This window comes from Rhinolophus ferrumequinum, chromosome 11, assembly GCF_004115265.2.
Source record: "Rhinolophus ferrumequinum isolate MPI-CBG mRhiFer1 chromosome 11, mRhiFer1_v1.p, whole genome shotgun sequence".
In the NCBI taxonomy this organism is placed as follows: domain Eukaryota; kingdom Metazoa; phylum Chordata; class Mammalia; order Chiroptera; family Rhinolophidae; genus Rhinolophus; species Rhinolophus ferrumequinum.
Window position 1 is genome coordinate 79635851 of NC_046294.1, and position 120890 is coordinate 79756740.

The 120890-nt window shown below is 41.1% G+C and overlaps 3 protein-coding genes across 4 annotated transcripts; 2 read left to right on the top strand and 1 right to left on the bottom strand.

The window, feature by feature from the left end:
• Window positions 1-39647: 39647 nt before the first annotated feature.
• POU2AF2 (POU class 2 homeobox associating factor 2) lies at window positions 39648-72475 on the top strand. The gene is made up of 5 exons (XM_033121439.1): window positions 39648-39728; window positions 47069-47178; window positions 67778-67820; window positions 70333-70628; window positions 71895-72475. Exons 1-5 carry the CDS (start codon window positions 39719-39721, stop codon window positions 72294-72296), a joined length of 861 nt encoding a protein of 286 aa, XP_032977330.1. The 5' UTR covers window positions 39648-39718; the 3' UTR covers window positions 72297-72475.
• Window positions 72476-79145: 6670 nt separating this feature from the next.
• POU2AF3 (POU class 2 homeobox associating factor 3) lies at window positions 79146-91334 on the top strand. 2 transcript variants are annotated; one of them, XM_033121708.1, is made up of 5 exons: window positions 79146-81588; window positions 83537-83631; window positions 87633-87687; window positions 89091-89320; window positions 90715-91334. In XM_033121708.1, the coding sequence occupies exons 1-5, from the start codon at window positions 81582-81584 to the stop codon at window positions 91087-91089; spliced, it is 762 nt and encodes a 253-aa protein (XP_032977599.1). In that variant the 5' UTR covers window positions 79146-81581; the 3' UTR covers window positions 91090-91334. The 2 variants fall into 2 exon arrangements, with proteins under 2 accessions (XP_032977599.1, XP_032977597.1); XM_033121706.1 differs by lacking the exon at window positions 79146-81588 and having other exon boundaries at window positions 82942-83631.
• LOC117031242 (uncharacterized) lies at window positions 81603-83339 on the bottom strand. Its single transcript, XM_033121705.1, has 2 exons — window positions 82440-83339; window positions 81603-81666 (listed from the first exon to the last, which is right to left on the bottom strand). The coding sequence occupies exons 1-2, from the start codon at window positions 83303-83305 to the stop codon at window positions 81618-81620; spliced, it is 915 nt and encodes a 304-aa protein (XP_032977596.1). The 5' UTR covers window positions 83306-83339; the 3' UTR covers window positions 81603-81617.
• Window positions 91335-120890: the final 29556 nt, after the last annotated feature.

Sequence of the window (120890 nt, forward strand, 5' to 3'; positions counted from 1 at the left end):
CTGCCCTCACTTTTAAGGTTTTATAACCCTATCCTTGCTTCATGGAGACCCCAGAGTTGCAGATTCAACCTTCCTAATACAGCATAAGGTGGTCTCTTCAGACAAGCAGAGAGTTTTTTAAGACAGATGGTTTAGATCAGTTATTTTATTATTCAAAAGTCTGCCCCTCAACAGGAATCCAGAGAAGTTTAAACTGAAGATGAGTGGCCATTCCCAGCCAGAGTCATCCCCATCCTGAAAAATACCTCTTCCCTTATATTTTGGTTACACTTTCCTTTGATGGACAAACAGCTCCAGCTGTTTCAGCCCTTGAAGTGCCCCAAGCCTTCCTGGGCAGGCTTTATATCCCACTCGTCCTACAGAGACAAGGTGTCTGCATTCAGCCCCTGAGGAGTAGAGAGGACCCATGTTTTCCCTCTGATCGTAGGCTAATTCTTTTTAGTAAATATAAATACATCCTCTTAGACTACAGCTCTGTAGACCTCATTCACCCCATAAAATGAAACTCCCAGTGCTTGCTACTGAGTACAATTTTGAAAAAAAATAAAAAAGAAACAGAAAATTTAACATACCAGTCGATGGATGTACAAATGTTGTTGGATGAACAGGAGAAAGTTCATTGGTAGAGCTGGGAGTCTTACCAAATTCATACCGACAAACTTCCCATGATATCACCAAAACATTATTGTCAATTTCATTTGCTTTCATATACAGTGTTTTGTTTTGTTTTTAAGGTATAGATTAACTTTTCCTAACTTTCTGGCCTTCATTATTCAAGATCATATACAGTTCGTAATCTTTACCAACCAGATGTAATTTATTCCCTTCTTGGTGTCAGACAGTGTGTTTGGAACATCATAATAAAGACAGATCTGATATTATAAACATCAAGACCGTTTCCTTCAAATCAAAGGCCAATTGCGGCATTTCCCATTTTATCAAGTGTGGTAGCTTCCATTTTGCAGTTAGAGCACTATATTTTATTCATCCATTTGATAGTTAAGATTGAAAAATCTACTGTCAACTGGACTTGAACCTGACAGACCTTGGTTCCTTTTATTCAAGTGGAGACTCATGTGCTGCCTCAGAAGACATTCAACAGAATGTATTAACCCTGTTAGTGACATCCCTAGAGAAAAGTTCATTTTTCTTGCCAACAGTCATTCTCCTGGGAATAGCTTTCTGGCTTAGGTAAAAATAGCTATTTTAATCAGTCACCACACTTCCTGTTCAGCTTTTATGTACATACAATTTTTACAAAAGAAAAGAATGTGGGGGAGTGAGACTTTAAATGGTATCAAATTCGTAGGCTACGTCTGTATTGAAAAACAGCTTAAAGTAGAAATTATAAATAAAGAAAAGTAAGAGCTTTTCCCATATCAAAGAAACTGATAATTACAGATGCTTCCTGAGATTGACAAGATAGCCCTCATTCGATGAGACCAAATCTCACAGGCACAGTAACATATAGAAACCCCAGCTTATCACCACATTGTGGTCTAGACCAAAAGCAAAGAGGCATTACTTTCGGGGGAAGTAGATCTGTTGACATAAAGTATGTTGATAGCTACTTTCAGATAGCTAATAAGAGTAAAAATAAAAGTAAAAAGTTTAAGATGTGGTCACTCAAGGGTTATTCCTCCCACCACGGAAAACACTTTTATAGTGAGGATATTTATCTTTGACATGTTCTTAAAAACCTACCAAGATGTCATGTTTTAATATCCTAGAAATTATCTAAATGTATAATAAAGATAAAGGAGGTGCATTCATATCTACAACACTGACTTCCTTACTACCTAGTTCACTTGTCAACCTCTAGATTTAAAAGAAAAAGTCAGGACTAAATGATGAAACTATGTATTTATCAAAAATATCTTATTCTACCCCCAATTCATCAGATATTAAAATCGTGGCAGTTCAGAGATGGAAAGTGCTTTAGAACAACGAGGTCCTTAAGGTCCAAAGACACTTAAGGCTTGAGCAGCTGTGTGATTCCAACGTGCAGCAAAGAGCATTCCAAATTTATGATTCTCAAACCTTAATGGGCAAATTCCTTGAGGATATTGCTGAAGGGCAGAGTCTGACTGAGCAGGTATGGCGTGGGGCCTGAGACTCTATCAAGCTTCCAGGAGAAGCAAATGTTGGCATCTGAGATCACACTGGGGTAGCAACATCTCAGAAATCTCCTAGCCCAGTGGCTATGAAACTGTGTTCTCAGAACTCTGGGATTCTGTGGGGAGTGTGGGGACCTGCAATCCTCGATTTACATTTGCTAGAAATGAGGTTCATCTGAGCCTGTGTCCATAGTCCACTCTCCACCACCCCACATCTCCCAATTTAAATTGGTCTATTTATTAAAATAGAATCTGTCCTTCTCAATGAATGACTTTACAATGTGTAAATGTTATAAATGTGGACTGAAAAATATAACATTTGTTTGACAAGAGTGAACACTGCTAAAAACACTTCTCTCTTTCCTTCCATTTTACAGATGAAAAAACTGAGACCCAGATAAGAGAATTGACTTTATGGAAATCACATCATATTTAGTTACAAGCCAGCACAATTCCCTTTCACAACACTCAGTTTCCTTGTATACTTCGAGAGGAAACAACCCAACTGAGGTCAAAGAAATGGAAACGCAGTTTGGCTTACAGATCTGTTCATTTATATGCCACGGTTTAAACTAGGAAAGCAACGAGACTTCGAAATGCTGACATAACTCCTGAGCATGCTGGGTATGGTCACTCTAGTTTGTGGGTTGGTCCTGACAGGGACTTGGTTGAAAATGAAAGGAAGACCATTTTTCGAAGCTCCAAGAAAACAAAAAGAAAAGAAATTGTGATTTGTAGAGAAACTCTCTAAAGGAATAGCAATCAGAAAGCAAAAAATGCAGGGGGGTGGGGAGAGAGACCCACACTGAGGAGTGGCAGACAGGCTCTCTGAGGTGGATTAGCACAAGGTGAGAGCTGTGAATTCAAGAAGAACTCTGACCAGGAAGGAGTTCATGCAAGCAGCCGTCTGATGGCCCAGAGGGCTGCAGAGACCACAGCTTTGATTCGGAACCCGCGGTCACGGGGGGAGCAAAGCTTTGATTCCTTGGGGGCTAAAGCAGGGTGAATGTAATAAAGGTGAATACTCTGGTTTTCATCTGGTGAAGGTAATAAAGGGGAATCAGGTGTGAAACTGCAGAGACTGTTAGAGATCTGATTGTTGTGTTCATTCACTCGCACTGATTTGGCCATGATTACACTTTGTACCTTTATATTCTTTTATCCTGGGATCTTCTTAGAGTTAGTTTTTGCATCTTAGCGACTGGGCGTGAGTGAGCTATATAGTAAGAAGACCCCCTGTGGGCAGCACACTGTCAGGGGGGTGAAAAGTGAAGCCCCAGATCAAGGGAGTTGAATTCTAGGAGCACGTCCCCTGTTGCTTTGGATGATGGCAGAAAGAATCAGCTGGAGAGCCTTCCATTTGGAAACTCCTCAGAGGTTTTGCTGTTCTTACAATACTAAACAGTAAACCTACTGAAAGACATTTTAAGGTCAAAGAACAGCATGTATAATATGTATATATAGTATGTATATGTAATATATTTATATGCATATAATATGTATATATGTGTATATATGTGATATATAGAACATGTGTGTGTTTATTTATTTAACAGGGCCCCAGCAGGAAAGAGATGGCACATTCAAACAGGATAATTGAGGACAGTTTGTGGCGGGGTGTCATGCAGGGTCTCAGCTCCTGCTCCCTGCACAAGAACGCAGAATTTGGTGAGGCCAAAAAGGAACACCCACGGAGCCATAGATAGGGGAGTCATACCACTGTATTCTCACTGGCGGCTGATCGAGACACAGGAAGCAGGAGCCACACGATCCGCAACCTGCCGTCTGCTTCTCTGCCAACCAACCAAACAACCCCACTAGCTAGCTGCAATCCGCCATCCGCTTCTCTGCCAACAAACCCCCTAGCGTAGCCATGGCAGTTATATCAGTGACCAATGGCTCACTGGTTACAGTTGATGGCCAACTAGTCACAGCTGACGGCCATCTACTACCTGAGCCACCATCTTTCCACGTGAAGTGGAGAGCCTGGAAACTGCTCTCTGGGTCCCCATAAGGGAGTTTTCACAAAGAAGATGTCATGGTTAAGGTAAACCAGGGACAGTGAAGCACCCTGGAGTAGCAACAGCAGGGAGCTGTCCTCACCCCCAGGCCTGACAGAGCAAGGACAACAAGCATTTACAGAAATCCAATGGGACCAATGGCTAAAGAAAAGGCTACCCAGGCCCAGCTGGACCTGTGACCTCAGGTTGAGCTACTGCCAACCTACAGCCTGGCAAGGAGTGCTCCTAAGGGAATAAACGCCCTGTCCTCCGTTTCCTACAACTTCACTTTCTTTCCTCTTACAACTCACCAGTGCTCCTGTTGGCTGAATGTAACCAGAGGCCAAAGGGCAAGTGAGCTTAGCTGACTCTGTGCTTGGAGGTCAGCCTCCTGGGACACAGAGCAAGGGGGTGATCGAATCTAGAGCACAGGCTGATCTTCCCATTGTCGCCTGACATCCTGCAGTCACAGCGGGCTCCTCCTCGCTCTTCTACCACATACCATCCCTCTTCTTGTCTCCATGCTCTTTCCCCTTCCTGGAATACCCTGATGTCACCTCTTTTGTATATCTAAGTCCTCTCAACCTTCAAGGCTCTGGTCACACAGCTTTACACAATAAACCTTCCACTTTGGGTACAGTAGTGTTGTCTACTCAAATGAACAGAAAACTTTTTGAAGGTGTGGCCACAATTGTCTCCAGGAAAAAGAAGACAGCCTATTTCCAGCAGCAGCCTGCTCAGCAGAAGCTATCACGTGATTCTCACTGCCCAAGCTCAGCGTCTGCAGCTTAACAGTTTACCACGTAATCGGGGAGAGAGGCAGCATGTCAATGGGTGCCCTGAGCTGCACATTATATTTTTGTCCTGCCTGCCTGTCCCCTATACCCTGCATCTCTTAGTCACCTAATCCTCGACCATCTGTGATATAAACCCAGGCTGCATAGGGGTTTGTAGTCTGTACAATGCATTAACATTTGCAATTTAGCTGCCATCATTTAAAATTCAGGAGATGCTACCTAATCTTGGTGTACTACTTCTTTTAAAAAATTGGGAAATTTGGCAACGTTAGGTCTCATTCTCTGGTGACAACAGCCAACTGGAGCTGAGCGGTGACTGCTCCTTCAAATTGAGCACATGCTGTCCAGTCCATTCACGATACTCCCCAACCTGTCATTGACAGTAGCTGATGTTTCCCAGTGCCATCTAAGTTTGAGATTCCTTTTTTATGGGCATCAATACTACAATGCTCCCTTCCCTCTGACCAGTAATCTCTTACTGACCCCGTGTCTAATCCTTTCTGCTTATTTATGAAGCCCTCACTCTATTATAAACAAACTCTTCTTCCCTCAGTCTCATTTCGCAATGTCTCTTCTAGTCCCTTCCTTTGCGAGTTGAACTGTGTCCTCCAAAAGATATGATGAAATCCTAATCTCCATGTATGTGAATGTGACCTTATTTGGAAATAGCCTCTTTGTAAATGTAATTAAAATAAGATGAGGTTATATTGGATTAGGGTGGCCCTATAGCCAATGGCTGGAATCCTTATAAGGAAAGAGAGATTTGAAGACACAGAGGAGATACTGAAAAGAAAGCCATATGAAGACGGAAGCAGAGATTGGGGTTATGCTATCACAAGCCAAGGAACACTGAGGATTGCCAACAACCACCAGAAGCTGAGAGAGGCAGGGAAGATCCTCCCTCAGAACTATCAGAGGGAGCATGTCCTTGCCCAAACCATGATTTCAGACTTTGCCTCCAGGACTTGGACGGAATACATTTCTGTTGTTTTCAGCCACTGAGTTGCAGTTCTTTGTTATGGCAGCCTTAAGAAACTGATACACCTTCCTTTAACTGATTTGCTCTGAAAAACTCCCGAGAGAAGGATGGTCAAGGATTGACATTCTCATAGTACCAGACTGCCTGGGTCCATTCATTTGCGCGTATTCACAACTCGTCTTCTTCTTTTGAGGCCTGCGACACTAGGTGGCGCACGCCCTTGCTCCATTCTCACCACCTGCCTATCATACAGGACAGGGTCCCCCCCCCCCTTTTTCTTAATCCCAATGCTTACCGTTCCCTTGAGTATCTTCAACATTTGTGTAGTTGGGTCAACCATCTTGTCCCTGGGGTCCTGGGCACCTCAGATCCTCCCTTCAGATGACCTTCCCATCCTCCAGCTAGGCAGCTGCTCCCATGGCTACACCTGGAGATGGCAGGTCTGTCCACAAAATGTATAACCTTATTCTTTAATTATAATCACCTATATTCCCCTGGCATCTTCCAAATAAGCCTGTTCTTCATGGAGTCTTCTCAGTCAGACGGGCTCTTCACTTGGAGTCCTTGATCCCCTAGATGGCTTTCGGGGTGTCTGTGAATACCTTAAAATTATATGCAGATTGCATACACCTGACGCTGAAGCTGAATAATAATGAAAGTCAACTGTAAATATATATAGTCATGGGATGTGGAGTGCAGCATAGGGAATAGAGTCAATGGAATTGACTGACAGCTATATATGATGTCGGAGGGGTAATAGATTGGGGGAGGGGGTTATCACTTTGTGAGGGGTATAAATGTATAATTATTACATAGTTTTGTACACCTGAAACTAATAAAAGTTTTATTACAGATTATTTGTCCAAGCTACAGTTCACTGCTAGATAAAAATTATACATCCATGCAAATTAGAGCCACCACAATGTGTGGCTGACCCACAGTGCTGACCAGAAGTCCTCTTATTTCTTCTGAGGAAATACTTTATGCCTTCAACAACCACCTCCAACAAACGTACAAGCTTCACCACCTTGCTGAAGCCCAGCAAATCACCACTCTCATTTTTCCCTCCAAAAACCTTGTTTGCTGCTTCACCACCTCCTTAAACGTGTGTGTTAATGTGTCCAACCTTCCTTTGTTAATTTCTGTCTCAGAGGAAGAAACATTACACCTCGGCTCTCTGCTGTAGGAAGAGAAGAAAGACCCCTGGGGCAGGGGGGTGGTCATATCCCAGACATCCTGTTCCAGGTGCCAATTGTTGTGGTTACTCCACAGAAGAGATGGATCATCCTACCCAAACGTTGGTCCAAATGTCATGTCTGAAGCTGCTACACATGCACCAAAAAGGTATGGAAGGTTTATTACTCACTTCATAGACTTCCTGGGCAGAGTAGTGCAAGCTTCCAAGAAGGTCCAAAAATGGCTTGAGAGAGCAGAGAGAGGAGACTGGCTGGGCTGTTATTGTGATTAGAGGATGGAGCTGGTAAGAGGGCTCTTCTGCAGGAGCTGGGGCTTGTGTGGTTTGGACTTCCCACCAGCACTGAAAAAGGGGAAATCCAGACTTTCTTATCAGCTTGCCCAGATGGGGGCAGAAAGTGAATGGGGAGTAGTGGAGCTTAAAAACTGCCAGCAGCCAAACATTAAAAATGAAGTCAGACTCTTTGTTACACTCTCCAAGAAGAACTGAATTTGAATCCTAAGTCTATTACTTAGAGCTGGGTGGCCCTAAGAAGTCATTTAATCAGGCTGAGCCTAACCTCCTCACCTGTTACGGGAGGTACGGGTGGCTAGTAACACCTTCACTGTGTTGTTGTAAGAATTAAATGAGATAACATATACTCAGTGCCTAGCATATGGTGAATACTCAATAATGTTGGGAGTTTAGCTTCTCCTTTACCAAGTGCCTCAGTGTCCTCCCCTCATGCCTCCTCTAAGGTCACGCTCTACCACTTATCATCTCTTTCTTCTATATCTTCAATTTCTTTCTCGCCACTTATTTCTTCTCTAACTATTGGACACTTGAAGAGCACCCACGTGTCTGGCAGGCACCTCCATCAATACATTCCGAACACAAACCCTTAACTACCCCACATGTACACATACCATCAACCACAAGTCTTTGTGGTGCTCCAGAAACGTTAGTGTTGTTCTTAATATCTCCCTCCCACGTGCCAAACATCTAAGTGGTCGCCTAATTTTGTGGAGTTCAGCTCAGAAATTTCTCCCAACTCTTTTATCTCTAACTCTATGACCATTGCTTTGTCTAATATCTCATTCTCGCTCATAGAATCCTTATTGATCTCTCTCACAAGTTTCTCCAGACCCCAATTTAGCTTCCAGTTTAACTACTCCGTTTTGAAACCTCTGCTGATTGTTTTAGTTACATGAAAAGCTGCTGGCATTACAATAATAAAAAAAAAGGTGGAGGGGTAAATGTACAAAAGCCTTATAAACAGGAGAAAACTGGAAAGAAATCAACTAAAATGTTAACGGTGACTTTCTCTGGTAGTAAGATGATAAGTACTTTTTCTTTGTACTTTTGTACTTTTGTATACTTTGTACTTTTCTACAACTGTACATATTACTTTCATAAATGTTATTTAAAATTGCAAACTCCACTGACTCCCTCATGATTATGTTTTAAAATCCAACTCCTGGGCTATACATACAAGACACTTCACAGACTGGCCCTGTGGTAGCCAGCTTCCAAGATGACCCTCATCATTCTTGCCTTCCAGCTTTTATGCCCTTGTGTAGGCCCCCCTCTTACTGAATACTGTGTTTCCCCGAAAATAAGACTGGGTCTTATATTAATTTTTGCTCCAAAAGACACATTAGGGCTTATGTTCAGGGGATGTCATCCTGAAAAATCATGCTAGGGCTTATTTTCCGGTTAGGTCTTATTTTCGGGGAAACACGGTGGGGCCAACCTGTGTAACCATTAGGATATTGTAGAAACGATGAGTGTAACTTCGAAGGCCAGGTTACAGAAGACATCTGGTTTCAGCCTTATACTCTCTCACATCTGAGGGAAGCCAGCTGACATGTCATGAGGACACCTAAGCAACCCTCTGGAATGGCCCGTGACATGAAAAACTGAAGTCTTCTGCCAAAAGCCAACACTAACATGTCAGGCATGTGAGTGAGCCACCTTTGAAGCAGATTCTCCCATTCTCACCTGCAGATGGCCACAGACCATGTGGATATCTTCACTGCAGCCTCATAAGAGACCCCTGGCCAGAACCACAAAGCTAAGCTGCTCCCCAGTTGACCTGCAGAAACTATGAAATAATTTCTTGTTTTTATGCTACTAAGTTTTGAGGTAATTTTTTATGCACCAATAGATAATTAATATCGTCCCCAAAATATCTTTCTAATTTTATCTTCCAGAATTCTTCCTTATGCTTTATACTCCTACTGTACTGAACTTCTAAGCAATTCTTAGACAACTTCAGAAATTTATTCCCTTGCATTTGTTATTTCTTTTATTTAATTCTCCTTCTTTATAGTCCTTCAAAACATAGCTCAAAACTCACCTTCCCAGTGAGGCAGAACTAGTTCCTCCCTCCTCTGCCCAGCCCTGGCCCTCTGTTCCTACCTTGATGACAGCATTTATTCTTCTCCATTGTAAGAAATCTATGGGCGTGTTCACATCTCCCTCTGAACTGTGAGGTATTCAAGGCCACAGCCTCAACTTTATTTGTCTTTGTGTCCCCAGCACCTAAGAGTGCCTGACACACAGAAGATGAAAATAAATGGTTGATAAATGAACAAATATACAGACACCTGAATGACTGAGTGAAGAATTATTGTACCAAGACTGTCTTAGCCAGAGAAGGAAACTCATACAAAAATCTCTGCATGCTAGCTCAGACAAGAGATTAAAAAATATCTTTGTGAAAGCAGTGACCCATAAACCACATTAACAATCCACAATCACTAATTAATCAGGGCCATATTATGTGAGCTGTGGAGTTAGCTCGTGAAGAAATACCAAAGAATGAAATAAAATAGGCAAAATCTAAATTCAGAAGAAAACACAGTAGAATCCTACCATAGTAGGGCTCATTAGAATGTGGATTTAGGTACAACTTGGGTTGAATTATGTCTCACAAAATATTATTACTTCCAAGGCAGGGGTTACTATGCCACATAAGGCTGATTCCAAGTAATTCCTATACAGTTTGTAAATATTTTTCTTCTGAAGCCAGTGGTATGAATTGATCAGTAAAGTTAACTAACAAAAGATACATTTATCTGAAACACTTGTTGTTTTCAAACCACGAAATGTGTGCCTTTTAGCCTGTACTGATTTTCATTAAAACTGTGGCTCAATTACTTGTTTATAAAAATTTGTGAGAAGTCAAAATTTTATTTATGTCTCTCTAAGATCCTGTCATATTATTTTGGAAGAATTAGGAATTTATAATAGGCCATGTCTAAGTTCATATGGCCATGGCTCAACCTCATCCACAAAGCAAAGAGATTTCCAAAATTGAAACTCAGAATCACAGAAAAAGTTCATATAACAATGGTATTATATGTTCTATATTTGCTAGCAGTCATCTATGAAATCCTCTGGGTCTCATGCATTTTTGTTTCTTGTTTCTCTTTTGGGGGAGTTGGATGTTATATTTTTAACTACTGACTGAATTGCTTTAGTAATTTTAGATCTATTCAGGTTTTCTCTTTTTTCTTAAGTCAGTGTCATTCAATTTTATTTTTCCAGATAATTTTTTATTTCATATTTTAAATCTATTGGAACAAAGTTGTTCACAGATGTTCTTTTTAATTTTTTTAATATCCACTGGATCTAAAGTTTTGTTCCCTTTTATTTCTATTGTTGTTTATTTATTCTATATCCTTTTTTATCTTAATAAGCTTTGTCAATATTTTGTCTACTTTATTAATGTTTTTAAAGAGCAACTTTGATTTCACTGAGCTGTATACTTAAGATTTGTACACTTTTCTGTATGTTGATTATAGCTCAAAATTCCTTTAACGAAAAATAGAGCAAGGGAATGTTAAACCCAGGATTCAGAACAATGACTACTTTGAGTTGAGGAATGTAGGAGAATGGGATGGGAGACCCACAGCAGTAGATTTAGACTCTTACCAAGGTCCTGGCTTTTGGTTGGTGTGGTGGTTTCATGCATTCTTATTATATTATTTAAAAAATAAATATGCAGGGCAGCTGGATGGCTCAGTTGGTTAGAGCGCAAACTCTCAATAAAAACGTTGCCAGTTCAATTCCCGCATGGGATGGTGGGCTGCGGCCCCTGCAACTAAGATTGAAAACGGCGACTACACTTGGAGCTGAGCTGCGCCACCCATAACTAGATTGAAGGACAATGACTCGGAGCTGATGGACCCTGGAGAAACACACTGACTTGGAGCTGATGGACCCTGGAGAAACACACTGTTCCCCAATATTCCCCAATAAAATTTTTTTTCATAAAAAATAAATAAATACACAAGTAGGCTTTGCTTAGACCAATGATGAGACTGATGAGTGTTTCATGGACCAAGGATTATAGTTAACCCAGCTCTGTGAACCTGGGTCCATAGGTTTTGTGGGGAGTCTTGACCAGTGCCATGGTAATGTGGCATTGGTGCCTTCAGGTTGTGGCAGATGGCTGAATGCTCTTTTCTTTCTGTCTTGGAATGCTCCCTGCATTCCTCAGAGGCCCCCTCTTCTGAGAATCTACATCTGCATTTTCCTGTGCATAAGCAACCCTTCTCAAGGCGCCATTCAGGAGAACCCCAAATTCTTGGCTTTTGGGTTCTATATCCAAAATCTTCCTGCTGTAATCATACCACTTCCCTAAGCAAAATCTTTTCTTGGCATCTCCCATCCACAGAGTCCACATCTGACCCACAGAACATTCATTATTACCCCCATTCGGTGGAAATGTTGCTTCTTCCCATTACAGCCAACAATCACCACTCTGCCTCAAGACATCTGGCCAGCCTCTTGCCAATATATATTTCCAAGCATAAATAGAAACCGGTTCCTACATCTCCTAAATCCCAGAAGATAGGGAAAAGCTGTCTAAGTAGTTATATTTAACCTCCCACCCCCATTTGACTAGGAGAATGGGAGAGAACACTGAGCTCCTCTACAACTCGCTCTCTCTCAAGAAATCTTCACTCTGGAATTCCTCTTAATCGATATTCAAACTTCTCCTTACCTACTCTGAAGGCAGGTCAAAAATCAATTTACAAGTTTCACCTGTTCTCATAGGTGATCTGACACATGTTGTTCTCAGACTTTGGGGATCCTGTCAAAATTCTAAGACCACAGAAACACTGTTTAACATCGTAAATTTGGGTTGTGAGTTCATCTTTAGCAGGGTCTTGTCAATGGGAATTCCATGCAAACTACAGAGTCCTTTTGCACTCCTTCTTGCCAGGGTATTACTGGCTCAGGGCAAATATTTTGTGTTAATTTTTTAGCAGATAACATAAATTCAAACCTCAAGCCAGCATAAAGCATAAGCTTGTCATTAACACTTCTTACATTTTCCCACCCATGACTGACGGTCTTCCTTGTCACCTCTCTGTACCAATTAACTTTCTTCTTAGTTCATTCTTTTACATCCATTACATCTTTTCTACATGTAAAGCAATGTTGCTCATCATTGCTTAAGAGCTGATAGGACGCTAACTCACACCAACCAATGATTCCCATTCCTTGTCACCACCAGTCAGCCATTGACAGTCCAGTGGCTCTTCTCACGGGACAGCCTTCCTCCCACTGACCCCATCTGTAGAAAACCTGGAGCCCCACAGTTCTAGACAGTAATCTGTAAGTGCCAATCTTCCCACACCCAAAAGTAAGCCCAGTCCCCAGGTGTCTTGGTTAGGATACAGTGTGAAGGGCTCACTCTGCCCTTCACCAAAATGGGACAGGACAGAGCCAACCAGGCCATCAGTGGACACACCACCCAGGTTATAACACACTCCTGCTACTCTTTCTTACCCTCCTCCCAATCCAGACCTTTCCTTCTTTCAAGGACAAATTTAGGAGTCTGTGGAGTCTTTCCCCATTACTAGAATCCACATTCAGGTCACCGTGATCCATGGCATTCCGTATCCCACCTGGTTATGTCTTGCTTCATACCATCCTTTGTTTTTGTGTATTAATATATATCAATTTAGTGACTTGCTTCAGTTTTACAACCCATTGCATTCACAATGGTAACTGGGTTTTTTTTGTTTGTTTGTTTTTTTAAAAGCATATTAGAATTTATGGATCTAACCAAAGGTAGTTTAAAGAAAAAAAATTATATACACAATATTCATATATATGTGTGTACTCTTATAATGTTATCATTGCTGAAAACACTTTCTTAATTCAGACACATTTCTTTATGGTCACATCTCAAATGTCTTAAATCTTCACTAAAACTAAGTTCTTAGAAGGCAGGAATCATGTTGGGTACTTTCTAAAGCTCACACATGTACCAGATATACACTGAAGTAGAGTTAGAGTGAGGTGCCTGGATGAGACATGACGAAGCAACTAGAAAACTGAGGTAGGGCATTGAGGGACCGGGATCTGACACAGGGAAATGGCTGGGGAAGCTGTCAAAGTGGAACATGTTTAAAGGAGGAAAAGAATGTCCCTGACAATTAAGTCTGAGTTCTACATGAGCCATATTCCCCCATGACATCGGCAACTCTTGACCAGGCTTTGTTTGTCTCTAGGAATCCCTTGAAAGACAAGGGCTCTCGGGTGAAAGTATTTCTTGCTCTTTAGTGTTAGGCTTGGTACTAGAGAAGACAACAGGAAACACTAGGACACTGTGAGAAGACCAGGAAGCAGGTTCTCTGCTCAGATACTTTTCGGTGCAGAATTTAAGCTTGAAGACAGGCATTCATGAGCGTTTTATTTCCTGTTTGTATCCCCAGCATTTCTACAGCACATGGTAGACACTCAGTGAATGCTTGTTGAATGAATGAGTGTTAGCAAGTTAAAGCCTTCTAGAAGCATGCTACCTGGTTTCCAGCTAACTTTCCAGGCCCTCAGGACTGACTAAGTGACTTGACGTAAAGGTGTGAGCTAGATGCATACTTACATCAGTGGAAAATTTCATTTCTCTGAAATGTTGTGAACTGAAAGACCAGTTGCATGGCATAAATATAGGAAAATTAAAGGGCAGAATTAAAGCTAAACTGGAGTAAGACCTACTGTCCTTGAATGATGATTCTCTAATTCCTTACAATAGTTTTTATTAATTTTAATATTTAAATAAACATTTAAGTATTTAAATAGATGCAGTTACAAGAAATGTGCTATCTCAATCTGGGCAAAGACAGCAGACACTCAAGACAAGAGACCCCATGGTGACAGGCAAAATCTAGGAGCAGTTTGTGCCTTCCCATTATCTGATGGAACATGAAGCTTTGGGCCCAATAGGTTCCAGCCTTAACTCCTTCGTCTAAATTCATTGTTGACACTTGGTAAACATGAAAAGTCTTCACTGATTTCCAAGAAATTATGAGTAGTATATTGATTTAGATGACTTACAATTTTGGTCTTTTTTAATGCTGCAAATGCTCTGCTGTTACAAATCTGATGCAACACAAAAGAAAACTTGTGTTTTCACCAGCACCAAATTTTAGTGAAAATGTACGAAATTCCATTTTTATAAGCATCAAGTGTACTCCTAGTAACAAATGTTCCCAAAATATATCCCTTTAATTGTAGATAAATGTGCATAAAGTAAACACACTCTATGCAGTATATGAAACCACACAATCTATGACTCACCGAGAATCAATGTTTGTATAGAATGTAATCCCAGTGGGAAGCCATGTTTAAATGGTAAAAATATTTTCCTGTGGAGTTTTTGATAAAGGCTAAACCAAAAAAAATAAAAACTCACATTTATACAACTAAAACAGAAATATTTTTTAAATACTTTTTAGGGTAGCTCTATTTCTAATTTATGAATTCTTTTTGTGAATCTTACTCTAGAAACAGAGATTATCAAGTGCCTCTGACCCTAGACTCTGGTTGTAGATAGCTGGGACAGGAAGCATAGAAAACTGCTGACTCAGGTGAAGGCACCACATTAGATGCTTGGGACCCACAAATGAGTAAGAACAACAAGCCCAGCCACTCTCCCTAGGAGCTGCCATAGCATTAAGGGAGGACCATCACACTACAGGTTTCTACCCTCCTCTGAAAGAATGTCAGGGCCAATCCCATTATGCCTTATACCCGTTATCCCCAAATCCTCATCTCCACACTGCTACCTCTATGCCTAATTCTGACCTATTCCTTCCTTCACAAAACCATCAGCTGGGTCCTTGGCCTCCCAGTCTATAATTAGCAAACTCTCTTGTATCTTCTACTTCTTCTTGTGCCTTGTTAGCCCCCGGCTATCTCCTGTGGATACTCTCTGGTCCCCTGCCCTCTCAGTCCTCTGGAAGCAGCCTTACATTCCTCTGGTAGGGGTCTTCTGGGTCCCCAGTGCTGCTTCCAAATAATTGTTCACATGTTCTTGGTCCTGAGAAGTTCTTGACACCTTCTACCTCTCCTCATAGCTGCTATCTCCTCAACTTGTAATCACTTCCCTCAGTTTTTTGAAGAATTTGACTCCTACCCAGGGAAAGCTTGGCACCCTAACGCATTACCATTATCTGTTGTCTCATGTGGTCTTTAATAAACATCTGAAGGAAGCAAAACTATATGGGAAGATGGTGAATGCGGTTAGCAATTAAGCAAATGCAAAAACATTTTCAATGCTATCAGATTGGCAAAAAATTTTAAATTATAAGCCTGATAAATTGAGTTTGTCGGAGATGTGGATATGGAGAATTCTCAATTCTCACACACTAATGGGACTGTGTATTGGTTATAGCCACAGTAGAGAGTGATTTTGCAATAAAAGCCAGGTTGGAGACAAACATATCCAGAAACACTACTTCTAGATACATGTACACAGAAATAAACATTGCAAAGTTGATTTCATTATTTTTTATACCAGTATAATAACTCAAATGTCCACTAACAAATGAATGAACAATTAATTGCAGCTTATTCATACACTGGAATAGTACATAGCAATTAAAATACATATACACAAAAATAAAAACATGAATTTGGATAAAGGTTATTGTGGGGTAAGAAAGAGGGTCATGGGGATGGGTACAAATGGGTCTTCATCGGTATCTATTATACTTTATTACATTAAAAAGAAGAGAGAAAAACATGAAACAAGGCAAAAGAGTTAAACCTCAGTAACAGGTAAATTTAAAAAGAAAAAATATGTTCAGTCAATTCTTCTTGGCTACAAGATTGGAAATCCTAGATAATCTGAGAATTTCAAATAATCTCCTAGCAATATAAGTGTTGTTTACATAGGAAAAAAGAAAGATGTTTGGCAGCTATTCAGTTAATTATGTCAGTATTAAACATCTAAGCTTAAAATTTGCATGAAATTAATTCATGTGAGGAATGAATTATTCTTGAGCATTTAAAATTGATCATAATTACCAAATAAGAGTCAAATCCACACTTCACTTTGTACTATATGGAAACAATCTTATGCAAGTTCAAATCTCCAAAAGGTTCAACAACAAAAAAGTAATTTGTTTCTACACCTGGCCTTACTTAAGGAGAGTAATACTTTATTTATTCAACATCATTGTGAAATGAAGTGTTTCAAATAATTTTATGCCTCTAAGTGCCAAGACATTTTTATTAATAATTTTAACCACTTGGATTGGAATCATTTTTGGAAAGCTAGTTGGATGTTTTTCTCCCCTTTCTTAATACTATAGACAGAATATGATTAAAGTTTTCATATTGACCTGGGGTCAAGATCAGTTCGGCTCCTAATCTCAATTTGTCTTATAATTCCAAAAGACCTTTGTTCATCTTTGTCTTCTAGAAATATACATAGTAGTAGTAGTTCCCTGTATACTTTAGGCTGCTAAGCAATTTGTGAATGTTTCTCCAGAAAATTGCTTTTTCATATCCATTTAAACCACTGCTTCAATCAATTTCACTAAGCTTGAGTAACATCTCTTCATAAACACACATATGCCAATACCCCTTTATTTCCACAATGCTTCTGATTGATCTGGTCCATGTTTCATAATTGTCTTCACCAAAATCAATAGCAGTAATCTGTACATAAGGATGGTTTATCACAGCAGTAAATGACTACAAGGACAGGGATTTTGAATTGTTGTGTCTGTTTTAGACCTACGTCCTCCTTTACTCCCAGGTTGCCAGGCCCCAGCAGCAGCTTTCTTATTCCCCCCTTACTAATTTGCTGATTGTGATCCATCCAGGGCTAGAAAATCAGGTGATGTATTCTAAAGAATAAATATGCTGTCAGTAATAAGCTAGAGTCTTTCCTGTGAAGGAAGTGTGTGAGCTTGGGTACATGAACCATTTTTCAAGCTCTGCATGTACGTCTATTTCTTGCCCCAGATAACCGAATCACTAGAGGCTCCCCTGAAATGGTGAGCTATTGCTAAGCATGGAGCCACCGCCTGTAAGTCAGAGGTCAATGGATCCCAGTGACTCATTTGCACTGTTATAGAATTTGCCCTGCTTTTGATTCCTCCTCTGAACAGACAGGATGACGTTTGATATTAGTTCTTTCTTGCTCTTGAAAAATTTCAAGTAAAATTCTGGTACTTGGGAAGTTTTCTTAAAGGACTCCTGACAAACAGATAGCAAAAGCATCCCTGTCATTACTATTCCATGCTAGATTTTATAAGTTGCCTACTAGCGTTTATTTAATTCCACTTACTTTCAAACAAAGGAAAAGTTTGAAGTGGACATTCTACTCTACTCTCTAAGCCAGTTTGCTGAAACTACAGCCTGCAGGCCAAATGCGGGCAGTTTTTATAAATAAAGTTTTATTAGAACTCAGCTCATTAGTTTACATATAATCTATGATGGCTTTCATGCTACAATGCCAGAGTTGAGTGGTTGAGACATAGAATGTATGGCCCAGAAAGCCTAAAATATTTATCAAAAAAGTTATGATTTAAGTTAACTAGTCACTCTCACCTGAAAACGTTTATTTCCACAAAGAGTTAAATTCCAACAATCTCTTCCTTTTTTGAAATGCAAATATGAAAAAATGTAAAATAATCAGACAGATTATTGCACAAATGCTTAATAGTTTCTGAGTGACTTTAATATGATTGGTCAGTTCTTAATGGTTGACATTGTTCCCACAGGACAAAGGCAGTTATAGGCAACAGTAGAGTTTACATAAGCACCTCATAAGGGTACCAGTGATGCAGCAAAAGTGCAAAGGAGAGTGCACATTATAATTCTGTCTCAGGCATAAAATTAGATAAAAAATAGAAAGTTCCTTAAATAATAATTGTGCTATACAATGTAAGGTACAATTGATGTGTTAGACCCACAGTTTGGAAAAATTAAAAACACTGAGAAATGGCTGGTAATTAATAGACTGTAATTGTATTAAGGCAACCTAAAATTTATACTTTTTAAGAAAAAAAAAACGTAAACATTATTTGGACCTACTTACATTTTATCTGGGTTATAGTAATATAACATTTAAAAAATACAATATAATTCCTTCCAAAATGATACCAGAAAATAGATACTTATAAAACTTATAATTTAACTTATATTTTGTGATACATATTGAGTATTTGCTTGCTGGATATATTTATAATGTTTGAAGCCACATGGATTGCCTTATGTTAACCCAAATCTATGAAATAACTATTTAAATGTTATATGAGTTCTAACATAAATATATGTGAGTCACATGTTGCATAGGCTCATTGAGTAGGATTTCATTAAAACTCAACTTTAGTTTTTTGTCTCCCCAATGCCCTTTGGAACTACTTGGTGAAAGAAGCTTTGCCCCTGCACTAGATAAAAACTCAGCAGTTCTCATGAGTTTTCTATTTGTTTTAAGGTAATAGACACTGCCATATTCAAGTAATAAAATACAGTCTCATTTCAAAAATTAAGAGTCCAGTTCAGGACTTTAATCCACACTTCAGTCTCCAACCAATGTTACACATGGCAGGTACTTACTAAGGACAGGTGTTATTATTCTGTGTATTTTCCCTAAAAAAACAACCTGAAAAGCTACAATACTCAAACGGCACGATACTGATGAAATAATAGAAACATACATTGGAAAAGATCAGAACAGAATAGAGAGCCCAGGAATAGACCCAAGCAAATATAGTCAGCTGATCTTTGAAAATAGAGCAGCAATTCAATGGGAAAAAGAACAGTCTCTTTAACATATGACACTGGAACAATTAGATGTCTATTTGAAGAAGAAAAAAAATCAACCTAGACACAAACCTTTTACAAAAATTAACTCAAGAGTAGACCTAAATATAAAATGCAAAACATAAAATTTCCAGAAGAAAATATAATTGAAAATCTAGGTGACATTGGATTTGGCAATGAACTTTTAAATACAACAACCAAAGCAAAATCCATGTAGGAAAAATTGATGGTAAGTGGAAATTTACTAAAATTAAAAAATTCTGTTTCATGAAAGACACTGTGAAGAGAATGAAAAACACAATCCACAAACTGGGTAAAAATCTTTGCAAAATACTTATCTAACAAGGGTATCACTTCATAGACTGTATAGATGGAAGCATAAGGAAGACAGTCAATGGCATTGTAACAGTCATATAAGATGTCAGAGCGGTAGTAGCTTGGGGTGGGGGGGTTATCACTTTGTGAGGGGTGTAAATGTCTAACTGTTATGCTGCTTTGTACACCTGAACAGGCGGAGAACCCTCATAAAACTCAACAATAAGAAAACAAACAACCCAAATAAAATTATAGGCAAAATGTCTGAACAAATATCTCACCGAAGAAGATATATGGATAACAAATAAGTGTATGAAAAGACGCTCAACATCATTTGTCATCAGGAAACCACAAATTAAAATAATCAGATCTCACCATACATCTATTAGAATGGCTAAAATCCAAAAACGTGACAATACCAATGCTAACGAGGATGCAAAACAGTAAGAACTCTCATTCATTGTTGAGGGGAATGCAAAATCATACCTCCACATTGGAAGACACTCTGGCAGTTTCTTAGAAAGCTACGTACAGTTTCATGATACACTCTTAGGTATTTATCCAACTGATAAAGTGAAAACTTGTATGTCTACACAAAAGTCTGCACACAATGTTTATAGCAGCTTTATTTATAATTGCCCAAAACTGGAAGCAGCCAAGATATCCTTCAATAGGCGAATGGATAAAAAACTTTGGAACATTCATACAATATAATATTATTCAATGATAAAACAAATTGAGCTATCAAGACACAAAGAGACGTGGGTGAATCTTAAATGAATATTGCTAAGTGAAAGAAGCTAGTCTGAAAAAGCTACATACTGTATGATTCCAATGATATTTTTTCTCTCATACCATTTTAGTAAACATCACTTTTATATCTTAATGCCTCACTTGGGACTTCAATTTTAATGCCCTGTTTTAAATGTATATAAGCACATATTCAGCATCTGAGAAATATTTAGCCACGAGGCACAATTCTAAATATAAACGTACTAATTTTATGTTATTTCTCTATAAGTTTCTCAAGTGCTGTAACCGTATCTTGTACTTCTTTGTAATGTACACACACACACACACACACACAGAAACATAAATTCTATCCCAAAATTGACTCAATAAATACTGGTAGCTAACTTGTTGATGATTTATCTGTGTATACTTAATTCTACAAAAGCAATCAAGCATGAATCTGCTGTCAGAACACATAATTTGGAGCCAGAACTTGGACTGCTGAGTTTCCAGCTAAATCATTGGTTGGCCACTTGCAAAGCTGGCATTGGTTAATACAATTATCATCAGCCAAAGAAAGATCCAGATTAGACAGTCAACTCTAAAGATGAATGGAATGACCGGGTTGCATCCAGAGCAAACCGAACATCCAAATTACTATCATAATACATCATTCAGGTAAAATATTATTTTGTACCTTATAATTCATTTGAATCTGTAAAATTATCAACATTTTTAGTTGGGAGTTTAGCCACTCGAGACTAAAATGACACATTTCACCTGAATTTTGAGACACAGAACTTAAAATTCAGGTGAAATGTGTCATTTTTACTAACAAGCTAGCAAGCCAGCTCAGTTCATACTGAAGTATATGACAAGGGGAACATGCCTTGGGTTGCCTTTGGGTCAAGGAAAATCCCACTGCTTCTGAACAGTTCCTCCTTGAGCGGGGATAAAGTTTTGAAGTTTTCCTCTTTTAACCCCTTCCTCATATAAGATGTTCCAAATCCCTCATCCTCTGTTCAGGGACTTGCAAGGATCCAAAACTGTAAGACAACAGGTTATGAACAAGCAGTGGATGGACTGGTGGATGCCAAGGGCCAATCACTCGCTCCATCTCTATTCTTCACCAAACCTGGGTTTCTTCAAACCCAATTCAAACACGCCAGTCTGCTTTATCCCTCCATTTCCTCTTCCCTTTTTCCTACCTACAGGCTTACCTCACCTTTGGCCATGGAAAACTCTAGCTAAACATGAGCCTGCACCAGGGTCTTCTCTTCCTGAGTTAGGCCAAGGGCTCCTTTAAGTCTTTGCTTCTGTGTGGGCTACGGAGGGAAAAACAGCCCCCAGGGCACCAGTGAGAGAGCAGAGAGGGCAAGTTATACTGACCACATGTCAGAAAACTCATAGATTTAATAGTATGAGCTATAGCCCTGCCATAAATGCTTTTCAACCAGTACCCTTTCCTCTTTGCAAAAACTGCTATCCTTATTCACCTCCGATATTGTGTTCTTTAAAAAGCAAAATGGTCTGAAAACAAAAAGTGACACAGTTTAAAAATGTTTAACCAAGATAGACAGCAGAGTTTAATAGGCGGAGCAAAGGTCATGGCCCAATAAGAGAATTTAATAGGTTAGACTAAGTTGAGGTCAGGGACAATGAGAAGGAAAGCTTAGACAGACTTAAGGTCACAAGTGATGGCCAAGACAAGGAAAGCAATCACAGGCTGAGAGAAGCCATGTCTAGTGTCCAGGCAAGAGTGGTGTCCATACAAGGTACTTTTCCTCACTTAGGGGTAGGTGTGGGTGGGGGAAGAGTTACTAAGCTCTGAAGCAACCCTTAGTCCTAAAAGAATTAGTTGGCATTCCTGCAGGCCGAGTATTTGAACTCAATCAGTCAAGACAGATGTGGCTTCTAGAATAGCTCCAAAGATGTTCCCATATGTAAGCCTGCTCTGAGAAATTTTTAATAGACATAAGTTTTAAAATTCTTGATGAACTTTGAATCTACTCTAAGGAAGCTAGCAAGGAAAGTTTAGGCCAATAATCCTTAATCTTAGTCCCCCTCTTTCACCCCAAAATACATGGAACTCTATTAAGACCTCACACCAAGTGGCTTTTTATAATTTGCTTTTGATTAAAATATTGGTGTTAGGCAAAATTTGCTTTATACCAGTAACTTTTATAACTTTCCATTAATAAAGGGATCTCCAATCTATATTATAAACATTTCTTTTAAAGATTTAAAGATGTCTGTGTCCCTTTGGGGACAAATTATTTTTAAAAGGCTAGTAACAAGTATATTTCGCCGTCTCAGCTCAGTGGTATATAAACATGATGTGGTTTTATTTTTCTCTGATTATTACCTTCACTCAAACGCAGTCAAATCTGTCTTTTGCATTTCTTAGTGACGTCTTAGGCAGATTTCAGAATATTTTTTTGTTATTTTCAATTATTAAGCTGAGTCCAATTGAAACTTCAATCTCGAACTTGGTTTATGTATCACATCTTCTCACATTAGAACGGTTTTGACCTGAAACTCTTGGTGTTGAGACAGGAAGAGGGCACGGGAAGCTCGGAGCTGCCTTCCCTTACTCTCCCTTCAAGGCCTAGTCTCCCCAGCACATTGGCAGGAGGGAGGCAGAGAGAGGTGTTTCTTATTTAACTGGCCCCTGTGGTTGCTCTCCCCATCCACTGCTCTGCTTCAGCGTAACATTTACTACCTACATACACCCCAATGTGGTTGTTGTTCAAACATCTGACCTGCAAAGAGCCTGTGTGGGAGCTCTTGTTGTGGCTTCTGGGCCTTGGCCCAGCACTCTTCCCTGACTCAGGAGATCCACCTCTGGTTCTACTGTTTCCACCCCCGCCCCTCATAGTTCCACCTCCAGAGGACGATGTCACATCATGGCAGCTAATGTCCAGGAGCCCTCTTGGTGGGAAGCTCTCTTAAGTGATGAAAGCCCAGCTGCCTTCCACTGTATCCTCTGGGCCCATAGGAGACATGTATCTGCACATGGCCACCCCTCTCTCTACCCCACCATCTCCTAGTCCTCTTTCCCCTGTTCAGAAGAGACCAGATGGGATCTGCCCTGAGTAGATCAGCAAGTTATCCACATGGAGACCAAGATGCCCATCTCCCCTTCTCCAATTTCTACAAGCAATTTTCTGGAAGCCTCCCCTTCTTGGCTTTTGGACATAGTATAACTCACTTGTCTCCCAGGGGATAGAGAACGAATCGTTTCTCAACACAAATTCTGTGCATCCATGGCTTTCCCCACACACACACACCCTCCTCCTTGTTCACTCCCTCTTTAGTTTTCTTGTATAGACTTGGGGGGCTAGGGTGCGGTTAGCAAGCAGCTGGTAGGACTATTTATTATTACTTCCTAATAAGCCTGGAGGAGGTGACTTCCCAGGGCCTCCATAAGTTGGTGGCACTCTACACAATGGCAGTTAGTTTCTGCTTGTTTTCAGCTTTGAGATATCAGGAGAGAGATCACTCAACATCCTTTAGCAGGCTTCAACAGAAAAATGAACAAGCTTAAAAAAAGAAGAAGAAGAAGGAGAAGGAGAAGGAGAAGAAGAAGATAATATTTTCACCCCAGAATCCACGGCACAAATCTTTTGTTAGGGATGAGTGAGGCTGTGTGTCTTTTTGTGTAGACATGGAAAGCTTCTCCTATACGGAAAGTTCATCCCTTTTGTGAGCCAGTCAAGAAGGAATGACTATTTCTCTAGCTGAGGAAACCTAACAGCTGTTTGGTGACAGGGGACAGACCCTGAAGGCTTCAGGACCCTCTGGTGTCTCCTCTGATATCTGAGCCCATCTGAGAGTCAATTTCCTCTCATTCTCTAGTCTCCATTTAACATGAAAAGTCAGTCGATAGCCACTAATTGAAGGACAAATCTGAGTACATAAAGCACAGACAATTCAAAGAAGTCTAAGAAGTAAAGAGAGTTGTTATCAATAGAATATATGCTATTCCCTCTGTGATTTTCATAATAGACCCCTGATGAGATGGGAATTTTATTTTACAACTTGATTTAGAAAATAGAGGGCTACTGTGTCCAGGGGATTGTGTTCTCTCCCTTCACAGCTCTGTATCCCCCATAGTCAATGAATTGATGACTCTGCAGACTCTACTGTTCATGAAAATATAGCTGGTTCCTACCCCTAGGCTGCTGAAAGTGAAGATACACACTCCATTGGCAATACCCCAGCAGATGCTAACACAGTATCTGGCCACAAGAGCAACTGAACAAATGTTTTAAACCAAACTGATTTCAAAGGTTTTGTATCTACTAGAGGACCCAGAAATGGAAAGAAAAAATGCCAAGTTAGGTACACGATGGTTACAAAGGGATGAAGTGTCAAGAGCAGGCTGGTTGTTGTGGGAGGGGCAAAGGGGTCAGAGGGAGGCAGCCAGCCTTGCATTGGAACACTGCCGTATGGTCAGAAGGCTCTGCTTACAAGGATATGGTCAACTGGAAGAAATTCAAGACCAGAAGAGCAGGCTAACAGTCTTCTACCAGCTTTGTGGTCAGAGGTAGAGCCTTCCCAGTCCTGGGAACAGGAGGCATACTCTTTTGGAGAAAAGACTAGAAAAGACTTGGACTGATATTCTCTCACCAGGGCCAGTGAGATGGCAAATTGATCCTACCAGGGACTAAATTTTGCTTGGTTTGATCTAGTACCTAACCTGGTACTAACCGGGCCTAATAAATAATAGCTATGCTACCACAATGTAACAATCTTGAGGCAGGTCACTTTCCTTATCCCCATTGTATAGATGAGGAAACTGAGGCATGGAGAAGTCGTGTGACTTGCCCATGTTTACATAGTTTATAAGTGCATTCAAACCAGGTTCAAACCTGACTCAATAAATAGATCCCGGGCCTGTGCTTTTAACCACTTGGCTTGGCTGCCTCCCATGAAGAGACTGGAGTTTCTACAGCAGGATCCCCCCAAGAAAGAGGCTCCTTCTCTAAGTGCTATTACCTACTTCAATTAGCAGCCAAAGGCAGAGGGAAGAGTCAGAGGAATAGGCAGAGAAGTTGGGGAAATGACCTCCTTCTCCGCAGGCAGCCATGGAAAGAACATTTAGGTTGATTGGCTTCCAGAATTTTCAGGAAAAAAAGAGTACATTCCTTCTATATTACTGCAGTCCCCCCCCCCCACCCCGACCCCACAAAAAAAAAAAAAAAAAAAAAAAATTCTTGTTCTTAACCCAGCTGTCAGAGCGAGCCCTTTGGTGAGCGACTGATAGGGTTGAGGCACCACCTAGTGGCGTAAACTGAAAACAGTCCCAAAGGAAGTCCCTGGAAAATCCGAGGCAGAGGGAAACAGTGATCAGTCCACGACAGGAAAAGAAAACACAAAGCTAAAACTACCCATGCTCAAACACTTTCTGTATTTCCCTGTAGCCTATAGCCACACATATTTTAAAGATGTCTTTCTTTTTTTTTTTTATGCCATCCTATTCAAAGGTTTACTCAGCGTATCAGGAACAAAGCAAGAGCTAGTAGAATCGTGATCTCAATCCCAGGCTCCAGTCCTTTACTCTCCAACAGACTGAAAAATTGTGTCTCCTATATCTCTCTCCAGAACTGAAAACCATGCTGGATATCTGTGCACCTTACTCAACATCTGGGGAAAATTCATCAGGAAAGTTTGTTGACAAGGAAGGAGCAGAAAGACAAAGGGGAAATGGGAAAAAGAAAGTTCTTTCTTCTCAAAGAACCCTTTCGCTGTGCTTATGCAAAACCTCACAGTAACAGAGGGAAGGGCTACAGAATGCGCTATTACAGGGTGTACCCCTTATTCCTTGTGATTTCAGGGGTTGTTAGTGGATGTTTATCCCTTGGCCCTTAACATTAAGGAGCAGCCCGAGAGGATCTGACCAAGAAAGAACAAGGCAGCGCACCTGAGACGAAAGTGACACACACTTTTCTACAGGAGAGACGTTTTCAGGTCAGGTCAACACCCCCAACTGAACTCTGGTCTACATCAGGCATGTGACAATGAAGAGTTTAGGAAAGGGGGACCGTTAGGAGATGCAGTCTGATGAAACAGGATGTGAGCACAGCTTCCAGAACTCTGAGTAATGGTCATGCTCTGGTGCCAGGTGCAGATGAGACCATTCAGTGGGGAAGTCAGTTCAGGGTGGTTGGCAAGAAGGATTTGTGGCAGGGCTCCGCCTCAGGAAACCAGGCCGCTGACCGGCTCCTCCCACCCTACCTGGGGAGATGAAGACATTCCAAGCGTTCAAAGGATCAGACAGGAGGAGTCTAAACAGAAAAAGTAGATTTGGGAAGCAGTCAAATGTAGTGTCAACCAATGCCAGGTTTAATGTTGATCATTCTACACAGACATGGTCCCAAATCAGTTCAAGGTAGCTTCATGCTAAGTGTGGAAAAGCCTTGACCCTGAAGGAACCATGATTCTGGTACATTTTCTAAGAATGAGCCTGCAGACATTCCTCTCCATCCCTAGGCTTTATTACACCTATTCTGCAGGCACACTGGCGCCTGCAAGCCCCCAATATTCAGACCAAGGCAGAGGATGATATTTTAGCCTCAAGAATTCTTGCCCTCAGGTACACCTGGCCTGGCATGGCAGTCCACTCCTCCACCTTCCTATTAGTCTCTATGTGCAAGTCCCTAAAGCTCCAGGCTCCCGTGAACCTGTCTTGTCATTTGGGGTCACCTTTATTTTCATTTTTCAAGGTTGGTTATATCCTTGGGTGAAGTGTCGCTTCTTCACCTATTGTTCTAAGCTGAGCTCAGGGCTTAGTCTCACCAGAGATCGCATGGCCTCCCTGGTCAGGAACCTCTCCATTGTATGCCAGATTCTTGCCACAGCTGCTAGAGCGCTATCTCTCCTTATTGCAAAGGCTCAGGCCATTGAAGGGCTTACCCTAAACCCATTCAGGATGGAAGGGTCACCCCTAGATCTTCATCTGTTTGTCACACAGAGCTGATTGGCATCCCCTGATATCAATGAATGAATGAGCCGTCTTCTATAGATGTTGATGGCATCCCCTACTTATGTGTGTTACCCATTGTATTTATTTGAAAGGCAAAACTGCTGTAACAAAGAGACCTTGAATTAGAGTGACTTAAAAATAAAGTTTCTTTCTCTCTCATGTTATAGTTCAGAAAAGTAACAAACTGTTTGTTGGGTACAGTCATTCAAGGTCTCACCTGTTTTACCTCTTCACCATGTTTTAGAGAATTTACTATGTTTAATAAATGTTTGAGCACTTATTATGTAAAAGGTGATGGATTATGTTCCTCAGTAGATACAGTCTCAGCCTTCTTGGAACTCCCCATCTAATGGGAAGACAAAGCAAATGAATAAGTATGTTCAGAGAAGAAAAACAAGAACAATAGAGGGTCTGTAGTGATGAAAGGAGGGAGGACTCACCTTCGATTCAGGGGCAACAGGAAAACCTGCACAAAGGAAATTGTAGTGAGATAGAATGTGAAGGATAAGTAAAATGTCAGTAGATAAAAAAGAGAATAAAATGTTACCAATGGAAAATACAGTATGAGCCAAAGCTTGAATATAATACAATGTAGAAAATCCAGAAAGCAGTGTATTAGCAGAACAAGACTGGAAGAGGAAGGGAGAGACTCATTGTAGGGGGCAGATAAGGAACGAATCTTTCATTTGGTGGCTACAGAGTATCTTTTGGGATTCCAAGTTGAGGAGTGAATGGTCAGAGCTCTAAAGTTGATTGAGACAGGGGGAGTGCAGGAGGAGGCTGAAGAAGGGGAAACTAATGGAAAACCACCCCAACAGTCAGAGAGGAGACAACACTGGCTGGAATCAGTTTATAGGTACAGAGAAAGGAGCCGAAAAGGAAACCCTTTCGAGAGAGAACTGACAAGATTTGACAACTGGTTGAATGTTGGAAGTGAAGAGGAGAAAACGTAACTCAGAGTGGTCAAGGTTTAGCTCTTCAATGAATGGTGCTGCTGCTGCGCTATGGAAAGCAGAGCGTGAGTGAGATGGGGCAAGGATGGAAGGGTGAAAGGTTCAGTTGCAAACGTTGAGTTTACATTCCTAGCTGACTCATAGAGAGGTTTCCAAAAGCAGCTCAAAATCTAAGTCTGAAGTTGAGAAGATAAAGTTATTTCTAGCGTTAAGAGACGGATTTCAAAGTAGTCTGTAGGGAAAGAGATCCAAAAGGATAAGAGAACACAAGAGTGCCGAGGAAGAGGGCTTAAGGGACTTAAAGCAAGGGGGAAACCCACACACAGTGACAGTCCAAGAAAGAATCTTCAGGAAAAGGAAAACTTATCTGAAAAGCTAAAAATCAGAAGTGTGCCATGTCCTGCGAGAGGAAAGAAAGAGTTCTCAACGAAGACCAACTATGTCAAAAACAAAGAGAACTCCAGGATGACACAGCTGGAGAAGAAAGCATTGAATTTGATACTTAGTGTGTAAATCATCACTTTCAGGAGAGTATTTGAGTAAACTGGAAAGGATAAAAACAAATGTATTAATCAATGAGTTAGGAAAAGAACATAGAAAGTCAGGAAAGGAACAACAAAATAAACCAAAAGCAAGTTGGAGTAAAGAATTAATAAAGCAGAAATTATTGGTTAGAAAATAGAACTAATAAATAATGCAAAAGGTGTATCTTTACAAAAATAAACTACTAGCTAACCTAGTTAATAAAAAGATAAAGCACCAATATACACAAAAAGAAATAAGTGAGAAACCACCACGCATAAAGAGAAATGAAAAGAATCATAATAGTCTACTTCGCTCAACCCTAATAAATAAATTTGAAAATCCAGGTTAAAATGATAATTTTCTACGAATATGTAATGTACCTAAACCATTACCAGATGATATGATTGTATAGTTGAAAAACACAAGATAAATGACTGTAAAACTACTAGAAACAATCAGAAATCAGTAACATAAAAAGGTGCTAAATTAATATATAGAAATCAACAGCTTTTATATATACAATTATGAGTTAGAGTATAATGGAAGAAAAGACTCCATTTTCCATTCCAGAATAGATAAAATAAATGAACAAATGTAATAAGAAATGAAGAAAATATATAAGTAAAATTTAAACACAATAGAAAGATAACAAAAAAGACATTTTATCAAACAAAAAAGCATTAATTTGTAAATGTAACATGAACCCAATAAATAAACATACTCGAAGTATTTTTTTCTCATTTTTTTAACTTTCTTTTCTTTCTTCTTTTTTTCTCTTTTTCTTCTTTCTTTCTTGCTTTCCTTTTTGTGACTAGACAATCTAATTCTAAAGTTCATGTGGGGGGAAAAAATGAATTAGAATTACTAGGAAAACTCTGTGAAAAGAAGAGCAAAGAGGACTGACTATCCCTATTAGATATTAAAACATAAACTCTCAACAATTCAAATGGTGTTTTGGTACATAAATAGACTAATGGAACAGAATAGAACATCAAGAAATACTCTAAAATATATACAGAAATTTAGAATATGATAAAAAAAAAGTCATCTCAAAACAGTGCAGGAAAGATAAACTATTCAAAAAATTGTTTTGCTATCTGAATTCCAATTGTATTCAGGAATTCAATATTTAAAAATGAATAAAATACTAAAAGGAAACATGGGAGAACTCCTTTACAAATCTCGCATGAGAAAGGACTTTCTCACTCTAAAACTAGAAGCCTTGGAGAAAAGATTGATAAATCCTGCTGAATAAACATAAAACCTACAAAAAATAAAACCTACAAAAATTAAAGCCATAGCAAAGTCAAAAGACAAATGAAAAACGAGGAAATTATTTGCAACTCATATCACAGAAAGAACTGATCTCAATTTATCAAATACTCCTAGATTTTGATAAAAATGAAAAACAATCAAATGTAAAAATAGATCACAGAAAATGAAATAAATCTATAAAAAGATGCTCAATCTCACTCATAATAAGGGAAATGTAAGTTAAAACTATGCTTAGATAATATTTATCACTTTATGGGTAATAATCTATAAATTTGATAACATAATGTATCAGTTTTCTATTGCCATTGTGACAAATTACTACAAATTCAAAGGCTTAAACAACACAGATTAATTATCTTACAGTTTCATTGGGCTAAAATCAAGGTGTCAGCAGGGCTACATTCCTTTCTGGAGGTTCCAAGGCAATGTTCCTTGCTCATTCCAGCTTCTAGAGCCATCCACATTCCTTTGCTGGTGGTCCCATTCCTCCACCTTTGAAGCCAAAAACAGTACATCTCTCATTGCCTTTCTTCTATAGCCACATCTTCCTCTGACAGACTCTTCTCCTTTCTCCTTCCTGTACTTTTAAGGACACTTGTGATTACATTGGGCCCAATTAGATAATCCAGAAAAACCTCTTTATTTTAAGGCCTGCTGAGTATCAACCTTAATTCCTCTTTGCCATGTTACCTAACATAGTCACATACTCGGATTTGGACGTGTTGCGGGGGGAAGCATTATTCTCCCCACTGCACCCTCTACCAGTGAGATGGAAGGCAGCCGGCACACCATCATTCCTGGTGGGAGGGAAACTGTTGCAAGGACTGTATAGAGTAATTTGGCGATAGCGCTCAAGATTTGAAATGCATATAACCTTCACAGGATACACATATAGCAAATCATTATGTTGTACACCTTAAACTTATCCAATGCTAGATGTCAATTCTATCTTAATAAAACTGAGGAAAATGTTAATAAAAATTTAAAGTAAATGAATAAACGCACATGACCTTTTACTCCAGCAATTCAACTTTGAGAATCTATTCCACAGATATACTTGCATCTACATGAAATTGATGAATGTCCCTGATTTATTGTAGCAATGTTTGTAACAGAAGATTGGACAACAAGTCAAATGTTTATTAGTAGGAAACATTGAATTAGTGCTGGTACATTCAAACAAAAGAATACTATGCAGAAATTTAAAACAATAATCTCCAAGACAATTAAGTCAGGAAGCAAAAATTGGAAGGTGGAAGAATAGTGTGTACAGTGCATTAACATTTTTGTACAAGCTGGGAGCTAGATAAGAATTCATATTTGTATTTACCGGTGAATGCATATAGAACTCCTGGGAAAATACACAAGAAACAAATAATAATGATTATTTATCCGGTTGGGTTAATAGGAAACTTTTAATTATATACCAACACATAGACACACATTTTCAAAACTCAGCTCAAATGCCTCCTTCGCTAAGAGCCCTTTCTGCCTTCTGAACACCTTCGCTAGGCCATTCATACACATTTTGTGTCAATATTAGACATCTGTGACAATATTAGCGAATCTATGCTCTTCTTTAAATTACCTTAATTTGAGCAGAATTAGTTTTTCCACTAAGAAGAAGAAAGAGGAGGAGAAGGAGGGGGAAAAAGGGGAGAAAGGAAGAGAAAGGGGGAAGAAAATGGGGTGGAAGTTGCCACTTTCTGAATCTTTAGGAGGAGATTTTTCATGTTTTAACAAAAATAAACATGAATTTTTAAGTGGTTGAAAATCAGCCCACTGCACTGCAAACACTTAGGGCAGGGACAGTAATCTCCAAGTTGTACTTATCACACTGCACATTAATCATTCATTTATTTCTGTCTTCCCCGCTGAACCATGAGCCCCTTAAGAGAATGGATTTTGCAGTTTCCTTGCACACAGTAAGCAATCCACTTGAAGGACTGAATGAATTTGTATTTCTTACTAGAGGAAAAGTTGGCAGCTTAGAAAAATGAACAGTCAGATACACAACTCTTATGAGTTCTTTCTTATTTTATGGATTCTATGATGCATATGTTTTCACATTTCAGCATCTCTGAAATTCGCGTGGCACCACACGATCCCTGATGTACAAGCAGTAGTTATGGCTAGTCAGTCATTACTGCCTGTGTCACTGCAACTTGGTGATAGCCGTGCATGCTGCCACTTCAATGGAAGTATGTATAAGGTGACCACAGAATTTGATCTTCCAAACTGAGACTCTTCTGAAAATGAAAGGGCACACTAACTGGAGGGATGCCATGACGAGAGTAAATGGGGACGTTCCCGTGGAAACGTGCACAGAGGGTCACATTAAGGGTGCACATTGTCAGCACCATGTATGTTAGATTTAAATGTCATTCAAAATGTCCTCTAATAGAGTACACTGTGATAAGCATTAAAGTTAAAAAATGTCATGTCCACAAAAAGCACAGAAACAGCAATGGGACATAAATTTTATATTACTAAAACAAATACTCATTTTTGGAGAAATGACCACAATTCCATGTTTTCTTACACAGCAAAAACTAAGTAAAGTAGATACCTCAAGTCCACAGAGGAGTGTTATATTTTGGGATGGAAAACACATTGCAAAAGCATGTTTTAATAAATATGTTTAAATGCTAAACATTGCAGCTAAAGGCAGGAAAAATCATCACATCTTTCAAATTTGATGTAAGAGATTTCAAAGCAACGAGAGGCTCTGTGATCAATTCATATATCAAAACTATTGGCACTGATAGTTTACATGGCAGCTTTTGCTTTCCTTCTCAGTGACAACACAAAGTCAGGCTGTGTCTTATAATTAAAGCACCATAGATTCAAAGAGATATGATACTTTGTCCAGATAAATGCAAAAATCTTCCTTATCATGACACACCAGGCTGTTATGTATCTAACTAGAAGCTGCTTGTCCGGGCAGTTTGTCAAGTCCCCTCAGCGCCCCCTGCAGATGTGCTCAGGCCACGCTTCAGGCGCAGCTCCTGCCAGAAAGCAAGAATCTCTGAGTGGGCTTACCTACCTCTTGCACTTAATAAATGTGAAATAAAATCCTTATTTGAATAAAATCTACTGAGTTCACTTCTTGACATATATAGTCAAGCTCTCCACTTCAATTGCCACGTTCAAGATACCTAAATATACGGGAACCTCATGATTCTAAAATCCTGGCAGTTTTGCTAAACATGGTTAGGAAGAGGGTTTATTTTCATCCCGTCTGTCAGTGCTTATTCCCCTCACTACCCCATAGTTAAGGGACTCAGAGGCAGGCTCTTTCACCGTAGAGAAAGGTATGAGAGTCGGGGGGTAGGAATGGACAGGCATTCACCTTCTATACCACTATACCTGCTCTCTCAGATTTTTCCCAAATCCCTGAAATTCCCTCTCTAATGGATTCTGGGAATGAGCTCAAGGAATTGACTGGTGTCCTTAAGTGTAAGGTTCAGGGTCCAAGAGCCTCCTCAGGCACTATGCCCTGCTCAGCAAAAAAACTCATCTAGCTCCCCTGCCCCCAGAAAGACACTTGGAGCAATCTCATTGCTTCCTGGAAGGGCCTATGGGTGTCCCATATTAAGCATAACCTGAGAAATAAAGTAACTGCTTCCCCAAAGGCTTTTTTAGGCCATATCATTCATCTTCTCCCAGGGCGAGAGGTCAGTCTCCCCCTGAAGCCTGGCCTGCCGCCAAAACAGCCCCCCACCGGGGGGGAGGGCACTTCCAGACCCCTCTTGTCTGTAAGGCCAATGTGCCTGCAAATAAAATGCCAGGGTGGATTTAACCATTTTTCCAGAAGTGGTGACCTGCTCTGATCCAGCAGCTCTAGGATAGCATTTTTTTCCCATGCGAACTGAGGAATATAGGCTGCCTGATGTCCAATGTCCCTTCCAGTGGAAACAGTCTAGTATCCACATTTTAGTCTCCAACTGAGCTTCCACATGCCCAAATGCCAGAATATTTGCAAAACAGCTGTTTTCGGATTCGAGGGAAAGCTTGCAGCCATGCAATTAGCCACCTGTAGAAGAATGGGATGACAAGTGGCCAGGTCACCCTACTACTATAAATGTCGGGCAGGTTCGTTCCTTCAAATGACAAATCAGCTGGCTTAGAGTAACACATCTGGCATCTTCCCTGCCCTTCATTGTACCTCAGGCCAGCTATTGGCTCTATTCTCCAGCCATCTTTACACTTACATGGCAAACCCTGGTGGTGAAACCCCTCCTCTCTGCTCAGTCTTCTTCAGGATGACTATGCCTCTCCCACTCAGTGAAGCATGAAGCTGATGGAGCAGACCCAGAAACTTGCCATGGGGACAGATGCAGCCACCCCCTCAGAGTGCCTGAGCCCCACCAATCTTCACACCCATCCAAGTATAGGAAGGAAAGAAATATCTGTCTGCATGTGAGAATTCCACCAGGCCCATTGGGCATGTGTTTGTTCATGCCTGAAAGGCGGGAAAAAGAAAAAGTGAGAAACTTCCCTACTCAAACACTTCTGACACCAAATGTGTGGGTTTTCGCACACCAAGCAATTCTCCAGTTCTCAGTGGATGCTGACTGAGTGTCCTCCAATTAAATTAAATTCTGACACTAACTACAGAGAGTTAGAGCAGACCCCACAGGTTAAGGGTTCAGTCCCATAAGACTTCCTCCCCATTTCAGACACCAATCACAAGTCCCAGGTTGTCACATGTACTTCTGACTACCAGCTCTAAATTGGGAGTTCCCATGATTCCTTCCTGAAGTTCAATAATTTGCTAAAACTGTTCACAGAACCCAGAGAAAGAGTTTACTTACTATTAACCAATTTATTATAAAAAAATACAACTCAGGTATAGTCAAAAAGAAGAGATACACAAAGCAAGGGGGACAGAGCTGCCATGTCCTCTATGAAGGTATTGCTTTCCCAGCAAGTTGTGTTCACCAACATTTAAGCTTTTGGGCCCTGTAGTTTAGGGACTTTTATTGAGGCTTCTTCATATTAGTATGAGTAATTATTAAGTCAATCTCCAGCCCTCCCTCCCTGGAGGATGCGTGGTAGGGCAGAAAGTTCCAAGTTTCTAATCATGCGTTTGTCTTTCTGGTGACCAGCTCCCATCCTGAAGCTATCCAGGAACCACTAAGTGTTGCCTTATTAGAACAAAGACACGCTTGTCATCCAGGAAATTCCGAGAGATTTAGTAGTTCTGTGTCAGGCACTGGAGTCAAAGACCAAATATTAGAAAAACGAGATGCTCCTAGCACCCCTATTGCTCAGGAAAATACAAGGGTCTTAGGAGCTCTGTCAAGAACCCAGGTTAGAAACCAAATATATAGTTCTTATTTTTGTCACAATGCTCATTCGTTTCTCCATTTAAGAGGCATCTCAAGTGTTACTAGCACATTTCTCTTCTATGTCCTAGTAGAATCCTTTCCCTTCTTCTCCTGTACCCTATAGTAAGGGTGTCCCTGGGTCCCTATCCACTGTGTAAAAGGAGTAGAACATTTCCCCCAAACCACTAAGCAGCCTTAATTGTTTCCTTCAATTCTTTCTTACAGATAGGCCTTGGAAATACTAGAAAGCCTTGGAACAAAGATACAGCGGGGAGGAACAGAGGTGGCTGCCCCTGCGTCTCTCACACCTGCCCTCCACACCCTCACCTCCACTGTGTCTAAGCTCAGGAGCTACCCAAGCCACACAGCAGGTGCCCAGCCATGGAATGAATAAGGAAGCTGATACAGAAACGTTGTGGTTGGGAGTATCTGAGGGGTGTTCCCGATACGAGATAAAGAAGACAAATAGTACTCATGTCTGTGCTCTGTGGATATGTGTTTACTCTATCCAAACCTACCCTTGTTCTCCCCTCCTTCACAGGCTGCCCCAGACCATCATCGTACCTCGCTGCGACCCAACAATGCCCCTGACTGCACATGTGCACTGTTTCTGAACTCAACAACAACTGAACAAAACAGATAACACCCATCACCAACACACATCCTTCCAGCAACAACTATCCACTCAAATCTGCCAAAGATTCTTTTCCTTGGTATAAGAATACAACCGTTTCTGGGATTTTTTTTTTTTTAAATGTACTTAATTCTATGTAAACAATGCTGGAGTTCCATGCAAATGCAGCAAGTGTACGAGAGGGTTTTTATAGCATGAGCACGTATCTATTGCAAATCAATTTCCCAGCTTGCATGCATTTCAGCTCTTACGATGACATTTAACATCTACAATGCTTCTGCAAGGACATTTCTACATCAAACTTCCTCTAGAAAATCCTCATGACTTTGAGTTTTGGGTACAGGACCAGCCTACAGGGCGATGGTTACAAACTCCTCAGTGTTGTGTTCTGATTTTTGAAAGAGAAAGGGGTTACATTTGTAACGTTCCTTCATCATGAAAAATGATGCTATACTTCATCTTTTATGTACTGCAGCTCATACCCAGAAACCATTGTTTCTGATGGATTCTATGGCAGAGTTCAGCATGGCCAGCACTCACTGGGGACCTACTATGTGTACAGCACCATACACACAGTTAAGTAGTGTGGGAATTTAGAGAGAAGGAGAGAGACAATCTGGTTGGGGGGAGGGGGTGGATATGCAAACGAGTGGCCAGAATGGAAAAGCAGCATGAAATAAGTGTCATTACAGAGATTCAAGCAAGAGGCACTATTAAATGGGCCAGTGACTCCATCTTGGTGAATATACAAGCAAACTCTGGGGAGAAGATAGCATTTGTACTGAATCTTGAAGACCACTGAGTTATCAGCAAGAGCTAGAACTGGGGCTTCCATATTTATTAAGAATCACAAGACAAACAAATGAAGAAACGAAAACTCATAGACACAAACCACAGTTTAGTGGTTACCGGAGGGGGAGGGAGAGAGGGTGGTAGATAAGGGTACAGGGTAGATAAGGATCAAATACTATATGGTGATGGAAGGAGAACTGACTCTGGGTGGCAAACACACAATGTGAGATACAGATGATGTGTTGTACAATTGTACACTTGAAACCTATTCAATTTTACTAACCTTTGTCACCCCAATAAATTTAATTTTTAAAAAAAGAATCATATGAAGGGGAGGTAGAGGGAGCTTGTTTAAAACGTAGATTACCTGGCATCATCGCCAAGTATTCTGATTCAGTATTTCTAGGATAAATGGCATTTTTTTAAGCATTGCAGGTGATTCTGAGGCAGGTGGTCCAGGACCACACTGTGCACTGGCATAGAGGCTGCGTGGAGGGAAGAAATGGTAGACAAGGTAGGAAAGGTAGGATGGGCCCAGATCACAGAGAGCTTTGAAGGCCATGCTGAGGAGGTTGGACTTTATTCCACAAGCAATGGAGTGTCACATCTGTGTTTTAAAATGGTTCCATCCTGCTTGAAATATTTAAAATATTCCAGCCTCTTTTAAAAGTACAGTGTCTAGAACAATCTACATGCTGGAGGAATATACTAGAGAAATAGTAAGTTCACGGGCCGGCCCAGTGGCTCAGGTGGTTGGAGAGCCGTGCTCCTAGCACCGATGGCAGGCTGTGGGCTGCCGTGGGCTGCCGTGGGCTGCCATGGGCTGCCATGGGCTGCCAGGAGCGGCGGTGGCCAGCGTGAGTGGCCAGCAGCCATCGTGAGTGGTCGGCAGCCGGCGAGAGCTGCCGTGAACAGCCGACCGACTGCCTCCAAAAGGGAAGAGCGCAAGGCTCATAATACCAGCAGGGCCAGGGAGCTGTGTCCTACACAACTAGACTGAGAAACAATGGCTTGAACCAGAGTGGGAGCAGGGGGAGGAGAAAGAAGGGGGAAAAAAATAATAATAAAGTCAAGGAATTCATTTAAAAAAAAAAGAAAATCATAGTAAGTTCACTTAATGATTTAATGTTTTATTTTAATGGAGAGCTATTGGTTGGATGAGTAAGCAGGAATGAATTGGGATGACTGCTGGGGCACCTCTGCTTGAAAAAAGATACAAATCTCGGAGGCTATAGGATCCGTATAGTTATGCTTTTCCTCTTTCTTCTCCTTTGCTTAAAGGAGTAAAGGAAACAGGTGCTGTAAACTGGGAAATTGAGACAAATTATGTGTTACCCGACTTCTTTTAGAAATGTAGCAACCCTAAGAAGTGTAGTCTATCAGTAAGAGAGGCACAGACACAAATGTGTCAAATTTGACTGTGAGTTAGAGCACCCTGGAAACTCATTTAAACTACAGATATCCTTCCTGATGAGCAGGTCTCAAACCTTTGGCTTCAGGACCCCTTTCTTAAAAATTATCGAGGACCGCAAAGAGCTCTTTTTTACTATGACTTATATCCACATATATTTATTATATTAAAAATTAAAACTAAGAATTTAAAAATATTATTAATTTCAAATAATAAGCTATTACATGTTGCTATAAATAACCTTTAATAAAAAATAACTATGCTTTCCTTATCAAAAAGCTTTATTGAGAGGGGTGGCACTGTTTTACAATTTTGCAAATGTCCTAAATGTCTGGTTTCATAGAAAACAGCTGGATTCTCATATCTACTTCTCCATTCAGTCTGTTACTATATCACACGTCATGTAGCCTCTGGAAAACTCCTCTGTACATTCAAGGGAGAATGAGAGAGAAAAAGGTAAATAACCTATTAGTTTTATTATGAAATTAGTTTGGACTTCATAGGTCTTCTGAACCCAGTCTCCAGGAGCCCTGGGGATCTCCAGAACACACCCTGAGAACAACTGCTCTCTAAATTCCATGGATCCGACATGTGATTAGGACATGTGATACAGGCAGCCAGGTTGGAGGAAACACTAGATGATACCCATTTGAAACCCTGAAATACCAAGTGTTACACAAATCCACACTGACTAGGAAGATGTCAGTAAGTAACTGTTTAGGATCAGGAGACAGAACCAACATTAGTTTAGATTAGATTAAGCAATTGTGGATGAAGATGAATGAGGAAAATGTCAGAAAGTACCTAAAATTTGGTTTCTTTAAATTTTGCTCTAGAGGAGTTCACGACGTTACTGTGCATCAAAAAAGGCCCTTTTAAAAAAAATCAGAACGTTTATTTTAAAATACAGCTATCTGGGCCCTACTTCAAAAGATTTTTGTATTAGAATGGGGATAGGGGCTGGACAAAGGGAGTTTTAACCAACTCCACAATGTTTAGGAACCTCTGCTGCTGATCATATGTTTAGGTTTTGTTATGTAATAAAAAGGCTATCCAATTTCGTTAAGATGACATTCATTTTTATTTTTATTCCTAAATAAAAATGTCTTCCTGGGATTCCGTCTATATCTGAAAGATGGCTAACTGTTAAAAATCATTCCATAATTTAAATATTACAGGCATTGTACCTTTATTTCCTACTGGGAAATACGGGCTTTTTCATACATTCTATTTTTTAAAACCTAATTCTAAATTAAAAGGATAGAAATACCACTGTGATTCATAAAAAAGAATCAATTCTTTGTTTCCATAATAAACTTTTAAAAGAGTTTGTTCCTAATGGAAACTCATTGTTACTGAATAAAAATCTTCTGGAGGAAAAAAGTACCTTCATATATAATCTACATTGGGGATGCAAATTGTAGAGAAACAGACACCAAAGGATTTGCATTTAATCAAATCTAAAGCAAGTCATTTCAGAAGCATCACTACCATGCACAGAAGCCTTTCCCATCAGTATCAGGCTGACCTTTCCAGGAGATCAAGGAGAATACGCCATTCACCAGAAACCCTACGTTGCCATTAAGAAAGAAATTCACGAGAACCATCCACTATGGAAAGTGGTGAGTCAATGTCAATTATTAAAATTAGAAAAAAAAAAGACTTTAATAATCCAAATGTTTATTTTTGATATCACAAAATCATAACATAAAGCAAAGGACAAGAAGAAATACCTTTAACTCTGTCTAGGACACATAAAAATATAAAAATACAGACCAGGGACCAACAATTTAGAACTCTTGGTAACATTTTCGTAATTCTAGTCATATTTAATTACTAATTGTTAGATTTACTTTGCTGCATAGAGTTCAGGTATGTACTTATTCTGAAACATCAACTCTATTGAACATTATTTTTATAAAATGAGGACTTGGATTTTAAAGCATTCTTTTTCAGTATAGTGAACTTTTATGTTAAATGTAACAACTTTTAGTTAACCTTCAATTTTAAGAAAAGTGCAGAAGAAGAATTCGCATTTATATAGAACCAGAAACAGCTTTTATTCATGCATCTTGCTTTAAGCTCTTAGGCTAAAAATGAAGGACTTTCCAGATACAGAAGATAAGGAAGAGTTTGAGCCACTGTTTCATTAATTCAAACTATAGATCTTTCTCAGTTTGTTCACTCTGAAGATACAGATGTTAGTGTCAACATAGAATTTGTTTAGGAACAAATCTGAGATTAGAAAGTTAGCATTTTAAATGTGAATAAATAATGACAGGAGAAATATTTCAAAATGTGTTGTAAAATACCTTAAAAGAAAAAATAGTATTTTTTAAAACATCACAGCTTTTCAAAGTCTGATCTCAAAAAATAAGAAGATAGCAAGAGCCATAAATGCATCTACGTTCTGCAGCATGGAATTGGTTATTGACAGAAATACTAAGATTTGGGAGCCTGCTATGAGGCTTAAAATGTGGAAGAAAAGGTTCGCTTGTGGATGCCTGCTGTATTGGCAAACCAAACTTCTACAAAATCCTAACAGCTTCACTAATTTGGCCTCACTACTCCTTTAAAAGTTTCAGTCTTTATTCCAGTTGAGGTTTCATAAGTGGTATATATTAGTTTCTGCTTAATAATTAATATTTTGAACATTTCAAAATTGGTAGCTGAACTTGCCTTTCCTTGTATTCTTATGGAAGTTTCCCATAATGAAATTAATGTGATGTCATTTCCCCAAATCAGAAGTGGAACCACAAATGCTGAACTTCTAAAGGGTGGGGACCTATATCAGATTCCTCAGTGGGTATCTGCCTCCTCTTGTTGAGGGGACTCTGATCCTCAGCAAGGCAGGCTGAGCTGGGTTAGTGGCTTCAGGAGCAGGGCACCCACAGAGCCGAGCCACATGGCACACCAACACCCTGCATTGCCACTGGGCTGTTCAGAACTCATTCTTAGCACTTCCCTGACCCGCAGAAATAGAACCAGCATGGACACCGTCCACCAATAAGCCACCATTCGGGATTTTTATTCTGCTCTGTCTTGAGTAGTAGTGTGCTTACATTCTGTACCTTGAGAGTCTACTCTTCAGAGATACATCACCTATTATCTTAAATCCGCCATTGTCTAATGATGTAATTCAAAATGCGAATTGTTCTTTTCTCAATTTACAGCATGGTTTTTTGCTGTATTTTGTTGTTGTTGTTGTTTTGAACTACCGCTTTATTTCCATGTAACAAAAACCTGTTTAGAGTCTCTATAGAATTTAAAAGCAAAAAAAAAAAAAAAAAGTATTCCAAAGAATAGAATGTCATCAAAAAATAATAAAATAAGAAAGTGCTTCAAATTCCATAAATGTATTTGATATTTAATAACTAAAAGCAGTTTAGGAATTACCTATGTTTTAAATATTCAATTTCAGAACATAGAGTTTGATTTGATACAGAAAATGTTTACTTTTCAAAAACAATATGAAAGCATCAGCGCCTTTCACTGTACTATGGGCCAAATTCAGCAAAGTAAACAGGAGGAATAAGGAGAGGACGTGACTGAGACAATTTGCTGCATATATACGTATATACAGTCATAATACTATAGTACAAAATTTTTTTCCAAATTCTAGAGGTTAAATTGATTCTTATTAATAAATTTGCTTGTATTTTCTCTCCGGAAACACATGTCTTTGTTTTCTCAACAACTGATCTGAATGCAAGTTTGTATCTAGAGTATTTGAATAAAAACTCTTCACCCTCTCCTGGTTTATGCAGGTGTGGAGTCTTTAAATAGACACAATGCACAGGGAAAACAATGTTTGGGAGTAGGAATACTGGTAACATTTTAAACCTCTAAATATCACTCCTCTCCAAAAAAGGAGGGCAGGGTAGGTTAAGGCACTGTCAGAATTCTCAAAAACATGAAGAATATTATAGATGATCATTTAAAGAATTTGTGCTGTGTTCCATTGTTTAGTTACAATTTATTTTAATTCACCTGATGTGCTATGCAAACTGTTGGTATTTTCTCTTTTGTACTACAGCTTCAGAACATGGTTTATCCCGACTGCCCCTGTTTAGTCACCACCAGAGAAAAGGTTTCATCCCCACCTCTTGTGAAATTGCTCTCCCAACTTTTAAAAAAGATCTGTACCTTTCCAAACCTTATGGTTTTCTGGGCCTTCATTTTCCTTAGCTTCTCTGAGGCATTTTATTTACTTCACAAATATTTATTGAACACCTACTAGGTGCCAGCTACCTGACACCACGGGTTATTCCTCTTTCTCTATACTCCCTCTTTCTTTCATTTCCCTGATGCTACCACTCTGGTACATTACCCGCCTACATTTCTGACCTCCCCTCCCCCATGCCCCCCTCAACATTCCCTGTCCCCTGCCTTCCTCTGAGCATCAGAACTGCAGCATTTTCCTGAGATTCAGTGCTTGGATCTCTACTCTTCTTTTGATACAAAGTCTTCCTTGGAGAACTTGATTTCCATAGCTTTAATTACCATCGTTTCAGAGCTATTTCGTAGATGTACAATTAAGCCACCGCACTCACACTAGTTCCTTACCCTTTCTACACGTGCCTTGCTCCTTCCTGCCTCTGCTTTTGCTCATGCCATGCCTGATGTCTGCAATACCTTTCTTCCTCCTCCTAACCCATCCACATCCTTCGAAGTCCAACCTAAGTCCCATCCCTTCCCACAAAACGTCCATCAACAATTCAAAGTGTACTCTTCCCCTCCCGTACTCTTTCACATGTGAATGTCTTATTTCTCTCACTAAAATAGGATCTCTTTGAGTACATCTGTTATGTGTTCTAAACTTATTTTGCATCCCCTGTGGCATATATAGCCCCAAACTTTGCACTAAGTTGGTGCCAACTAGTACGTAAGACTGATTGTTTTATGACAAAACTTCAGAAGTGTTGATCTGGTTACTTGCCATCTCATGAACTTTATCCTTCTATTTATTACCATGTGGTTATTTGTTAAACTTATTTAGAATAGGTGTATTTCCTCTAGGCTTTTTGGCATACACATAAAGCATAAATAGGCATTCAAATTGAAATCATCAATTAAAAAGCCCTTCCGAAAAAAAGTGAAACCAAGACTGCCAACACACAACAGATCCAGCGTGATCCTCTTCAACTCCCACCCATTTCTCCTTCTCATTCCTAAGTCCACAGCCAGCATCAACCAGTCAGATGTTTCCCTTTTTGCTCAGCCAGGGATGCCTAGGCTAGACTTGGCCCCCACCTCCACAGAAACCATATACAGTCCTTACTCTTTTGTATACCTGTGGTTCTCAAACTTCAGAGAACATCAGTCTCCTGGAGGGCTTATTAAAATACAGATTGCTGGGCCCCCACACCTAAGCTTCTGACTCAGTACATCTGGAGGAGAACCTGAGAATCTGCATGTCTAAGTTTCTAGCTGCTGCTGCTGGTCCCGAGATCAGACTTCAAGGACCACTGTTGTGTATTCTCCCTTTGACTTGTCTATCTGGCTTTGTCCTCTGCCGTGTTCTGACATTTTGTACTTGAGTCATTCTCCTACACCAAGCTGCTTCTAGGGGCACTAGAGGTGTCTTAGTCACTGGGCTTTCCACCCAGTTGCCACTCTCCCCTGCCCTTCTTTGTTCCAGTTTCAGTGGCTGAGAGCCAATTTGTCCCTCGATCCCAGTTTCTTGCTTCCTTTTTAAAACATACTTCCACCATTTTCTCCCTCTTTGCTAAATCTTTAGCCCCTTCCTCTGTCCTGTTTAAATATCCTCAAATTTAAATATCCTCAAATTTAAATACCCTCAAATATCTACCCATAGGTAGATATAAAAACATAAGCAAACCTCTCCTTGACCCTGGAGTTCTCTCCAACTATCATCCAACCTCCTGCTTCCCTTTCTCATTCAAACTTCAATAAGAAGTAGTTTCTTTCCCTGTCTCCACCTTTTCCCTTGACATTATTATCTGTAAGGAGAGAGTATTGGGAGAGGAGATCAGACATATGGAACAAGATTCTAGCTACCCAACACGTCCAAAATTGCCACTGCTGAAGTCTAACACCAATACTGAATTGAAAGTATTGGATGTTTTGCTGTCTTCATCTCCCTGGATCATTCTGCTGCATTTCATACTTTTTCCTTCTTTCTTGAAATCTCTTCCCCTGAATTCTGTGATGACATATTTCTCTGGTTTTTTTCCTGGTTCTTCTCCAGCCGTTTCCTTCTTCTTCTTCAGAGGTCCTCTCTTCCTCTGACAACTCTTCAAGTGGGGATGTTCCCCAGGCTTCCGTCTTTAGCCATTGAGTCCAGAGCTTTCCAACCAGTGTGTCAAGAATTGGCGTTGTAGGAGTTCTCAAGATATTGATTCTCACAGCCCTTGGGAGTAGCATGGCCTTTTTTTTCCAATGTGCCAGACACGTTGTCTCTATGTGTGCCATCATGGGCCTCTACCTTTCAAACTGTTCCCAAGAAATTTCGTTCATTCTCTTTCTTGGTTTCATTACAATCAACATGCTGACTCTGGACCTCATGTTCCAGACTAACCCCATGGTGGAAACTTGAGAATCACCCTTGACTCTTCCCTCTCCTTTCCCTCCCACATCTAAATAATTTCCAAATCTGTCTGCTCCTTGCTCTCCTATTTATCACTACTCTTGCTGGAATTACTCTAGAATCCCTACAGTTTTGTGATTCTGAAGTCCACCCCCTTCACACAGAAGCAGGAAAAGTCTATCTAAAATGCAAGTCTAACCACACTATGCCCATGCTTAAAAGCCTGCAATGGCTCAGTACTGATAGGATGAAGTCCAAACGCCCTTGCACACAAGAAACTTCATCACTGAGCCCTATTCACTTCGTTTCCACAGGCTCTCTTCCTACCACTAACTCCTTCACACTCCTCTTTCTACTCTTGCTCTCTATGCCTGAAAGCTCTTGCCCATTTTGCCATCGCCACACACCCTTACCTCGGTTCAGGAGTCACCTTGACATCCTTAACTCCCTCCCACCCTCACAAGGCATTGACACTTTCTGTGTTTTTCCGAATATCCTAGTCATATTTCTCTTGTACTTAGCACATTTGCGTTATAATTATTTTGTAAGTATTTCTCTCCTCCCACCCAACAGCTCACAATGCCTGATACAGAAAACACTCGGTAAATAATTGGTGACTCGCTTAGGCTTTCCTAAGAGAGAAGACATCACACACAATTCTAGGAACACTGATTCCTTTGGAACAAACATAAGGTCATTAAGCTTCAAATCTGAGGCTGATTTGAAAGAATACTTCAAGTCTCTTTAATTAAAAGATATGTAGACCAAATCCTGTCAAAATTAGACCCAAAGGACCATTCAAATAACTTTATTTTGCTGAAATCAGATTGTGTGTGGCTTTACTTGAATTAAATAATACATTGTCTTGGAAACTAGATATTTTTTTCTCCTTCATTTTGTACAGGCATTTTGTGTAAACTTGGTAGTTTTCAAAGCATTTTCCCGTACATATCTTATAAAACTCTGAAGTCAGCTATGAGGTGATTATTATGCCTACTTTACAGATGAAGAAAATGGGGCTGAGGATCGTGATTTTCCCAAATCAGTGACTAATGCATGGTTGTGTAGTACCGACTCCCAGGCCAACAGCCTTTTGTATTCAACCCATCACTCTGTCTGTGGTTTGGGTTTGGTTTCTTCTTTTCATTCTCTTTGTAATGAGATTTGACTCCTAAGTCAAATATATCCCAGACTATCTACAAATTCAACTAGAGAATATTTTTGGTTATATACTTAATGCATATATATGCGTATGTTAGTATGTTCTGCCACACACACTGGTGCTGGATTCTGTGCCAGCTGAAATGTCTGGTAAGCCAGCAACACTTCAATGAATTGAAACCATCCAACCTTCTACAGAACAACAATTTCAGAGTTAGAAAATATCTTATCATTCCTCTAGTTCAACTACTAATTCAGTGCTTAAATAGTTTCTATACTAATCCAAACAAAAAGTTCTCCTGTTTTTGCTTGATCATCCTTAGTGACGAGGAGCTCACTCTCCCTAGAAGCAATGTTGCCAATTTCAGAACCTTGAGGAAACATAGTCTGTTATCTCTCTGTAATTTCCTCAGGGTAAAAATGGCAATTTTTTGTGGTCGTTAGAGCTACAATTAGACCTACATCTGGATCTCAGCTACTAAGTCACCTGATAAGTAGCTATGAGAGCTTGGCAAAATAGCTTAGCCCCCAACATCAATTTCTTCATCTGTAAAATGGATCAAATGAAATAATACATGTAAATTGTCAAGCACTATAATATGTTCAATAAGTATATGTGGTAAGTGCTTAATAAATATTTGTTAAATGAATGAATGACTCTTCCCTTATCCTTGCCTAGTTTCAACTCAGCAACTCCTCATGTTGAATCACTGTATTTTCAAAAATAAAAAATACATAAATTAGTACAGTAAACAGAAACAAATGACTTTCTTCTTAGGAACATAATCTTCTTAAAACAGTCCCGTTGACCTGCTCACCACTTTAAGTAGAATTACTATGCAGCAGGAATACTGTCTCTCTGTAACCTGAATCATGCAAATCTAACTTTTGCGTCATGTAATAAGAAGCATGATTTCCAATTGCATCCAATCCCTGATCTTGTGATAGAAGCATAAATTTTAAGTATTCCTGGAGTAAGTCTTAACAAACCAGAGTACAAAAAAAAGAGAACATTTTGAAGAGCTGTTGTGTAGAAGACGGAATAATAGTGTTTCACTTATGCAGAGCTTGGATGAGTTTCTGTCAAGGACCAGGATGGGACTGAATGACCTCTACTGAAGTCACTTCAAATTCAAGTCTATCATTCTAACGAGAAAATAGCATGATAATTATCAGCCCTGCATACCTTCCTCCAGAGGTTCCCCTAATCACTCTGTCCGCATTTGATTGTTACTATTCCATCTGCTTCAGTCCCAGGAGACTACAGCAAACGAGTGTATCAAGGTGTGCGAGTGAAGCACACAGTCAAAGACCTACTGGCAGAAAAGCGATCCAGGCAGACAAGCAACTCAAGATTTAATGTAAGTCTCAATTTAATACAGTCTGTAGTCTTTGGGGCTTTAAGTCCTCTATTAAGGTTAGTTCTCCCCTCTCCCTTTATCTACACACCAATTTCTCACCTCTTGAGTCTGGTATTCTCGATCACAAAGCCCTCCTTCAACTGGCACAAACAATAGAATTACTATTATTAACACTATGGCACATCTGTCAAGCCACAAGCAAACATTCCAAGAGCTCTACTAAGAACTTACTGGCTGGCAATAGTAGCAATGAAAGAATAATGCGTCCTTTTTCTTTTCCCCCAGTCAGGAATTAACAAAGGCTCAGTCGGTGCAAACAATGCTGGCCTTCATCCACGTTATTCTAAACCTGATAAGAGAACTTAGAAAAATCCTCTCTGTAAAATGCAAAGTCAGATAGTAAAATCCTAGTAGGAGATGTCTTAAATCTAAAACATCTATCTGCCATCCGTGTCTTCATCAATAGCACCATTCTATGCTTAAAACGTTTATGTACCTACACAAAATGATTCTAGAATAGAAATAGCAATTGGCTGTCAAAGATGGGTATCTAATCATTTTTCTATCAGGTAAAACATAACATAATCATTATTCTATTAGGTAAAACATAACATGAATGTCAGGCATGAATGCTGGGTGCAGGACCTGAGAGCAGAAGGCCAGGAATATCTGAGACAACCATGTACAGTACCTAGAATTCCCAGTGTGTCTGCTCAGTGGGTGCTGGGTCTCCCCATGTGTCTGCTCAGAAATTTGGCACCACAGTCAATGCTGTTCTCAAATTAAACTTGTAGAATTTATTTCAAGTGAGCTACCCCAGATTCAATTCCTCCCATCCAACAACACCTTTTCTGTACATTTGCTGCCTCCCTTTCTTTTAAACCATCTCCTCTCTTCTAGTGCAACAAACAGAGCTTAGCTGATAAAGAGACATCTAAAGATTTGGCTCCTTGTCTGCTCCTAGTGCAGTGTTTCTCATAATGCCTGCTCAGAATCATCAGTGTGTGTTAAAAATATCCAAACCAATCTAGCTGAGAGAAAGAGAGAGAGAGAGAGAGAGAGAGAGAGAGAGAGAGAGAGAGAGAGAGAGAGAATTCAGAGTCTTCTCTCAATGAACCACAGCTTCAGGGAAGTAATGTGAATTGCTTGGCCGCCACTATAACTAAAATTGTGAAAATTCCAGGCATGCTGTCAATTAGGAAGACACGAGTCACAATGAGAATAAAACCATAAACGAGGAGCAGATACTGTGTCTGCCTGATGTGCGTGAGGATATAACTCACCCCTTGGAGTGTCATCAATACCTGTATGCAAATGATAAGGCCCTATACCCGACAGAGTTACATAAAAATACAAGAAGGTATATATCCAAATGGTAGATATAAATATAGTTTTCTTTAAAACATTGCTTAACATAACTTCTTGTTCAAGATCTGTGACTATCACATAGTGTGTTTTCTTCATTTTTGATAAGTTTTTACTTTTAAAGAGCTACAACCACATAAGCATAATTAATAATAAGCCACATTATTTGGTTTAATTTTAACATGCAGCTTCCTGGTCCCTGTCCCATGTCTATTAACACAGTTTTTGGGCTGGAGCCAAGGAATGGCCATTGGTAACAAGCTCCTTTAGGTGATTCTTTCCCATGGAGCAAAGAGCAAAGCATCCAATCCTCACACACCACAGCCGAGGCTCTTATCGCTCCCCAGATAGGAATTTGTTGAGTATTTCTACTGGCCCCGTGACACTGAAAGCACAGGACTGAAGGCTAAAGACAAAAGACCAGCCAGCATGGCCATGTGATATGAAGTCTGTAATGCTATTTACATAAGGACAATTTAAAGTGCACTTCCTTCTGTGTTATCTCATTTGATAAACATACTAATCCTGTGAGACTGATATTTATGGCGTTTCCCATTTAACAGATTAAAAAGTTGAGAACAAAAGAAAGGAAGTGATTGTTTTCAAGCTGCACAGTTAGCAAGTGACAGGTTTTCTGATTTCTAATTCCATATTCCTTTTAAAAGGAAAGATCAATGTGGGCTAGAGTGGAAAAATCTCAGATTCATGCTGTCTTCATTTGAGCTGCCGTAACAAAATACCACAAACTGGATAGCTTACACTTCTCACAGTTCTGGAGGCTGGAAGTCTAGATCACGGTGGCAGTATGGTCGTATTCTGGTGAAGACCCTCCTCCAGGCTGCAGACTTCTTGTTGCGTCCTCACATGGTGGGAGGGCCTAGGGAGCTCTCTAGTGTCCCTTTTATAAAAGCATTACTCCCATTCATGAGGACTTTGCCTTCATGATCTAATCACCTCCCAAAGTCCCCACCTCCTAATACCATCTCATTGGGCATTAGCATTTCAACATACGAATGGGGGGGGGGACACAAACATTCATATCATAGCACATGCAAACAAAGAAAATCAAAACATAAGAAAATATATTATGTAGAAAGAACTTCTAGTGCTAGAAATGTGCAAACCAGCTCTGACTATGGCACTTAGTCTCAGGCATCAGGTGTGTCAGCCGTATGAACTTAGCCTTTACCTCATGTTCACGTACATTATCCAATGTCTAAACGCTGGTATCTTACTCTCATCCTCACTTCAATGACCTTTTAAATTTGGGTACTTAAATGCATATAAACTCGAAGTGTGGTTATTTGGAATTTAGGTATCTCCAAGAATTGACTTGACTGCCTACCTGCTTATGTTTTACCTTCTCAACCACTATTCTAGAATATCTGTATATTCCAAGAAGGATATCATATTCATTAATCATCCATTCTTAATGACCTATTTCTGTGCCTGTTGCAAATGCAACCCAATGAGCAGGGATTCTGGTGACTCACATTACTGGTAGGCACTTTGGGGGGCTCTAATTGCATGGGTAATACTGAGACTACCTCTTATTCTTTATACCAATGCACTAGGTGAAAATGAGTCAGATATCTCAGATCATTTCTTAAAAGCTATCCTTAGAGGTTTTCAAAATTTGCTACTGACAACATAGACAATAACCAGTCAAAGGCTAACGTGAGGAGATTGGAAGCCCTACCATGCAGTTTTACCTTACATATTGTGCTAGGCCAGAAAAATGAACCTCCCAACATCCTACGTCAGATCCCTGGACCCTCTGAATGTTGCCTTATGTGGCAAAATATGTGATAAAGTTAAGAATCTTGAAAGGAGACACTTACCCTGGATTATCCGGGTGGGTCCCAAATGTAATCCCTTGTTCCCTTGTAACAGGAAGTTTGAGGGACACACACACAGAGGTGAAGACACACAAAAGAGGAAGAGGCAATATGATGACAGAGGCAGAGGTTGGAGTCAGGCAGCCCCAAGTCAAGGAATGTAGACAGCCACCAAAATCTGAAAGAGGCAAGGAATGTGTTCTCCCCCGAAGTCCCACAGGGAGCACAGCCCTTCCAACACCTTGATTTGGATTTCTGGCCTCCAGATCCGTGGAAAATAAATTTCAGTCCTTTTAAGCCACCTTTTTGTGGGAGTTTGTTACAGCAGCCCTAGGAAGCTAATACACATAATACACATAACTGTCCCCCTGAATGAGTATCCTTTAGGAAGCTCCTATTCGATGTCCAAATTGCTGCCCTGTTCCTTGTGGCAATACTTTGATAAGTTTATACTTGGCTGTGTTGTTCCACAATTTCTGTCAAGGACATCTGTTTTTGATACAATGAAATGTTTCTCACATCTTTGCAGTACGAATTAAGGGGTGGGGGGATATCCCTTGCATCAAAAAAGACTTTCACCAGACTGGATTTAAAACCACTTCTGTACATTGTAACCATAGCTCTGTGGTTTCACACTATTATCATTGATATCTGTTTTTAAGTAATGGCTTTTCTCTTTCTTTCTCATGTTACTGCTATTCTTTACTATACTACTAGGTCTTCTCCCAGAATATTTAAGATATGAGCCATTCACCAACATCTAGTACCAAAAAATGTATAATTAAACTTTGGATGTAGGTTTATGTTGTATTTTTTTCAATTACATTATTTCAGTTGAGTTCCAAAAAAGCTAATCATCGAAAAATGTTAATAACATCACAAAAGTCAATGAACTCTGAATCATCTACAGTAAAGAAAAAAGAGAATAACAAGGAGAAGCAATATACACCTAACAACCACAAGTTTTCAGTTTGCTTTGTAATTCAATGAAAGATTTGCAGGCTATTGAGCTTTCTAATCAAGTTTTTCTTAAGCTATTATAAAGATTGATTTGAAATCATTGAATATACAATAGCTGGCATGAGGGGGAAAAATTTTAACTTGCTGAGTAGGATAAAAATCAGTTTGGAATTAAAATTATGTAGTTTGGGGAGATTAAAAATTGGCCTGGGAATCAGAGTCTGATGTTCAATCTAATTTTTTGGTTTATGGACATGCTAATAGCTAGCCTGCTCTGCACATTCATCAAAAAGCTATAGTGAGGAACAATAAGGAAATAGCTTTGAAAGTTATTTTAATATTCCACATGAAGATGAGGAAAAATAAGCGAAGATTTGTGGTTGTTTTGGAAAATCTGAACTGAGGAAAATGTTGAGGAGGTATAGCCCAAGTGGGAAATATATTTGGGTTATATTAAACTTGAATTATACCTATTATACATAGACAGATCAAAATTTAACTTTTTCCACTTGGCATCATTCTTTTATACCAACCTCAAGTGTTTGCTTCTCAAATCATAATTACTTACAATTATTTTCTCTTTCTATATTTTCCCAAATCCTTACATTTAAATTACCTGCTAAAATCTCAAGGACACATAGGTTAAGACCATATTGTCAGCAGGACATCTTGGTTAAAATCTTTCCTAATTATTTTTGGGAGGAAACCATTGTAAGTACAGAAAGAAGATGACAATAGTATATACTGATGGGAAAATTTGGAGGAACAGACGGTAAATAGGTGCCATATCGTGCATTTATGGCACAGAGTAATTGAACATGTTTGATCTTTGTTGAGAGGTGTAAACCCTAACTGCAGAACAGATGTGCATTGCCTAGCTCCATCCCTAATAACTGTCTGTCTTTCCATCAGGACTGCTAGTTAGAAGTTTGTTTAGTTATATATCCAGCTGCTATTTTGTGGCACCAATCACAGGCATTCTCCAGTTACTTCCCAGTGTAAACATTGTGATGTCCCTATCTGTAATTTGCATTTGGATTTCTTGAGAAATATAAAAAAAAAAAAACACACACACACACACAATTGGAAACTGTATATTGCAATATCTCAGAATGTATTTGATTTCCCTGAAGCTTTGGAAGATGCATCCAAGACATCTCTTCCACACCAAAAGAGAAATTGCTCCTTCTTCAGTCTGTTTGAACCCCTCCTTCTGGCTGTCAGTGGTTTCGGACAATTTTTTCTCCTCTCTGGGCTTCAGTTTCCTTATCGGTAGAAGTAGAGAGTTGAGTCCCTCCCATGTCAGTATTCAATTTTAATACCCAACTTTAAAAAGTTTATCCCATTCCTTTATCTTCTTTATTATTGTTATTCATATTTCAAATGTTCCCATTTCACTGATTAGGATGTAAAATAGCTCTGACTTTCTGAGAATTCACTCATACCCAAGGTGAAGCATCTTTGAACTGATGTTTCAGATCACTCCATCATCTGGTAACCTACACTTAGGTTGCGTGAAGTTCATCATCTAAGACACTGGCAGCATAGCATGGTGAAGAGTTTGGGCTCTGGATCCAGATGACCCGAATGGCAGCTCTACCATTTGCCGACTGTACAATAACTTAATCTTGTTGTTAAAGGAAGAAACTAGAACCGCCTTGCAAGGTTATCATAAGGGTTAGATTTAATATTTGTCAAGGACTTGGCACACGGTTATGTGCTCAATCAATGTTATTGCTATTAAATACTGACTGAATGCAAACAACGTTTGAATTCAAAGTGATGTAAGGAATTATTCGACCTGAAGAAATGTACAGTCTAGCTGTGGAAGAACAAATTACACATGAAATAAGTAATTAAAAATAAAAAGATGGGTTTGCTCCAGTCGGAACGTGTGATCATGGCCATCAATGAGCACTGTGGAGGTTCAGAAGAGGGTGAGCAAAGTGTGGACAGGGTGGGTGGGAGAAGACTTTTTGGAGGAGGAGGAGCTTTGAGCTAAAATTTGAAGGTAGAAGATAATTCAGGTGAGCAGTGAGGAGGATGGAGTCCAAACAAAACGCATGGAGTGGTCTAGAAAGAGAGGTGGTACTCTGTTGTGACATGCAGTGGGTGGACCAATTTGGTCTGCAGGGTGAAGTGAAAGAGACGGTAGAGAGTTCTGGCCTGGCACATGACCCTTCAAAATTCAGTTCTGGTCTTGCCTGCTAAGATCTCTCAGATATTCTCCTTTGCTCCCAGAGCCTCCAGGATATTTATCTGCTAAAATATTTATTATATTGCCCTATAACTGCTTGTTTCTTAAATCTCTCTCCCAACAGACTAATGTCTTTCAATTTCCGTTTATTCCTTTTGGAGTCTCCAGTCCAAAAGAAATAGCAAGGTGATAGAATGGAGCTTGCGTTTATGAGTCAGACAGACTAAGGATCTGACTCTATTGTGTGAAAGTGGCCTAATTTCTCTGGGCCTCAGTTTCCTCCTATGCAAATGGAGATAGTGATCCCATACAGTTGGCATGAAAATGAAATTAGATAGTGTATATGAAGCCCCTGGTACCGCTGTTACATGGCATGTTGTAAGTGCTTGGCAAAAGGCAGCTTTTATAGTTTTTATAGTACCTGGAACATGGTAGCACTTAATGCTAAATAAGCGTTACAATAAAAGTATGCTGCACAGATGTAGGTATCCACAAGACTGTGGCCAGCTCTGAATAGCAGCCTTGGGCATTAGATACTCCTGTTTTCATTACTATAGATTCTAACATTACATACGTAAGTCAAGCCATTAGAAAGGCCACTGGGTGACTTTTGTAGGTTTGAAATATTGATTCACTGTGCGGAACGAAACAATAAAACAGTAGAAGCCACAGTTAGGAAACTTATTTTTATTCTGACTAAGCAATGTCACCCTCCTCCTTTCTGCAAGATAACATGGCTAGAGGTAAAGTTCCAACTTGGGGCGTTTCATTAAGATAAATTCAACTGCTCCCATTCTGCAGTCATAAATATCCAAAGACTTAACCACTCTTGGATAACAAATCACGTATTACACTTACGCATCATGGACTACTATTATATGAAAACTCCAGCCTCAAAAGGCAGGAGAAGGAAAGAAAAGTCTTAACATTTTAGTCAGGATTTGCCACCTATTTACCGACTTAATGAGTATGCTCCTTTTTTAAGCCTACATTACCTCAACTACAAAGGATCATATAATCTCATGTGTGGTGCAGATGGGAGGAGACTGGTTCTCACAGTGTTTTTAATGTGTCCTCTTCTCCCCAGTGGGTACAGCTTTTTCTCTTCCTGACTTCATAGCTTTACCTGACTTCAGAGCACGTCCCATTCACAGCCACCCCTACCCCCAACCTCCGAGGCCAAGCTGAACACCCTCTTTCTTCCGAGAATGGTAAATCCCCTTTTCTCTAGTTCAACTAGACTCTCGCAGATTGAGGTTGCAAAGGAAATAGGGAACAGAAAAATCACATAAAACACAAGAACAATTATGTGACATGCCAATGTTGTGACACTAACTGGTCGAAGATTGGCATGGGTGGGACAATTGGGATGACTTCTAGGACTGAGTCCCCTTTCATCACCTCAAATTTTCTCTGGGATAAATAATAATTCTTGAAAATAATAGCTATCTTCTAAAATAATAGCTACTTCTAAACTCTTAAATAGGAACTCCACACATATTTTCATTTATCCACATTTAAATGTATTTCATTTACCAACAAGAAGCACAACAGCCTTAAGAGGGTGGCACTCATCTATTTTTCAGATGCAAAAACTAAGACTCAGAAAGCAGTGAAGATAAGATTTGGACCCAGGTTTTTTGAACTCCAAGGTCTTCACTTTACCCAAAGTACTGACTTCTTAAATTTACATTTCTGGTCCAGGGAAGAACTAGCTTTGGAAAAACCACTTCGCTCAGGTCCTCTGCTCAATGCTCATCTTACACTTCACACTCCATACATTATGCTGGGCCCCAGATATGACTTTTGTTCACTCTCCACTTCATGTCTGTTTTCCCGCAGTGATTCTGTACCTGCTCAGATGATGCCACACCCAGCTCAAATCAGAACCCAAACCTTTCTTTCCTCCGATACCCAGACATCTAGATACCAGTTCTTAATTTCCTTCTAAAACCTATCTGTAGTTTGTCCCAGAACCTGCTTTCAGGTTATAGTTCCTCTCTGCCATTCCCCACCACTCCTGGACCCCTTAGTCTCTTAGGCAATTCGTGGTACTTGGCCTCCTCTGTAAAAGAGGAAAACATACCATTCTGACCTTACAGAAGCCTCTTTGCTGTTCTCCTAGAGGTCCCTAGGGCCTGCCTCCCCTACCCATTTTGCACTGACCTTTTCTTCTTGCCTGAAGCTTACTCTCCTGCTGTACCTTCTGATGAAGCATGACTTCTTTTCTGAATGTTGCCTACCTGACGTGAGAGGCTGGTATCCCATGGCTCACTCTTGGGACTGGAGGTAGAATGCAACTTCTCCCACTTGAGAAGGCAGAAACCATAATCAGCTCCCCTTTGAATGCTAGAAGAGATCCCTGAGCCCAAGAAAACATAGAGCTTACCAGCCCCATTGACCTGCTGTCTCTGGTGATCCACATTTTAGATGTTCTCCCAACCTCCTTGGTGTCCAGCGTTCGCTCATAATTTTACACTTTAAAGAATCGTATGCATATTCTTAATAAATATAATAGCCACTAAGGAAAGGGGAGGGTAATTTCCTTATGCTCTTATCTTCTTAGTAAAGTATGGGAAAAGATGGGGTGAGGGTGACCACCAACGGGCTCAATTCTTAAGTACTAAGCCAATTGTTAGTAGTCCATATAAAAGACATATATGGGAGCCTTTACTAAGATCAAAATTTAATTTTAATCAAGATATACCCTCCAAACCCTACTAAAACTTAAACAATTTATACATTGTGCTACTTCTCTTATCTAATGGTGGTGCTAAACAACAATGAAAAGGCCAAAAGAAGAAAGAAGCGGGACATAAATAAGGCTATAAACTGATTATTCATGCCTTAAATTTAGGGAGTTGGCCATACATAAATTCAAGGACAAAATCATAGCTATTGCAGCCATCACTATATTATCAAATCTAAGAACAGAGCACATATGTGTTATGTGGTTAGAGTAAGGGTAGGCTTTGGACAGACATCCCAAGCTCTGAAGACATATGAGTGCAAAAGTCTATACCACTGCCATCACAAGAAATGTTCATGCTCTCCTCTGATTTCTTATAATTTACCATAAAAATTATTTTTCATCTCTTCTACTCTCATAAACTGAACCCATCCTACAATGTGATCCAGCTTTAGTAAGATTTTCACACTTGCTTGGCCACAGCAAATGGTCATCAGATGGTCCAGTATGTGTCTACCTGCTTTGCTATTGTTTTATTTCTCTTATACTGTTATTTTTTTTTTTTAGCAGTACCTGGTATCTTTGTATGCAATTACTAAATTTCTTGGGAAAACCATAATTTTTCTTTAATAAATACACCTCATTTGCCCTTCCTGCTTTTTTTGGAATTGCGAGCAGAAGGATGTATTTATTGGTAATATTTTCAGGTTATTGATAAAGGGAAACTGTGTACCCTAGCACACTTTTTTGCTCACTCTCATAGCACAGTGCTTTGCATACTGCTTGTTAGCATTGCCAACTAACCCTCTTCATGAGGCCAGAAAGAATTTAAAAAGAAAAAAAAACATTTTCTGAGCAGGTAATGCCTTATAAACTCAAAATGCCAATGTTTGAATACAGAGGTACACATTATATCCTTGGCATTCATTTGGATGAATGTTCTACCTAAGTCTTTCAAAATGTCCCATTGTCTGACTTTAATTAGCCCTCTGTCCTGCCCTGTTTAGAGAACTGAACCACATTTCCAAGGCTTTCTATGTTCCCCACCCAACCACCTGCTCCTTCACAATTGGAGAAATTAATAATAATAATAATAATAATAAAGGTGAATCTTTTGCAAGCAACTTATTTTTTCAGCTGTTCTATTGGTCCTGTCATTTTGTTTTGTTTTTGTTTTTTTTTAACGTCATGAAATTTAAAATATTTCCTGGTGGGGAATTTTTTCACACAGCTTGAAAAAATAATCAGGTTTGCAGCACAACAGCCGTGGCAAGTCCATCTGGCTGGCCTGAAGTTCTGCAGATTCTGTGACAGGCAAAGTATGCAGGACCACTTACCAACGTGCATCCCAGTGGCTCCTGTTATTCTAACTTAGCTACATAAATATAAAAAGGATTCCAAAAGCACACGAAGACCCAGGGGTAAAAAATTTAAAAAAAAAAAAAATGTGTTTCAATTTGTAACAGGCAACAGAAAACAGAAATCACTTCCTCACAGAGACAGCCTGGGCGTAATTTTGTGCCAAGCAGGAGAGTTTTAACAGTAAAATTTCAAGAAACTGTCAGAAAGTTGGAATTCTGTAACCATGCTAGCTTTCCAAAGGACATAAAATAGTTTATATAACAGAAACTTTTTTTTTAAGACCCTTGGAATCATAGTTTTGTTGTTTTTAAAAATGAGATTTACAATAAATATACAATTCTGTTTTTTAAACCTTTATTAGCTAGTTGTTTTAATTACAGAAACAATGCATGGTACAATTTCAAACAGAACAAAAAAGTATAAAGTGAAAAGCAGAAGTCTGTTGACCTCCCTGACATCTCCTCCTACTTCCCAGGAGTCACCACACTAAGTTTCATGTACAATCTTCCAAAATTTTGCTATGATGTTAAATTAGAAAGAAATTAAGTTGTTGCACCAAGTTAATGAACATGAAAATCTATGTTAGATATTTACATTCATGATTACAAAATGCATAAATTAATGTTTTCGTGGTAAATCCCCCAGAGAGACTTTAAACATGTCTTTTAGTCTTCATTTTACCTCTATACATTTGAAGGCCTTAAACAAATCACTTAATCCTGTTTTATGGCAATTACATGATACCTGCTGATGCTGAAGCTAGGGATAATGCAAAGAAGATGCTCAAAAACAGATGAGCTCTTCCTTTGGGAGCTAAATCCCCTATAGTCAAGGCTCTGTGGGGACAAGGGAAATGTTTCTAAGGATATACGCTTCAATATTCCTTCCTCATAAATTCTTATTGGCCTTGGGATTGGACTTATACAATATACTATTAAATCATTTAAGAATGTCAGTTTTTTCTTTGTAAATAGAGCAGTATGAGGAAGACCAGCTAGTCCCCTCTTTACACAGGTATCAGTGGGGGAGGTTGGCGATAAAGACGGAAAGAGAGAAAGAACCCTGGGAATTGGTACAACTGGGACAGGTGGCCAGCAGCCCTCAGCACCAACAGGGCAAGTATCAGCCCTTGGCAGTCTCCAAAACAAAGTCAGATAGAGGTGGATGTAAACATCACCTGCTAGCCTCCTGAAACCCCGCCCCTAACGAGAGCCCATCAGACCCTGATCACTGAACCTCTGTTCAACTACAATAGCAGATACTGACCCCACCAGCCATTCCTGACCCGTCATTTTCAGCACCAGATTAAATTACCTAGAATGCCACTTTCACCATGTCTACATCGCTAAGAAACTTCTAAAGGACCCTTGCCTGCTACCGGGCAAACAACAAAGCTCCTCAGCATAGCTCAAAAAAGCTTCTCGTAACCTGGCTTCCACACTCTCCTCCAGCTTCTCTTCAGCTTTTCTGTCTGCACACTTCCCGCACACATTCTGTGACATGCTATGCACACACTCAAGCCTTGCCTTGCTCCCCAACCCCTGATCCTATCTGCTTACTGATTTCCTTTCATGCTGCAAAACTGGACTCAGATATCACCTACAGTAGGATGTGTCCCATCACCTTCCCCCAAGACAGCCACTCCCTACTCTCATCCGTACACCTCACCGCCTACCTACACTAAATACAGGAATCCACTAAATTGGAATCCAGCCCACGTCACTTACTAGCTTTGTGACTTTGGACAAGTCCTTTATACTGCCTATTAGTTTTCTGATCTGTAGTCTAGAGATAATAACTTCCAAAAATCTTTGTCATTGGTTAACAGTGAAGATTTAATGAAATAATGCATGTAAATCATTTAGCACAGTGCAAAATACACAAATGTTAATTGTTACTGAATATGGGAAAACACACTAATATATGTAAAGTACCTGACACAGAGTCTGTCATGAAGTAGGTATTGATGAAATGCTAGTCCTCTTAACCCTTATCTTTATTATCGCACCAATTATGTATACATTTATGCAATTGTGTTCCTTATGAAACTGTGTGCTCCCTAAGAACAAAATCCATGCCTTACTCCTTTTTGTATTTCTGGAAATTACCACAATACTGATATATAATAGACACACAATACATTTTTATTTAATAAATTAAATGAAACTTCTGCTCCTGACAAACCAACTTGCTTGTTATTCCTTCAAGAATGAGAGGCGGATGTGCTTTCCCACCTCTGTGCTTGGTTCACAAAATTCCTTGCATCTAGGAGCTTCCTTTCTCTTCTCTGTGTCCTCTTATCTTCAGTACCCAAATCCTCAGCACAGTGATATCTCCCCTTATCTGACTTCTAGAGTATGTATAGCATGGACCACGCACCTGGAAACTCGGTACCTGCTGTTCTGCCATGAGCTACTTTTTCCTGGGTATGTCTGTATCAGTTACCTATTGCTGCATAAGAACCCCCCAAACCTTAGTAGTTGATAATAATGGTTTATGATTTCTCAGAGTTCTCTGGGTTGACTGGGCATTTCTCTGCTGGTATCCCCAGGGCTCACTCATACAGTTGCATGTAGCTGGAGAATCAGCCATGCTGGAAAGTACAAGATAGCTCCTTCACACACCTGCAAGTTGGTGCTAGCCATAAGCATGGGTGCCTGGATTCACTCCCAAGTCATTCATCCTCCAGGAGGTTAGACTAGCTTCCTTAAGAGGAAATTGTAATGCAGCATTTAAAGCAAGCAAAGGTAAAAGCTGCAAATCCTCTTGAATCCTAGACTCTGAAACTCACCCAGCATCACCTCTGCCACATTCGATTAGTCAAAGCAAGTCACAAAACCATCCCAGATTCAAGGGGTAAAGGTATAGATTCCACTACTTGATGGAAGGAGCTGCAAAAAAAAATTGTGGTCAAATTTAACCAACCACAAATGGCTTGTGTCCCTGAGTAGATCCTAATCTAAGCTGTTTGGTTGCATTCTTTCTAGCACCTGCGAATTTCAGCACTGTGCCTTGCACATCAGAGGTGCCCAGTAAATATCTGTGATCTGATAGAAGGCTACTGCAGAGAACCTGCTTGTTATGTCAATGGCAGGTTAAGGGAGCATAAGTTTGGGAGTCAGAGAGATTGGGTTTAAATCCTAGTTTTGTAATTTACTAGATGGGTAACTTGGGACATATTACTTAACTTCCCTGTGCTTTCCTCTTTTGTAAACCTGAAATGATAATAACTACTTTATAATAAGATAACATTATGTAAAACACCTGGCACATGGTGGATGCTTCCAACTGTAGTTCCTATTCATTATGGAGGATTCTTTCTAATTATGATTAAACTACTATGTAACTCAGATAAATGGTCCAGAAATCAAGCTTTGCAAAACTAATAAGATATAGTAGAACAGGCTCGGTATAGTTTAGTCACTGTATAAGATTTCACACCAGTCAGAATGCCCCTGGTCCTACTACATTAACTAAGGCATCTAATTCTCTTTGTCTATTTTCTTCTGGAGGAAAAAGGTATTTCAGCTTAACATTGGGTACCCATATAAAGGCTAACTGTGTTACCTCCAGCATTAACTTTTCATTCATTTCAAAGCTAGAGGAAAATCGTATGACCTATTGTGTGTCTAAATTCAGATATTAAAACATGGTTTTAGAATGTTCAGTATGATATCATCACTTCCACTTCTCTGCCAACCATAGATATAATGACAGTGAGAAATTAGATAATAAAATACTGCGACTTCTTTGAAAAGGGACCCCAGTTATTCACAAGTGGTTATGATTATTATTATTATTATTTAAGCAGTAATAGCAATATATTTAAATTTAAAGAGACACTTTCTAAACTATATAGTCAGAATTTTTAAAATATATTACACAGCCCGAGTGACAAATCTTTTACTAGTCAGAGATCTCTCCCTTAGTACATTTCAATATATTCCTTCAACTAAGTTGGCACCTAAAAATATTATAGGGTCATAAAAATGACTATAAATGTACTCAAAGGAAACTCTTATCACTTTACCACCTTGGTGACCTAATACTTCAAATTAATCCATTTTCATTGAGGGGCTTTTGGGGCAGCTGTGAGGCTGCTGTGTTAGCTACAGGAAGTTGCAGACTGGCAAATTTCATTCAAATATAAACCTCTAAATTTGGCTACCTGGCATTGCAGGATCCTGTTGTTTGCAGTATGCAAAATAAAAATTATATACCGTCTCATTTGGTCAAAAGTTATGAGCTGTTCAATATTAATTTCAATATTATTTCTGGAGGGTTCATATGGTGAGAGGCAACTGTGTGAGTATAATATTTTGCACAAGGAAGAAAGGAATGTGTTTTCCCTTCACATGAGCAATGACAACTAGTGCTCATGCTGAAGGCTCGTGTTTCAGGCTGTTCTTTCTTAACCTATAAAATCTGGAAATGGGATGGAGGAGTAAGTACCAGCTCTTCAATCTGTCCAGTAAAATCCTTCCCAGTCCCAATGGAGGCCCTTTAAAAGTCTTCCATGTTCTGTGAGATTAACTGAAGTGACGCATTATCATTGTTTTTATATCTATCGATCTGTTTCCCAGGATGTCATAGAGAGGGCAGCACTAATTACAGCTAGAAAATAATTAATTTTATGGAAATATTTTATATCATGCTTTTGATGGTGGGTTACAGAAGTTTGTCAAATTTCTCATTCATCAAACTGTACACTTAAAATTTGTGAATTTTATTATATTAAATTATACCTCAATAAACCTGACCACTCAAAAAATTGAGTATCCCCTGAAAGACTAAGGAGATAGGTAGATGATAGATAAATAGATAGATAGATAGATAGATAGATAGATAGATAGATAGATAGATAGATAGATACCAGACAGAGAAGTATAAATCCAACTCAATCATCTTTGTGAGCTTTTATATAATTATATGATCCCTCTGGATTAGTACAAAGCCTCCTTTGTACTAAAATTTTTTTAACTATGATGATTTCTTATTTTTACTTTTGAATTATTAAAATGCTTAGAAGGCAAAAGGTCCTAATTTGATCCTACCCACCACCACCACCCACCTCTCCTGCAGGGGAACTTGGGTTATTCTCTCTGTGCTTCAGTTTCCTCATCATTAAGATGAGAATCATACTATCACCTTATCTTCTGGGGTTTTTGTGATAATTAAATGAAATAATGCCTATAACACATTTGGCCATGTGCCAAACAATGTGTTTGTGAAATTACTACAAGTATGTGCTTACGAATTACTTCTATTATAACTTAAACCTCTGCTGGAAAATGTTGGAAATCATGGAAAAATAAAAGGTTTTGTACTGTGTAAAAACCAGGAGGATATCTACATCTAGTTTTAATATTTAGGGATTCAACTCTGTTTCAGGCAGACTAGACAGTCTAGTGGTGGGGAGATCTCACTACAACAAGACTGGATCCTGCATAAAACACATTTTACTGAATTGTTGAGCTGGCAGGAAGTAAGACGTGGGCGATTGGGGAAAGATTTGAGCAAAAATTAAAATACTGTATGATAAGAAGGTGATCACACCAAGAAAGCCTAATTTGTCACCATTTTCAAAATTTCATCAAATTGTACACTTACAACCTGAATTTCATTGTGTATAAATTATACCTCAATAAAGCTGACCCCCCTGAAAACAGAGTATCCACTGAAGGACTAAGGACACCTGTCCCTGAGGCCAGGTGTCCAAATTAGTTTTATGTATGAAGACTGGTCTTTGAACTGTTCTTGCCAAGGTAAAGTTGCTGAACCTAGGACCCCAGTATTAAGCTGGGAACATGGGAGGGAGCTGGCTCCCCTGAAATGCATACATAAATCTTCTGAAAAAAAGCAACCTCAATTTAGGACTCTAGATTTCCACAGATTAAGGTTAACCAGATATGAATGTCAATCAAAGATCACCAAATGCATGAAGAAACAAACCACTGTTAATGAGTGTCAGCATAAACAAACAACAATAAATTTAAATTCTCAGAACTTTCAAATATTAGAATTACCAGATACAAAATATAGAATAAGTTAATAAATAACAAACACTCAACAAGACTATCAAAAATTACCAAACATTATTAATTTTTTGAAAATGAAATGGAATTTATAAAAATGAAAAATATATAATCATTAATAATTTTAAAAACTCAATGTATGAGTGAAACAACAAGTTAACTACAGTTGAAGAAAGAATAAGTGAACTGGATGTAGAGTTGAAGAAATCTGTATCAATCTATACCAAAATATAGAACAGAGAATTATGTATATATAAAAAGTAAGGAGAGGTTAAGGGATATAGAGGATAAAAGTAAAAGGTTGAACACACATTTAAACAGAGTCCCAGAAGGAAAATAAAGGGAAGGCAATCTTTAAAAAGAGAATGGATGCAAGTTTTCCAGAACTTACGAAAAACATAAATCCTCAGACACATGGAGCTCATTCTATACCAAGCAGGATAAATGTTTTGAAATCTATCTCTAGATAAAATGAGGTGAACTTGAGGAACCTTTAAAATCAGTCAGAAAGGGAAGAAAGATTGTCACAAAGAGTAACTATAAGATTGATAGCAAACTTCTCAACAACAATCGTGGCAGCCAATCCCGGAGCGATAACTTGAAAGTGCTAAGAGAAAAATAACTATAAAGTTACAATTGTGAACCCAGCAATAGTATCTTTCAAATACAAGGGCAAAAGAAATGATATTTTCAGATAAAACTGAAACAATTTACCACCAACACCACGTACGTAAAACGAATTTTCTAAAGGATTACTTTAGAAGAAGGAAAAATGAATCTAAGTGAAAAAGTCTGGAAGAAGAGTAAGCAATGAAAATGATGAATATGTAAGTAAATCTAATACAGATTTACTTAATAAAATGATGATAATTATGATGTTTAATTTGTGTAAGTTTAATAAAAACAAGCTAAAATGGAAGCATATAACCTACACATAACTTAGGAGAACAGTAGTAAGAATTAGTGTTCTAAGGATCTTGTCTGTCAGTGGGAGGTTTAAGATATTGTCTGTAGTCTTTGTTAAATATACAAGGTAAAACTTTTTAGGTAACCATAAAGAACAGAAATAGAGTGTTTAATTTTCACAGCAGGTAGCAGGCTGTAGAAGAAACAAATACAACAGACTTCTTTTCATCATATAATAAAATCAGCTACACTCATAAATGTGAAACCTTTGTAGAGTCTTCAGGTATTAAAATTGGGTTGGGCAGGACACAGTGCGGGGAATTCCACAGTAATAATTAAACCTGGGCAGAAGGAAAAGAAGGAGTGTAAGAAGAACCTAGGGATTGTTGGTGGTGGAAGAGAAAAACAGGAAAGCTTTTACCACAGAGATGTTAAAAGCTGAAGGGGCTGTGTGAGCACAGACTGAGATGTTACCTTGCCTTGGGTAGAGGCTGGAGGCTGATGAAAGAATGGCTGACAGATGCTGAGGGGAGAACAGGATGCTGACACTTATGCCCATCAAACTGGGCATGTGGACTGCATCTCACAGGAGCCTCCTCCTGGCCCCAGCCTTGTCCAGATCAGCTTAAGAGGAACAGACAGGGAGAGAAAGTGGGAGATGTGCAATGGGACGTCTCCCCAGACAGCACTCAGGACAGCTACCACCCTGCCACACCCTTCTGACACACAAAAGGATGCTGAGGCAGAAGAAACCAGAGGGTGTAGGCCTTGGCACAGGCCATCAACAAAAGACCCAGCCAGACAGCTGGGAATTGGAAGGAAACACTGGATAACATGGGCGCTGGCAACATGGGGAAATGTGCCCAAACACAAGTGCTTCCGTAATTAATCACTGCCTCCTTTCCTTTCCATGCAAGGCGCCTGCTCGACGGCTGCCTGACTCCACCTGCCCAACAGTTCCCCTGTGCCACTAAAAAGTGTTAACTTATTAAACAAGAAAACACATAAATCAGAACATGTTTAGAAGAATATATCATAGATTTGAAGGATATAAAAATGCATCTGGGAGATAATAGCTAACACTTATATCCTGCTTACACTATGCCAGACACTATTCTCAGTGCTTGACATATATGATCTCATTTAATCGCATGTGCCCAAGATCACACAGCTAATAAGAGGCAGAGTTGGGATTCAAACACAGACATTCTGGTTCTAGAGTCTTTACTCTTACACATTATGCTGCTTCTGAGTGGTTGGAGGCTATGTCGCCTGGAGAAGATAGAATTCCACATCGGCTCTATGAACTGAATGTTGTGTTCCCCCAGAATTCATATGTTAATAATCTAATCCCCAAATGTAACGGTATTAGGAAGTGGGGCCTTTGGGAGGTGATTGTGTCGTGAAGGCGGAGCCCTCAGGAATGCGATCAGTGTGCTTATAAGGGACACATGAGAAAAATGATCTCTCTGCCACATGAAGACACAGGAGGAGACAAGCCATCTGCAAACCTCCCCAAGAACCCGACCATGCTGGCGCCTTGATATCAAGCCTCCAGAAATGTTGTTGTTGAGAAATGTTGTTAAGCCACTCAGTCTATGACATTTGTTATAGCAGCCCGAACTGATTCAGACAGTTGGGAAATGATGGGTTGTCTTGAAATATTTGAAGGGCCGTAATGGAAGAAAGGTTAAACTTCTTCCGTATGGACTAAAGAGATTGTAATTTTAAAAGTGACCCTCTTCAGCCTACTTTGTAACAGTCAGAGGACCCCAAAGAAGAAATGGGCTTTCTCAAGGGGTGCTTATTTCTTCATCACTAGAAGCTAAATGCACCCAGTGTTAATAATGTGGAGAGGATTTCATCATTGAATGAGTGGTTGGATGAGACTCTGTAAAATCTCTTCCATGCTTTGAGAGTCTATAGTACTGGGAGCGTCAGGGCTAAGAGCTCAGATCCATAGAACTAGATGTTGAGGACTCTTAACTTTTATAACAGCTACATTTACCACTGAACTTTGTTCCTGAGCATCTTGAAGCCAGAATTTGCATTTGAGTGTTTTAAAACTCTACCCACCTGGGTACCCTTCCTTCAGAGGTCAGCGTATGCATCACCTCCTCCATCCCTAATACGAGTTTAGGTGCCTTCCTCCCCTCCATCTTTCCCCAACCATGCCACTTCTCACACTGTAGTGAACTGTCTGTTTCATCATCCATCATTCCCTGTATTAATTTCCTAAGGCTGAAGTAACAAGTTACCCCAAAAAGAGTGGCTTAAAACAACAACAGATATTTATTGTTTCACAATTCTGGAGACTAGAAATCCAAAATCGATGTGTTGGCGGGGCCAGCTTCCCTCTGACGGCTCATGCTTCCTTGCCTCTTCCTAGCTTCTGGTGGTTGCTGACAATCCTTGGCATTCCTCAGCTTGAGGTTGCATCACTGACATTTCTGAGTCTGTCTTCACGTGGCCTTCTCCCCTCTGAGCCTATGTCTCTGTGTGTCTCTCTCTTCTTATAAGGACACCAGTCATGTTGGACTTAGGGCCCCTCTAATCCAGTATGACCTCATCTTAATTTAACTAGTTACATCTTCAAATATCCTGTTTCCAAATAAAGTCAAATTCACAAGTACTGCGGGTTACAACCTCAATACATCTTTTGCAGGGACAGAATTCAATCAACATCCCCCAGCCTCTCATGCTCAATAGACTGTAGCTCTTTGAAGACTGTATCTTTATTCCACATATTTTTATTATGTTGACTATGAACCACACTGTTCTGGGCACTGAGGACAAGTCACAGTCAAGGTCCTGACCCTTGGTGGAATTTCAGTTCTATGTGGAGGCAAATAGCAAAAAAGTGGTCATGCAATGTTGAAGCCTAATGTCAAGCATATGTAGATAGATAGATAGATAGATAGATAGATAGATAGATAGATAGATAGATAGATAGATAGATGATAGATAGTGCAAACTGTAAAAAACAAAGGATAAATTATTCTATTTCATCTAGCTGGTGGTTTTTCGCATGTTTACCAGAATCTAAAATTTTGCTTTCCTCTCTGTCCCTTGTAAAACTTGCTTCTCTGGAACTTGCTTTCTTATTCTCAATTGACTCCCCCCACCTTAACACCTCAAATAACATTTCTTAGTATCAGAAAATAAAGCTTGTAAAATACATTTCTAATCTTTTTTTTAATTCAAACTTGCGATTAAAGAAGAAACACTTGCTCTTTTTTGCTTCCAGGGCAGTGTCAGTTCCTCTCCAGCTGCATTTGTCCAGATGCCAGGTGAGTAGTTCAGTTCAACGAGCGATTCATTCATTCCCCTTTGAGTTTTCATGGGACGTTTGAGCTTCCATTATTTTATAGCTGTCTTACACAGCACTTTCAAAATTTGGCTTCTTTAAAATAATTGTCTTTAAAATATAAAATCAATGAAGACAGACCTAATTCAGTCATTCTTGAATTTAGAATTCAGTCTGTCTTGAAGGCAGCCTTTTGATCTCCTGCCTAGCAGAAGCTTATGGGGGAAAAGCAATAGCATTTAGGCCCTTGATACAATTTTAAAATGTCTAAAATTTTGGTACCATGATCCGATGGATTAAGGACCTGCTTTAGAATGCAAAAAGAAAGACCTGTGGGCAGATAAAAGAACTGCCATTTATTGGGCGCTCTCTGTTTGTCAGGCACTGAGTTAGGCATCTTGTATTCATTTCAATATGTCTTTTTCATTAAATACTCCAGGGAGGATAAAAAAAAAAAAGGGGTGCATTCTTCATAACAGTGTTGGGCGCTCTCATGTGCACACTCACACATGTACATAGACACACACATTCCTTCCAGCAGAGGCATAGGCTTTCTCGATAATTTTAGTAACTTTCAGAGATGGATAAGGGAAAACAATGAGAGTAGTAGAAGATCCCACATGTTTGAATGTCTCTCCGTTGTTTCCCAATCACATTTACTGTCACTGGAATCGGCTCCCTTCTATTGAAGAAAATTTCTGCAGCTTCTCTTACCATCTACAATTATTCTCCCTCTTTTTAAGGAGAAAAATATATGCTTAAGAGAGCAGTGGGTTTTTTCTTTGTGATTGTTTTTATTCAGAAGTTGGAAATATAGACACTAAGACCCCAAAAGCCTTAATTACATAGTCTTTATTCTGTTCTCAGCCTTAACCACTCCTATGGATATAAATTCATGGTGTGAAACAGAACCTTGATTATTGATATTAATTTTCATTTGCTCCAATTTTTTTTCTAGGGAAGTAATGCTTATGATAAACCCCTAACTGCAGCTTTCAAATTCATGAACAGATTAGAGGTTTGGGGCTATAAAACTTAAGATGAAAGCGGGGTGAGTAGAACCGTGCTATAAGTTTCTACGAGGGCTTTTGATTTCTTCTTCTGAATTAATAAATTTACATGTAATTGCTGAACACAGTATTAAATACTGGGTTTACAGAAAATGTATAAGACATAAGCTCGGCCCCCGTGGAATCTGCAGGTTCATTGGAAAGAGGGTTGTAGCTCAGGTGAGAGAGTAGGGAATATAATACGAAATGCCACATCATGTGTCAAGTGCCAGAGTGCTGTCTGTGTAGAGTAATGTATGACGGAGTCATGGTAACAAGGGACAGGCATCCTGATGAATCTGACTTCCTACAGTAGAGAGGGCGGAGTGGGCAGAGACAAAGCTCAGAAGTGGTCCACTGTTGTTGGGGGAGGTCAGAAAGTCAAGCATGTGCATCTTCCTCCCAGCTCAGCCCTTTTGTGGCCTCAGGATGTAGGTTTTAGCTAATTAGACCACATCAGCCACCAGGTGGAAACAATCTGTTTTATAGACCTTGATTGAGTCCATGCCCCTGAACATGTAAATATAACTGTGTTTCTTGCTACAGCTGAGCTATAGAGTCAGAAAGTCTTTAGGAAACACATCTCTTCCCTTCTGTGTCCACTGGCCTTTCCTTAAATAACACTCTTCTTAGTTTCAGTTTCTTCCCGTTTTCACCAAGGGAAACTTTCTGTGCCAGGCATTCTCTCCCCAAACTTGCAGTGCCCAGGTGAGCTGAGTGAGAGACTCAGTATGGCCACAAGAGGGCAGCAAATAACATGAGACTCCTCAAAGCCAGGAAACACTTTTTGTGGTCCTCCAACTTGGCTAAACAGAAGCCATTACCATCCCAAAGCAAGCAAGCCATGTCTGCTACGTAGGTGCAAGACACAGGTGTCAAAAGTCAGTCAGATTAGAAAGAATTAGAAAAATAGAGTACAACCTGCCTCGGATTGAGGGTGGGGTCATAGTATCACCTTATCTAAAGATACTGAATCTCAGATAACATGCCCAGAAGCAGCTTCTTGTTAATGGTCCTGTGTCTATGAGGACAAAGCTCGAAGCTGTGGAAAAGATGCTTCATCCGATAAAATGTAAATGCCAAGGGATTCTTCTCTGGTTAAGCCCAACCCCTCTCGAGCACAGTGCATGGTACTCAGAAGGGACACAGAAAATGTATGTTGAGGGAGTGAATGATTGAACAGTTATTGGACCATCTAAAGGGAACTCATCCCCAAAAGGCAGAGGAACTTTAAACATATCAGTTATTTGGGCTGGACCAGTTAAAAGAGGTAATCCAGCAGTATTTAACACTTTCAAGACATTTATCTATTTAAATGTTAGCCTTGTTGTCAGGCATATTTAAGTAACACCATCTCACAGGTGGGGAAAGGAGTTCCAACAGAGATGCCTTGACTTTCTTTCCCAAGAGGAAAGTTTTGCCTGTTTGTTTTTCATTTGCCAACAGGTTCACCGGTCATGTCAGGTTACTATGGTGTCAGACGATCTTTCTTATCGGACTCCGACTTCCACAACACCAAATTTGCAAACGACGCCTGCACCTCCAGCCTGGGGAAGCCCTTCCCCTGCGAGTCTTCGGCAGGGCAGAGCCACCCGACCCTCCTGGATTCCTACTTCCCGGAGCCCTACGGGGACCACCGAAGCCCGGCCCTGAACCCCAACACTGGTTCTCTGTTTAGCGCCTCGCCCCTGCCGCCGCTCCTGCCGCCGCCCTTCCCCAGTGACCCCACGCACTTGGTGCTGGTGAGTAAGCAGGTATTTCACGGTTAGGGAGTAAGGTCATGCAGCGCTGGGCAGGCATCCCATGCGCTCGGCAACCAGGCTGACGCCAGGTCTGGCTCGCTCTGGAAACCAGAGAGTCTGCTCCGCAGCAGTCCCGGGAGATGCCAGGACAGCACGTACTGCCAGGATACACGCCTAAGGGGCCTTCCACAACCCTCCGTACCACCCACTCCAGCAAGAGGGTCTATCTAGGGATCCGGAGAGGACAACTGATAGGGCAGGATTTCTATCCATTTTGTTCATACTCTATTGGTTTTGCCAGATGTTCCCCCATCATTCCCCCAGCGCCTAAGGAAACAGCCCTGAAATTACACCTCAGACACGACTAGGCTTTAATCTTCCAGGGCAGGTACATCCGGACTGCTCTTGCCCTTCCGGTCCCCTGCCTCCCCATCCCCAACGTTTCTACCTTATAGAACCTTGTTCTCTCGCAATCCTTTCAAAGAGGTGAGATCTTAAAGATCTGAAGAACACTAACACCCTTCTTGCAGAAAACTGTAAAGCCTCCAACCACAAAGGAATGAATCTCTAAAGATCGGATTTTAGACAAAACGGGGTTGTGTGGGGATTAACATTATTGAGTACCTACTCCAGCCGGGAACTTTTATGTGCCTTTGTTCATTTAATATTTGCAACATCTGAGGATGCAGTTATTAAAGCCCCATTTTACAGATAAACTAAGTGAGGTGCTCAATCAGGAAGGCCGTAAGTGGCACAGCCATGAGTTAAACCCAAAATCCTTCCAGCTCCAAAGATGTTCCTACCTCTTAGCTGAGTGCACCGTGGCCCTACCAGCCCATTCAAAAGCCCATCACGTAGTTTAGAGGCCCCCTCCTTCCAGGAGCAGCTGGCCTGACTTTCCCACTGTGGAAAGGGCATTCTAGGACCCCAAGTATTGTGACGCTCAAAAAGAATGCTTGACATAAGTGCATTGCAAATGTCAAAATACTGTATAAATGTTCGTTTTATTATTCTTGTAGTTTACTCATTTAATGTTGTTTTCTAGGGAAAGGAATCTTAATGCAAACAGGGAATTCAATTCTAGAGTAAGAAGGGAACTAAAACTTTCACTTCTGGTGTCAATCACCAGAGGGAAAGGCTGTGTGGTAAGAAGGCTTTAGCAGAGGGAGGACTCCAAGTCCAGCAACACCCAGGTTGGAGAGGAAATCTGTCCGCAACAGAGTATCGTCTGATGACTAACCCTGGTGACCTTTCCATTCTCCTCAGAGGGACTCATGGGAGCAAACAGTGACGGATGGTCTCAGCCAGCCGGACCCTATGTCCACCGATGTCCTGCAGACCTTGCCACCCAGCACAAGTTGCCTCTCCCAGCTGGAATCAGGGAGCACCACCCAGCACAGGAGCTCGAGCTGGGGGCCCCCCCTAGCTGGAGCTCAGTCCTACTCACTGCATTCGCTGGAAGATCTGTACCATACACCAGGGTACCCCACCCCGCCCCCCTACCCTTTCACCCCTTTCACAACAATGTCCAACGACCTACAACCCAAGGTGGTGCCCCTCTCCCCAGATGAGGGGGCAGATGCCTCTACCCTTCAGGACCCTTCTCCATGGACCAAAGAAGATGGAAGCATGGCGTGGGGGTCATATGAATGCCGCAGGGCTTACTAAGGGGAGGGGGCACCAAAGAACTTATTTACTTTTCTTTCACTTGGGTTCTGTATTCCACAGATTGGTTTTGGTGTGGCAGCTCACTCAGAACTAGATTTTCAAGATAAGCCATCATGCCACCCTTTGTTAATGGATAATGGCATTTATTTGTAATCCTCCCCATCATAACCCCACTGAAAAACAACACAAAGTTAATTGCATTTATCAGGGACCGTATTCTAACGAGACAACCTGATAGTGAAGTCTCTTTGGAACTTTAGTAACCCATTACATTCTGAATTTCCTGTTATCTTTGAAATATCATTTTTGGCACTGATATTTTTTTCTTAAATGACATTAAAAAGATTTTGCAGATCATAAAACATACTGATTTTTCTGTTCAATTTTTCTTAGTTATGAATTATGTGTGTTCTTTAGTGAAGAGAATGCATAGGGTGTAATATAGATTAGGGCATACAAAACAAACTACTTTTTATATCATGTGACTTTAAAGCATGAATCATTATATATATATATTTCTCTCCTTACAGTGGCTCGTAAAGGACCAATAAAAAATGTATCACCATATACAAATGCTTTATTGTCATTAAAGTAGGATAAGGTCAGGAGGGTATGGCTTCATAAATATATACTTTTGACTCTGCCCTAAAGCCCAAGATGTTTCAAAGTTAGGCTAATCCAAAAAACAATAAAGGCCAAAACTTACTTTGATCCATGGTAGCTGCAATTAAGCTAGACATCGTCTTTCTGATGGAATAAACCTTCCAGTTATAAGAGTGGATTAGTAAAATGGGCATTCTGTGATCAAATAAGGACCAATGCATTGTAAAGAAAATACAGAGAGCAGGACTGGGCTATCAGCAAGAAACAATGGACCGCGGAACACCAAGAAGCAAAGGGACTTTGAAGGACATATTGTCAGATGTGGGCCAGTAGCCTTACCCACAACATCCCCCATTTAAAGGAAGACCTTGGTGGTGGCTCATTGGTCAGAATTGTACAGCTCTTACTATGTATAAATGAAGAAACTGACATCTGAAGCATTCATCTGTCTCATGTAAGTCTGACTGGTGTGGATTCCTTTGCCGAGTAAGTTCCGCGAGTAATTCCCACCAAGCAGTGTGCCTGTCTGCAAGTCAAGGCCATCTAAATGCCTCGCATACACTTTGACTTTGCAATGCATGAGTCAAGGCCCACAGGTCACGCTTCCACTATTCCTCTTATCTTCCTACCACTTTCCTTTATTCCTGTAACACATTTTCTTGACCCCTGTGGTCCCTTGTGACCTAATGCCTTTTCCCTCTATCTCCTGAGGACCCAGTCCTCTCATTTTCCACCTGGTCGCCCAAAGCCCCCCAAGAGTCTTCATCAAATCCATTGTGACAGTGTCTCATGCTCTGCCTTGCTACATAGGAGTCCAGAAAACCAAATAAAGACACTAATTTACACACAGAAGTGAATAGTTCTTCTCCGGGCCTTGAAAGGTACTTCCTGGCTAAGCAAACACACTCCTAATGTACGGAAAGCTTGGATAGGGTGTCTTCCTTTACCTCACACTTCTCAGCTCCCTCCTGGGAGAGCACCTCTGCAGGAGCAGACCCAGGAGCCCTGGTGATCCTCAGCTGCTGGGCTGCACTCTCGCCGGTCCCCTGCCTCACCTCTTCCTGCCTGCCTGTGCTTTTCACCACCTGATCTTTACTTTGCCCAGTATTTGCTTTCAATGGATTGGGGGAAACTTCTACTGTGGGAGAGATAGCTGCTCTTTCTTAAATCCACTGAGACTTGAGACCTCAGTCCTGGTTCCCGGTGTCCTTGGCAGAGCCATCTGTCATCCAGTCTCACTCATACATGGACAGCAGACCCTTGCATCAGAAAGATGAGGTCTGGCCCTTTCCATAGATTTAGGGGTCTTCACAAATGTCTCAAAGTCATTTTTCTAGATTGAGTGTTTAAAAATTATAATAATTACAGCTATCTACTGCTTGCCATTTGTTACTAAGCAGCACACACATAATAATGGCTGTGTACATCATAAGTATGTGCCCACATCACTTTAACTTTTGTTTGATTATAATGCCAAATGTTAGGGATGCTCATTTCTCCTAGTTTGCTATCTTCTCATATATTATATTCATCTCTTCACAACCAGAGGGTGCATTGGCTCTCAGATAAATACAGCTCAGCAACCAGTGGTGTCCACATTCTTTTCTTCTTAAAGCATCCAACGTCTGACAAAATAAAAAAAGAGACACACACAGGCCCATACTCTATCTATAATCCATTTAAGTTATCTAGTCTAAAAGGGTTGGGGGTGGGAGGTGGTGCTAATAATTCCACATGACAAATTATTTTTAAGAATTCTATTTGGCTTGACAATGTATTTCTATATTACATACATTTCAGTTTGGTTCAGGGAATTTATAATACTGTGTGAAAACGTGAAAGCAAGCTACAAAGTTATGACAGGGAAATTAACGGTATTTCCTTGTCCCATTTCCCATTCTAATACTCTCTGTTTCCTACTGCATGCTGTGGACTAAGCACATCTTTTCATAATAATGGACCATGCCAGCATAAGAAAAAAAATGCACATTCTCTTCCTCTTCTTCCTTAAAGCTGCTGTGCTCTGACTCACAGCTGTCCTGGGGAAGCCAGAGAAAATTAGAGAGCTTGGGTTCAAAATGCCATCTCTTTCAGGTCCTTTAAGCTTTAAAGTAAGCACAAATGATGATGTCAAGTTCAAGCTACTTAAGAAAGCTGAGTAGATGGCAACGTCAAAAAGAAGCTGAAAACAAAATTTGCTTGTGCAAAAGCAATCCTTCCATAAATCACTGGAAACGGACATTATAATAGTGGTTTAAAGTGTTTATGTGTCTCTTCCCATGTTATACAAGCCCTTAAAATGAGAAAAGAAAGGCATATCTTATCTCATTTATTTAATAAACGCTCTTAAGTGAGCATTATGACTTGCTACAGCTCAGTTACTAATACAATACGCGTATAATTGTACTATTGTGGCAGGGGAAGAAGTACTCTAGTAGTGCCCTACAAGAAATTCCACAAAGGGAAAAGACTTACTAACCCCAATATTAAAATACGTATTTACCTTCATACATGCATACATACATATATAAAGCACTACTACTATCTTTTTGATCTACTATTCAAAATGTAAATCTAAACGATACACTTATAAGAAGCGAAGCATCAGTAATATATTAAAAACTGAAATAAAACAAAAACAGACTCATAGACACAGGGAACAAACTGATGGTTTCCAGAGGGGAGGAGGATGGAGGGATGGAAGGAAAGGGTGAAAGAGAGTACGTACAAACTTCCAGTTATAAAATAAATAAGCCACGGGATGTAATGTACAGCCTGGGGAAAATAATAATATTGTAATAGCTTTGTGACAGATGGTTACTACAATTATTGTGGTGATCACATCATAAGGTATATAAATGTTGAATCACTATGTTGTACACCTGACACTAATATAATATTGTATGCCAACTATATTTGAATAAAAAATAAATTTAAAAAAAGAACTGAAATAACAATTGATGTCCAAGGTTTAAGTCACTTTACATTACAATGAGTCTACCAATCACACACCATAATTATTGTGTTCTGTCTCAAGTATCCTCTCTATTCAAAACAACATGACACTGTTCCTCTTATATACCATATTTAGTAACTAGTTAGACTCTAGAGTTTAGTGCAAAATCATACATCTAGTGAAAGAGTGACTCTCTAACTAGATTTGTCAAGGGGAAGACTCATGAATGGCTCAGCAATGTATCTCCAGCATCTGGCTTAGTGCCCAGAATGTTGTAGGTGCTCAGTAAAATCTTTATTAAACTGAACTAAAACTAGACCACAAAGATGAATAACTATTTAGACCCTGATTCTGTGGGTGATGACTCTCTGAGACTGAGGTATAAGGAAACCTTCACCATGTTTAGTATTTAACATTAGCCATACTCTCTGCAAATCTGACAATAGTGGATATTGGGCTTTAGTGGTAATATATTTAAATGATCAATTTAGTATTTTTAAATGTCTCTAAGAAGGAAAATTACTGAACCTTTGAAGTAGCACAGAAAAATGTTTATATATTCATTTAGTATCTACATATACCATAATGTCAAGACATCTTATAAATAAAAGTTATTCAAAGTTTGACATTATCTCCAATGTGATTTTAAAAATATGAAAAATAGATCAGGAACTAGAATCCCCAATGATCAGGCTAAATAAACAATGAGAAAATCTTCTATAATTATGGGCAAATGATGACACCATGTTATTTTTCATCTTTGATATAAAAATGTCCTCTAATCATAACTTCTGATAAATAAGATATGTGGGTTTGTAACATGCAGTATCATTGTCAGTAAAAAATTTTACAAGTTCCAAAAGGAAAAAAAATGTAGACAAAACAAATAATATCTAAGAATTCACTCTTTTGTATTAGGAAAATTGATAGATGTTCCTACTAACCTTCTCCCTAACCAAATATCTTGAGTGGAATAATCCAAGTTTAATGCTTAATAAATTAATTTGGTCGTAAATGAACTGAACTGTGTTATTGCTTAACCATGGTAAGATATTCATAGGCTTCTATCATGGTCATCTGTAGATATGTTTTTGTATGACATATATTACATAATAAAAATGTTTTAAGCAAAAGATGAACCTTGCAAGCAGTGTCTGATGGTATTTTATTTAAATGATAAATTATTAAATGTTCACTCCCCATGGAAGCTTCTTAAGGAAAATTTAAAACTTTGAATATGTTTTATGGAAAGAGACTGACTTACTACAAATCATTACATAACCTCCACCTAATAGTCTTCCTGGTCATTTCCACACGGACCACACATTCACTCTGAGCTCAGTAACTATTTGTTTCCTCCACATTTTGGGAACTTGATATTTCCCACAAAGTTTGGTAACAGTGTCTTAAAAAGTTGAAATGACAAAAGAACTTTGCATCAATAAAGAGAGTTTAGAGTTGTAGTCAAATTTGGAGGGAATAAACTCCCCTTTTTCCTTATACTGAAAGTCTTTTCATATTCATGTGTCTAAGTTCAATAAAGTCTCCTACTTTGGGGAAAAAAATATAATGTTCTGCAATGTCATTTTGCATACAAAATCCTGCCAAAAAATTCAGTGAAAATATTCAATTTGAAACTTTAAAAAAGTGTATTCTATTTCCACTATTCTGGGTGCTGAGCGACGTTAAAAGGGTCAATGACAAAGTAAAGGGTTTCTAAGCGCAGTGTCTCTGAAATCTGAAAAACTGTAACGTATGAAGAACTAGAGAAACTACAGATGGGAAGCCTCAAAAAGAAAAGGCTTGGGGCAGGGGTGGGCATGGTAACTTTTTCAGATTTAGCACTGGGCCTGGTCAGAGTAGATAATTAGTATATGCTTGTTGAACGAACAAATGAATGAATGAAGGAATGAATGAACCCATAGAGGAGACGCAGTAGTGTAGAAGTGGGAAACAGCATTCCATGTTCCTCACAGAGCAGTTGATGACAGAAAGCAGGACTTACTTATCTTTGTATTCCGGGTATTTGATACCATGTCTGGTACACAGACGGTACTCAATTAATACCTAACTGGCATTTGGTTCATTATATTTAAAGCAGTCCAATAGTCCAATAGAACAGGCTGTGTGACAAACAGTGAGCTCCCATTTCCTCAACACACATCTACTACAGGCCAAACCAAGCAATGGAGGGAGCCTGAGGCTAGATGACCAGCACCCAAGAAGCTGAAAAAAGACTTAGTCTCTCTCAGCACCTCAAAAATCCGTTTCAACATTCAAACATCAGGATCCTATGTTACACTTTTAAGCAAGTGAGCCTGATAAAGCCTGTTGAAACCTCACATTTTTCAGCCTTGTATTAGGACCCCCAAATGATTATCGGGACATCTTAGAGGTGACAATGCCCCCAGCAAGGGGAAGAATTCCCAGTCTGAGAAGTACAAACTGTAACTAGCATAATTAACAGCTCAGACTTCCTTCTAGTCAGCCTCTTCTTCGGGGTTCTGGTGTCCCCAGTGCTTACAGAATACTCTCAAGTCAGTACGCTACACTGCCTTAGTCTCCTTGCACATCCTGATAGGAAAACAGCACATCAAAATGCTCCCACATGCACAGCACAGATGCATATTTGCATGTCTCGTAGACAGTATTTTTCCAATGTTAGTCACAATGCATTAGTGGGCCACTAAATTATCTTAGTGACCATCATAGACTTTTTCATCAATAGAATGAAATGGAAAAGATGGAAATTTTCAGAGTGCTTCATATACACAGGTGTACCCTGTCTCATGAAGTTTGTTATAAATATGTAGACGTTGTTATAGATACAATATCAAACATGTAAACTGAATTTGTTACTGTGGGTTGAAGTGGAATAAGTTTGCAAGGCTCTGCTATAAAAAATCAGGAAGGCAATAATGATAGTTAAGAGTAAGGATGCTAGCATCAGACTTAGTTTGATTTGCAATCCTGCCATTTATGTGCTCAATAATCTTGGGCGTGTTGCTTACCCCGATGTGCCTGCTTCCTCATCTGGGAATCAGGGAGGCACAATACAGTGCCTGTTATCCAATCAATGCTCAATAAACGACAACTTCAGAAAGTGTCCTGTGAGGGACATCCAACTCTATGGGGTCTCAGGGCAGACCTGGTAGCTGCAGGTCGCACGACATGCAGACAAGATGCATTGAGAAAGGATTCTCCCTTACCCCCACAAGCATGGTGTTTGGCTCTTGAATACCTGTGTTAGAGTCTTACAATTACAGAAACAGCAGAAACCAAAACGTTTTAATGTTGGGCTAAAAAACAGGGAATTTCTTTCTCAAAATAGGGCTCAGCCCTGAGGAAACCGTTTTCTGAAGCTGCTGGCCAGCAACAAACAGCACGGGAACATCATCCCAGCATCAGGGGCCAACACGCAAGCCCCAGCACTGCTGCCATAGTTCAGGCAGAGGATTCTGGGCAAGGGACAGAGTTCTTCACTATCCCGACAGACCCCTGAGAAGTCCAAGGAGCTCAGCTCTCACCAGCGCCCCCCTTCTTCGTCACAGGGCAGGCAATCATTGGCATCTACTTCGGGGACGTTGCCACTGGAACTCTAAGGCCTCCTGCCATCCCTGTCCATCTCCAGGGAAAGGAAAGATTAGCAAAGGACTGAGCCTGGAAAAGGGAGACAGTACCCCAGAACAGGGGAAAGCAGACACATGCGAGGAGCCAGGGAGAAAAACCCCCAATGCAGGCAAGGCATGGAGGAAAGCAGTGACAAGAAGAGAGGCAAAGGAAAGGAAACTCGGGGATGGGGGTGGGGAATAAACAAAAAGGCCAAAGGACAAAGAGGAAGATTTTTTAAAGAAAACCGAAAAATAAGTATAAAACAAAAAGGAGGATAAAAAAGAAGTAACGGAAAAAACTATTAGGAAAAGAGACCACCCTTAATTCCACGCTGCTCTGTGTACTGTTCCTTCAGAAGAAGTGCCAGGGCAGGGAAGGGAGAAAGGAAACAGGGGTCCTCTGCATTCCAATGTATGTCCCCTCCTCATGAGTCTGGTCCTCAGCCTGACTTCCATCAAAGAAACTCAGGACACAGGCTCAGGGGGCTTTGGAGAAAGAGGCTTCAAGAAACACGGATTCCAGCTAAGTTGGAGATAAGCATACCCCAGCGTGCCCTCCATTGTCAGGTGCCATCTCATGTCTTCCCAGCCCTGATCCCCTTCCCCAGAAATAGGCTTCAGCTGCCCAACCATTGATATCCATCAGACTCTGGTGTCTTTGTCACTCTCAGAGAGCCCCATTTCCTCACTTTCATATGTTCCACCTTGCATCAGACACATCTGAGGATATCCAAGTATTTTTCTGGTGGCCTATGGGGCTCAACTCCACTTCTGCATTTCAGAGAACTCTGGGAACAAGAACAGAGGACTATAACATCTCTTGACCTGGCCTCATGGGAATGACTTGGCTTATTTGCCTGTCTTCCAGTGTTGCCCCCTTCCCTCGGGGGCTAGGAGAGGGTTTGGCCTGGCACTCTCTCCCTCTCTGGTCTACTTCTGTCTTCTCAAACCTCCAAATCACACAGAGGCAAAACAAGTGCTTGGTGAAAATGACCTAACACAGTCCCTAATTATTTGTGAGGGGCTCAGCCCTGGACCAAGGGGGTAGCCTGACCTCATATCCCTCCCACCTCTCACTCCAAAGTGTGAAGGCTTGAACATATCATGTCATTTCAGCTAAAATGAGCAGGAGCTAAGCTTATTATCATTTCTCAACACAAGCTCTTGCAGCAAACCTGCAGGGATTGCTCTTGAGGGTGAAAGAGGAGAGAAGTGAGAACTTCACAAGGAAGAAACCACCAGTCTCAGAAAATCTCCAGACGGTGAGACCCCATGGGCCTCCCCAGCTCCTTGGGGAGGAGCAAAGGGTCTTAACAGGCAGGCATTCTGTGTTGAAACCCCAGTGTCTGGGGACCAGACAGAGAGTGGACAAAAGGGGAGGAAAGCCTCCACTTGGTCAGGCAGGGCCAGAAGGAGATGAGGAGCAGAGAGCTAAGGCCTCTGCTGGGCCTCAGGCCTGCAATCTGGGCCCAGAGCAACTCCTTGCTATGCTGTACCTATTTGCTGCCAAGTTCACTACCCAAAACCTGAGATTTTCCCCTTAAAATAGAGATTGGGGATGTGGGAATCAGTCTGACCAGTCAGCCTGGCTCAGGTGGTCATGAAGAGCAGCCTAAGTCACTCAGGGCTCCTGAAGCTGCTTTTGAGGCAGAAATACAGAGCATCTTTGAGCACTCCTGCTCTGTCTGTGGGAAGGTGGGCAAAATGCTCAAAATAGAATAAAAGCAAGGGTCAGGACCCAAAGGGGTCTCACTCCCTGTTTCTCTGGACTCTCTGTGGGGTGCCTGTGTGCAGGATTTCTGCAGAAGATAGTCCATTTTGTTAAGCCTTTGAATATTCAAATTGAAAGTACCGCGCAATCATTGATTGTCAAATCATGGGTTTCTAGAGGTTTTAAATACTTGGCATGAGGGGGAAAAAACTCAAACCTATACCCGAAGGTATAAAACATTAATTCTGTTTGCCTCCTGCTCCAGGGACCTGGATGCAGCTGGATGCTTTGTGAAACTTTAAAAATGTTGCATCTCTGCTTCTCTCCTTGCACAGGAGCCCTCCTAGGCGCTGAGTCCCTGCAGCTGCAGCATCCAGCCACAGACCCAGCTTCTGCTGACCACCATGTCGGGTAACTCGGCTGCTTCTCCTGGGGTAGGGTCACGCGGGCCAGGGGCGTTTTGATCTGGGTGTATTTCCACATCTTTTCCTGCACAGAACAGAGAGGCACAAAGTCAGAGCATGCAAGGATGTGCCGGGGATCGTGCGAGAGGGCACGGGCCACACTGTGGCCGCTCCCACTCGGCGCCTGCTCCCGAGAGCAGAGGTCCAGTGGCGGAGTTGGCCGCTGCGGACGTCCGCGTACCCCGGCCCACCACCCGCCCTCCCTCTTTGCCACAGCTGTGACCCTGGGACTTCGCAGCGCGGATTCTGCGCACACAGAAGCGGCGGCGGGGGGAGCTAGAGGCTCACGGTGAGCCCGGGACGCGAGCAGGGCGCGCGGGGCGCACAGAGCTAAGCTGTGACGGTCCCCGTGCCGACCCCGAGCTGCGCCCGCAGTCCCCGGAGCCGCGAACCCAGCGAGGAAAGCGGGGGGCAGAGAATGGACCGCGCAGAGGGCGCGGCGCCCAGCCCCTGCGGGCCGAGCACGGGATTCCCTGCGTCTGGGCGACAAATAGCGCGTCCTCCTTTCCTGGGGAGACCCCTAGCTCCCGGGTCCTGGCCTCGGGGCTCCCTGCTGTCCAGCTGCGGTCTCCGCAGTGACCAGGCGAGGCGCTGGCGGCCTGGCACTGTCGCCAGGCACATAGGCTGGTCGCACGGCCGCCACAAGGCGCGGCGCCCGGCCCCTCCCCGCGCGATTCACCCGGCGCTCCCTCCAAGGTCGAGGTCAGAGCTGGAGTCGCACTGGGCTCCCGCGGCCACCCGGACCGCGAAAGCTCGCCGGGCGGGGCCCGGTGTGATCTAACAGCCCGACCTACTCACTGCGGCTCAGCGGGGCCCACGGGGCCGCGTCTGTCCCGCTCCCGGCACGCTGAGGCTCCCTCCCCGCCGACCCTCCGGCGAGCGCTCGGCTGACCTCGCCAGCCGGGGCTGTCCGGCTCGGCCCTGCCGGCCCCGAGGGCCGCCCTTCCGGAGGGCGGCCTCCCGGCCAAGTGCGCGATCCTCGGGAGACCCACACAACTTTCCCGGAACTCGCGCCGCGCCGACCAGACTAGGAGCCTCTGTGCGCCGCTGAGAAATGCCTGCACCAGAAAGGGAGGGGGTGGGGAGAGACGGGAGGAAGGGGAGAACAGGAGCGGGGCCCAAGGAGGGAGGAGGAAAAAATGGAGAGCCGGAAAGGCGGAGGAAGGGGGCGAGGGAGGGAAGTCTGAAGAAAAAGATCGACGGGAAGGAAGGAGGGAGTTCTCCGGGTCTGGGCCTTTTACTGGGGTCAGTCTGGCAGATCCCTCACCGGCCCAAGTATACAGCTCGCCCAACCCCACAGCTTGCCCCAGGGCTGGCTTCCAGACCAAGGGCAGGTAAAGGTCGGAGCCTCCCGAGAAGCCACACCTGGCCTGGTGGAAAAAGAAGGGACTCAGAGCTTGCGTGGGAGCATCACGGTGGGGTGGGCTAGGTCGGCTGCTACAGATCAGAGAGTGCCCTTGCTCCAAGCCCCCTCCCCCCGCCCCTCCCCAGGTCCATAATACCCTCTCCCAGGCCAGCGGGCTGGGCCCAGATACCCCCAACTTAGTCAGCCAAGGTGGCAAGCTCCCCTGGACTGGTCTCCACATGCCTGAGCAGAAAAACCCGTGTGCTATTGGTCTAGGCACAGGACCCAGCCTGGGGTGGGTGATCACACAGGTTTCCATATGTTCTGATTCCCACTGAGTAGCTGCAACCTGCCCAGTTTCTCTTCACCCCTTCAAGTTTGATAAATTTGAATTTCTTTCCCACTTGTCTTTTAGCATTTTCTCTGTGTTCTCCAAACCTAGAAACCTGGCCTTAGATGCCTTGGTCTATAAAGAGGACTCCCCCCACACCCCAGCCTGACACCCAAACTTCACACTTTACCACTGACTCACTCGGTTGCCTTTCCCCAGAAAAACCAAAGGTGTATCAAGGTGTCCGGGTGAAGATCACGGTGAAGGAGCTGCTGCAGCAGAGAAGGGCTCACCAGGCAGCCTCGGGGGGAACCGTAAGCATAAACCCTTCACTTACTCCCAACTCCTATACGGCCTCATTCAACCCTGCATCTGGGAAGGGACAGAGGCTACCCTGGGCCCCAGTCACTAGCCCCAGACCCGGCCTTCCTCGGGTGTTCTTATAACTTCAGTGCCCAGCTGCATCCCAGTTCACCACAGGAAGCCACAAAGAACAGCTGCAGCACGTTGTGGGGCTCAGGATTTGGGGGAATCCCATCCTTCACTGACCCTAGTTGAGTATGAAGGGCTTGTTGATCCTGTGCAGGGAGAGGAGCAGCCAGCGGGTAAGTAGGTTGTTATTCTGTTAGGAAGACAGTGTATGTGCCCTCACATATGCAAAGAAAATCTCTCCCAGAAACACTTCATTTTAGGAAGCCCTTCAAAAATAGAATCTCTGTGAAACAGCCCCCCTTCCTTCCTCATTCTTCTGGAATAAATGCCTTTGAGGTCATTTATCTATAAATCACCAGTTACTAAAAGTTCCCAATGGAAAGGGGCCATGTCTGCAGAGGAGACAGCTTGGAATATAGAACCACATCCTTAAGCTGTAATGAAGCCTTAAGTAGTTCCAGGTTAACACAAGATTGACCTGGGCTGTCATAAGTGTTCCCTGCCACTTATATGTGTCCTAAACCGTAGTGCTACTAAGAGCTCTCAGGGTAACGGCAGAACCAAATAAACTAGGTCAGGTTTATCCTCCAAGAGAGGGCAATTCATCGCTGAAAGCCCTTGATCTTACAATTGCTTGTGGTTGGTTTGGGCGTGGATGTAGGATCTGATAGCTGGGGCCCACATTGCCAATGTCAGCATTGGTCCTATCTCCAGCTTAGGGTTTTGTGCTGGTGCTGTTTGTGTGCAATGCACGACTTCATAAAATGGGCCTTTGTGGGAAGAGGCAAATGATGTAAGGGTGGTGATCATAGGTTCTAGAGTGGACTGGATTCGAAGCTCTGCACCTCCATGGTATATATCCTCTGGGCAAGTTACTGCGTCTCTCTTGCCTCAGTTTTCTCATCTTTAAACTGGAGATAATAAGATTCTGTGAGGGTTAAATGAGTTATTGCATATAAAGCACTTAGAAGAGCACTTTCCACGTAGTAAGTGCTCAATTAATGTTAGTTATCATTATTATTTGTGAAAAGTAACTACAATAAAATTACGAGCAAGGCTTGAAAGCCAGCTATCAATGTTCATCCACACCCTTTGCCCAGAGTTTAAAGTTCAGGTGTGAGCTTGCTGTGATGTGGTACAAACAGCACAAATTTTACATTTGCTGGAGAGTTTAGTACCTCCATATGCAGAATTTCAGCTAACAATAAAACTTCCACTTGTAGAGGATTTTACGGTGGTTCTTTTAAAGCATTTTTGCACACTCATTATTTCATTTGGTTCTTGTAATAACCAGGGGAAGTAAGTGAGATCATGGTATGCCTCTATTACAGCTGAAGTTCAAAGTCTTGCAGTTATTGACAATAGAGTTAAAAGTAGAACAAAGGTCTTATTCTTAAGACAAAAAAATTCCCACCTATTGGCTCCCTAAATTCATCTTTCTGCAGATCCAGCTGTGCTGAGCAGGAGTCTGATAGCCTCAACCATCAACCCCTCCAATTCAGAGATAATTATAAAATTAATAAAACCAGGAACAAGGGAACTGGGAAATGCTTCTGGAGCAAAAATAAAATAAAATCATCATCAAGATGTTCATAACAAAATGTAATCTTTCATTATGGAGCTTTGGTACATGGTAGAATTCTGCTTCAGCTGCACCTGTAGAAGTCCCACTGGGCATGGCGATTTTATTGCTGTTGGCCTCTTACAAGTTGGTTTGGCCACTGTTCCCCTGTTAGCTAGCTGCAGGAAGGAAGGCAAGGGTTAAATATTTCACTTGTGTATCTGACCAGTATCTGTTCCCTGGGGAGATTTTACTTATCTCAGTTTTTCTGAATTCCCCCCACCCCGAGAAATACAATAAAGCGGTACTGCTGAACCAGTGCCTTGCAGAGCAAAACTTGCTCTCTACTTCGCTTCCTTGAATATTATATCTGCCTCTGCCTGGAGTAACACACAGATGATTTAATTACAAGAGCCAGATGTAAAAATCCCTGGGAACCATCAGAAGGATCTGGGATTCCAGGAAAGCTGTGAAGGTATGCTCAGTAGGCAAGGATGGTAACACCAGGGGATAATGTATGCCCACTTCTTGGTGTAGACTCTTCCAGTTCAACAGAGATGATCTCCAATTTGTTCAATGGTTGAAAGACACCTCTAGGAAGCTTTAAGCCAAGGAGAGAGTTAATTTTATCAAATATACTAAGCAGGAAGAAATTTATCTTAATTTATAAAGTCAAAGTACTATCCACAATTTGAAATTTTAAAAAGGCAATTGTGAATGGAAGTTGTAGATGGAGACAAATATCAGGGTCTCAAACAATGCCAGGAGGAATGTGTGCATGTGTACATGCAGGATTTCTAAATTTGATTTAAAAAAAGAAACAAAAACCAAAAAGCTTATTTAGGCCAGGTCAATTTGCAAACAACCCTACACACACGCACACACACACACACACACACACACACACACAATTCTTTTACCTTTAGGATAAAGGGAAACTTGATAGTACTTATCGAAAGATATAATTTACCCTTTTTATAACCATTAAGTTTTTTAACAGCTTTGATGTGTTTTTTAAACTGTAGATTGTGGATTTTTGTGCTGTTTGAAATCTAAGAGAGGTGGCTTTCTTTGTATTTGTGGAGCAGGGGTAGAAAGTGAACCCATGACTAGAAAGATAATATCAACTAGGATATTGTAAACATACCTGAGGGAGATAAGGCGGGAAGCAGACAAACAGACCATTCCGGGGGAGGAATGGGGTTAATGAGAACTCTACAATGAAGCAGAGTTTTTAAACTCCTCCAAGTCCTTTAGCTCAAGCTGCAGCCAAATATTTGCATGCAGAGCTGCTGAAGGATTCCAGCTTCCTGGTTCATGACATTACAGCATGGATCATTTTCAAAATTAACACCACCTCCTGTTTCAGCAGTGGCTGTGCACTCTCCCAGTGGCTCCATGTACGGGAGTAAGTATACCCTGTAACCGGAGAGAGAGATGTGGTGAGCTCAGCTTCCCAGCACAGAATCAAAGAGTGATGCTGGTCCCTTTAAACTTTAAAGCCACCACCGGAAACCTAAAGAAAATAATAATAATAAAAAATCCTAAATTACTTGGTTAGTAATTTAACTCAATTTAACTAGAAGATAAAAGTGCTTTACTTTAAATAGTTAGAAGGAACAATCTCATAAACTTCAAGTATTTAAATAGAGTAGTGAAAAAAGTAACTTTTATAAAAATGAGTAACAAACATACAAAGAGTTGAAATATATCCTGACCATTAACTAGAATATAGATAGGCTTCAACTCGATGACTAGAGCTTTAAGTAAATATTTTCTATTTTAATGTTTCATAGCTAGTAAGAACATGTGAATATTTTGAGCTACCCACGATTAACAAAGTTAGGAATTGTGTCCTTCAGGGAAAACAAATTCCTAAGACTAAGCAGCCAGATACTATATGAAAATTTTGAAGAAAATGATTGACTTGGTCACAGAAGTTAAGATTAAATCAATGTAAGTCCTTATTAATTTTAAATTAAAATAGTTTAATAGGCTCTTTACTGGATTGGTTTTTTTTTTTAATTGTTACATTTCTCTAATGTAAAAATCGTTTAAGTTAAATTTTTCTCAAAATCAATAGCTTTTAAAATTGAAGTGGGAGGATCTGATACTGGAAAAAAAATCCCCAAGCAAACCTAAAAACTGAATCTAAATGAAATACAACATTGGTTGTATTTAACGACAGCAACTTTTTTTAGAAGAAAGAATCTGGCTTACCTTAAAGCAGAAGGCAACATAGGTCACATCAAAATGTCTTAGCTTTCCCTATATAGAACTTTGATTTCACTTTGTTTTATGGTCGTATTCTTGTTTTGGCAGCTGTCCGGAGAAAATAGTATCCACCTTCCAGATCCAGTCTCAGCATCTTCTGCAGGTCAGTACAGCCAGATTTATAATTCCCCAAAAACTCTTTCAAAAGTCCATCTCGAAAGTCTTTCAATGCTTGATTCAGGGGTTAAGATAGGCACCACCATTTAATTGCAATCCAACCAATCAGAAGGTGAAATAGGCACAGTGACTCCTGATGGAAGCCCCGCAAGGAAACAAAGTGCAAATGTTTTCTTCTTTCTAAACTGTCTGTTCTCTGCTGTCTCATCTGTCCTTAGTTTGTTCTTCTCATTTATTCCAGTACCTCATCTCCAAGTAACTGAACTAGACTCAAAGATCAGAATTGGTTTTAGAAACTTGTTATCATTTTTTATTGTACCATTAGATGGAATAGAGGTCCTGGAATTATGCCTTTGCTCTTGTTCAGTCAGTTTCTAGCCGACAGGGGCTTCCCTCCTCTTCTTTTCTCTCTTCCCAGAAAGCAGTTCAAACAAGTGTAAGTTTTCTCAGCCCAATATGAATAACTCTATTACATAAACACTCCTACCTATGTCACTCAACAGCTAAGAGTTTAAAGAGGTTATACATAAGGAAACATGCTTTTATGGTAGCTCACCACTGAATATTCCACTTTCACTTAACCTCAAAGGAACCTTGAGATTTACAAAACTCCAGTGTTCTGTCATTCCTCTGATAAACGCACTCTAAACTTATCTCCTTTGAGCATTTAAGGATAATAACCACAAATTGGGCCTATTAATACTAAAAAGGAAAAGGAGTCACATTTTCAGCATTGTTCTTGTTTGGTATTTAACAACATACTTTAATGTCATTATCATGTTAACATGTTCCCTAAGAAAGCATTTTTACTTTTTGTAATTTAGAACAAATAGTACTAATTTGTCCCCTACATTCCTGGTTTCTATTTTTATAATTTGCATTGCCATTTATATTATATCACTCCTCAAAATTTAAGTTGCTGAGTAAGTGTGAAAAGTTTAGTAATAACCCTAAATTAAGAGGATTACTTCCCGTGAAATCAGAAGTTTTTCTAAAGCCGCAAACAATTCTATAAGCTACTTCTGAGAGATTTACTTAAACTGTCGTAGGGGCTAGATGTGGATGCTTTTTATGGTCCAAGAAAGTAGAGGCTTGAACATTATTTGACTGTGACTGTTGGACACAGATTGGATCACCATTCTTTCATTTTAGCCCTAGTCACATTCACAACCAATTTCCACATTATTAACCAGATTCATTTCACTGGAACTTGAATTAGCTAAGGCAATGAAAAAATACAGATTGCCTGCCTGTTTACTTTTGTAGAACATCTTAAACTTCCTTTTCCCTTAGACCTAGTAAATACTCAGATTATAAAATAGAAATTCATTGAAATCAATTAAGTGCAATTTTTAAACAACAAAAAAATCTTTTTCCTTTCTCTTCTAGGACTGTATTTTGAACCTGAATCAATTTCTTCCACGCCCGATTATTTTCAACCCCGAGAGTTTTCCAGTTGTGTTTCTTGTGAAGAAAACCCAAGCTGCCTTGACCAGATCTTGGATTCCTACCTTCAGACAGAGACACACCTGGACCCTTTGCTCAATTCCATGCAAAGTACTTCACACTGTTTCCCAGACAGCTTCCAGACTGCCCCTCTCTGCTTTAACCAGAGCCTGGTAATTTATCTCTGTTCTTAGCAAAACCTATTTATTGCTTACTATGGGGTAATAATGCTTTGTAAGAAAGTCTGCATCATCTCATGAGAAATCATACAAACACTATCAACAAGGAAATCATCCAGGAAGGAAGGAGAGAACCATTTACAACTCTGGAGGTAAAAATAGCCACACATTTCCCAAGTCCTATGCCAAGTTGGTGTGGGGCAATAAAAAGGTTTCCTGGCAATATACACTTAATGTTTTTAAACTGTAAAGTTAAGACATCTACTAATTAGAAATCACTGATTTAAACAATGGCCCTTGGATTTGGGGGTTGAAAATGGAATTAAGGCTGTATCTACACAGTACCAAATGGTCATTCTGCTAAGTGGGGTTTTTTGCTTTTTGTTTTTTGGGTTTTTTATGGTCTTTTTTTTTTTTTTTTTTTTTTTTGACATTGAATTGGCTCTACTAACTGGTTGTTTTGGTCTGGTTTAGACACAAGAACTCATTTGAGTCTGAGATGGTCAGTAAAAATGAAGCCCTTAATACTTGAAAGAATTTGGATGGTCTGTTCTTGATGGACCTCAAATGTTTGAAAATGTATTATTTAAAATGGAGTAAGGTTTGCATTAGTAGATACTAGTTGTTTTAGATGTCTTTTAGATACTCATATCATTTTTTTAAACCTTAAAATTAAGTGTTTTTAATGTAAATACCTTTTTCTTTTGGTTAGTCAAAAGTCTGTGTAGGTCTCAGACTACTTTTAAGGGAATAGGAAATTAACGCCACAAAATGTGGACACAGGGCCCCCAGTCATCCAATTCCAATCCAGTTTGCAAGTTAGGCTTTCTCAGTAACAATTTTAGACTTACTTAAGAGAAAACAGAAAGTACCTTTCTCCTCAGGACAAGACTTTGGTGACTGTAAGAGTATGTTCGCATCTTGGAGTCTCCCAGACACTGGATCATTGAAGATCCTAGCTAGTCCTATCTGAGTATGTTCACCTTGTTCTCCATAGCCAAGGGTGTGCAGAAACATCCAAGGTGCCACCTGCAGCTTATATTGTGGCACACAGCAGGATTTGATGTGCAGGTGACTTGAAACACAATGGGATTTTGTGGTTTACGGACAAAGCATCCTCTAAAGTATGGTTAGAACAAAGAAAGCCAGTGAAGCAAGGCAATTAATTGTTGGGAAAGAAATACGTAAATATAGAATGTGGTATCGTGAAATCAGACGATCATAAAATAAAATTACTTCTGCAGACTTGGGTTGGGTTGGGTGTTTTGTTGTGTTCTTTTTCTTTACCCCTAATGTTCTTAGTCTGAGTTAATAAATCCACTCTATTCAGTTCTCTTAATCCTGTCTAAGTTATCAAGCTCTTTGTTCCTTGGTTTTCATTTCTCTAGACCCCAGGATCGCCTTCAGATTCCTCCACTCTCTCTGGTTCCTTAGACTACAGTTACTTGCCAGCTCAGCTACCTTCATATGCTCCGGAGAATTACAGCTCTCCCCCTTCTCTGGACATCAGAAACTGTGGTTACCCCTCAGAAGACTACTCCTACCCTCACTTGCCCTCTCACGCCCAGTACGACTGCTTCTCCTCAGCCACCACCTCTGGCTGCTACTGTGCGTCCTGTGAGGCAGAACACTTGGACACCATCAGAGCATCCGAGTATTTTTCCTATCCCAGCACAGACTATGTGAACTTTGCTCCCTCAGCAGCAGCAACCAGTGATTTCTATATGAGAGAAACAAACTGTGACATCTGCTATAGTTCATAGGAGTTCATTAATGTGGAACATGGCATGCGTGTATGTTTCTACCGCGCCAAGTGACAACTCAAAATAGGCAACCTGTGAACAAAATAGCACAGGCGCAGTTTACGTGTCACAGTTTTCAATTTTCTGACGCTAACTTAGGCATTAAGATGAAGTCCTCAGACCCGTCATTGTGCCATTCCTACTTTGTATGCTTACAGTTAAAATTTTTATAGGGAACATTCAGTTGTTTTACTTTACTGTGTAACGAACAAATTCTAATTTTTTTTACTAATAAATAATTTTGTATTATTAAATGTTGGCTTATTTTTTAAAATTTTGAATAATGGTTTCCAATTTGTTTGAATAATATCAATTACTTCTGTAAATCACTAATTACTTTTCAGTAGTTTAATCTCACTTATTCCTGAATTTAAAATTATTTTAATGTGGCACGATGCCTTGGCTCCCATGATGATGGAGGGTACACACACCTGTGATGGCAGAAAAGTGAAAGTCAGCCTCAACTTTAAATGAGGATGTATGTATATCTCGGAGCAACATCACAGAAAGACATTTATGAATCATTAGTTTCTCGAATCTAACATTAGTCAATGAAATATTAATATGACCAAAAAGCACATCTTACCTACAGCAATATCAACCTGTAGATAATTCTTTTTTATTTCCAAAGTCTTGTTTTGTATACTTTCTGGGCAAATATTTAATCTTCTTTCTCCTGATGCCTGCCTTGCAGTTGATGTATCGTAAAGTTTTAGAATACGTTGTTACCTTATATTTTTGAATGTCTGCTTTAGGTCCTTAAAAATGCATTACTTGTATTTACAGGTTGATTTATAGGATTGGCCATGTTATTTACAACTGAATTTCAGAATTTACTTCCTCTATTAATCTATTTGAACAAGCCCAACTTTTCAAGGTGAAGAGAGTTACTTAAGCTACCTATGCTAGACCATATTGTTAAATCCTGTTTGCTGAGGACACTGAGTAAGGCACAGGACTTAATCCCCGCAGTGAAGTCTGGGAGGCATTGTCCATGTCCCAAGGTTCAGCACAATGACAGCAATACTGGTACCACTGGCACTGGCCAGAGCTGCCATTTTCTGAGCCCTTCCTGTGCAAGAATTGTCTAAAGGTTTTCTCACACATTATCTCATTTAATCTTCACAACAACGTTGGTAGCAAAATGAGGAGTCTAAAGTTCAGTCACCTGCCCAAGGTCACCTCGCCAATAAGCACCCGAACTTGGGTCTGAAGGACATCACAGATGTGCTTCTTTACTCACTCTCTGGTGAACGGTTTGATCCGCTGTTTGTGAAAGACTGTTCAGGAACCTGTAAAATCATCCCCCATTAAACCCCACCTTCCTCTTACACACAAAGATATGTTCTCATCAGAACTAGTCAGAGCTCCCCAGAGGGGCTGGACTGTCCGAGGCTACAAAGATACCAACCATAAGAGCTTTCAGAGACCCCCACTTTGGGGACCAAGGGGAAGAAGCTGACCGACTGCCACTTCAGTGGGCTTCTTTCTATTGGAGGCAGATATGCTTTCAAAATGACACTGCCTGATTGTCCCCTTCTTGGGGACTCCACTAAGGCTTGGGCAAACAGGACAAGTTGCAACCTGCTTCATGGGGTAGATATGCCAGGAAAAGAGAACAATTACTGCCTTTCGGAAATGCCAACAAAACTAAATTTTTAATAGTTTCAAACTAAATTGAAATTGGCCTGTTGTCAACAAATACCCATTCACACAGCCCCTGCATACCTGCCACCCACCCCGAAGGGACAAAAGCAGAGAACAAAAAGATGTCCAGTGGTTGGCACCAAAATATCCCTTTCCTACATGCCTTTTTTTGTTTTGGTTCCCCACTTGTATTGTCTGCCTTCTGAATCAGTTATCTTGTAGCTCTAACAGAGAACATTTCTACCTCTTTGTTTCCTGTTCTTACTTCACATGTCCCTGAGTCTTTGCCTAAACTTAGTGTGGGAAGGATGTAGAGGAATGGGGGTTAGCTAGGTTAACTTTTCCTGAAATTGGTCTTTAGGATACTTCTTTAATTCGGACCAACAGGTCACCTGGCACACAATGAAGTCCATGCATGCTGCCCATCCAGTCTCTTAATCACTACAGCTCATACAGAACAGCGCAGGGACCTACAGCAGCAGGTAAAACATCTGCCTGCAGCCCTGGGGCAACTAGAATGCCTCTCATCAACATATCCCTGGGAAGCTATAGAAAAGATAGGTGCCTGTGCCTCAGCGTGAGAAAGCCTAAGTCAGTAAGTCTGGGGAGCGCCCAGGCGTCTGCGTTTTTTAAATGTACCTAAGTTGATTCTGATATAGTCCTCTGTCTACATTTGAAAAACACTGACGTATTCAATGTCCACACTGTTCACTTGTAGGACCTAGCAGCACAATAATAATAGCTTACATGAACTAAGCTCTTTCTATGGGCCAGTGCGGTGGGCCTTATCTCAGTTAATGCTCAAACAACCACGGAAAATAGATACTAGTACTGTCCTCATTTTAATTGATGATGAAACTAAAGTTTGGAGAGATAAAATAACGTGCCCGAGGTCATACAACCTACAAATCAGAGTGAGAGTTCTCCAATTCAGGCTGTCTGGTGCTACAGTGTGAAGGAACTTCCAGTAGCCTCAGTAAACTTTCCATGCGTTCTACTTGCAGGAATTCGATCTTTTGCCTTAAAAGTCACATGTATGTCTGTAGCCAGTTCCTTATACCACAGGGGCATTTAATAAGATTATCATGGAAGTTCAAATGAATATATATATATATATACACATATATATATATGTATATATGTATATATATATATGTATATATATATATATATATTCAGAACCATTAGAGAGATTAATAAAACAAAATAGTGTAAGTGTTTACCACGTGCAAGATTAATTGTATGCCTTTGAAATACAGTCAAAATTTAAAAAGGATGTGATTTCAAAAATTAAAACTTGCAGAATTTCAGTTAGGATGAGCATGGACTGATTTTCAAACTCTTGGGAAATTTAAATCAGAGGTCAACCCTTGAAGGCTGAGGGAGATAAGATCAAAGAAAGTCGAAGGTAGTAAACATTTGGAAACTATTACCTCAAGCAATGGCCCAAAGTGGTTACGTCTTGGCAGCTGACCTAAGCCTGCAGGTGGACATCAAGAAGAAAGGTATAGATAAGCATAGCTGAAATGATGGAGCTGGGGCGGGGGCGGGGAGATGGGAAGGAGATAGAGGTGGAGTGCTATCTTTTGATAAAAAAAAAAAAAAAAGTTTTTAAAAATCATTATTCAGCCTAGAAAGACGAAGGCTAAAAAGAGAATCAAAGCCAATGAAAGACTAAATAATGTAATTTAAAATAAACATGGTTTACCATCATTTCTCGATCCTCAAAACCTAGGTAACCCCCAGTACAATTCCCAGCAGGGTTGCCCGGGAACATAATTAACTCTCACACTGCCTCTCTTCCTCTTACAGATAAAGGGATGACAATGTCTTCCCTAAAAAACAGGTTTGGTCTGGGAGCATCGCAAAGCCTTGGGAGCTGGATTTTAGTGTGGCGGGGAGAGGGGGTGGAACATTTGGGGATAGGCGGCTCTGTGCTTTAACAGGCAGCGTAATTGGCCCCATTTCTTATGCTCCCATAGGCCTGTGAGTAAAACGTAGGGACTGGAGGATGGACAAATCTGAGAGAACACAGCTTTGCACGGTAACAAAGCATCAAACTCATTGAGGACAGGAATCTGTCTAGAAAACAGTTTCTCTTACTTAATATGGATAGAGAACATGTGATTGGTCCTTGGGAAATGTGAAGTGTGTGTGTGTGTGTGTGTGTGTGTTCCATTCATTGCCACCTGGATAATCCAGAGGAAAGAGGAGACATCTGCTCTTTAACCTGTCAAGATTGGACCTGGAGTGCCAAAGATCTGAAGCCACCATCTCCCTTCCCCACTGTACAATTCTTGGTTGAATAAGCTAGATTTTGAGAAGAGCTCTGCTGTGGGTTATTCCAGTCCTAGGATAGCCCTGAAGGGGGGATAGGGTGAATCCTAGGTAAAGATCAATTTGGGAGTAGGTGACACTTTCTGTAAAGGGGGGTAGGGTAAGAATCATGGTTGTGCAAAGAAGTTAACATTCTCTGAAAGGAGGGCTCATCAGGGGACATAAGATCTAGACCAAGAATTGGGATACATCCTCAAGTGGGCTCCCTGTGAGAGGTTTAATTTGGGGGTGCTTTTCTTTTGGGATGCGAACACAGTCCCATTCAGTACTATGTTTGAATTTTTCTCCTCCCACACTGTAACTCCTGTTGGTTAACCGTAACTGTGCAGGAAGTCTGGTTTCCCATAGAGCTCTGGGTAGAAGTACAGAGACTGAAATGAAGGGATTTTAAAGGGAAGCATGTCTGGCCCAGTTCACCCCTCTCTGCTTAGACATGTGGGGAGCTGGCAGCATTTATTGCAAGGACCTGTAGTCCAGGGCAAACAGGAAGTGATCTGCAGCCAGTGAGTGGTGGCCGAGCGGAGGCGAGAATCGTGGGGAAAGGCATTGATTGAGAAGCCACAGCTCCAAGATATAGCTGGAGGATAATGCTTGAAAGTGAAAGAGGCTGGAGCCCAGGTCACTCAAATAAGGGGTAACTTTAGGACAAATAAAAGAAAGCTTTTCTACAGAGGGTAATAAACTTAAAACAACATATTACCCCTGCAAGTAGAACATTTAAATAGTTTCAAGAAGGGTTAAGATTAATTTGACTGATAATATTTTCGGGCTGGAAAGGGACCCAGAGATCATCTAGTTCAGTGGTTCTAAACCCTGGCTGCACGTTACAATCACCTGAGGAGGTTTTAAAAAACATCGATGTCCAAGCCCAGATCAATCAATCACAATCTCTAGGGTGGGATTTGGGCATTAGAATTTTTTTAACTCTTTATTTTGAAATTACAGTAAGTTGCAAAAGTAATACATAGAGTCCTATGTACACTTCACCCAGCTTCCGTCAGTGGTGACTGACATCTTAAATAACTATAGTACAATATCAAAATCAGAAGTTGACACTGGTACAATGCTGTTTATTAGGCTACAGATTTGATTCCGTTTTCACCATTTTTTACATGCGTGCATTTATGTGTTACCGGTGTGTGGAGGGGTCTATGAAATAAGCATGAATATTTTTTTTAAATCCCCTGAAGATCCTAATGTTCTCATCCCAGAGATGACAACTGTTGTTTCAGTCCCACCAGCCTGCATTCCACAGGTGAGGAAATTGAGTCCAGAGTAGCAAAGTGACTTGTCCCAGGACACCACCATGTTTCAGTAGGGAAGGCAGTGATGTCTTAGTCCAGTGTCCTTTCCTGTTCATAAAGTTGTTACAGGGCAACAATGTGCTATTGAAAAAGAGCTGATTGTCTGAGTGTTGAAGCAAGAGGTAGAAGAGGTATATGCCTAATTTTTGAAGTTGTCTTAAGAGACAAACACACAAAAAGACTTGGGTTTCCAAACTGCATTCCAATATAGGTTACTGCAATACATTGTTTTAAAATTTGCAGAAAGCATGGGCGCTGGCCAATAATAGACATCCTCCTGTGTTCATTATTATTCTGACAGTTCGGGCCTAGAGAGGCCACAAGTCTGGCATCATGTGAACATTCTCATGTTCTTGTACTTTCTGTGTGGCTCCTTTAATTTGCTTCACTTTCAGTGTCTGGGAACATGTGGTCAGACTCGTTAATATGAGTGTTCTCCCCAGGGAATATTCCTCCCATCTCAACTTGAAACATTGAGCCACGGTAGTGGGTGAGCTCACTTACTTTCTGTGGGGCTTGTGTCTTCATTTTATGTGCGTTGGGCCTGAATAAGCCACAGAAACATTTTTTCCCTTCTACAGTACCCTGCTTCTACACAGTGAATCTCCAACCGCTCTCTCTGTGAAACATGGTACATCCAGGAGAATGCGTGGAAAATGGCCCCTGTATGAGTAACATGGCTCCACACTAAGCCCGTCTCAGCCTCAGCACCTCACCTGTCTTAATAAATCTTTTTGCACACCACCCTTTACCCGAAACAGAGAAACACAGCAAGGACCTCCATGTAAACTTCAACTGGAGTCTGGGCCCAGGAAAGCTGCAGTGAATTGAGAGTCTCCAGCGATGGCGGTAGCAGGTTAGAAGCCTGGAGCTCTTGACCCTGACTCTCCTCTGAGTGCTCTCCTGGGACCTGCTCATCAGTCCACCATGTGCAGTCAAACTGAATTGGGTTTGAGGAGCCAGACTATTCCTGAATAGCTTGTCTCTCTGCCATGGGCTTAGTAAGCAGAACTAGACGTAGACTGCTGGAGAATCTCCCTGCACCCTCTTTAAATTTCCCTTTCAAGACTTTTAAGCATTCACTCGCAGCCAAGCTTTGTGAATAAGAAAATGTAAAGGCTGAGGTTTTGTCCCTGTCCCCAACATTTCATGGGAGGTAAAGGAGGAATCAAAGCTACGATGGGCTTGGCTGCCCTTTCCTAAGGCTTTGTCTCCTCGTCTGTGGCAATGGATAGTGGAGGACCCCTTGCTTGGTGAGCAACCATTTGTGCCACCCCCACCCTGTGCTGGCACGTTGCCTTTTCCTGGCTGGGCAGCAAGAACTCAATGATTAACTGGAGGAGGCCATCTGTGTAGGACGTGTAACTGAGCCTTCTGATCTGGTCAGTCATGCAGAGCCTGGGCCTTGGTGTTATAGGAGAAAGGTGCATTCACTTCTGTAGTTCTTCCTGCAGCAGGAAGAGAGGAATCCAGCTTCCCAGACATCGGCATCATTTCCACACAGAGCAGTACAGCCCAGACTTAAGCGCTCTAGAGCCAGACAGACTTAGGTTTGATTCCTGGTCCTACCATTTATTTGCTCTGTGATATTGGACAAGTGCCTTAACCTCTCTGGTCTACAATTTAGTGACCAAAGCGCACAAGTCAATGGAGTAAAACCTATTAATTCAGAAAAACTCTTCAAAATTGGTTTTGTCCTGGGAACAACTTGTGGAATGCCATATATAAATGGAGATCATGCCAGGTGTTATCCCAGGAAGTCCGGTCATATCACGTGGCTAGACTATCCAAGACCTTTACAAATTTTCTAAGACATTGAAAAAAGAAGCCATCTTATCTTGGAGAAAATGAGGATTGTGATAGCATCATCAATGGCACAAATGTCTAAGAAGAGTCATTTTCATTCCCTTGGAACACTTCCCTGCCTATCTGGGTTTTATGCTGTCTCTGCACTTTAGGAAAAAATCATGTTTTGTTAACTTTAGCTAGTTACCCCTTGCAGATGGAGCTCCCCAGTTATTTTGTGTCTGCTAGACCATCTACCTGCTTCTATCTCATTTGATCCCTATAACCAGCCCATGGGGTAGCTATTGTTATCCCATTTTATAGATGAAAAAACTGAAATGCAGAGAGATTGAGTCAAATGCCCAAGCCAATAAATCGTGTATGTTATGTGCCATTGAGTCAGTTATGACTCCTGGTGACCCTATGAATGAGTGGTATCCACCATGTCCTGTCCTCACAGCTCTGCTCAGCTCCTATGAATTCATGCTATAGTTTCTTGTATGGAGTCAATCATCTTATATTTGGTCTTCCTCTTTTCCTGCTGCCCTCTATTTTTCTCATAATTATTATCTTTTCCAAAGAACCCAGCCTTCTCATGATGTGCCCGAAGCAGGGCAGCTTCAGTTTTGACATTCTTGCCTTCAGTGAGGTTTCAGGCTTATTTGTTCTAGGACCCACCTATTCATCTTTCTGGTGGTCCAGGGTATCCATAGAGCTCTCCTCCAACACCACATTTTCAATTTCAAATTCATCAGTTCCGAATGAAACCAATAAATTGGAGGACCATAATTTAAATCTAAATCTGTCGAACCCCTTAATCGATGTCCTTCTTCCCATAGGAAAGAACCCAGCTGCTTCTAAAACAGAATCCTCCTGAGGTGGGTAGTTCACTCCCCTGGCCCACTCTTCATCCATGTTCAGTGTTGTCCATCGCTGAATGAGAGCATCACTGATTCTGATAGTGACATGCTGAATTGGAAAGCTCTGCAGTAAAACACGGTGCAGAACAGAAAAGGAACAAAGGACTTTGATCAGATATTATCATGACCTCTATGAGGAAACTGCTACAGTATAACTGTTTCAAACGATGCCATAGAACTATTATTTTAAATATCCTAAAAAAAAAAATATTGAAAGGCCCTTTTGAGAAGCATTCTTGAGAAGAGCCTGGAGTCACTAGGCTTTTCCCCATTCAAAAAACATTTATTGTGCAGCTATTGTATAGAAAATACACCAGACATCAGACAATCTGCAGGTGGAAAGGTGATTAAGACACAGTCCCTGTTGACAAAACCTCACAATCTTATGTGAAATTCTCATATATATATATATATATATATATATATATATATATATATATATATAAAATCAGAAGAGATGCAAAAATTTGAGTATTAAACAAAAATATAATAGAAATACAAGTAAAATGTTATTTACTCTAAGTAGAAGTACTTAATAAGTCCTTGCTATCTTTGTTCTTCTGTCTCATAAGTGCACACAGGTTGCTAAATGCTTTTGTTGAGCTATGTTCAGAGACCTCAGCCTGTGGAGTGACTCAGAAAACAGGTGATATTCAGTGGATGAGGTACTGGAAGTGTACCCAAGAATTTGGTTTCGGTAAACTTCACTGTTTAACAGAAGTGTTTTTGAGTAATTAGTTCTTATGAGCTAGTCTTGTTATTCGGTACATCATGAGTGGTTAAATATTTTTTAAAGAATAAAAAGTTATGTTCCTATAAAAAAAAAAAAGGATGAACTGAATTATGATCAGTTATCTCTGCCTTCTGCTCTTGAGAAAAACCCAACTGCCTCGGGCACACAGCCACAAGCCAAGACTGTGAGCACATCTCACTTATTCGAGTATCACCGGGGTTCTCGTGACAGTGGAGATTGTGACTGGGCAGGTCTGGGGTGGGGCCTGAGGGCCTGTGTTTCTAACAGGCTCCCAGTTGATGCTGACACTGCTGGTCTCTTGACCACACTCTGCAGAGCAAGGGACAAAGATGATTGTTCACCTTGTGGCACATACGCAGATCATAGTAATGGTGTCCAGAAGTAAATAATATGCTTTCATAGGGCTAGTCTCATGGACCCAAACATATGAAGCAAAAGCAAACATCATCACCCACCAGTGATGGTTTATTAATCTGACAGTTCATTCTAGACTGGATTGCCTCCCACCAGCGCCTGATTCCTGAACTCTTGTTAAACGTTGACACTCTACTTTTCCTTCTGGAGGTTGTAGGATACAGGGGCTAAGTAAAAGAGCACCAACCAGAGTCATCCCAGGTTTGAATTCCTAGGCACGTTAGCTTGGCTAAATGACTTAACCTTTCCTAAGCCTCAGTTTTCTCCTGTGTAAAATGGGCATCAAGAGAGCACTTGTTTGCCTCCCGTGGTTGTTTAAGGACTCGAGAATGGACACGAAGCAGCTAATCTGGTGCCTGGCCCGTAGCAAGGGCCCCGTCAACCTCAGCTACGTAACCTTCAGGTTTCCCCTAAGCCCTGCTGGGGAGACTTCTTGGCCCCTCCTCTCACACATCTCGGCATTGTGGTCACAGCATGTTGCAACGGAAAACCAAGTTTTCTCCTTTGAAGTCTGGATAATGATATATGTTCATCTGAAATGATAATCCCATGAGTAGAATTAGGCAAATTCGTTTTTTATTTTCTTTGTGTTAGTTTTTCAGAGAGGCTGAGTCAGAAACTTAAGGCTCAGATATTTTTTAGTTTTTCCAGCCACTAAGAATTTTTGTTGCCAGGAGAGGAATAAAGAAATGCAGAGAAGGGGGAACTCTAGACTTGCCTAGTTGGTATCCAACATCTTTCCTCTGCTGAGAAAGGGTCTATGCATGGAAACAAGCAGCTGTGGGGGTGACACTGTGCTGAGAACAGGACGAGCCATCCAGGGCAAAAACAAGCATCCATCAGCTACCAAAGCTGCCCGAGTAGCAGGCAGAGCTACAGCCAAAGAAAGCGACCCAGAAGGGCTTGGGGAGGGAAGAGAGTGATTCTGCTCTGGTCTCTGCAGCGCAGTCACAGGCCCGCCAGGATAAGCCTCACTGAGAACCATGCTGACAAAGGTTTCTAGGAAGTCCCTGCATATGCCAGGAGGCTTGTAAGTTCAGGGAGCCCACAGCTCTGTGAAAGAGTCACGATTGTCAAGGGTTGAGACCAAAATCAATGTATTTTTTAAAAGGTTTGGGAAAGATAGGGAAGAAGAGGAAAACCAAGGAGCAGAGGAGGTTAAAGGAAAGAAAGAAGGAAAAAAGTAAGGACTCTATTCCAAGAATATGTCACAAATGTTGATTACAAAGAAAGAGAACAAAGGTGAGAATTCTAGAATATTCACTGGGGGATGGCTCCTGACTTCTCCAGGAAAAGGAAATTCTCCACCTGAGCCAAAAAGAAGAGATATACACTCAAAGAGAACACTGGTGGGTTTTGGCAGCCTGTCATACTGGGAAGAGCAGAACTGGGTTACCTTTTCTTCAAGGAAGACTGACAAGTAGCACTCTTTGTCCTCTATTCCTTTCACTTATAGCTTGTGAAGTTGGGGGAATGGCACCCACCGAGGGGATAGAGGGCCGAAACTAATAGAACATCAGCCAGCTCCCAAGCTCCAGTCAGATGTCTCCAAAACTGTCTATCAAACCCCTGTGTCTTCAATTTGGGCCTGACTCATGCAATCATTACCTGCCTCTTTTTCTCCAATCTCATCTCCCCAAGTGGAGTGGGGATTATACCTGACTCTCCAAGCGGGGAGCTAGGTGAGCCAAGATTCAGCGGAGTTCTTAGACTCACCCGCAATGTGATTTGCAGAAATCTGCTCCTCCTGGCCTAGTGAAGCTCCTCTTCACCCTGGTACCTCACAGCAATCAGCTTCCATTGCTAACAAGTGTAAGGCCAAGTGGAGAAAACAGTGGTAAAGTTGTATCCACAAAGACCACAGCTTCTCCAGCTACTGTGACTCTTCCCTTCATTTGCTGGAGGAAAATAAAATTGTCCTGTTTGATTCACAAGTCTGCCACCTCTAAAGAGTCGTTCCACTTTTTGGAAACTCAGAGAAGAACGCTGAGTGAACCAGACCTGCCCTCCACCCTCTCACCCAAATCTGCATTGTGTTCACCTGACTGGGGCTCCAGACTTGTAGGCTGGTTGACCAGGTTTTTGAGAATAAAGTTAATTTCAGGCTAAGTTGATCAAAATCAAGACCCCAGGCCAATCTAGACAATTCTTTTATGACTCTCCATAAAGCCAGACCCACCCTCCCAAAAAATGTCTCTGCAGAAACACCTTGCAGTCCATCGTAGAGCCTTTCTTGGCAAAGGCTGTGAGGAGAATTTTTACAAGCCCCTCAACAGTCAATCTGCCCTATCTGCTCCATGGCAGCAAACCAATGATACTTCGTAAAATTAGCCAAGTTCTCATAAAACATCAGAGTTTTGTCCTGAGATTGTTCTCAGAGATACACTATGCAAATATCCAGTTGATATCACCAGAGAACAGGAATTTAGCTTGGAAAATCACAGTGACTAAGAAGCCAGAGCAAGGGCTCGGGGTCTCAAACTGAACCACTGGTCCAGAACGTCTTCGAGAGGATTTCAGGAGGAACTGGCAGAGGTTGTCAACATCGGACACCACATCCTGGTGTGACACCTTGTTCTCACTCTGGGTTTCTTAGACAAATGATCTTGGGCATGTCACTTACGTGATCAGAGCTTGGTTTGTTCACCATAATAATAATCGTAATACTGCCAACCTCACAGGGCTCTTGTAAATGCCAAGGGGAAGACTGGGGCCAAGGAATGCAGCCCTCCTGACATGAGAAAGGGGCAGAGAGAAATGAAGGAACTTGCCTGAGGTCAATTAGTGGCAAGCTGTGGTTTAACCCCAGGTGTGTCTGACATATACTGTGTTCTCTTTCCACTAAGCCCCGGATACGATGGACAAAAAACATGCATTTGCACATTGTGACTGCTATAGTTCCCAACTGGGGAATATAGCTGAGCTAAACCCCTCAAGCCATTTCAGGCCAGCAGAGACTTTTTAGGCGCAAAGTTCTGTCACAATCACACAGCCCTTTCTCAGCAACCTGGTGAAGCCCAGCATTCCTACCTGTTCAAACTCAGAGTAAACTCCCTCACAGCTGACTCTCTGCAGCTGGGGCTCCTCCAAGTCAGAACAAGCGAGATATCATGGCAGCCTCACAACACATTCTTATACCTATCCCTGTCCACTCCCCTCTGAGCATGTTCTAGAGCTCAGAGCTCTCAATGTTTCAAAGGCAGCTAATACCACTAAAAATAATGATTATTCATTTTAAGGAGCACCTAGCAAGGTAGGTCAGGCTTTTGTAATAGTCAATATTCACAATGAAACTGAAGGTAAGTATTTTTCACCATTCCCATTTTATGGTAAAGGAAGATGAGGTATGGAGAGGTGAGATGACCTGCCCAAGGTCAAACAACCAAGAAAGGTGGGCAGGATTCGATACCAGATTCCTATACCAGAACCAGGCTTGTCCCAGGATGCCCTGCTGACGAGTCAGTGGCAGCAAGGGCAGTGCACCCAGCACACCCATCCCCCTGCAGCCAAGCCAGACTCTCAAAAATGCAAAACGTGCAGGACAAGTAGCAGTGCAAATGTGCACCCAGTCCAAAGTGGATCTACCCTGACAGAAGCAAACCAGGTGGCCAGTTGGCCGTGGAATGTGCCCTACTGATAAGAAGGCAAATGTCTGCCACCTTGTGCAGCCAGGACATGTGTCGGGTTTCACTGTTGGGCTGTGGCCAGGCAGAAGCTGTATGTGGTCTCCACCTGCTAGGACTAGCTGGCACTGATGCCTACAGCCCGCCAGGCATGACAAGCAGTGTGCTTCAAGGGGGCCTCCTCTTGCCCTAGGTAGCTCTCCTAATGTCTTCCTGGTGGGAAGCCCCATGAGACAGGAAACCAAGGAACAGAGCTCCTTTTAGACCTCTGCATTCCCCAACCCTACCCTTCTTTCAGGGACAACTCAGGCCACCCTCCATTATACAGACTCCAATGCCAGCTCTAGCCAACTCCAGCTGTACGGCCTTGGGTGGCTTATATCATGTCTCTGAGCTTCAGCGCCCTTTTGTGAATAAAATGACAGTAAAAATGTTGTGGGGACAGAGTTCCAGAGAGCAGTTTCCAGGCTCTCGGCCTGGCTGGGGAGATGCTGGCTCGGGTATTGAATGACCATCAACTGTGATTGGTTGGCTGTCAGCTGTAACTGATTGGCCAATTGGTTACTGATGTAACTGCGGGGCTGCGTTGATTGGTTGGTTGGTTGGCAGGCAGGGAAGTGAATGGTAGACTGTGGATCATGTGGCTACTACTGCGTGTGTCTCCCCAGGCCGCCAGAGAGAATATAGTTGTATGACTCTCCTACCTATGGCTCCGTGGGTGTTCCTTTTTGGCCTCACCATGTCCTGTGTTCTTATGTGGGGAACGGAGCTGAGACCCCGCGTGCTGCCCCGCACGACACATGGCGCAGTGAGCAGGGTCTCCCACATGACAAATGTCCACCTCCCAGGGTTATGGTAAAAATTAAGGTGTCCAGCCCTGTGAAGCCTGGCACATGATAAGTGCTCAGTAAATGCTAGGCACCCCCTCGCCTCTCATAGTGGCCTCTCTACCCTTGCATTTCAATTCCTCTTATCACCTTCATTCAAGTTACCATTTTATTAAACACTGGATTAGATCTGTTTAGCTCATCTTTTTCTAGCAAAGTGTAAGTCTTGTCTCTCCCAAAGCTCGTTAGAGCTAAGAAATATGGCCCATCTTTCTCTTGTCACCCCATGGAGTACTGGGCACAGTGGGAACTACAGTATGACCCATCAGTTGCTGCTGGGTTGGAGCACCTAAGTATGTTGAGAATACATTAAACAGAGAGTGAAACATTCTGTGAGAGTTTTTAAGCATGATGTGCTATACTGTGTGATTTACATAATTATGTATTTCATCTTGGCAAAATGAACCATTGTTTGTATTTCCAGTTTACATGTAACCAAGTCAGCGTGGTTAAATGAAGTAACCATAGTCACAAGGAAAAGTCAGGATTTGAATCCACATCTGTCCAACTCTAAAGCTCATGTTTTCAACTACTATCTTAATCCCAGTTACTGAGTCAGGGGCTATTCTCCTGTTGAACCACAGTGTCCCACAAAAAGAAAAAGAAAAAAAAAAAAGCCCACCAGTACTTAAAGTAAAAAGCAAAAATAGACAAGGAAAGATCAAAACAATCCCTGGCAGAGGGGGTGCCCAGAGTTGGCTAGTATCTTCCTCTCTGATGCAAGATCGATCCCCCTGTCATTGTCCAAAAAACAGCCCCCAACCCACTCTTGCTAAATTTATACACAGAAAACAATGTGTCATATCCAAAAGCATGGAAAAAAAATCCTTCTTTTTAGAATTTCCTCCTTAAATATTTTCCTCTTGAACATCACAACCTAAAAGGACCCCAGGGTGGAAGAAACCCAAACCATTTCTACAGGAAAAAATAATCTTGCTTTTTAGCGATTAGCTTTGCGACAGGATCTACCAACAAAGTGCTGGCCTATGAGCGTTGATTCCACCTGTCTGTTACACCTCAAATTAAAACCATTTGCATATTGGCTAGAGGGCTTTGAAATTTAGAAATTCATAACTTGAAAGCCAAAAAAATCAATCAGAGCCAGCCAGGACTCGTTCCCAGGATATATAACTGAAATGTACAAGAACCCACCCCAGCGATTTTGGGTGCTTTCCCTGCAGGGAGACTGTCGCCGCTGTCTGGGTCTCAGCTGAGTCTGGCCTCCCCTCTCCAGGCGGCTGGACTGGGAGCCTGGCCTGGCTTTGTCAGTTACTCTAAGCCCTGGCTCCAAGCATGGGGCCCAACCCAAGTTGCTCTGGGCCTTCGTGGATGCTTCTGGACTCAAGGAAGACAGAGCAGATTGTGAGAGAAGGTGGCCTCAGGACCAACGTGTGAATCAGACCAGGAGTGATTCCAAAGAGAGACAAGAAGAAAGAAGCTCCTGTTCTATGCCAAGCCCTTGGAAATATGTGGGCACCTTTAACGGAACCAACCACAGCTCAGAGATCAGGAATATTATCCCCGTTTTATAGAGGGAAAAACGAAGGCTTAGAAAGGCAAAGTTAGGAAATGGACTCAGGATTCAGGCTCAGGCCTGCTGGCCCGAGTTCACCTTGTTGCCCTTGGTACTTTCCCCCTGAGGGCCAACAGCACCAGCACAAGGAGCTCACAGGCATGGGCCGGCGCATTACCTGCACATGCCACAGCCAGGCAGCTCAACTGCTTCATCCTGGGTCTCAGGTCAGATGGAATGATAACTGGGATAAAGGGTCAGATGAGGTGGCCTCAGGGATCACCATTTGACTGTTTCCATGTCCTGGCGGCAGTGCTTGGTGTCTGGCAGCAGAGACAGTGGCTGGGGATGTGCAAGGCCCCAGCCCGGTACAAAGGTTAGTTTCTGAAAGGCCCCTGAAGCCAGCCAGCCCCATATCTCCTTACTGGCTTCAGGGTCCTACACTTTACAGGCCAGCCCTGGGCCCTGTTATCTCTCTCCAGGCTCCAGGCTTGTTGAGGCCTTGGCCCCAATCTGGCTTGGAAACACACAGAGGAATGCAGGTGGCCAACCCAGCATCCCCACCGCCACCAGCCATCCAATATCACAAACACATGCTTCCCTGGCTAAAAATCCATTCCTCAGGGGTGCCGAGGGATCTGAGTCTAATAGAAATAGTAACCAGACTGTCTGTGGCCACGTGCCTCATTTTTCACAGCAGAAGAGAGCTGGGAGGAGGGAATTAGCATGTATAGAGTGCCTCCTCTTTGCCAGTCACTGAGCAGATAGCATACTCATCAGTTCTTTCCTGGTCTCCAGCCTGCTAGCCCACACTGCAGGTTTTGAATTTGCCAGCCTCCTTAATTACATGAGCCAATTCTTAAGACAAATCTCCCTCTCTCTCTAGAGCAGGGGTGTCAAAGCTGCGGCCCGCGGGCCAACTGCGGTCCGCAATCCATTGTTAATTGGCCCGCAGCAAATTCCAAAAATATATTTAGTTTACTTAAATAAACCAGGTGAGGCAATACGTACTTCACCTCGAGTGAGTGGCCCGGATGTTTGTGTACTTTACCACATATGGCCCTTGGTAAAAAACGTTGAAAAAAGTTTGGACACCCCTGCTCTAGAGCTATCTATCTATCTATCTATCTACACACATCCTATTAGTTCTGTTTCTCTGGAGATACAGATAATAATACCTGATAATACAGATAATGATAGCACCTCATGGGTCCATGGGGTTCCTGTGAGAAATAATGAATTAAGATATGTACAGTTCTTAGCACATTGCCTGGCACCTGATAAAATGACAATGTGTGTCACTTTATGCTATACAGATGAGAACAATTGGTGAAATAACATAGCTAAGAGTTGAAATCCAGGACTGTCTGACTTTCAGGCTGGGTGAGGGGATTGGGATTGCTAATTGCTGAGACACAGAGGAGACAATGACACCAAGCCCATGGGTAAGAAAAGTAAGGTGCCTAGACCCCGTGCTGAACTCTGGTGGGTCAGAGCCAAGGGCATCTGGGTTTACACTCAGCCCAAGACCAAGGGCAGAAGGGTCTTGCCTGAAGCCTTGGGGAAGAGAGTTTGGGGTACAAAGCAACTTGTCCTAGTTTACCCATGACTCTCCCAGTGTTAGCACTCAAAGTCACATATCCCTGAAACTCCTTTAGTCTTGGGCAAACTGGAACAGTTGGTCACCCCAGGAACAATGTTCCTGGAAAAGCAGAGATCTGGAAACTCAGAAGCTCTTCATACTCATGAGACCCTCGGACTCACTAGTTTTGCTTTAGGATTTCTTAGAAACTCTGTTAATGTAAAGAGACTATTTGCTAATTTCACCAAGGAGGAGACAAGCCTCCTCTGCCAAAACTGTTGGGCGCTGTTCAACTGCATGCACTGTGAGCTGACAATCTCCCAAGCCTCTCACTCCACAGACAAGAAAACCAAAGCTCAGCGCCAAAGAGAATTGCCCAAGGTTACCCAACTCCTTAGTCCTGGTCTCGCGGCTCCCAGTCCTGTTCTCCGTCAGCCACACCCTGGGCTAAGATACCATTTATGTTGGTTTTGGAGAGGGCAGTTCGGATACAGGCAAACCCCACAAGAAATGGTTTTCCCTTAAAGATGGTGATGGGCGGGCCAAGTGCTGCTGAGCATGACTCGACAGGCCCTGGGGTGTGCAGTTTCCTGCAGATAAAAAGCCCCTGATGCCCAGACAGATCCACCTTCCTGTGCCCAGCTCACCCCATGTCTTTCCCTCCCAGCAAACAGGAGTTTTCAGGCTGCTCCGTGTGCACAGTGCGACTGTTGTCACACTGTGAAGGGAGTGTGACTTCTGAAGAAGGGAGAACTAACATTATAGTACCGGAGGTGAAGGGGGACACAACTGAATCACCAAACAAGGATGGTCCCAAGCAGAAGGGTTTGCTTTAGAAGCTCCTTCTTCTCTCCTCTCTCCTCTCTCCCCCACCCCCTCCTTTCTCTCTCCCTCCTTCTCTCTCTCTCTCTCTCTCTCCATACTTAGGCCTGCTCTCCCAGGGCAAGTGTCTAAACCTCCCCACCATCAAAGCTGACCTCTCTGGTGTGCTGTTCTCTCACTGCCCTGTCTCAGCATTTCCATCTGACAGAAAACCAGCTCTGATGATCTCCAAGGTGCCAAGATGCTAATGTGCTTCTCCTCCTGTGGAACTTTCACCTTGGGTATCAGCAGCATTTAGAAGCTAGAGAAAGCGGGACTAGGCCCGGGGCAATCCTTGGGTACAATGGAGTTGGGCATAAGGCAGGATGGAAGGGGGAGATGATAGTTTTAAGAAGCTCACAAGGGTTCCAGAGCTCTGGTTTCAGTACCAATCTGCCATGCAAATTTCAGATCACCGTGAAGGCCTCCAAGAAGCAGGTCTGATATGCATGACCCCTTTGCTTTCTCCTGAGCCAAGGATTGCCAACGTTGGTCTTACCTACCAGACCTAAGAGAAGGCCACTTCTAAGGAGAGCTGGGTCCAGCCTGGCACTTGGAGGTCAGTTATTGCTCTCACGGTTATATTTACCCAGGTTGTCTCAAATGCCTTTGCCACCTCCCCTGGTTTCCTGACCCATCTCAGTCCCACAACCACTATGGTACCCAGTGGGGGGCTTCCTACACGGGTGAGTTCTGTACCTGCTCCCTTCCTTCCTCCCATCAGGGTCAGGACGGGCCCTCTCACTCTGAGGGTGTTTCTGGAGTCTTGTATATCAATCTGTTACCCCTCCCAACAAAACTTTTTGAGACACTGAGTCACTTGCCCAAGATCACACTGCTAATGGATTTGAACCCACATTTGCCCCCAGGACCACTACCTACTTCTGCTTATTGTAAGCACTAAATCAGATAATAACACACATACAATGATTAATCAGCACAATGTCTGCTATATTTTAAGTGTTACATAAGCATTAGCTTTTCTTACAGACAATAGTATCTAATTTTTATAAAGGATTGGGACTTAAAGCAGTTCCCCAGTTTTCAAGGTTACTCATATTAAGTGAAGGTCAGAGCCAAGAGGACTATGCCATGCTGATAAGGAAATGAAACCAATGAAATGAAACATTACTGCTTTACTGGCATTGCCTTGATTGTCTAAAACCCTGCACATTAGCCACACAAAATGTTAAAGAAATTAAGGTTTAAAAGTTAGGATATTTCAAAGGCAAAAACGTCAAGAGCATTTCTTGTGAGTTTGTAATTTTCATAAAAAGGTAATGAATGTTTATGCTGTATAGTCTTCTACCTCTCCTCGGCTGGCCTGTCAAGGTCAAGGTCATGGCTTTTGCGGCTTATAGCTCTGCTTTTAAATTGGCTGGACATCAATGCCATATTATCCAGTCTTTTGCCACCAAGGGATGGCAGGTGGGCCCAGGCCAGGTGTGGGCTTGCCGTCCCTCAAGGATATTCCAGGAAAGACAGCCCGGAACATTCCCTGTCCTCATTTCTTTCCCATGTAGCTAATGATAACTGTCAGCAAGTGCTTTGTATGTACTTGGTCTTTTCATGTATCATCTTAATTAATCCTTACAACAGTCCTCTGAGTTAGTGAGATTTTTGCAGCTGTGAACACGGAGGGTCAAAGAGGTTGTCCCCTGCCCAACTGGAAGGCCGTGAAGCCACAGCTCACAACACTCACTGCCCTCTGTCTGAGTGAGTGTGCTTTTGCCATGTAAGCCCATTTTTCTCTTATGCTGTCCTCCCTGGAGAAATTATACTTTTCTGCAATGTGTGTGTAGCAATTGTTGAAAAGTTATTTATTGGGCAGCCACTTGGGAGGATCATTTATCAGTATCTATTAACATTTAAAATTTGCATAGTCTATCACCTAAAAAATCTACTTCTTCTTCCCTAGAAAAATACTCCCAAAATTGCACAGGATCTATGTTCAAGGATTTTGGTTGAAACATTGTGATAATGGAAATTTGGTAATAATTCAAATGTTCACCAACTTGGAAGTGACCAAAAAAAATAGGAAACAGAGAACTATGGTATACATAGTTTGATAATTAAATTGGCAAACTCATTCTAGAAAAAGTGCTACATAACTCATTGCTGAATATCACTACAGTCACCTTTGAAGTACTCCCTTTGGGAAGCTATGCACTGATACCAGAGTCTAGTCTACCCTTCAAAGCAATTTTGGAACTCTTTTTCTGGAATGGCCATCAGAGCTGTCGTCATATTACACTTGATGTCCTAAATATCATCAAAATGTTTACCTTTCAATATTTCCTTTATCTTCGGGTAAAGAAAGAAGTCATTGGGGCCAGATCAGGTGAGTAGGGAGGATGTTACAATACAGTTATTTTGTTTACTGACTAAAAACTCCCTCACAGATAGTGCCGTGTGAGCTGGTGCATTGTCGTGATGCAAGAGCCATGAATTGTTGGCGAAAAGTTCAGGTCGTCTAACTTTTTCACGCAGCCTTTTCAGCACTTCCAAATAGTAAATTTGGTTAACTGTCCAGTTGGTACAAATTCATAATGAATAATCCCTCTGATATCAAAAAAGGTTAGCAGCAGTGTTGCAACAAGTTCGTGAACTTAATTGTCAGATCTCGTGTACCCATAATTGTAAATTCTAGGCAACAGTAGAAAGGAACGGATGAATCTCCTTATGGTTATGTGGAAAGAGTGCAAGACAAATTGTGAAGTTAAAGCAGCTCCACAATGATGCTGATACGCATGATACCATGTAGTAATGAATAGCAAATGATGCTGATGTTTTCTTTTTTGCTTAATATTGTTTAATTATTATGGGACATATATCTATTTGTACAATAAAACACTATGACAAGATTTTTTTTTTCCTTAAAAGTCTAGCTTTAAATTCTGCCCCACCCTGTATATGTTCTGTCTCTCTATTTTCATTCCACTGTGTACTTGGGAACACTTTAGTGTCCTCTACCCATGGTTTTATACCTGGCTTTTCACTTCAGGATGTATCCCGTTCTGTAGATCAGAGTGTAGGAGTCCTCCTTACTCAATTCACAAGTGTAGAAAACTGCTGTGCAGATGGGCCATGATGCATTCAGCCACTTCCCATAGACATTTCAAGTGTTTCCACGAACAGCTTCTGCACCCATAAGCACACCTACTTAAGGCCCATTTAAATTGAAAGAGTATGTGTTAGGCTTCGCACTGGAGGACATTAGGCATGATGGTGACGAGAACATATTTCTTTTTGTTTGTCTGCCTGCCCTTCATCTGGCTCCGACAAGGTCACTCTCCCATTGATGTTGATGGGATGGCTTCTGTTAAGTGGGGATCATCCTAGTCACCCTGATGGGAACAGGAATCCTTGGAAACTCCTCCTCCTTTGTCTTTATAACTTCACTTTTATTAATTAGAAACAAATTAAGACCCACTGACATGAGTCTCAACCAACTGGTCTTAGCCAACTTCTTGGTGCTTTTATCCAGAGGGATCCCTCATATAATGGCAGCCTTTGGATCAAAAAAAAAAAAATCCTGAATGAGACTGGGTATAAACTTCTCTTTTATTTCCAGAGAGTGGCCAGAGGGTGTCGCTTCAGCACTACCTCCCTCCTCAGTGGCTCTCAAGCCATTAGGCTTTGCCCCCATCTCTCTAGGTAGATGGAGCTCAGAATGAGGTCCCCAAAGTACATTGGTTTCTGCTGTTTTCTCTGCTAGATGATTCATCTCTTAGTGAATATCTTTGTTCCTACCAAAATGACTGGTCCAATGTTTAACAAAACCTTTAGTGTGAAAATAAATGATGGACACTATTCCACACTCGATCCAGACAGATTTACCGGGTTTGTAGTTGTAGTCATGTTCTCCACAACTGACCTTATGTGTTTGGGCCTCATGGTCTGTGCTAGTGGCTCCATGGTCCTTTTCCTACAGAGGCACGAGCAGCCAGTCCAACATATTCGCAGCAACCACAGATCTCCTGAGGCCAAGGCCACGTGTATCATCTTGAGCTCCTTCTCCTCCTTTTACTCATTGTCTTCTCTTTCGTCTATTTCGGTAACTCTGTTTCCAGGCCAGTGGCTGATGGACTGCTCTATGTTTGTGTCTTCATGTTTCCCAACACTCAGCCCCGTTGTGCTCATTTACAGTGATACTCGTGTTTTGTTTTACCTGTGCCAGGAAATATCCGTACCCACCTACAGGATGGAATGGCGTGCGACCACACATCACTACCATGGCCTCCTGACCCACCATCCTGGTGCTGAGCGCCCTTCGCAAGGGTTTGTGGCACTATATGCTGATGTTTTCTATGCATATATTTAGGTGTATGTAAATCTATAGGAAAAGCTCTGAAATGATATTAACCAAACTGAGAATAATTACCCATTGAGTGGGAAAAAGTGCAGAAACTAGGGTATGTTGATCAAAGGGGATTCCAACCTTATTTGAGCAGTTTTAATTTTTTCACAAGAATAATGTATTTATGTGTTACTTGTGCGATTATAGTATATTTAAACTGGAGTTGATTCAATCATTTACATTAGAGAAATGGTAGCATGTGGTTGTAAAACTGGACCCCTATAGATCTTGGCTTTCATCCTGGCTTGACCACTCTAGAGATGTGTGACTTTAAGTCAGTTGCTTGACCTCTCTGTGTCTCTTTAGCCTTATCTATAAAATGAACTTGATAATAATACTTAGCTCAGAAGGTGTAATGATCAATTAAATGAGAAAATGGATAAAGCACTTACCCCTGTGCCTAGAACTTAAATAATGATCAATAATTGTTGGCAACGTCAATTGCTCCTAAAGACCTCTGAGGAACTGTGATTTATACCATGGAGCTGGCAGAGATATACAGTGGTACCTCGGTTTTCGAACATTTCCATTGATGAACATTTTGGTTTATGAACACAGTAAACCCAGAAGTAAATGCTTCGGTTTTTGAACACGACTCAGAAGTCGAAAGTGTCACGTGGCTTCCGCTGAGTGCAATATCCTGAGGCCTAGCTGTCGGCTGTTTTAGAATGTTTCAGAACTCGTGTATTACGTTCAAAAACTGAGGTACCACTGTATTGGGGAGGACTAAATATTCCATCACAACTCCAGGATTTCCATCAGGAAAATCCTGAGTCCATCACACGCACACACACACACACACACACACACACACCATAGGAGAAGAAATGGAAGGGAAAGTGATATCCAGAAGTGCTGAGTGGAGAAAAGGGTGATACTAGTACTTGTTTGCTGAGATCAAAGGATGTTTATGAGAGCAGGGCCAGGACCCAGGCCTTAGCCTCAGAGTATCTAACATCCTATCCCTAACATGGCAGAGCCTCTGAGTTCTGAGGGCAGGCCGTCGCCCCCAGGGAGACCAAACCCCTAGAAAGAGTCATTTGGAAATAGAAAGGGGCAAATACAATAACGTAAAGAGAGTGTTCTTCCTTCCGTAAGGCCACCGCTTGGTTGACCCTGCTTAGCGCTGGCTGAGCAGAGAAGGTGGACAGAGGTGGGGGGACCGGGGCACGGGGGACAGCAATAGGAAGAGCCTGGGAAAGTCCAGTTAGGATAGGGGGCCTTTTCACAGAGAGTAAGGGCTGGAGCCCCAGGCTCGGCCCCCTCCAGCCCAGCCCAGACAGAATCCCAGAATGGCTATCTAGGGGGCGCTATACAACACTGCGTATTCATCTAAATTCCTGTGACTATTTTTGGAGAAAATAACTCTGTAATCTTGCCCTTAAAACGTGGGAAGGACTAATACTTTCCTTGGCTCTTAGCCAGAGTCTGCAAACACAGGTCCTGAGTGTCGCCTTTATAGAGCCGAATGCCATGTATCCTGATTAAATATTGACAAGAGCCCTACCTGTCTTATCTTGATTTGGTGGAAACCCCTTCCCTGAGGAGCTGCGCACTGAAGAATTCACCTTCCACATCACACACCTTAGAGTCCCCCACACGCCATCGCTGCAAAGAAACTACTGTAAGATACATAGAATCCAATCCATACTCCTCAGCCAAATAAGTTTTCCAAATTATTAAACCCTAAAATAAAAGTCTCCTTCAGCCAGCTGGGTTTTGGAGGCAAAGAGCAGGAATATCACCTGTGGGACTTACTAATTCACTCATTAAGTTCTACTGGCAGGTTATCTTGCAGGTGCGGGGGAGTGGGGATTGGGAGGGGTTGAAGGGCTGGGAGCTGATCCCTGTACCTGGGGCTGCTCACTAAATCCAGGCCCTTCCATCCCAGGGGCCTGCTGGTCAAAGGGAATCTAAGAGTGCCAGGCCTAAAGGAAAGGACTAGCCTGAAGCAAAGGTTCAAAGGGGCAAAGGTTGTCCTCCGTCCCAGCTTGCCCAGTTCTCATCACATGGGGCCTCCAGACTATGCCACCCAGGACCCCCGCCCCTTCGCTGTGTCTTCCCTGGGAATATCCCAGGTCCCTGCTCAAGACCCCTATCCTACCCCTTACCGCCTGATAAAGGGGCAGGACTAGAATATGATTATCTCCCTGGAGGTGAGGCAGGGGTGATCCCACATCCTAGGTAGGTCTCCTTGTGGACAAGGACATCAGAGTCTTCCTTCCATGGAGGGCTTCTAATGTCATGCATCACTACAGACGAGGAGGGTGGGGAGCTTAGGCTTTTGCAACTCCCTCAGGGGTGGGCTGGGGTAGAGGGGCTGTTCTGCGGTGAGCCAGACATTCCTTGTTCACCCGAGCAGAGTAGTGAATCTGATTCGAACACAAATGCACAGGACTGAGTTTTCCTGTTTGCAGTATCCTAGACTCTTCTGGTAAAATCTTTGATTCAGTGTCATCCTTTGTTCTCTTCTGCCTCTCAACAGCCAACAGATTGTCTAAGGGGATGGGGAGCCCCAGGCAGGTGAGACACCTAGCCAACCCCAGAGTTCAGTGAGAGGGGGCCACATGTCTCTACAACACTGCAGATGATCTTCTGTTCTGGGAAGAATGTTTCAGCATCAGATCCCATAGGCTTCAGAGAGGAGTCTCTGAGAGAACAGGCTTTCTTCCTCCTTCTCATCCCAGCCAGTCACGAAGATGGCAGGCCCCAGGCTAAAAGCTTTATATATATCATCTCATCTAATCTTTATGGCAATCCTTTGAAGGCTTATTTTATAGATGAAGAAACTAGAGCAGAGGGGCACCAAGCAACTTGCCCACAGTCACTCCACTACTGAGTGATAGAATCAGGATTTGAAACAAGATCTGTCTGACCTCACAGGTCAGGCTCTCGTCCAGTCACAAACTCCAGAGCAGAACTGCTGAGGTTACTATAAGATGAAATGAATTAATACCTGTGAAGTACTTAGAGCAGTGCCTAGCATATAGTAAGAGCTATACAAGTGCTTATTAAATAATAAGAAATGTCGTGGGACCACAGGAGATGACCTTGAACATCTGCACCACCATGATGAAGCCTACAAATGAGGGAGTGGAGTGGGCTAGGCTGAAGAGCCTCTCAGCCCTCTCTGCCCCTTTCAAACTCCTGACCTTACTCCTAACCCCATACAGTGAGAAGACAGAGTCACCTCCAGCATAATTCTCACCCCAGACATAAGTTCTGTATGTACTTTTGCTGTCCTTGGGGCCAGAGAAGGGAAGGCTGATGTTCTGCAAGGCCTCCCAGGAATGGGCCAATCGGCCCCCTAAGCCTAGGGGGTAATACAGCTGGAGTTCATTGGCATTGGGTTTGAAGGGCGCTGAATCCTTTAGGAGATAAGTCTGCATTGTGCAAATCACTTGTGCCAGGATTCTCCAGAAATTACCAAGCCACAGGGAATTGCCTAACTGCTTAATTCTTTCTACCCAGCTATATAGCAAAAACAGACACTGCTGATGGATGCAAAGAGCTTTCCTGGATATGACAACCTGAATAGAAGAGGGTGAGACTGCTCAGAGTGGTTTTGTCCATATAGTGGATTTGAAGCCCAAGCCCTGCCTGCCCATACCTCTTGAAGGGTAATGAGTTCCCTCTGGGGGATCCTTGTGGAAGCTCAGTCATTTACTTTGACTGACCTGATCTTGGGGGTTCTCAGAGAAAGTAGTACGTATTTGAATTGGGCATTGGAGGTGAGTCAATAAGGAAAGAAAGGGCAGGTCAAGGACACAGAGGCAGGAAGTTACACAGCGTATTTCTGGAATAGCAAGTGATCTAAGTGAAGTGGACTAGGTAGCAAATAAATGCAAAGTGTATTTTTTGTTAGAAAAATCACTGTAACAAAGCTAAGAATGTTTAATAGAATCATAAGTTCACGTCTACAAGTTATAAAATTCACCACCTAAACAAGAAACAAACAACAAGAAAAAAAAAAAAAAGAACAAACGACTGTTCAAATTTCCTAGATAGATTCCCCTCTGGTGGGTATTGGAGGTGTATAAGCAAAAGGTGAGGTCTGCACAAATACAAACTTGTAATTGGTATTTGCATAGCTGAGCTCCTGGGTCTAGCTGGAGCAGCCATGCCTCAGGAGGACCAACAGCTTGGCCACCTGGGGCTTAGATTGCCAGGTGAGAAGCAAGGAATGACTGCTTTACGGAAGGTCAGTTTCTCCAGGTGAGTGGCAGCTTGAGACATCAGCTTCTCTTACGGCTTCCTTAAGAAGGAGTCATGGAATCTTAGGGCAAGCAGCCAACCAGAGATCATCTTATCAATCCCTCTGCCTCCAGGCCAAACTGTACTACATACAACTAATGAAGATAAATAGCTGATGCTCATCAAATGTGTGTTGTGACAGTAATGTTCACCGGCCAGCCCCTCCTTTGATATTGAGAGCTCTTGATGATTGCATTCACCCTCTGTTGATAATGTCTCATCACCTCTATAACCAAAAGCTTTTTCTTTAGAGTTAACCTTGAGCCCTGGAGTGAAACTGTGAGCAGCCATGTCTTTAGATGATAGACAATGGACCACTTTTTCTACATATGCTTCCTATATTGGCCCTCACTTATCATTTAACATGCCACGCTGAATTTCTCAAATTCTCTTTCCACTTAATCTATGAAGAAAAACATATCAGAATGGCCAAGAGCCAGGCATTGGAGTAAGATAGAAACAAGGCTCTGGTAATCACTAACCACTGTGTTCTTGGGAAAGTCCCTTAATTCTTGGGGACTCAGTTTCATCCTGTAAAATGGCGATAGCAGCATCATTTTTCTGTAAGATTGCTATGAAGATCAAAGGAGAGTATAGAAGCTAATTCTGTTCATAAATGATACACTATAAATATAAAATATTATGGTATTATTTCTACTTACAAAGGAACACCAATACCACTGAACAAACAGTAAGCATAGGGAGGCTAAAGTGTCTATATTAACATCAAATAAAGTAGACTTCAAAACAAACAGCATGGCCAGAGATAAAGAAATATATTTCATAATGATAAAAGAATCTATTTATAAGGAAGGCATAACAACCATAATGTGTATGTACCTAATAACAAAGATTCAAAATACATGAATCAAAAGTCAACACAATTCAATGAAGAAATAAACTCACAATCATAGTTAGAGATTTTAACACCCCTTTATAGTAATCGATAGAGTAACTAGACAAAGATAATCAGTAAATACATAGAAGATCTAAACAACACTATCAATCACCTTCACTGAATTAAAGTTTATAGAACACCTCATCCAACAATTAGAGAATTTGCTTTTTTTCCAAGAGACCCTAATATGTTCACCAAGAAAGACCAAATGTTGATCCATAAAACAAGTCTCAATACAGTTAAAAAGATCGAAATCTTATAGAGTATACTCTCTTACAATGGAATTAAATGGCAAGCCGGTAATATTATAAAATGCCAAAATATTTGGAAATTAAATAAAACACATTTAAATAATCTATGGGCCAAAGAAGAGATCACAAGAAAAATTAGAAAATATTCCTAACTGGATGATAATGAAAATATATCCAAATTTGTGAAATTCAGCTAAGGTAATGTTAAAGGGAAATTTATAGATTTAAATGTATATATTGGGGGTGCCAAAAAGTTGTATACACACAACTTGTACTCATCTTTTGTTATTGGTATATATTGAGTATTACAATTTTAATATAGCTTTTCCTTTCTTAAAATGTGTATACTTTTTTTGCCATATATATATATATATGAAAAATCAGTGATCTTAGGATATTTCTTTAAAATATAGATCAAATATAATTCTCAACCAGGAATGATTTTGTTCCTCAGGGGACATTTGTCATTTTTGATGTCACAATTGGAAGAGGGAAAACTACTAGCATCTGGTGGGTAGAGGCCAAGGTTGATCCTAAAAATCCTACAATGGGCTGGACAGCCTCCCACAACAAAGAATTATCCAGTCAAAAAAGTCAATAGTGGAGGTTGAGAACCCTCATTAAATATGTCATCAAAAACTTTCATTCCCACAAGAAAGCTATAGGCCCAGGTAATTTCAGTGGTAAATTATATCAAACATTTCAGGGAAAAATTAACACCAATCTTATACAAACTATTACAGAAAATGGAGAGAGAACACTTCCCAATTCATTTTGTGAGACTAGCATAATCTGATAACAAAACCTGATAAAGATACTACATGAGAAGAAAATTACAGACCAATAGCCCTCTTCAATGTAGATGAAAAAATTTTACCAGAAAAAGTTACATTGTAGCCAAGTGAGATTTATCCCAGGAGTACAAGGTTAATTTAACTTCAAACAAAAACAAAAAACACTGTCAATGTAATTAACCACGTGGGCAGAATGAATGAAAAAAAAAAAACTTCATGATTATCTCAATGGATCAAGAAAGAAATCATATTACAAATTAAGCACATTGTGACTTTTTAAAAACTCAGCAAATTAGAAATAAAAGGATATTTCCTCAATCTGATAAAGGTCATGCATAAAAAACAAAACAAACAAACAAAAAACCCAAACAAACAACAACAAAAAAAACACCTGCAACTAATATTATACATGTGGTGAAATAGTGAATGGTTTCTCCCTAAGACTGGGAATAAGGCAAGTAGGTTGCCTCTCACTACTTCTATTCAACATTTTACTGGAGGTTCTAACTCATGCAACAAAACAAGAAAAAAATTAATCCAAAAAGATTGGACAGAAAGAAGTAAAACCTCTATGCAGACATGAATGTTTACATAGAAAATCCTAAGGAATCTACAAAAAAAATAGCTATCAGAACCAATAAATGAGTTTAGCAAGATTGTAGAATATAATGACACTTTGTATCCTGATAGAAATTAATATGCACAAATATTCATTGTATTTGATATACTAGCAGCAATTAGAAAATAAAACTTAGAAGTATAATTTCTTTTATAATAACACCAAAATTATTAAGGATAAATTTTTTTAGCTATGTGTAGCACTTGTACATTGAAAACTACAAAACTTTACTGAAAAAATTTAAAAGATCTAAATATGTGGAGAGATATGCCATGTTCATATATTAAGATACAATGTTTTAAGACGCCAATTATCTACAAATTGATCTATAAATTCAGTGCAATCCCAATAATAATCTCACCAGGCTTTTTTGTAGGAATTGACAAGCTGATTCTAAAATTTACATGGAAATGAAAAGGACCTAAAATATTCAAAGCAATCTTGAAAAAAAGGAGAACAAAGACTTACATATTTGATTTCAAGGTTTATTATAAAGCTACATTAATTAAGACAATATAATACTGGCATATGGATAGATAAAGGTATCAATAAATAAGAAAAGAAAGTCCAAAAACAGAATCATACTTATATAGTCATTTTATTTCAACAAAAATATTAGAGAAATGCAATGAGAAAAGGAAATGCTTTTCAACAAATTGTATTTTAAAAACTGACTGCTCATGTAGGGAGAAAAAAAAGAATTTTGACTCCTATCTCATACAACACACACAAAAAAACTGGATTTTAGTTTTCAATATAACATAAAACTACCAAGCTTCTAGAAGAAAATAATAAACATCTTCACAACTTGGGGACAGGAAAGAATTGTTAGATAAGACACAGAAATAAACACCCATAAAAGGAAAAAATGATAAATTGTGCTGCATCAAATTTAAAAGCTTATCCTCACCAAAAGACATTATTAGAAAAATTAATGGGCAACCTGCATCCTGGAGAAA

Coding starts and splice junctions, on each gene's coding strand:
- POU2AF3 (XM_033121706.1), top strand. CDS start 83,443: ATGCCTTGGTCTATAAAGAGGACTCCCCCCACACCCCAGCCTGACACC. Junction 87,688..89,090: donor AGTCTCAGCATCTTCTGCAG/GTCAGTACAGCC, acceptor TTTCTCTTCTAG/GACTGTATTTTGAACCTGAA. Junction 89,321..90,714: donor TCTGCTTTAACCAGAGCCTG/GTAATTTATCTC, acceptor TCATTTCTCTAG/ACCCCAGGATCGCCTTCAGA.
- POU2AF2 (XM_033121439.1), top strand. Junction 67,821..70,332: donor TGCATTTGTCCAGATGCCAG/GTGAGTAGTTCA, acceptor ATTTGCCAACAG/GTTCACCGGTCATGTCAGGT. Junction 70,629..71,894: donor ACCCCACGCACTTGGTGCTG/GTGAGTAAGCAG, acceptor CATTCTCCTCAG/AGGGACTCATGGGAGCAAAC.
- LOC117031242 (XM_033121705.1), bottom strand. CDS start 83,305: ATGGAAACCTGTGTGATCACCCACCCCAGGCTGGGTCCTGTGCCTAGA. Junction 81,667..82,439: donor GTGGGCCCCGCTGAGCCGCA/GTGAGTAGGTCG, acceptor TGTTCTGTGCAG/GAAAAGATGTGGAAATACAC.